Genomic DNA, 144,179 nt, shown 5'->3' with positions numbered 1-144,179 from the left:
TGAACTGGAAGTAGCAACATAGCAGATGCTCTCCTGACTTTACACAGTTATGTATGTTAAAGTCTCTCTCCACAATCTTGACATATATGCAAAATATTTACTATCATTGTTGTTATTATTCTGTGGCAGAAGAATACTGTCATTCAGATGACATAATAAGTTGAGACAAACCAGAATAAAACAGATGTTATACTTGACATTGTATTAATCTCTAAAAAATAGCTTTTAGTCACATTATAAAATAAATATCCAATGGTTTAGATATTTCCTTCTTTCTTTCATATCTATATTTTTAAATCATTATTTGCCCATGTCATCCAAGGTGTCTAAGAGCATACTAGTAGATTCCAATGAGTTAGTTTCTCCACCTCTAAAATGTCATGTGAGATGAAGTGTTTCTGGGTCACAACAACAACAAAAAGAAAATATCATTCCCCAAAGCTCCCCAACTTCTGGGGTGAGAAGTATGACGTGATTACTAATGAACAGGTATTGGTTGTGGGAAATGGCCTCCTAAATGTGTTTTTCCAGGGAATTAGAAGAGATTTTCCAGAGCAACGGTTCCCTACCTTGGCTACACATTGATATTACCTGGGAGTTTTGACAAATACTGATGCCTGGGTCTCACTCCCAGATATTCTGATTTAATTGGACTGTGGTGCAGCCTGGACACTAGAATTTTTAAAAGGACTTCACTTGATTCTAATGTACAGTCAAGACCAAGAATCACTGGAGTAGAGGCAGAGAATTACAAGCACAACGCAGCCCAAAGAGGACATTCTCCTATCAAGGCAATGCAATAAATCCTCAGGTACAGCTCAGGCTCTTTTCACCTTGACTTTGTTGCCCTACATTGTGTCATTTCTTTTTTAGAGAGCACTAAATTCTGTTACTCCTTAAAGGGAATAGTAACTGAAAAAGAATGATTAAAGGAATGATCAATGCATAGCATTTATAGGAAAAAAAAGGAAAGAAAAATCCAAAGTTGGCTTTTAATATAACCATTCCCTTTGCTGGGCAAGTAATAACAGCTCAAGGGAGAACGGACAAAACTCTACACTGATAGCTTTAACTTATTAATGTGAAAGTTATTTCCTTAAATTCCCCAGTGGTGATTTTTAAAGCGCCTTTTTCATTCACTTTACCAGAGGCTGCTCGTATTTAATCTGAGGTTACAGTGCTTTCAACATTTAATTCAAAAAGGAAGTACATTTTTAAAATTTTCTCTAATTATATTCCCTTCACTAAACATGGAAAGGTATGTCTGGCGCACTAATTTCCATGAGTAATGGAACATTTTTTTTCAACTCCAATGGGGTTAAGGTTTTACAGCTAAGTTTTCCACTGTGCTTGAATTTTTAATTAATATAATGGATCAAAAAAAATCAATGTGTTTTCAGTTTATATTTGTATGCATCATTAGAATATTTGGTTTAAAATGTGCGGAAAGAAGACATTGGAAAGTATATAAAAGGCTCAATATTTTGAACCATTTGAGGATGGGATAGCCTAAATTAATAAAGTGTCTAAAGTACAGACTGATTTAAAGGAAATACAGTCAGACATTCACAATCATTCAGTCTCTGGCTAAAATGAATAGATACAGTAGCCTTAGCTAATATTTATACTGCTAATTATATTCTCGCCACATATAATGACTATACAAGCACTAATACATAAAACCCTTGTATGAATCCTCTGAGATAGGTACTTGTGTATCCATTTCACAAATGAGAAAACAGAGGGACAGAGAGGTTAATAATATATCCAAATCCCACAGCTGTTAAGATTCAGAGCTAAGATTCTTACTCAGGCTGTGGGGCTAGAAAGTCTACATCTTAGCCACTCTTATTTTGTGTTAAAGAGTACCCAGTGCATAGAAGCAGTCACATACCAACTCACCAACTAAGGTTCACTCTGTTCAAAATGCAGTCTTCTGTACTATAAAAGATGGAGATTACCTGAGCCACAAACATTTTGATCTCATTGTATATTTGACAAAAGTTCACAATAATAAAATAGATGTGTCATATAGGGAGACTGGCTGCCAACTCTAAGCGGAGTCCTATATTATGGCAGTATTGTGAAGTTGTCACCACATAGGCTTGGGTTCTTAATTTTACACATTAGAGTAAATCTGTATTAGAGTTGATCAAGCTATTGGGGACTGATTTATTAAACAAAGTTCCAGCAGGACAATGTATTCATTGTGTATTAGGGGCTACATTTACCTTTTGAAAGATTGCAATATTCGTGTCTTCCGCTTAGGGAATCCTCAATACTCCTTGGAAACTAAATCCAGCTTATGAGGTTTCTTGTTGAACATGGACTCAGTGCAAAGGAAACTGAATGCTACTTTCCAAAATAAGAATCTTTTTAAATATAACACAAGCCTTTTTTACTATAGAGAAATGAAATACACTAAAATATACCTCACCAAAAAAACCTACTATCCAAAATATCTTTGGTAAACATTTGAAGGTAAACAGTTTTTTTTCTATACTAAAGAAAAACAGTTGATACCACATATTTTAAGGATGGGTATAAATTGATTTTTACCTGAAAATATAATTAAACATGCTCATTAGTAGTAATTAGAAGTAAATTAGATAATTTACATATATAATCATATAGCTATGTATAATTATAGATACATATTATAATTACATAACTTTGTCTATAAAAGTAATGCAAAAGTAACACATACTCATTATTAGAATATAGAAACTTCAGAGAAATATAAAGAACACAAAAATTCCTTATAACCCTAAAACTGATTCCACAAATATTGACTGTGCATCTACTATGCTTTTAGCACTGGGCCACCAGCAGTGCAGAAGGCACTCACAGAGACGTCAGAAAAAGTGAATGTTCAGTTAGCATATGGTATGATATGCCATCATGATGTAATCATGGAATACACGTGAACACCGAAGAAGGGAGCCTAACTCAGAATGCTTTCTGATTCAGCAACATCCAAGCTCAGACCCAAGGGCAAAACAGAAACTGAGAGAGGCAAACCTAACTTACTTAAACACACTTAGGCAGGTACCTTGAAAACAATCTGGCAGTTTCTCAAAAGGTTAAGGATGGAGTTATTATGTGAGTTATCAGTTCCACTCCTAGGTATATTCCCAAGGGGGAAAAAAAAAATATATATATATATATATACCTGTAAAAAGTTGCACAAGAATGTTCATCAGCAGTATTATTCATAGACGCCAAAGAGTGGAAACACAAAAATGTTGATCAACTGGAGAATGGAAATATAAAATGTGGTCTATCTACGCAATAGAATATTATTTGCCTGTAGAAATCAATGAAGTACTGATATGTGCTACAATACAGATGCACATTGAAAGCATTGTAATAAGTGAAAGAAGCTAATTACAAATGATCACATATCAGATGACACCATTTATATAATAAAATCTCCAGAATCTATAGAGACAGAGAGTAGATTGATTAGTCACTGCGTGGGCTGACAGAGGTGGGTGAGGGGAAATAAGAGGATTGGAAAGTGAGCTAAAATGTGTGGGGTTTCTTTCTAGGGTAATGAAAATATCCTAAGGTTGATTATAGTGACTGGTGTTCAACTCTGTTAATATATCGAAAACACTTGAATGGCAAACTTTAAATGGGTGAATTAAAGGTATGCAAATCATATCTCAAAAAGAAAGCTGAAAGAAAACATACTTAGGAGGAGCTATCATTGTTAAATGCACCTCCTCTAATATAGGATCTCCATTTTCTGGATTTTGACCTCCAAGAAATCCTATGAGAAATGTATAGGTAAAAAGAAAGAGTGTGGATAGGTAAACTACATTTCTGTGGCCCATAGTTTATAACTAATAGTGAGTAGTTGGGACTGATACTCAGAGCTTTTGATTTCACAGAGTTCTCTCTTGAATTCTTTGTAGCTGACCTAAAGTGCATCATTATTTAGTACAAGGAATATAGTGATGTGATGTTTTACGTACAATTTATGATGTTTATATTACTTTAATATTTGCTTTAGAAAGTGGAGCTGAGACAAGAAAGATCGTGATTGCACTAATACTGGGCACAGGGAGGATAGTAGAATACTATTTGCACTGTACTGGCATGTGGAGAGGAGGCCAACTGGCCAGGGAAGGGAGTTTGTTTCATCCAGAGTAACTGACCTAGGCCATGCTTGTCATCAAAGGGAAGAGGTAAGGGCGCAAAGGTAAATTGCTTTAGAGGGTATACCAAGAGTTCTACTTGTGGCTCATTTCCTTTTCAGTTGTGTATCCTTAGTCTTTCCTGAGAGGCTACTGTAGGAGAGAAAACAAAATTGTCCTATACTCTTCCAGATTCTTGGCTGAAATCTCCCTGTAGGGATCCCTGGGTGGCGCAGTGGTTTGGTGCCTGCCTTTGGCCCAGGGCACGATCCTGGAGACCCGGGATCGAATCCCATGTTGGGCTCCCAGTGCATGGAGCCTGCTTCTCCCTCTGCCTGTGTCTCTGCCTCTCTCTCTCTCTCTCTCTCTCTCTGTGAGACTATCATAAATAAATTAATTAATTAATTAAAAAAAAAAAAAGATTGAAATCTCCCTGTAACAAAAAGATCACAGGAGAAAAATACATGTAATCCTGTAGAAGAAACCTACAAGAACCCAGATTCAAAGAAGTGATCAGAGCAAGAATCTTTTACACCAGTTAGACAAAGAAACAATACATTTGTGAGGAATTGACAAGGCAGATGGATGTGGGCTAAGGGTGGTAAAATGATGGAGTAACAAGGTTTGGTAAATTCTTCATCCCCAGTGATAAGCTTGCCTTCTTCCCTCCAGCTAGCGAGAGGGTGCCTTTCACATGCAACATTTATCTCCTGCTTTCAGGGGAACCAAGAAGGTCAGACTATCTTTCTTGCACTTGAAAAAGGCTGTTTTTCAAGTACCTTTAATTCAAAATAATTAATATGTCAAAGTGGCATATTTTTGGGTGACACGGACTGAATCACCACCCTATAAACTCAAATCTTCCCCATTAAAAAAAAATAAAAGCCATACCTAAACTACTTTCCTTTCCTGTTGCCTTATCATTTCTTTTCATAACATCATCCTCAAAATAACTACTCACTCCCTCACCTCCCATGTGTGAAAATAAAGGAAACTTGATTTCAAATGGAGTTAGGAAGTCCTGGTGGAGGTTGGGGTCGGGGGAGGGGGGGAAGGTAGGGGGAAGCTCTCCTGCATAACCAGCAGGAAGAAGGAAGATCAGAATTATTTCCACAAGGAAGGACCCTTTTCACATAGGAACTTATCTTTTGCTTTTAAGAAAAGGAGGGAAGATCCCTCGCTGACCCAGCAACAATACACCAACCATTGTTTGCACCCAGTGAGAAACTGCCCCAACTTCGAACTCTTGTTCTTTTCCAATAAACTTTTGTTCAAAACAGCCTCCCTAATTTCCTCCTAAAACCTAATAAAAGCTGACCTTCCCTTTATCTCTTTGGATTTGACTATGGTTCACCATAGTCTGTTTGTCCTGAATTGTAATTCCCCTGCTATTCCTGAAGAAACTCATTTTTTTACCTAAGTAAAATTGCCTTTTGCTCTGTTTAAAGTTAACCCATGTATCAATACCGTGAAGCCTCTGGCAGTTAGCACCACTCCACTGAATCGCAGAGAGCACTGCCAACAGCTGCCTAATTGCCAAATCCATTGTTGTTGCCTCAGTCCACCTCTTAATTGAATTCTGGCAATAAACTGCTGACCACTCCATTCATCTCCCACCACTCTCTGCTTGACTCTCGAGAACCGTCTCCTTGTCTCATTCCACAGAGCCAGCAGGCCCTCTCAGTCTCTTTCTCTGTCTTTACTTCTTAAATGCTCACATTTCCTAGGCCACTATCTTCAGCCTTATCTTATAGCTTGAATAGGCTAGTATGTCTCAAACTTAGCTCACTGGAGCATCTGGAATATTAGGGTCGCTGCTGGGGTTGTGGGGTGAACAGTGGGCAAGTAGTATAGCTTCTGGAGCCTCACTCCAAACCTGCTCAGTGGCCATCACCTTGTAAATACCAACTTTTTTTAAAAGACTTAAATGGTGTCATAATTTGCCTTTTCTATGAAGGCTTTTCAGACCACTCTTGTCTCTCTAGGGCTGCATTACTATTGGAGATAGTAGCCACTAGCCACATAAATTTTAATTAATTAAAATTGAATTTAAAGTTCAGTTTCTCATTTCAAGTGCACCAACCATATTTCAAATGTTTAATAACCATGAATGGCTAGTAGCCACCATACTACATAGTGTAGACACTGAATACTTCCCCATCACTGCAGAAATTCCTATTGAACAGTGTGGTGCTCTAGTGTTTGAATTGACCATTTCTTTTGGGGCTTTTTTTCTGGTTTTTTTCACCAGTACATACTTCTATTATATTGCATACAACACTTTATGCTCTTTTTATTCGTGAACTCATCAAAATATGTGTATCCTGATTCTACTCTATGCCAAGTACCATGGTAATTGTTGGAGAAAGAAAGACAAATAAGGCCTATCCAAACATATCAAGGTATTTTTGTCAACTGGAATATGGTTTAAAACAAGAAAACTTCCTAATGAATATACTTTAATCAGCATAGAACAGATAAGCATGTATAAACATGACTGATGTTTTCCATTATTATTCTAAAACTCAGTCCTTAAATTCATAGCTCTAAATTCAAAATGGAAATGGCCATTAATGATTTGAAAGTTACCAATTTCGTCAATGAGAAATATGCTTTTAATGTATTGGTGACCAAAATACTTGCTTCTAACATTCAAAACTAGACCCATTAGCAATGTTATATCTTCCTATATAATAATGTGAGTCTAAGTGATGTAATAACTGAGGTGCTACTGCTGTTTATATTGGAATTCCAAATTTTAAATATCAATTAGAAATCAAAGTTTGACCAAATCCAGTAGGTTTCCCTACTCTAAAACCAAATTAATCATGTGTCTCCATTATTCTTATTGTAAAGAATCATTTTCCCCCAACAGTCCCTCAACTGTTTTAAATCATTATGATGTCACAATTTAAACCTATTACTATAATTAGATCCCCAAAACTTTGAACACACATAAAATATATAGAAATGCATATAAAATATGAAGAAAAACTATATTTTTCAAAAACTAAAGTTTCCAGATTATATAACTTTTTAAAAAGCAATTAGATTTAGAGATAATGGTTTGAATAATCCCATAAATCAGTGCTCCTTAAAGTTTGGCCCCCACCTCAGCAGCATCAGCAGCATCATCTAGGAATTTGTATGAAACACCAATTTTTGCCCTCTCCTCCAGACTGACCAAATGGGAAACTCTGCAGTGAGGCCCAGACAAATGTACTTTAGCAGACTCTCCAAGTGATTGAATGCATCCTAAAGTTTGAAAAGCATTCTCTAAAAGAAGTCACAACAACTAATCTGATTGAAATGTCACAAATAAAAAGGTAAAAACACGAGGAAAACCTAAGTGGGGATTTGGAGTAGTATAGCATATGCTATATGTACCAGATTGAAACTTGAAGTGTTAAGTCAATTTTGTCATATTATAGATCAAATTGAAAGCACAGTTATATCAAGCAGGTTGGGCATACACTCAAAACTCAGAAGCCACCGCAGAACAGCTATATACCGTAGACATTTCACTCTATAAAGGAAATTCCAGTTGAAAGAAATACAGCTAAAGAAAAACTGTGCCATGTTTTCTAATTTAGTCCTGATCTAAAACAAATCTTACCGATTTCAAGCCAGGATTTTAGTGCTCTCTTAGCATTTTTTAAAAAATATGTCACTGATATTTTATAGAATTTTTATGGTTAAGTGCATATATAAAGTATTTCAATCTTTATTAAGGGAATACATTATTTTATTACTTATAGGAATAGTAACTAATTATTTGGCTCTAAATTTTCTTTTTTCTTTCAAATCTATGCTCTAAGTTTCCTTGTCTTGCAGTCTGTCCTTGGAGGCTGACTTGTATGGTGATAAGGCTCTCCTACTTCTGAGATATGGCCAAAGGGACTCATCACCAAGAGACAGAGGAAAGAACGCCAGAATGTCATTCCCTGCCCTCTTCTTATGTGGCTGCCTAGGCCTGATTGTTTCCTTAGACCAAAGGCTAGAATTATTTCTTTTTTTTTTCTTTTTAAAGATTTTATTTATTTATTTATTCAAGAGAGACAAAGAGAGAGACAGAGACAGAGACAGAGACAGAGACACAGGTAGAGGAAGAAGCAGGCTCCATGCAGGGAAACCCAATGTGAGAATCGATCCCGGGACTCCAGGATCACACCCTGGCCCCAAGGCAGGTGCTAAACGCTGAGCCACCCAGGGATCCCCTAAAGGCTAGAATTATTTCAACACAGCCTCCCCACATGACTCTCTTAGACAAGGTTCCAATAACCTACTCCTCACCTACATATGTTAACAGTGTTACTTGCCTCAGAATATTACACTGTCTTATGTTCTGTTTTGTTTTGTTTTGTTTTGTTTTCTAAATCCTGCTTATACTTTTGTAAATATTATTTTATTAAACCTTAAATTAAGTTATGCTATTTAAGTGTGGCAACTAGTTCCTGTGTAGAGCCTAGTTGGTATAGTTACTCTTGATCACAGTAATAGTGATATACAGATAACTATTACAAAGGCAGGAAAATACTATCTTTCTTCACTAGAAATGGTAAAGGGAGAAGAGCTGGAAATAATTGCATGAGATATTTTCTGTTGGGTGTTGTAAGTTATGAAGGAAGATTCAAGACACTGTCATAAAATTTGATTGGAGAAGGGCTTAAAAAGTGAAAGTGGTTGATTAGAGGGAAAACAGAGTAGCATGAAGTCCTATTAGGAATCGATCAAAGGTTTCCTTTGATGACCTTTTCCACGCTCATTATGTGCCATGCATGGTGCAGCTGTGGCATTGTGGATGTACAACAATGAAGCTGGAAACGATCCCTGTCCTGAAGGATGGAGAAATATGGAGGCAATGTCTCTGATGGAAGAGCATGTACAAAATCTTAGGGTTGGTAGGGTGGAGGTGGAAAAAGAAAAAAAGGGCCCATTCCAGTAATTAAAATAAGTTTGATGTGCTTGATAAGTTTGATGGAATATAGAGTTAGAAAAGGTGAGACATAAAGCTGGCTTGCATCAATATTTACATCATTACTCACAGTAGAAAGAGTACAATATGAGAGTACATCCATGGAGAAAGACTTTGATAAGCATGAGAAGCAAGGGATATTAGAATCTGTTTTCAACCTTGCTACCTGCCTTTCATCTTCAAATTTTGAGAGTTAAATTTTAAGAAGTCCATAGCTCCAACAGATGAACAGAGATAATAATCTAACTTGGAACAGCTCTTATTTTCTCTAATTTATTAAAAATTGCTTTAGACTCTGGAATTTTCTGGATGCATTCAGATAGCAGATTTGATTCCTTGAGTAACGAATTTGAATGTTTAAGTAGTATGTCACTTACTTGTATGTTCCATTTAGAAAAAGATATGGAAATACAATTTTATATATTTGATACATACAAATCACAATTTTTAAAAAAATTAAGTTCATATTTTAGACCAAGAAAATATAGAAAATATTTATGATTGATATTTTCAAGACACTCGTAACTTTAACAATAATAAATTAAAAATTTACCTTTTAAAAACATTTGCAGTTTAACACTTTTTTTTTATTTTTTATTTTTAATTTTTATTTATTTATGATAGTCACAGAGAGAGAGAGAGAGAGAGGCAGAGACATAGGCAGAGGGAGAAGCAGGCTCCATGCACCGGGAGCCCGATGTGGGATTCGATCCGGGGTCTCCAGGATCGCGCCCTGGGCCAAAGGCAGGTGCCAAACCGTTGCGCCACCCAGGGATCCCAAACATTTGCAGTTTAACACAGAATTAAGATCATCCCTCAAGAATAGAGAAAATATATTAATATATTTGTGTAGAGTATCTCTATGACAGTTGTAAAACCCTAGTGAGTTTACACACTCCTGGTGAAATGTTGGTGCAAGGACTAACATAATCTGTTTTATTTGAAGCTGAGGAAACTTCCAAAGAATGATGCAACAATGACCACAGCAGGGGTTACAGGGGTGGTCTAAGCAGTCTCCAGGAAGACTCTCTCTAGTTTCTGACACTGGATAGGCAGTCAGGAAAGGATGACAAATAGGTCAGAATCAAATAGGTCAGAGCCTGGGCGGGAATTCCACACAGATGCGCTAAAACTCTTGTCTTCTTTTGTAGTTGTTGTTCTTCTTCTTCTTCTTCTTCTTCTTCTTCTTCTTCTTCTTCTTCTTTTTTCTTCTCCTTCTCCTCCTCCTCCTCCTCCTCTTTCTTTTCAAGATTTTATTTAGTACTTATTTATTTATTTATTTAAAAAGGTGGATAGAGGGGCAGAGGAGAGGGTGAAAGGTTTCCCTTTTGAGTGCACAGTCTGATGTGGGGCTGATCTCACCACCCCGAGATCATGACCTGAGCTGAAATCGAGAGTCTGAAGATTAATCTACGGAGCCACTAGTTTGCCCCCACAAAACCTGTGTCTTTTTTTTTTATTGCCTCTGTCATCAGTGACTGGGCATGTGCTGAGGATCCTTGTGCTGGGGACCTTATCATGGAAGTAAGCACACATCTATCCCAGTAGTTAGAGAAATGGAAGAAAAAATCCAGGGAAGACAAAGCAGCCATAGTCTCAGCAGCTAAACAGCAGAGAATCTCTCCAGCAGCCTGCTATAACAGGTAATATTATATTTTTAAGTGGCTAGACAATAGGTATACAAAGATTATAATGTCCTTTCTACATTTTTGTATATTTGACTATATTAAAATAATATGTTTCCATGGAGATCCCTGGGTGGCTCATCAGTTTAGCACCTGCCTTCGACCCTGGGTGTGATCTTGGAGTCCTGGGATCGAGTCCCACGTCGGGCTCCCTGCATGGAGCCTGCTTCTCCCTCTGCCTGTGTCTCTGCCTCTCTCTCTCTCTCTCTCTCTCTCTCTCTTTGTGTCTCTCATGAATAAATAAATAAATAAAATATTTAAAAAAATAATATGATTCTGGTTTCAAAATGTCACTCAAAACAGGTGCTCCAGAATGGTCCCTAGCAATGTTCTGCACTAAGGGAGAGCCCTGGAAGAGCCCCAGAAGAGACAGAGCAGGGCAGCACAGTAAAGCTGTCCGTCATTAATGACTCCTAGCAGCCCTGAGTGCTATAGCTCTATGACTGTGGGAAACAGGCTAACGTTTTGGAGTATTTATGAGACTTTCCTAGAAATTCCCCCAAAATACTTGTAATGTACATGTGGGGATTTGCAGAAAACTGGACATTTTCTGTGAGTAAGTAGGTTTACCACATAGGACAGTTCAGGTTACATATAATTTCTTTCAGATTTATTCTCAGATACTTAGTAGTAGCCATGAAGAACCATGAACCTAGAATTTTAAATTTTGTTCATTATTAAATGACAACAAAATGCTGATTGATAACAGGTTAATGGATGGGACAGTAAATATTTCCTTGGTATTCAACTTTCCAGGTTATTTTAATTCCATAAATATAATTAATGATACCTAAGATACCCACTTACTTTGAAATAGTTTGCCTTAGTGAAGATATGAAAAATAAGTGTAATGAGACATTGAATTTAAATGGAATGTACTTATCATCTAGTCTGCGTACAAAATAGTAGTCATTCAGTATAGAATATGGAATGTAGTGTTTATAAAAAGAATTTGTGGACAGTATTTTAAAAGTAGAAAGATAAAGGAATTTAAGGTCCTCTCATTAAATCAAAGGATTTACCCCTAAGGTTTACAGGACAGAATGCAGGCAATGTCTTCATCCTTTTTATCTTTAAATATCATAGTTGCTTTCAGAAGCCTTTTGAAGGACTGACAGTTTTACTCAGGTGCAATGCCCCCCCCCCCCCATCCAGAAGCAAAGGTTTGCACCAGGGATAAAATAACTTTTGAGCTCTCATAACAAAGCAAAACTTTTCCTACCCCAAGTTGCTCATTAAAGACAAAATGCATAGACATACTGTACTTAATAAGAGATACTAGGGGAGATTTGAGAAGATTTTTTTAATAGACAAATTTAGATGTGTGGCATTTTTTTTCTAAAACCAAATAAATAAGAGCATCTATTTAAGCTTATCTCTTATTTATTACATTTTATTTTGCTGACTTTGGAAATTTTATAATATTCTCCTTCATTTCCTCAAAAGCCCTCAGTCTATGGAAACCCCTCCTCCCCCACAGCACACACGCACGTAGATATACACATAGGCACAGAGGTATACGCACATGTTCTTGAGGAGAAAAGCTTTGCATAGATCAAGTATAGTTTCTCTTGGTACTTGAAATAGATTGCTGTCATTTATTAAGTACTATTATGGAAAAGGTGAAACTCTTCCGAGTTCTGCTTTATATATTTTTTATATGGCATATACATTTTCTCTAAATTTTGTTATTATGCACAAGTTTTCTACAAAGACTTGTGCTATCCTGAGTTGGCAGACAAAACAAACGTCATTTCTTAAGCCCTACCTGGGAAATTGGGAGATATTAAATGAGCTTGTAAAAGAGTATCTAAAAATCCAGTAAATCAACTGAAGGAACTTTGTGTGTGTGTGTGTGTGTGTGTGTGTGTGTGTGTGAGTGTGTGTGTGAGGGGATTAAAATTAACTTGACTGGATGAAAATGTATCTCTGTGGAAATTTTGTCAACTATTTGTACTGTGCAAACCTGGCACTTCATCCGTTATTTTTGTTTAAAAAATTATTTCAAAATGAGGAAATGTATTTAGGTACAAAAGAAATAGAAATCACTCTAGGCCTTTTGATGAGATCATGATTTATGTATCCTCTCTTTACTTCTCTCACCTGCCCACAGCATCCATGGAATTTTCCAGAAAGCTGTGAAACTGTAACAATTGTACTTTTCCAAAGAGGTACCAGAAACTCTCAAAATGTTGCTATCACAGTTTAGTAGTCTGCCTCTGAGATTAATGGACAACTAGTTTTCAGAGACTATCAGAGATGGGAAAACTATCCCTTCTCTAAAGAAGAAACTATACAGAGAGACTGTGAAATGCTTTGATAATCTTATGCCATGTTCCCAATCATGAGGAAGTAGGCTTGAGGGCAGAATTTTATCTTACATTCCTCTTTCATATCCAATTCCCTGCTTGTTACTCATCTAACAAACGTATGGAGCAAGAATTATGGATTTAACACTGGTCCTGTAGAGGTGAATGACTCATGGGAGAGAGTATGTTAAGGAAAGCACACACATTTAGAAGCCAATGAACCTGGGGCACCTGGGTGGCTCAGTCAGCTAAGCGACTGCCTTCAGTTCAGGTCATGATCCTGGAGTCCAGGGATCGAGCCCCGCATCAGGCTTCCTACGGAGCAAGGAGTCTGCTCCTCCTTCTGCCCCACCTCTGTTCATGCTCACTTTCTCTCAGATAAATAAAATCTAAAAGAAGGAAGAAGCAGATGAGCCTAAGTTTATAGAACAGCCTCTCATCTGCTGGGGCACAACCGTACTGAACCTTAGTTTTCTCATATGAATAATGGAAATTAGAAATAGACATCTCAAGAGAGGTATGGTTGTGGTATCATGTATAAGATGGCAATTAAAAAAAAGAATAGAGAATGGGAAGTGGAGTCACAATGGGAATGTGCTCAGCTAAAAAGTTTGGGTTTTGTTCTTTAGGCAATAGCAGGAGGCTGAAGGATTTGAAAAGACATTGGCATCCATGTTTACTTTGAAATGCAAGGCAGGTTGGTAGGTTAGGAAGTAAATCAACATGCTCCCAAAGCACCACATGATGCATTACAAAAACAAGCATATGCATATAAGTTAGGTTACCCAGTATTGTTTTGAAAAAATCTTTGCCACTCTTCCGCTTCATTATGGGAATGATGACTTTCAAACTTATTTTTTCCCACACAGAACCCTCTCTTTAGATGAAATCTTAGCCAGGAGCATAAACAAATAAAACAGATAAAAGCAGGGTGATGCTGTTGAAGATGAGTAAATCAAAGGGCTCTTCACCAGCAAAGTACTAAATATTCTCTTCATCCTATGAATTTACATAGTACTCATTGTCTACATCTCTCACCTCCTGCCAAATGATACACTCCCTTGAATTTTATTTTTATGTGATTCTATAGTATTCCTTTAACAAAATCAGGAGCTCTCTGTAACAAGGATCACAATCCCTAAGGCATTATACTTCTTCAACACATCCAACGATGTCTTCCACATAGTAGGTGTTTCCTACTATCTATGTGTTTCTGAGTTAATTGAATATGATGTGTAGGTTTACACATGAAAATTCATTTCCATTTTTCTCTACATTTTCATTTTTCTCATCTCTACATTTCTACAAGATGTCTTCACTTAGGTTTCTTAGATACAGACTGTTTAAAAAACAGTTGTATGTATGCGTCAAAAATGTATATCAGAAAAATGACATGTATAAATTTATCAAATTAATTTCTCAGAAAACTAATGCATAACATCATTCTTGATAATGTTTTAGATAAAATATGGGTAACTAAGAAATATGAGAATTGTTCCTTTTAGACTGTTGATCAGATGAAATTATTTTTACTTACTGAACTGGCTTAGCTTTCACTAGAGGTAAAGCTGACTTACTGTCAAATCCAACCAATTTGTAGTTCTCTCAAGAGAGAAGAGGCTGGTACAACTAGCTTAGTACAAACAATCAGGGCTTGAACTATAGGATGGCAATGAGCATTAAAAGAAAGAAGAGATGCAAGAGTTGTGTCTTCTCTGTTCTTAGCTCCATATTGCACTAAGCTTGTATTACATACACACACAAAAATAGACACATATTCAGATGGGAAATTTCCTGCAATTGTCACAAGGCTTTCTATGCGTTCAATTTGTTAAATATTATTTTAACACTTTCAGAAAAAAAAAAGTATCTTTGTGTTTATTCTTTTTTTTTAAGATTTTATTTATTTATTTATGAGAGACACAGAGAGAGAGAGAGGCAGAGACGCTAAACTGCTGAGCTACCCGTGCTGCCCTCTTGTGCTTATTTGAATTAAAATAGATCTCACTAGTAATGAATAGCAGGAATATTGTAAGTCCATTCTGAATTTTAAACAATACGCTACAGAGGAACACACACTCATACACTCCTAGCTTGCCTATACAAAAGTGGGGGAAACAATCAAATATATGTAATCTGTATTTCATTTATTTTACATGCTCTTCATCAGTAGTACTTTGCAGTGCTTCCCAAATAACTGGACGATTTAAGTTGGTAAACCTCCTCAAGTGTCTTTTGAAAAGGTTCATTGGAAAAGCGATAGCAATTAAAATTATTGTAGCCACATTTCATACTTTGTTTACATAAGTTAGCATCTTAAAGGTAGTTAGCATCTTAAAGGTATTCTATTTTCAGTATTTATATGAGTATTCAGTAATCTCTGTAGTGACCTTTTTAAGGCATGTGTTCTTCAAGAAGGAATTATAGTGACTCCTGCTGCCCTCTTCAATGACTTAGAAACCATAAAGGTCTGTCTATCTTGACTTTAAAATATGTCTATTTCTTAGGCACCTGGGTGGCTCAGTTGGTTAAGCATCTAACTCTTGATTTCACCTCAGGTCATGATCTCAGGGTGGAGGGAGTGAGCCCCACATCTGGCTCCACACTCAGTGAGGAATCTACTTGAGATTCTCTGTCTCCTTCTCCCTCAGCCCCCACTTCTAAAACAAACAAACAAATAAATAAATAAATCTTTAAAAAAATCAATCAATAAAATAAAATATGGTTACTTTTTGAGTGATCTTTGGTCTTTAAGTTGATGTATACTATTTAAATTTAAATTCTTCTTCTAGTTTTGCCTAAATATTTTGTGAAATACCATTAAGTCAAAGAGCACATTTATGGCAGTCTAGTAAGCATTCCTGAGGTCCCTTTGCTCAGAATTTTAGGCCAAACTTCCCAAAATATTTACTGATATAAATAGCTCATAATTTATTAGAAGTTTTTATAATCACTCTGAAATTTCAAGATCAAATGGACAAAACATTAGCATCACCTTCATTAAAATACACAGAATTTTGGAAACCTTCTTTTGGAATCAAATGGTGAAACAAAGATAGAATAGATTCTTAAACAGCCAAACTAAGCAAAATGGTTAGGGTATTGAGACAAATAGGATAAATTTGTTTTGGTTTTACAAAGGAGATTATGAGTTTGTGAATTTTTAATAATAATTACCAAGCTAATATAAAATGAAATAGTGATGATAAAAACAAGGGCATAAGTGACCAACAAATATATATGTGAGATACCCTCTAAGGACTCAAAAGATAAAAGTATAATCTCTTAAAAGCATAAAATGGCAAGATATGTCAAACTTCAAAATGACTTGACTGGGGATGCCTGGGTGGCTCAGCATCTAACTCTTGGTTTTAGCTCAGGTCATGATCTCAGGGTCATGAGATCGAGTCTCATGTTGGGCTCCATGGTCAGCAGGGAGTCTGATTGAGATTGCCTCCCTCTCTCTTTGCACCTCTCCTCACTCTCTGTCTCTCAAATAAATAATTAAATCTTTAAAATGAATTAAAATGGGGCACCTGGGTGGCTCAGTTGCTTAAGCACCTGCCTTTGGCTTAGGTTGTGATCCCAGGGTTCTGGAATTGAGCCCCGCATCGGGCTCCTTGCTCAGTGGGGGGTCTACTTCTTCTTCTCCCTCTGTTGCTTCTCACTCTGCTGTGTGCTCTCTCTGTCAAATAAATAGTCTTTAAAAAAAATAAAATTACCTTCCTATTACAATTTTGAAAATTTATTCTATAGATATATTTTCAAAGAATACACCAAAGTATGAAGATTCCATTGAGACATTGCTTGTACTGTCTCATGATTTATAAAAATGGAAGCAGCTGAATATAACAATAAGGAATTTGTTGAGTCAAATATAGTATATCCATGTGATGAGACACTATATGTTCATGAAAAGAAAAGAATAAGACAATGACAACAATAGTAATGTTACTAAGGACATTAGTCATCATTAATTGAGTCCATGCTATATGTGTTAAGAAAGTGGCATAGTGTAGTTGTAGGGAGAGCGTTCTGGAACCTTATTGCCTTGGATAAAATCATATACCTGTCACTTCTGAACTCTGTTGGCCTCAGCTTACTTATCAGTGGATTTAACTATAGTCTCTGTTTTATAGGTTGGAGAGACAAGTAAAGGAAAAGTTAGCTCAGTGCATAATAAGTATTAGCTGCCATTGTAATTAGTCATTTATTTTTACATGTCATTTTACATATACATGTGCTAGATAATATTATTATCCCCATTTTTATATATGAAGGACAAGGTTGGTTTTCAGAAAGTCGTACCATTGATAATCATCAATTATTTGTGAGTGATAAGTATTGATACATTCATCTTTTTAACAATATTATCAAGAACCTACTTTATATTAGGGCTTGGAGAATATGGTGGTAATAAAGCCTTCAAAGTTCTTATTCTACTGGAGCTCATCTTTCCATAAGAAAGGTAGATCAAAAAAAAAAAGATAAGTGCATAATGTCAAGGTGAGTAATGCTATCAAGAAAATGGAAGTCGGATCAGTTGTTACAGAGTGATGGACAAAAAAGTGGGGCAGAGAAGAACAGGAACTATATTAAAGGCGGTCTTGGTGATAGGCAAGTAGAAATATGTTTCTAAGAATGCTACAAACCATATAGATGGAGAAAGGGCTTTCCACACTAAAGAAGCCATAAGTTCAAAGCCCAAAGTGAGGGTGTTCTCACTATGTTGAGAACTCAGGCTTCAAACTAAAGCTCTGTTGAGTCTACAGTCTGAGGAGGCAGAGATACCGATTTTGAAAGGTATCTAAGATACATCTAAGAAGTGAAAGAGTTAGTTGTATACAAGAAGGATTATGGCATTTGTGTTGTAAAAAGTTATTTGATGTCAAAATCTATATCTATGTTTATATGGCAATGCATGCAAATATTTCTGGATAGGCAGGTCAAATTACATTATTGCCCTTGAAATTTTTGACATCACTAGATTGAACTACTGGCATTCTGTTATTGAATGCAGCCCAGATGCTTGCCCCCTCAACTGCTCCTGGACTGCTCCAGATGATGGCTCATAGCTCACTTGTACTTCTTCACATCTTGTTCCTGATATCTTTCAGTCTGCTGTTCTCACAAATGTCCCTCATCTCAGGCTTTTGACAAATGCCTCCAATACTTTGGACAACCCGTACATAATTTTCTAGTGTTGGAAGAAAACTTTCTTCTATCACTTTATGATTCATTCTTTTTATAGGGGTACTACATCAGAGTTACGTTGGGGGCCAAGAGTGGGCTGCCCCAAGATAGGCCTCTTTGGCATGAAGATTATTTTGATTTAAAAAGCAATCAAAACCCAGTAGATTCAGGAAAAGTTCTTTTTTTTTTTAAGATTTATTTATTTACTTATTTATGATAGACATAGAGAAAGAGAGAGGGAGACAGAGACACAGGAGGAAGAAGAAGCAGGCTCCATGCCGGGACCCCGATGTGGGACTCAATCCTGGGACTCCAGGATCACGTCCTGGGCCAAAGGCAAGCGCTAAAACACTGAGCCACACAGGGATCCCCAGAAAAAGTTCTTTACCTCTCCTTCAAACACCTAAAAAAAATGTTAGATAGAGGGCCTGCTCCAGAAGGAGCTATCATCATAGGTCACTATGTGATGGTGTAAACTAGGTATGGTAGTCAGGGAGGAACCTAACAAGACCTGTTTGATCAAAGCTTTCTATGTCCCATCATTTCTGAGTGGTCCAACTAACATTCATTTACCAAACATTTACTCTTTTTCATCTTCCTGTGAATTGCATTCTTTCCCTTTAAAGTCCCAGACCCCTACCCCTTTCTCCTCAGTTCAGAATGACATCTGTATTTATTATATTGCCTTATTTTGCCTCATTGTCTTTGGAATTTCCTTGTTTCTATGGATTCCCCATAGGTTCACTATTAACTGATTCCTTCCTTTTAATCTGTTTCATGTCAATTTGATCCTTTGTCTGGCTAAAAGGACCCTGAAGGGGACAGGACATTTTTGTTCCCTCATAGTTACTAGGGCCCCAAAGCTTAAGTAAAACTATTTTTTGTTTGTTTGTTTTATATAAGTTTTTGTCCACCCTGCTGCCAAAGGGTGAGTCAGGGAAGTATTCAAATGATATCCCCATAATGTCCTTCTTCCTAAATTCATCCCTGGAGCTGAGTCCTGATATCCATACTTGTCTCCTTTTCTAATGGTGGACCATGCCAGAAGGACTCTGCAGTCTTGTCCACCACTTAGTTTCTGCTACCCTCCCCAAATTCACCCTACTTGTTTATATATCTTTGAACCCTAAAAGCTCACACATTTTTTTAGCAGGCTCATAAACATGAAAATCAGAGAATGCATATATGTTACAATGGTGATTGAGATACGTGTTTGATCTCTTTACAATCAACACCTCTAATAAAGCTATGTCCCTTTTGCATCATCGACTGTATTTCCTTAGCACTGAGCAAAAATTCCATAGCATCCTATGACATAAGGTTGAGAAATAGGAATAGGTTTTATCGAGGAACTCAGCAACCAAGGTTCATCAAGAATAGAAGGCACAGGTCCTCTGATCCTCTTTATAGCATCACACAGACTGGCATCGTGTCAGGGCTCTCTACAGCTTGGGCAATGTATACCCGCGTTCCAGGAAAGGCACACCATCAGCCCTATGCTCTCCTTCCTTATGTGGTAATTGGAAAATAATCAACCTACTGGCATGATGGACAGATAGGGTAAAGGTACCAATGATTCTCAGCAGTTGTCTGCTAAGGGTCAATTCGGGTCCTCCTACTTGGGAAAGAAACCATCAGTCCTCTGAGAAATGTAATTATGATGCCCCCAGTTTTGCTGAAATGAGGTATAGGTAGAGGGAAGATCAAGGTTCTCCAAAATAGCTCACTGTCCAGACAACCCAGTGTGAGCCCCCAGGGTGATTTTCAGATATATCTGTTTGTCGTGCCAGCATATTTGAGTGTCTGTGATGTTCTAGCTGTCTTTCCTGCTATAAATAGTCCAAAAGATTGAATGAAATAATATTGAACAGACAAGTAGGTCAGAATAATTTTGTTCTGGAGTAGAAGCTTTTAACCTTTTAGAAATTGTGGAGTCCCATTAAGAATCTGATGAAAGCTTTAATTATCCCTGAAATTTGCATTTAGGCAAATAAACCAAGTCTACCACACTGAAAAATTTCAGGGGGAAATTTATATGATTAGCTAACATATAAACTCAACAATGTATAAACCACATCACAAATCATAAAATAAATTTGTTCATACACTTGTGGATTCTTATGCTTTATCATGTTAATAACCCTTAATTTATTTTACCCCTAACACAACTCGCAGTGTTCTCTCATATTACACTAAAAATCATTACAAAGGAAGATCAAACACCTACACAAGTGCTCATGTGAAATGGGATATAAGTGTTACAGGGTTGCAGGATTCTTGTCTCATGGAGTCAAAGAATGAATCTCGTGGACACAAAAGGGTGAAGGAATAGCTTATTAAGTGAAGGTGAGAACAGAAAGAAATCTCTCCAGAGTGAGAGGAAACTCAAATGGGTTGTCAAATGATGTAGTTTTGAAATGTTGGTGAGGTCCAAAGCTGATGGCCAAGAAAGAATTCTTGAGCTGTTTTTGGTGCAAAAAGATGATATTATTAAGGCACAGAGACAGGACCTGTGGGCAGTAAGAGCTGCATTGGGGTCATGAGTGGCCCATTATATACTTTCAAGTTGGAGAGGGTTAGGGATAGCATAAGTCTCTAAGAAATTTTGGAAGCAAGGTATCCAGGACCTTGAGGGGCTAGCTATTGCTAGGAATATATCATTTATTATCATCTAATAAAACTTTAGTTATGAGACCTTTCACATATATATAGATGGGTCATATGCTTAGAGGGTGATTGCCAACATGTAGCTTGGGAGGTAGAGATAAAAATTTCCAAAGGAATTTTTATATGTTAAAATAGACTTAGAGGATCCTGAGAGTCAGGCTAAGATTGACTCTTGCCCTTAGCAAAGTGTCAACATGCAGGCAGTTGAGGCCCTAGAGAAATTTCACTGCCTCATTCAAGGACTGGTCAATGGTAAGGAAATTAACAATTTTTCTTCTGTCTTTGTTTCCCATGTCATCAGGTTAAAGTTATCCTTGTTAAAAACTAATTGCAGTTACTTATTGTATTGTAGGAGCCAAGAACAGGACACGCCAAGATGGTCCCGTTTGGTATGAAGAGTCTTCTGAGTTGAAGGCAGTAAGACCCTGCAGGCTCAAGAGACACTTTTGCCCTTCCTTTAACTACACAGAAGAATCCAAATTAGGGATTTGTCTATTAGCAGAGATAAATTTTATCTGAGTGACCCATCTGTATAACAAGACAAACATCTAATTGCCAAACATCTGTTCTTCCTCTTATTGTCCTGCGAACTACATTCCTTTCCCCTGAAGTTCTGACTCCTACTCCATTCTCTTTAGTTCAGGATGACATATTTACCCCATTTTGATTGACTGTCTTAGGAATTCCCATGTCTGGGTGGATTCCCTGTATGTACACCATTATATTTGATTCTTTTCTATTAATCTGTCTCATGTCATTGACATCAATCTGTCTCATTGATTCTTAGTCCAGCTAGAAGGACCTGTGAAACAACAGGAATTCTTGCTCCCCTACATATAAATAAGTACAAAGTATTCAAATTTGATAAGTCAAGAAAAACTGTAAAGGACTTTAAAATGGAAAAAATTGATTGGTGGTATCTTGTCCAGAACACTCAGATTACTTCAGCCTTTAATGATATTCAATGTTAATATAATCTGTGAATTGTGGAAAACTAATAGTAACATAAATAATTATTTTCATTAGAAATTCAAATGAGTTTTGTTCAGTAGAGTTGTAATTGATCATTGCCCTGTGACTATTGCCAAAATTTGCACGTATTTCCAGCTTTACTTCGATATCTCTATTTGTTTACAAATGTGTTCTTCGAATTCTCCTTTGAACCAATTTTTATGTTACCTGTTCCCTGGTTAATTATTATGCTAAATAAGATTTGTAAAATGTATTCATTTTATATTTCTATGTCATAATTTAATGTTTAAAAAATTCTTCTGTACATTTTGTAAGTACTCATCAGAAATAAAGATAAAAAAATATATTTTTTTCATGGACACATGCGTTAGATTTTTGTGTACAAAAATTTTGTGTGTAATTCTATAGCTACTATTTAGTGCCATGGACAAGAGAGAGAGAAAAGATCAATAATTTCAATTATTTACTTTTTTTTAATTTAAAATGTGGAAAACTCCCTTTCTAAAGTGATATGATTTACCTAGACCACTGTCCTGAAGTTTTCTACATTTAACCAATTAAAATGTTCTTTGCTATTACATGTTTTGTTTGCATGTAAGAGAGTTTAATAACACAATTTGCATTCTTCCAAATTCAATAAGACAAGATTATTCTGGGCACACTTGGCTTTGAATATTGCCAGGTGGCATTGTAGACCGAAAAAAAAAGTAAAAGTAAAAATTATATTCACAATGTATGCTTTTATTGAATGAAATATACATTTATTACAAGATAGTTTTTATTTGTATTTTCACTGTTTTCATTACAATCACATTAATATTTGTTAGGTATTGTTCAATCTGATCATTTGGCTAAAAATCAAATGAGGTAACGGTTCTATTGTCTGATTTCTGTGGAGCAACTGCATCTTCTGGGAAATGAATTATGACAAAGTACAAATTCATTTCTGTTCTTTCAAAAAAAACAAGCTTCAATTAAATGTTAACACCCCAGGTGTTTTACATCTCTTCAATGGAAACATTATCACTTCAGCTTTTGAGACAGAGGTATGTCAAAAATCCAGATGCTTCATGCTTTTTTTTTTTTTTTTTTTTTTTTGGAATTCAATGAGGAAAGTTAAGAAAACTATCTGCATGTGAATTACTTTCTACAATGGAAGGCATCCTGACACTGATTAATTGCTAAGCAAAGCCCATATTCACTGGAATGGCAGTAATATGCAAATATCAGAGGCCAACTGGAGAAGGCCTGGAATGACATTCTCCTTCAAGAAATTTAATTTTTGAGAAATAAATGCAGCACACTGAGATAGTAAGGCTTAGAGAAAAATAAACCAATATAGCTTAAAGGTATAATTTTATTTTCTTCTTTTTGAATTATTTCTCACTTTATATGTCCATGAAAATGACTTAAACATTTTTTTCCCAGTAGGAAGCATATTTATTGATCCACAGAATTTCTCCAGAATAGACTTTAGGAAGAGCTAATATATATTATTTTCCCTTGGATTATGGAGACCAAGTATAAAAAAGGGTGCCAAAGAGATAAATGAGAGATTTTTGGAAGCTAAAATATAATATCTCTGTAATTATAATTTCTTTTGAAGGATGTGGGACTGACACCAATCTAGTGCAAATATAACATTAGCAAATGCTAGAATGTTCACAAAGGGGAATTTTAAATGAGAGGTAGAATAACCCACTCCAAAATGATGCTACTTTAATATAGTAATTATTTTGAGGTGAAGGCAATTGAGAAATAATACACAGAGGAAGAATCCTTTACCCTATCAATTTCTGCCTAAAAGTAGAGCCTACATTTCCCATTGTGACTGTGGCATAAATTTCCATTTGTAAATTCACTAAGGCTTTCCCTTTCATACACTAAGGCTTGAGATGACTCTGAGATGAGTCTTCATTACAAACGTTAGTAAGAAACACTTATTTACTTACCATGTATTTCCTAGTTACCTTACCACAATTTATATCCCTTTGTTAAAATGGTATACAAATCATCTAGTCTAGGCACTTCTTTGGGTTTTTAATTTCTTTTCTATGAATCCCTCTATACATAGAAAATATTAACATCAAATAATGATTGCATATTTTTTTCTTCTGTTAATCTGTCTTTTGTCAAATTAATTCATGTACCACTAACAAAAAAGAAAAGAAAAATGTGAGAGGGTAGAGGAAAAACCATTGCCTTCCTTACATTTCCATGCAACTCAACGTATATTAAATAATTATCTTCTATTACATTCTTTTATCAGCTCTAGGTATACATAAAGGAAAAAAAATGTGAATGTGTATGATTCATTTTGAGAAATATGTAACTGCCAAGGCTAATTTGGCCTGACTGAAATATAGTACATACGGATGTGGCAAATTCAGGCAGGTGTTAGATCATGGCAAGCCTTAGACTACAGTGTTTGATCTTAAGCAGATTTTCAGAAGTTCCCAGCTGGAGCTCAGTCACTCATTTGCTCAACAAATGTTTACCTACTTAATTGTGTATTTAATATATATTTATTGAACACATTGTATATGCCTCTTACTCTTTTTAGGTGCTAAGAATAAAACAAAATATTACAGACAAATTCTCTGTCCCTAAGGAGCTTACAATAAATCAAGAGAACTATAAACATTTATAGAAAGTTGATAGTATTGTTTATAACAGGAAGTGTTAAGGGAATATATAAATGTTTGACATTTATGTTAATTCTGGAAATAGAGATGTCAAGGAAAACTTTCAGTAATTTACAACTTATTTATGATTTGTCTTCTTATCTGTACCCAAGACTTATTATTAGTGTGTGGTATTAATACAAAATAATATACATATAATTTTATATATTTTTAATTTTTTTTTATTATCATTATTTTTACAGACCCTGGAGAAAATAGTCTGCCTTCACTGGCCCAATAGCTGGAATCATGGGAATGCCAGCTCTGTCACAATCCTAACTTACAACTCTACTCAAAGTGTTGAAGAAGGAAAATTATAGAATGTGATGTTTGCAGAAACATTGTCTCTTCCATGATCACGACTGACCAGGCCCACTCACCATTGGGATGATGTTCTGATGGAGTTCAGGGCACACTTTCCCAAAATATGGCACCTGGGCATATTAAATATCTTAAGCTGAATAAATTTTAGAAAATAGTGGAAATAGAAAACTGATTCTGACCTTTTCTCCTCTCCCTTCTTTTCTGAGACAGGTCATAAAACCCTTATGTGAGAGATAACCTCCAGAGGAAAGAAGCATCCTTATTTGTGAAGACAGAATGACATTGAGAAGAATCTGAACTAACAAGTCTTGCTAGGTTTCCTGGTTGACTCCACTTACCTCACACTGTCTTACCTATCATATATCTATAGGACAGCCCACTCTTCCTCACATCTAATATAAAAATTCTCAGATCTGTTTCTTCAGGGTTTAATTTCCTTATGAAGGCTTTTGTATCACACAGAACTGTATTAATTAAATGTATATGCTCCTCTCTTGTGAATATGTCTTTGTCAGCTTAATTTTCTGACTCCACCAGGAATCCTAAGAATGTTGAGGAAAACTTTTTGCTTCCCTACAGTCTAATTGCTCCTAAAATAGCAAAGCTGTGTATGTTGTCCTGAAAGCCCATGAAATGAAATGTTTTCCACCTGCAACAGCTCTTTCAATGTTCCAAGAAATTGAAAAACTTTCCTGTTAAGTATTTATAATTCTCCTATTTTGAAACTTATGTTGAGTACTTTGGGCGCCTTTATTTCATTAACCAGAGGTGATTTTTGACATATATTTCATTTTAAAAAATCCAAACTTTCATAAAACATGTGCTTTTTTTCCCCTAAAACACTTCTCACATGCTGAATTGAATCCTTAATGTAAGTGAATCAAATAATGAGCAAAAACATTAGCCTATCTGATGTCGATTCTTCGAGTCTGTGCAACTAATTGAGGACTTTATTATATTTCAGAATTCCTTTTTTATTACATGAAAATGTAAGAATAAAACAACCACAGATACTAATAAGAAAAAATATCATTCTCAGGATAAAACTGAAACAAAGTAGAATATAAAACAGGATATCTAGAAGTATTTCACTGAAATTGTAACTTTGGCAAGGTTTTATTAGAGATTTATGATATTTCTGGTTCTTATGGAATAGAAACCTCTTTATTCTATGTAAGTCTGTTTTTCATCCTACTGACATTCAGAATACATACATATTTTCAAGAAGACATTATACACAAGGTAGGAACTGTCTTTATTATGAATAACACTACAGTGAACATCTTTATATATAAATTGTGGACTGCATCTCTGATTATTTCTACATGTCTAATATCATACTATCTGCACTACGGATAACATTGCTGTGAATATTTTTATACATAACTGTTTGACAGCACCTATCTTTATGGTAAATTACTTCAAGTGAGATTACTGGATGAAATTGTATAAATAACATGAAAATTTGGGTTATTTATGCATATTATAGTCAGTTCTACTGGCAGCAACAGATAAAAATGGATGTTGGCAATCTTGAAGGGACTTTTATACCTTAAAATTATTTTACAATTGATTGGCAAATAAAATATATTCCCATATTTGCCTTTCTTTTTTTAATCAAGGTAGACTACTATTTTACATATTGATAGGCCATTTGTATATATTTTCATAATTTTTATGTTGTGGCATTTATCTAATTTTTATCAATCTGTATTTGTTACAAAAAATGAAACTTTTTCATATTTATTACAATATTTAATCCAAATATTTATTTTTTAACAATTACACAAAATTAAAACTACACTAATGTGATTATTGTCTTTTGAATTTCTACATACATGGCATTTTTGTTAAACAGCCCCAGATTTCTTCTGCCTTGAATCAGCTAGTGATTAAAATTATTAAAAAGTGGCTTCAAAAGGGAGAGTTGTTCAAATTTCATTATATACTTGGATTTTTAATTCTTCTATGAAACAGGTGATACTTTGCAGCAAGAAAGGCAAGATTGTAAAGAGAGAATTTTAGAGAATTCTTCATCTTATATTTGACCCCAGGTTATAAGCTTTACATAAGGAGAATGGTGTCTGAAAAAAAAAAAAAAAAAAAAAAGGTAAAGAAGAAGACTGCCCAGGGCCACCTATGTAATTGACAGAATGAAAATGCAGGGTCCCTTGATCAAAAATCACTAAAAATATCAAGACAATGACAAGAGGGTATTAAACCAAGTGTGGGACCCTGTACAACTGCATAGGCCACATGCCAACGAAGCCAGTCTTGTTTCTACCTTTTCTGATCTTGTTGGATTGTGGAGAGAAGGAATAAAAAAATATAGAGGTGGTAGTTGGTCAGAGATGTGCCACCATCATATTTCTATCTCAAAGTACAGTGCTTGTTTTATAGGTTCAGGGAAATTCCTAGGGTGAGGGGATCATCCTCCCCCACATATACACTGACATTTGGAATTTGGGATAGAAATCCCAGTCTACCCTTTACCTGGTTCAGTAACAATCTGAAGGGAGGTCACATCAAGGGGAACTCAGCTCACAGCTCAGTCAGGCAGAGTAAGCCTTCAGTCAAACTTCTAGCTTCTCTGTTGGTGTCAACAGGACTCTGTGCCCTGAAGGTGAGCAAAGAAATTAGCTGAGTTGAGAGTCAGCATGATGCCCAAAGCATCTGGGGAAAGTAGTCTTAAGCAAAGGAATGAAGGAAGGAGGAGAAAGCCCGGCAAAGCTGCCCTGTCTCAACGTTGTCCGGGTGGTGGAGAATCCAGCAGCTGTATTTTGCTGATGCCTATGGGGTGACTAACAGAAAAAAAAGGACAAAAAATGCTGGTTACAATAATTTCTCACACAAATACTTTACAAAACATCCTGTTTAACAAATAAGTGAAAATAGAAAAAATTTAAAAATCAACATCTTCGCAAAAACTTTAGGATGTACCTTCTGAATAATACAATAGTTGCAACTCTTTTGGTCAAAAGTTCTCATTGCTATTAGTAATGTCAGCTGACAACTCTTCAAACAAAACACCACAGTAAAATGTTGATCATAGAAAGTTCAATTGATCAACTTATGGCAAATAAGGGAGAGCATCACCTTCAGAGACATTTAGTTTCTTAAAAGGGGAAGATGGGAAATAGTTATTTCTAGGGTTTAAAGTTTCAGTGGCTGAAGCCAGGTGCTTAGTGCTGAATCTGCCTTGGATTGGGTGCAGTTTCTGGTATAATGGTTTAGGATCTGTGGACAATTCAAGATAAGCCTCTTAGAAAAGTGTTCCTGAGTTACCAGTTTTCTGATGAGTGACCTCTTTGCCCATTTGAGCAACTTACTGTCCTGAGAAGGCTGCCTTACCTAAACATAACTGTTGTCCTAGGAAAAACTTGATCACATTCCTTTTATTTTTTATTCATTTATTGAAAGATTTTAATTTACTTGGGAGAGAGAGAGCACATGGGAATGCACACAAGCAGGGGGGAAGGGCAGAGGGAGAAGCAGACTTCCTGCTGAGCATGGAGCCCACTCCTAGCTTGATCCCAGATCCCAGGACCCTGAGATGATGATCTGAGCCTAAGGCACACACTTAACCTACTGAGCCACCCAGGTATGTGCCCTGAGCACATTATTTTTAGATAATTCAATTTGGGAGAAGATCCTGAAGCAAACAATGAAGTTATTTACTGGTTTATATCCTTAGCTTCTTGGGAAAGAATATTCCAGAATAAATACTAATGTTGATGGAGGTAGTCTTCATTTTTAATCTAGAGAGTTAGGTTTTAAGCCTGCAGTTCATCTTGGTCCTCACTAAACTCACAAACATAATGTCAAAGGCAGCTCCTCAAAAGAGTGTGATTTACCTCTTATGATCCGGTAAGAGCATCATACACTTTTAAAGTAATTGTCAACTGTCATTAATATGGCCAGATCTGGGCAAAATTTAAAGAAATTATAAAGTTCTACTACTTTCAGTAACTTTGTAATCTTATTTCTCCTCAACCTCTTGAATTTCCACCTCTGTTTTAGTTTGACCCTTCTCCTCATCCACCAAATTCTTAAATACTCTTTCCCCAAGGTTTTCCTGTAAGAAACTGAATAGAAATCAATAAACTGCCTTTGAAATTAGAATTCCTTGCTCTCAGAATATTTATTTGGTAGTTGCTACACTGCTTTAATAAACACTTCTGAAAATATACACATACCTATCTATCGACTTGCTACAGTTTGTCCCATTAACCAGAATGTATAACGCAGAATTCATGTCTTTGGGGAAAATGAATTACTTAGTAATATGTATACTTTCCAGATATATTTATTAACTGCATAATGGATTGAATAGTTACTTTCTTCAATATTTTTAAGTTTGGATTTGCCCCCTTCAGTTTCAGTTGGCTTAAATAAAATATTGAATTGGCGTTTTCAAACTAAGAGAGATTGGATTAAATAGTCATAGCTCATCAATCACTTTTCTTTCGTTATTTAGTGTAATGTTGTAAGGAAGCATGGGATTGAGAGTGAGAAAATCTTGGTTTTAGTCTTTATTCTGCCATTGACTGCAGAACTACATATATCATTTAATTACTCTAAATTTCAGTTTATTTATTCATTAATTGAAGAATTATACTAACGGGTTTCTAAAATTAATGCCAGCTCAATCTTCTCTGATGAATGATCCCAAGTTGTACAGCATCTCCCATGTGAGCTGCTTAGAAAAGTCTGTTTTCTTACCTGCATTTGCCAGTCATTTGTGCTAAATCTGAAAGGTCATTCATCACACATTGCTGGTTTATCATAGCTTTTTCTGAGTATCTGTTTAAAGTGTCTACAATAAACATTTCACAACAATTTGTGTTTTTAGAATATTCTAGAAAACATAGGAAGACTCATATGTCAAGAGCACATTGAGGAACTTATTGAAGTAATGAAGAAAATTGGGGAGCCAACAGGGGGAAGGACTGTTGATTAACTCTCCAGATTTGCTACTTTGTTTCTTAGCTCCGATTCAGTAGAATATTATCTATTACAGAAAGATACCTGTTTTCTAAAGTAATAATTAGAGACTGGGGGAGGCGTTAATTAGTTCCAAATATTACTCTGACTTTCAGGCATGGCTTAGAGAAAATGACATTGTAAAATTTTAAGATAATCAATATTTAAATGGTAAAAGATACCTAACTTGTACATTGCAATAAATGGTCATAGGAAACATAATAAAATAAAAATCCTAAAATAGAAGCAAAATTAAGTTTGAGATCCTCTTTATTCTACTACAGCCTAGATTCAAACCAGGAGCAATAAAAAGGGGAGAGTTTTATTGCTACCCACTGTTCTACCCTTCTGGGCCATGTTTCATTTTTTCTGTTTTACACCTCATCTGTCTTTGCCCTATGTTGGGAGGAAGAGAGTTGAATAGAATTGAACTTCCTATGCTATCTAAGGAAGATAAACTCAGTAGGGCATATAGACCTAAAGTCTATGTATGTAATGTATAATAAACTAATTTTTAAAAAGGAGTTTCATGCGTGTGTATCTAACTCAAACGCTATACTTTCTGTGTCTAGACCCCATCATAGCTGCTGCCTGGACCACAGCGAGGTGGTGGTTAACGAGCCAGGCACACCCAACAAAGGAGTCTGGCTTTTGACCCTTTGGACTCCTGGCGACCACAAACACTTCCAGATATGGCTTGTTCCCTAGTGCTGATTCTATTGTTTTACAGCAATATGCTCCCTCAGGCATTCTCAGTAGTCATTTCCTTCTTTAATTCTCTTTTAACTATTTTGGACTTCCAAGGATTCTCACAATGTGTGAACCAATGAACTACATCTTTGTCTTTTTTTTTTTTTTTTTTTTTTTGCTATAATTTTGGGTTTATTGCCATTTGTTAAAACCATTTTTAGGGACCAGAAATATAAGGGAGACAGGCTGTAATATGCTCAACCCATTATCTGGCAAGTGTGGCAATCAGATAGGTAGATATAAAGTGCAAGTGGCAAGCTGAAGAGCAAATAAGTATCCAGAGAAATTTTTTGTAGTGTTAAAAACAGAAACCTTGAGGTAAGGCAACAGACTGAGCACAAGAATGACAGGAAAGGGTGCTGTGGAGCAGATGGGTATATGGGTATGTGCTGGGTATGGCACAGCCACCATCACCCTCACAACACTGTAAATTACAACTTCACCCAAATGAGAGGATAAAATCTTAATCAAACAGGCTTAAGATAAAATAAATTTATACACAATGAACAATTTTATAAATAACATCAAGTATAAACCCCAAAATGTCCTCTTGCTCCCTGAATGTCTCTGGTTGAAATGAACATCCTCAACACTCTGTAGCAGCTGCCTACCCAAGCATTTCACCCCTTGTGTTTTTTTCCCCCTTTAAAGATGTTCTGATTTTACACTGGCATCTAAGTAAGTATAAAAACCAAGAATTTGGGAGGGATTGTATTAAAGGGGAAAGGACTCTGTATTCTTTGCCTTATTTTATCTCAATTAGTTCAGATTATCTTGGTATTTATTGCCCTGGACAAAAATAACCCAAATAGGTTATTGGAGGTTTGTAAAACCAAGTATTCAGCTTGCTTAACTATGATAGATGATAGATAGATAGATAGATAGATAGATAGATAGATAGATAGATGATAGATAGACATTTGAATTTGTTACAAGGTTTATATTACACATTTTTTTTTTTGCCAGAGTAATTATGGAAGATCTATACAACTTTTGAAAAAAGGACTTTTCTTTTTTGTTTTCAGAATTAATTTTTTTTTTACATCCTCTTCCTCCAACGTACTACATAGATGTTCTAAAGGAAATCATATATTGGGATGTTAGTTTCAAACAGAGATGAACGCACCAATTTATTCAACAGGACTTTTATATAGAAAATATCATCAAGAATAAAATTGAACTTAGGCATTATGCTTGGATGAACAAAAAGCAAAACATTTTGCTTTGAATTTTATGCCAAACAAGAGTGATGAAAAGTCAGTGTTTTTTTAGAATTCTTCAGTGCTACAAATATGACCTATATCTACATGTTTCAAGGAGCTCTAGTGTTTAGCATGTATGTTGCCCTATGTTTTTTTCTGTTCTGTAACTTATTTCTGAGTGCAATTTAAGTGAACGCTAAACATGCAGCCTCCCAAAATATAAATACGTATCATTAAAAGTCTCTTTCAATACTTTTCCATCAACCTTCATTCCATATTGTGAGTGTCATTACAGTACACTTTTCAAAAGGTAACAAACACACAAGTGTCAAAGATTTTATTCATTTCATTAATAAGGGAACCAGTAAGATGTTAAACCTAGTTCAAACAGATTTCAAGAAATGAAGATTTATATAGTCTGTGACAGTAACACTGAAAATAATTTGCAACTAGATGCAAAGCTGGTTAATATCATGTATGGCAATAAACCCACATTCGCAGTTACTTTTTCTTCTAGGTGGATATAATTTCAACATTGCTGTTGAACAAGAACCAGCTGTAGTGCTCCCATTCCAGGAAGGATTTCATTAATACCAGCTTTCTACAAGTTAACCTCTATCCCTACAGAGCTATAAAGTATGCTAATCAATAGTAAAAAGACAGTTTAATGAAGACAACCACTCCTAGAAAATGAGCTAATCCTCAGTCACATTATGTGCACTGCTCAGTGCTCAGCATTACATGGATGGGACACCCAGCAATCTCTGAAGCCTATGCCCATGTCTTGGATAATCCTTAAAAGTATCCATGCTCATGTGGATATACAGGTTGGGGCAGATGAAGGCAAGGCAGTCGTAGGATTATTCCACCAAAAGGCAGAAAGAGTTAATATCCAAGTTTTGACACCTAATATAGTGATGGTAGCACGACAAACAGTTTAACAGTAAGACTGTTTCAAGAGAAATTCTATCTATCCATTTAACATATCAAGGAGAGGTCTGGAGAATGTGATTGCTGATTTTTACCTAAGGAACATTTCAAGAAAGAGAAATGGAGTAATATCCACTACCACCCACGAACCTGGTAGATTAATGGAATCACAGGAGACAGAGCAGAAGAGGCAGGCAGTTGGGTATATGGAGTGAGGGATAAATTTCTTTCATTTAGAGAAATGCCAAGACCCCAGAAACTTCTGCCAATTTTTCTTCAGGAGTCCTGGCAGGGTCAGCATGGTGGGATACTTCAACTGTCCCCAAGGACAGCCGTGTAGAAAAGCTTTGGTTGTACAGTTTACCCAGGCACGGAGAGGGCCTGCATTCTTCTCATTCAGTGCTGCCTTGCAATTTTCACAGACAGTGGGGGGATCCAGAAGTTCTCGCCTGCAGCTAAGGAATTTCTGTAACTGTACTTTGGCTTGGGGCAATGGGACACACACTCAGATCCCAGCAGGCTCCGCAATGAGGGCCAAGATGTGTTCAATTTTTCAGGGATGGCTGCCAGAACCTTGACTAAGGTGAGAAAGGACTTTTCCTAGCCAAGGATTTCAGCAGAAGCTAACGATGGGTGGCTTAGAGGGCAACAGCTATGAAGACTCAAGCAATAGCAGCCGAAACTTCAAAGGGAAAGCTAGGGATGGAGGGGCTGAGATGAAGGTAGGGAGGATACTATGGGACTCAGAGACTTTTGTCTCTTTCCCCAAAGACCAAGCCCTTAAAGCGATACCCCTCCTCCCTGTACCCAAGTACCATCCAGGAGAGAGTAGGTGAGCAGAGTAAATCCTGAAATTCTATCCAATATTTCCTTCTGGGTTACCTCAAAAGATTTCAAGACATTTCAAACTAATCTTATCGGATTAGAGTTTATTGCTTGTTTGTTTTGTTTGTTTTTTGTTGTTTCTGTCCTGGCTTATTGGGGTAGAAACATGTGATAAAAATCAGATAGCTATGAAATTATTCTGTATTTCCCTATGTAGCTGACCGTACTGACATAGATATGCAATCCTGCTGCTAATCTATTCTCCTTTCCGTGTCCTAAACTTTCCACTTTTCTTGAAAGCAAAGGAAGAAAGGGAGAATGGGAAAGGAAAGAAGGAAAGAAAGTTCTGAGCGCTTTTATTTAGCTGGGGCTGGGTGCGGAATGGTCATCCTATTTGCGAACCTTTGCACAACATACCCAGGTCCTTCATACGGAGTCATCCACGTGTCCTCTTCATTTGAGTGCTGTAAAAGCTTGGAACCATACCAGAGTTCCCTCTGAAGTGTGAGGAGAGATAAGAGAAGGGCATGCTCTACCTGGGTTCTTGTCTGGGAATCCAAACGGGGCACACATGCAGAAGGCCCCAGGAGAGTGTGAGTGAGCAGCAGAGGGACCTCAGACGTACTGGCAAGGGGAGATGGCCCTCTAAATGTCGAGCTCTTGCGGAATGCTGAGGTTTTCACTTATTCAGTTGTGGCTCAACTAGGCAAATACTTTGTTAAGAACTATAGGCTGGATCACTAGTAGGGGCTTAGGGAGATAAAGCTGCTTCCGTGAGGGAGCCTCCACCTAAGACGTGGATGGAACTGGAGGGTATTATGCTGAGTGAAGTAAGTCAGTCGGAGAAGGACAAACATTATATGGTCTCATTCATTTGGGGAATATAAAAAATAGTCACCCCCACCCCCCACCCACCTTCCTTTCTACCACCCCTTGTTCATTTCCCAGAGTTAGGGGTCTCTCATGTTCTGTCTCCCTCTCTCTTATTTCCCACTCATTTTCTCTCCTTTCTCCTTTATTCCCTTTCACTATTTTTTATATTCCCCAAATAAATGAGACCATAGAATGTTTGTTCTTCTCCGATTGACTTATTTCACTCAGCATAATACTCTCTAGTTCCATCCACATCGAAACAAATGGTGGGTATTTGTCGTCTTTAATGACTGAGGAATATTCCATTGTATACATAGACCACAGCTTCTTTATCCATCATCTTTCGATGGACACCGAGGCTCCTTCCACAGTTTGGCTACTGTGGACATTGCTGCTAGAAACATCGGGGTGCAGGTGTCCTGGCGTTTCATTGCATCTGAATCTTTGGGGTCAATCCCTAGCAGTGCAATTGCTGGGTCGTAGGGCAGATCTGTTTTTAACTCTTTGAGGAACCTCCACACAGTTTTCCAGAGTGGCTGAACCAGTTCACATTCGCACCAACAGTGCAAGAGGGGTCCCTTTTCTCCACATCCTCTCCAACATTTGTTCTTTCCTGCCTTGTTAATTTGCCCCATTCTCACTGGTGTGAGGTGGTATCTCATTGTGGTTTTGATTTGTATTTCCCTGATGGCAAGTGATGCGGAGCATTTTCTCCTGTGCTTGTTGGCCATGTGTATGTCTTCTTTTGTGAGATTTCTGTTCATGTCTTTTACCTGTTTCCTGATTGGATTGTTTGTTTCTTTGCTGTTGAGTTTAGTAAGTTCTTTATAGATCTTGGATACTAGGCCTTTACATCATTTGCAAATATCTTCTTCCATTCTGTAGGTTGTCTTTGAGTTAAATTGACCACAATAAGCAAGCAAGTAGCTCTGAATCAGAGTTTAAGAAATAAAGAATAGCACTTTTTTTTTTTCTTTCATACCCAAGTTTACCACCAGGGTTGTAACTATTTAAATATCTATACATGTCACTTATTAAAGTGGAAGAAATAAAACCCGAATTCTAGTTCGGATGCTTACATCATTAGAGCCAACCCTGTATGTAAGATAATTTTCACAAACATGAGAATGTGGTAAGGGATACAAAACCCATTATTGTGTCACTGTCTGTCAAATATTTTAATTTAGAGGTTTGTTTGTTTGTTTTCATTCTGATGCACAGGAGTGTACGACAAACATTGGCTACGAACGAAATGACAATCACAAAAACCCCACTATAACTGAGAGATAATTGTGTTGTACTAAACTGTAAGAAAGCCCAGCATATTCCTTAGAACAGAGATGATGTTAACAAAAGAGAAAAAGAAAGAAAGAAGGTAATCTAGCAATTAGAACAAAGCAGCATGGAGCTAAGAGGTAAAAATTTGATTGGCTGAAGATCATGCCTAACACTTTGAAAATTTGAAATACCCCAGAGTGTTATTTTTTATTATGCCTTGAAATGCTGCTTCTTTAAATCACAAAACTATATAAACAAAAAATTCCCTTTTCAACTGCTGCAAGTAGCTGATAAGAATGGAATGTCTCTTCCAACATGGGGTAGGCCGTCTTGCTTTAGTAGAAATGTAAATTTCTACTTTGTGTAAATTGAATCATAACTTGTTGTATTGTGTTAAAATACACGTAACATAAAAATTATCACTCTGAAGTGTACAATTCAGTGACATCAAATACATTTGTGATGTTGTACGTCCAACATCCTTATCAGGTTCTGCAACTTTTTCACCACTGCAAAGGGAAACCTCATGCTCCTTAAGTAATTATTCCTCATTCTCTTGCCTCCAACCCATGGCAACTATGCACCTACTTCCTGTCCTTATGGGCTTATCTGTTCAGGATATTTCAGATAAATTGAATCTTGCAATATATTTGCCTTTGTGTCTGGCTTCTTTTACTTAGCATAATGCTTTTAATGTTCATCTATGTGGTAGTATAGATCAATACTCCATTCCTTTTTTTTTTTTTTTTGGCTGAATAATATTGCATTGTGTGACTATATACATTTTGTTTATCAATCATCCATTGACCAATATTTGGATTATTTCCATCCTATGGTTATTGTGAATAGAGCCATTATGAATATTTGTGTACCAGTTTTTCTTTGAGTACCTGTTTAGAATTCTCTTGAATAAAACCTAGGAGGAGAATTGCTTACTAATATGATTATTCTATGTTCAGTGTATTCAGAAACTGCTAAACTGTGTTCTACATTTTACATTCCTACCAGCAATGCATAAGGATTCTAATTTCTCCATATTTTTACCAATACTTTTATTTATTTTTTATTGTGATCATCTAACTGGATGTAAAGTGTTATCTCAATGTGGTTTTGCATCATCCTACTAACTAATGAGGCTGAAAATCTTTTAATGTGCTTATTATCAAATTTCCTTGGGACAAGTGTTTATTTAAGTCCTTTGCCTGTATTTTCAGTTGCAACGTTTGTATTTTTGTTCTTACATCATTCAATTTTATACAATGACAGTAAATTTGAAATCATCTTGACAAACACTCCAGTGTTTTTAGTGGAAACCCCACATGCTAGCCAAGAACAGGTCACTCCAAACTCAGGTCTTTTAAGACAAGATAAACAGGGGGCCAAGAAATGGGAGCTATTGAGACACCACGACTCTGTATCTACACACTAAATGGAGAAAGAGTACTTCCCAGTTCAAGTCCCTTACCACAGAAGACTGACAAATCCTGGTTCTCTGCCCACAATCCCCTCAAGTCTAAATGTGATCTGTATGTCATGAAAAAAACCTCCTGCCTTCAGCAGCTGGTGGCAGGGAGGAGCATGGTTCCTTCTACACAGGAGCCATGGGAGCTCTAGTCTTGTAAATGAGGAAACCAAGGCAATGGCACGTTATAGGACATGATCTAAATTCCCCCAGTTATTACTGAATCTGGGACTCAGAGGCAGTGTCCTGTCCCCTATGCCTTCATGCCTTCCCTAGCTACATCATAAAACTAACGAAGATTTTTAAGATAAGTGACTGAGATTAGTAGGATAATTTTGAAAGAATGATGACTACTTGAGGCAATCTTAAAAACTTGAGAATTACACACATTATTTCAACTTAGAAACCAAATTTCAGGTTTAATTAAGGAATTAAAGGAATACATATAAAACATAACATCCAGATCCATCAAATATATAAAATACATAGTTTGAGTACCATTTTGGGATATAGATAAAAGCCAAAGAAAATGCAAATCATGAATTGATTTTAATGAATGCAACCTAAATACAGTTTAAAATATCTAACAACATAAAATAAACGGAGAGATCAATTTATGCTATAACATACGTAATATGAAATATTAAAAATTAGTTCATTCTTGTGACCTGTAATACACTCTCAAGCCTTTTTGCTTAGATTTTTTTTTTTAATTAGTGATGAGACATGAAAGAAAGACACAAAATAAATGAAAAGCTTAAATTTGCAGCTTAAAAATGGTTGATCATTCTCCAGGGACTAAACTTCTTTTGGCAAGATATTAAGTAGAGTGCGGGGAGGCCAGGCCTGTCCTGTTCAGGGCTCTAAAGCCAACTTCGCAGCTCTGTATCAATCAGAGTGTGTAGGGAACATCAGAAACCGAGGCCAAAGGTCTAAAGCCACCGAGATGGGAGATAAAAGATGGAGCTAATCAGATGCTTAGATGGTTCTGGGACCAAAGCATGAATTTAGGATAAAAGCACACAGCTATTTCAGACACAGCAAATAGAACAGAGCATGACCTTCAGGCTGGGGAGAGGATGCACCAAGCCCAAAATTTCTCAGAGGTCAGGGATTATAGAGGAAGGACCGTTGATAAAAATACGGACAGAAGTAAATTGCCTTAGTGCTTTGTGACCTGAGAAGTATATTTGCCCTGCTATTCTTTCCTGTGTAAGAGAGGACATCCTTTATCTCAGCCACCAAAAAGCATTCTAACATTTTCTCCTGGAATCTCCATTCAATTTTTTTCCCATTCATTTTTTCTTTTTTTGTAACTGTGACATAACGAACATTTGTTGTTCAATTTATATTAGAAAGTCTTTAATGATTATCAAGCCATTATTCTTCTGAGTCTTTTTAAAGATTTTATTTATTTATTTATTTATTTATTTATTTATTTATTTATTTATTTTAGAAAGAGTGTGTGCACGCTATTGCGTATGTGAGTAGGGGGAGGGGCAGAGGGAGTGAGAATTTCAAGCAGGCTTTATGCCCCACCTGTGGCTCAATCTCATGACCCTGAGATCATAACCAGACCCCAAATCAACAGTTGGAGATTCAAGTGACTGAGCTATTGAGGCGCTCCTATTTTGTACTTTTTAATAACATGAACGGTTAAGTGGAGTTTGTGGACCATCTGGGGACTATTCCAACATTCCTAATAGGCAGGCTTCTTCCCTTTCCTTTTGGTAGAGAGGGGCATAGTGGAGCAGCAAGAGAAGCTATTGAGATAGCTACAGATGAACTGGAATGCATTGGGAATCACATTTCTTCTTTTTTTTTTTTTTTAAGATTTTATTTATTCATGAGAGACACACACACATAGAGAGAGAGAGAAAGGCAGAGACACAGGCAGAGGGAGAAGCAGGCTCCATGCAGGGAGCCCGACGTGGGACTCGATCTCAGGTCCCCAGGACCAGGCCCTGGACTGAAGGCAGCGCTAAACCGCTGAGCCACCCGGGCTGCCCATATTTCCTAAGATTAGATAGGTAATTTGCCTTGAAGACAAGGGAGTAAACTATGTAGGAACTCAATTTTCCATCGGACTCTTATAAATTTCTCCCTATAGATAATGCAGACCATTAGTTTTAAACAATAGGCTATACTTCCTAAATAAAATATGTTTTCATTTGATATCTGGCAAACTGAAAGCAAAGCCATGCAGCTGGTTGCAGAAATTAAAATATGGACGCAATTATTTTGCTATGGAGAGTGATATAATTCATTCATATTTTTCTATGCCACCTTCTCAGGCATTTTGTTTTTAATTTTTAGTTTTAAGTAGTTGTCTTATGTCCAATTTATAGAGCCAACTCTAATTCACAGATATTATTATGTAAGCCTCCCTGCCACTTCTCCATTTGCCAGCTAAAATATAGTGCAAGGGAGAGGTATATGGAATATGCAATTCTGGGAGGAAGGTTTGTAGGATGTGGCAATCTTTGTTCCTCAAAAAATGATGTCACAGATATAGCATACAATATGTAAAATCTTTATATATTCCTTGGTAGAGAGAAACACAATCTATTCAGATATCCAGCTTTCAAACATGATCCTTGTGCTAGCTCAGAGGTAAATCCTGATTTATCTAAAGTTCCCACACTGTCCATTAGGAATTTCTGTTATGACAGAAATATTCCATTTCTACACTGCCCAGTATAGTAGCCATTAGCCTCATGGGGCTATTAAGTTTTTGAAATGTGGCCAGTAAGACAGCAAAATGGAGTTTTATATTTTATTTAATTTTAATACTATTAATTCATTAACTTAAAAAACTCTTCATTTAATTTTAATAGACACATGTGGCTACCAGCTATTGTATTGGGCAACCCAGCATAACTAATTATGATAATCCCATTGCCATTGCCAATAACTAGATTGACATAAACTATATGACAAAACGTTTGCCAACAGATGGGAAGAGAATGTTGTTGGCAAATGAAATTGTTACTTCCCCCATTAGACAATGCCTTCTAGCATTGTTGCATAAAACTCTGACACTAAACTTATCACACCATGAATTGTAACACTGGGCCGAGCAAGGATGCTTCCACATTGCTGTGAGACTTTCTGTAAATGAGATAATGAATTTTTCATATAGCCTAAGCCATTTTGATTTGTGTGTCTTGTTATTTGCAGAGGAAGCACCATCACTCACATGAAGTGTCTTCTAGATTATATAATGAAATCGTTAGAGGAAGTATTTTTTTAATCTTTTAAATTAGAATGGGCTATTGTTTGAACTTTAATAAAGATAATTTTTGTATATAGTATATATATTTGGTATGATAAGGGTAGAGTACTTATGTAGTCACCACAATAATAGTGAGGATCAGACTTGTGAATGTTTCATATTTGTTGTCTAAGTTGAAATTCATCTTCAAATCTTATGAAAAGATAACACAAGTGAAACATATATGCTATTTTGAGGGCAAATAAATTAAAATTAGAAGATGTTAATGAGGTAAGACAGCTCATAAGTTGTAGGGATATATCTTAATTTTGGGTCTTTTTTTATTTTTCCCCAAAAAACACTTCTTTTTAATTTAGATTCCTTGTCTCTGTCATTATCCTTTTTGTTAATGGATTCCAAGGAGAAAATAAAACTGACCTTTTAGATATTTGTATATGTAACAGTCTAGTTGTTTTTGTTTCTAATGTATCTCTAGCCATATCAAAAGCAGTGCATTTTTGATTCATGTAGGACAGAAAATGCCACATTCAAAAGAAGAATAATATCTGCTTTAATTATATTAAATATAATTCAGAAAAAAAGTAATTTAAGTTGGTTTTCAGAAAATCTATAAAGTATGTAAACATATGAAGCTACATGCACTGAGTGACTCACAAAATTTTGCAGCTAAGAAATTGAAAAGACCTATTCAAACCATAGGTCTTAAAATATCTGCTATTAGTTGCAAATGTTTAGGTAAAATTTAGAAAATGTTCTTAATGATGGGAACAACACGTTTTGCTTTCATATCTTCTTGCATTCAGAGCAAAAACTATTTCCCTTTGCTTTCCAGGAGGAAAGAAAACAACTTTTTAACAATAACAGAGACTCCCTAGTTTAGGCATTTTGTTCTTAGGCCCTAAAATAGCTTGATGAGGCTGACTTTGCATTTTCTTTTCTAAAGGCATTTAAGTAAAAATCTGATCACCTTTTGTCTGCAAAGTGTTTTCATGTGAACCCCTACATGAGGATAACACAACAGATAATAATAATAATAATAAATAATAATAATAATAATAATAATAATAATAAACTACTCAAAGTTCTTCCAAGCTTTATAACTTTTTAAAGTAATCACTGCCCAACGTGGGGCTCAAACTCACAACCTTGAGATCAATAGTTGCATGCTCCACTAGCTGGAGCCAGCCAGCCCGGTGCTCTTCAAGTTTTATGATTTTATCATTTAACTGTATCATTATGAATGTAATGATCAACATATTCATATGATGGTGGAATTAAATATTTTAACCCTTTTGGTTTGCCACTAAGAAGCTTTACTAATTTAGTTCATAAAACATAATTCCAAAATGCAAATGTGATAATGACCCATGTGAGGGTGGATGGAAGAAGAACTGTTATTATTAAGAAACATATTGCTAGATATCAAGAAGATACAGGAACGCTTAACAAACATCTGTAAAAATAAAAAGTAATTATAATAATTACCAATTTTTTATGCCAAAATATTATATATATGTATATTTATACTACAAGAGTGAAAATGGTATAATAGAAGACATCCATTAAGCCTTTATTTTGTGCTAGACACCAAACTTAAGTGTTTTTTTTTGTTTTTGTTTTTTTTAATGTGCTGGGTACCAAACTAAGGTCTTTAGTAATCTTATTAAATCCTTATAGCAATCTGATCAATCTGATGTGGTAGGTTCTAATCTTATCCCTATTTTACAAGTAAATAAACTGAAGGTTAGAGCCAAACAACTCATTTACTAACATAATAGTAGAAAAGTTGAAGTGATTATTGAGCTGGCTTTATTTGTTTTCCTTCTCTTGAACATTGTCATCCTGGTCTGCCATTGCTGAGTATTAGAAAACCGTGATTTTCATTTTTTCTTTCATTTTGCTAATCACACATATTGGAAAAGTAAGTCAGGACCCTGTGTAGAAAATAAAGGAATATTAGGGGGTGACATGGAGGGAGTAGTTGAAATATTAAAATAGATTTGAAGATTCCAAGATCAGTGGGAAATTTTGTTCCCCTTCCCATTCACAGTCAAGAGAAATGGCCTTGGTAGGCACACATGGCTGATAGGACCAAAGATAACTTCCCAAAGATTTCTGTGCTCTAGATTGGCATGCAAGCTGGGATATCATTTCTGTGTCCTAAAACATGGCACATAACTCATGAAAGAATGGGTGAAATTGAACAAGTGAAGGAGTATTTTAGCCAACACACTCTATCTACTCCAGTTGACTTCTCATCTAATCAATGTTTTGGTACCATGTAAGCCTCCATCATTCAGAATTTAGACAAGCTCGTAGGGAGAAAAAACCCAAGACTACCTACATTTCAGAATCTGCTTTCCTAAAGGTATGGGAGCTTAAATTATTAATTTTCATAAAAACAACAATTTTATTTTTGCACTCTTGAGTTGTGGGTTCCCTAATAGCTAATTACTCAACTAATGTAATGTCTCAAACTTGTAAGTTAATTCATAATTTCTACAACATAATGACCGTGTATGTCTCTGATACTTGGATACTGGCAGTCAATGTATGTATCATTTCTGGATTTGAGACTTAGCATGTGATGGTTAATGTTAGTATACAGCTTGAAATGACTGAGTCAGAATCGTGATATTTTGGTTATGACATACAATAATGTATGATTACATCATTTACCACCCAGTATAAGCTCCATAAAAGTAATGAAAATGACTGTATCCTGAGTACTTAAGAATGTCCCTGTCTCTCAATTAATATTGAGTGAATAAATGCAATATATATATATATATATATATATATATATATATACCAAAGATCTGGTCCAATAAGGAAAAAAATGTAAATGGTATAAACCAAGTTTTCCTTTCCTTCTTATTTTACTTTCTTCTTGAAGTGCCCTTAGGGCTCAAAGAACTCACTCTGAATCTTTGTTTAGGTAAAAGAGCGTGCTTGACTCATCTAGAATTTTGCTGGATGAAATGGACAAATAAATTAATTTCAGTGTGGTTAATAAGTAGGTTTACATATTATAATTCTCTAGCGATTTCTGAAGATGGTTCCTAACAAAGCAATGTCTTTAATATATGAAAAATATGAGTACTGACAAAAATAATTGGGGCCAAAATGACTTTCAAGAGACCTTACAATCACTGCATATGGCAGTGCCCCACAATCAGACACTTGGCTCAAACTAATAAAATAAAACATACATAAACTATTCTTATTGACATTTCAGCTAACGGTCATGGTCTGTTAAGCAAAGTCCACTGACAAATTCTTTCTCCAATAACTCCTGAGGTTCGTAGACAGGATTGTCAAAACATACCTCTTGCATTTCCCAAACTTTTTCAGTCTGCTTTTCACTGAGGAACAGATGAGATTATTTGTAGATAGAGAAGACTTCCTAACCGGCTTTCATTTCTATTAATGTAGGTCCACATTTTAGTAATTAAAATATTGGGCAAAGAATTGATAATATTTCAAATTTGGAAAAGATTTATGGAAAAGATGTCTTTCATGTTATCCAGAAGTTGCACAATTATATATCTTGCTTTATTTTAAGATGTAAGCATTTAACCCAACGAGCCTGCATCTACTGGTATGAATTAAACCTACACCAAAAGGTATATAAAAGTGGCAGAATAGAAATGAATATAGACAAAGAAAAACCCTTCAAGTTTCTCACTATAACAAAATATCTCCACTGTGATCCAGAACAAAAGGATAGCTGTTTCAAGTGCCAAATAGGGAAAAAGTTCAAAAGAGTAAGCGTAATTATTTAATAGAGTTCCGTCGGTGACATTGATTAAATCTGTCTCCCCAATAAAATCATTGTGACATCTCATAACTATAAAGGATAGGGCTCCTGTTTTAAGCAGTTATACTTACAACAGGTAAATTACTTTTCAAGCTGTCTTCACATTTGCTTCCAATCCAGTGCGGACAGAACAGAAGGAAATGGGGCTATAATACCATCTGAGTGATTTACGGTGGGCATAAGAAAAGGCACTACTCCCTGAAAGTTTATACACTCACAGATAAAGGGGTTGCATGACCAGGGTGATATACATCTGGCTCTGCCCAGAAGTTGAGTGACGCAGTACATCATGATTCTGGGTGTCACCAAATGAATGAATTGGCTGCTAGAATTAATACTGTGCCTTTGAGCAGAGATTTGAAGGGAAAAGGGAAGAGCAAACATACTGGTCCTATTCTTATCAAATTGATGCATCAATGCTGGATCTGGGTATCTTAACTCAGCACCCAAAAGCAACTATGGATGAGCTTCAGGAAATCTATGAACAACTTGAAATTAAATATGCGCCATTTTATAGGCATTTTACAGGGGAAGATCTGTATATTTCACTGGGTTCTCTGTATAGGCTACAGTCACAAACACAAGAAAAAGATTAAGCATCACTCTTTGTAAATAACTTGAAAATTAGAGAAAGGAAGATTTGCATGCTTTAAATTTGTTGTAAACTATTAATTAAAAAAATCTACCACAACTTCTGACGCTCATGTTCCAACATTTTTTCCTCCAAGCATACTCCCTATTCCACTTAAGAAATTGTTGAGTCTGAAAAACAATCAAATAAGTACAATTGCACTCTTCCCTGCCTTTAGCTCCAGACTCCATCTCAGCACAACTTGCCTTCCTCAGGCTCTCCATCCCAGGGCTATCGATCCCATGTAAGTTCCACTGTGTCTTGTGTCCTCCTGACCTCCTCACCTTTGCAGACACAGCTTTTTCCGCCTGAAATATTACCTCCACCTCCAGTCTCCAACTGATTAACCCTACTTGTCCTCCAGGATTTCTCTCTGGTGACCTTTGATCAGGACCCTGGGCAAATCTCCGTCAATGCACATATCAAGCTGCATTGAAATAATGTGCTTTCACAGTTTCTTTTTTCCATTACTAAATTGCAGTGTTCCTTGAAATCATTTAGAAATTCATTCACTTCAGTGAGCTCACAACATCACACAGCATCTGGTACATAGAGTAAATAGTCTTTACTGAATATACATGGTTTAGAAAAAAATGAGTTGTAGTGACCAAAAAGGTTTAAAGAGTTTTCCTTTTTAGAATGCATATATTTTTAAACAAAAGAAAATTATAAGCTAAAGCAATGAATGGAATCGATTTCATGCAGAAAGAAACAACGTAGAAAGATATCTGGCAATAAGGGAATCTTCCTGAAGCCACTGAGTGATTAAATTCCTGTCACATAGTTGACACCTTGAGGCCCACTGTCTCTTGAATCATTAATCACATGTTCCAGTTGAAAGTACCTTACAATTCACAATTTTTGTAAACAACACATATTGAAGTTCATAAGGAAGAGATGGAATTCATATTTTGTCAGATAGCTAACCTAGCAATATTTTATTTTCAAATTTGAACTTAGCCAAATTCCACCTACTTACTCTCCTAATTGTTTTCTTAAGAGCAGTGATTTTCCACTGGTTGTGCAGTAGACACAGTCATACACCAACCATAGGTCTCTTTGGAACTGGAGGATTTATGATACACTTACTGATTGTGCTGCTGCTTCATAGCTTCCAACTGTGACACGTAACTCTGCTTGCTGCAGGGAGCCTGCTCATCCAAGTCTCACTCTGTCTCTGAGAGCAGTTTACATTCAATGAGTGGTTCAAGGGGAACTAAAGGCTCTACTACTCCTTATGTCAAGACCACTCAGAGGACTATTGCAGTTTCAGAGATTCTTGTGGGATTGAGTGACCTCTTCTGAGACGCTCCGGTAGCCGATCTTTTCCCTTTGCCCAAAGATGCTCCTTTGCTTCCTCTCTCACCATTCCTTGACCCAACAGGTGCTAATTCTGAGTGTGTTTCCCAACAAACTCTGGCTCTTGTGTCAAGAATAGACTCTAATGGACAAAAATACAAATATAGGAATTAGCTTGGAGACTATTGTAGTCCTGGGAATCAATCTTTTTTTTTTTTTTTCCCCTGGGAATCAATCTTGATCATAGGGGGTGCAAAATATTTGGATTTGGAATATATTTTGAAGTTAGAGACAACAAATTTCCTGACATGTTAGGTGTACGTTGTAAGAGAAAAATGGGGACTCAAGGATGACTCAACTTATGATGGCATAGTACTGAAAAAAATAGTGGGGCATGGCCTATATTTGGGGCAGATACAGGGAGGGGTAATTGAGAATCCATTCTGAAGTATGTTCAGTTTGAAATGTCAACTAGACATCCAGTAGAGATGTCAAGTAAACAATGAGATTTAAGGGTCTGCAATCTGATGGAGCACTATGAGTGGGAGATGCAACTTTAGAAGTTTTCATATACTAATTTTTAAAGCCATGAGACTAGATGTGACCTCCAACAGGATAAACAAAAAAAAAAAAGAGAAAACCAAAGTCTGAGACTGGAAATGCTCTAATTTAGAGACTGAAGAGAAGAGAAGGAACCTGCAAAGGAGATGAAGATGGAATGATCATTGAGGTAGGATAAATCCCAGAAATAGTAAAGACTTGGAAGAAATGTGGGGAAGTATGAAAAAGAGAAGGGTATGGTGAACTACTTCAAAGGCTACCTATAGGTCAAGTAAATTGGCTTTAATTACTTTGGTAGTGATATTGATGATAACATTTTTAACAGGTGATGAGAAAGAAAACTGGATGAAGTAAGAACATGTGAGGAAGGGGGGGAAAAACACCTGTTTTAGGCATTTTACTCCAAAGAGGGGCAGAGTAAGAGTAGTTGGCAGAGAAAGTGGAAACGGAAAACCTTTTTCTCTTAAGAAGTAACAGTATATGTGTATGTTGATGGGAATGATCCAGTAGAGAGTGAAAAAGTGATGATATAAGATAAAGAAGGAATTATATCTTGAGCAATGAGCTTGGGCTAAGCAAGAGACAGTAGGGTCTCTATACAAATGAAAACAGTGGCATGAGATGTAAGCATGAAAATATTGTAAAGATAAGAAATATTGTAATATGTTGGAAAAAAGCCAATATATACATATAAAGTGTTACTTATGGTGATGGGCTTACAAATTATCGGTTGAAGTGGTTTCTATAATTTTGTTAGCCAGAAAAAAATACAGCCTATTCAGGTAAGCCTGCTGATATTTTAAAGCATAAAGTAAAGACTTTTAAAGATTGAATATTTGAAACCTTTTGTCAGTATTATAATTTTAACAGTTAAATGATAACCTATTTTCTTAATATGCAATAGGTCCAAAACCAAATATTATATGCGTCATTAGAAATATAACTGGGGGTCTCCTAGGTGGCTCAGTTGGTTAAGCATCTGCCTTCAGCTCAGGTCATGATCCCAGGGTCCTGGGATGGAGTCCCACATTGGGCTCCCTGCTCAGTGGGGAGTCTGCTTCTCTCTCTCCCTCTGCCTGCCACTCTCCCTGATCATGCTTTCTCTCTCTGTGTCAAATAAATAAATAAAATCTTAAAAAAAAAAAAAAGAAATACAGCTGTGACCAAAGTGTGTTTTTTCCTATATATTAATATAAGGCAAACACTTCAAAGCACATGTTAATGGAGAAAAAGCTGGAAAATATGCTTAGGAAAAATAAATATTGTTAAGGATTTTTTAAATTAATAATCAAAAACAAAACACCAAAATGTTTTGTTTAAAGCTAGGCTTTAATCATATATTACACAAAAGTAGTCAAATTACTGTTATTTCCAAGGGCATTTGGGAGGTAATATATTGCCAAGAATGGAAATTTAATATCAAAACAGATTAGAAAAGGTAGTTAGCATTGTCCATATATCCTGATTTGACTAATTAGTTTCATGTAATCCATTAAATCATCAGCCAGATTTACAGTAGCAAATCTGGTAGCATTGGATCATACTACTTAAAAACAGGAGCATCTGGCAACAATTAACCTAAGAGGAAATTTCCTTTTCCATTTTTATTATTATCACATAAGTTTAAACTCCATTTAGGCTATCATTTATGTTTATTCAGAGACAGACTACTTGTAAACATATCCTTTTCTTCTAGCTCCTGCTCGTCTTTTAAAAATTTTTATTTCAAAAAAAATAAAATAAAATAAAAAATAAAAAAAAATAAAAATTTTTATTTCAGTTTTGATCTTTGCCCCCATTTCCTCTTTGGGTTACATTTTCTCCATTATGGGTTTGCTGGAAAAAAAAAAATCTCAACTACTATCATTTGCACCAGAGGTGAATTACTACGATTAAGTGAAGGGATATTTGTTGCAGTATAAATGCCCTATTTGTTAGACAAAGCAATCTAGTCGTCCTAAGATCTTCTGTTACCACAGAAAAGCTGGAGCTCTGAGAATAGAAATCTGGAGCTAATGCTTTACAGGTGACTTAAAATTTGCAGTTGGTCTTGACCCTTGCAATGTCAATCCATTTCCTTGTATAGATCAACTCCAATCAATTTGTTTGTGTGAGTTTCTGTAAGAATAACTTCCCTTTAAACTGCCTCCCGGTCATTTACTCTTTGTCAAGCAGGTGGTACAATTGTTTCCGTAATTGCTAGTAAGCAAGGAAGAGTGGTCAACATTACGGTAAACTGAGATGTCTAAAGTCTGAGAACTTTTGCTTCCTATGAGGTCTTGGTGAGTAGCAGTTACACTTATCACTGCAGAAACAGAGATGAAGCGATTGATCTATCATCTGTCTATCTATCTATCTATCATCTATCTATCTATCTATCTATCTATCTATCTATCTATCTAATCTATCATCTATCATCTCCCATTTCTCCCCATATATATGATCCCCCTGCTGAGGTACTTCCTCCAATCCCATATTTTTAAGAATCCCTGGTTACAAAGGTCCACCATTACTAAGCACAAAGAGAAATGGATCCTTGCACTCTGGCCGGGCATTTTTAAAAAGTATATAAATAAATAATCAAATCTATTTTTTGAGTGTTTGTGTGATAAGTATTCAAAACACATCTTTCATGATGAATGAATTTTGTACAAAGTCTTTAAGACATTGATTTTTTTTGTTTTTGTTTTTGTTTTTAATTCCCTTGGTCATGTTTCTGCTAATTGAGAAGTCTCATTACAGTTGAGAAGTCCTTTGAAAACGCCATACTTTTCTCGCTGTTGCTGCGTGGTCAAGCACTGTCAGGTTTCTGGTCTCAGGACATGGAATCAAGAAAAGAAATAAAGAAAATGGTATTCTATAGGGCCTCTTCTTCGTTTTACCTTTTTTTTTTTTTTTTTTTTTTGGTAGACTCCCCACTCAAACTAGAGCTTCTTACTCATTGAATAATCTACATAAGCTATTAATCTTATTTGCTTCTTCAGCATATAGAAAGCAAGAAGATGATGAAGTTAGGTATTTGTAGCTGTTTCTTAAGCAACAAGGCAAAAGTTTAAATTACTTGTTGCCATTAATATTGAAGACAAATATGGGAAATTGAGTTGAAATTGTATCCTTTAGGAGCCGCCTGGGTGGCTCAGTGATTGAGCCTCTGCCTTTGGCTCAGGAAGTGATCCCTGGGGTCCTGGGTTTGAGTCCTACATTGGTCTCCCCATTGGGGGACCTGCTTCTCCCTCTGCCCATGTCTCTGTCTCTCTCTGTGTCTCTCATGAATAAATAGGTAAAATCTAAAGAAAAGAAAGAAATTGTATCCTTTAAATAAAATAGCCTAGGAAAAATAATTCTATATTTTGCTAAAACATCTCTCCAATACCTATTTAGGCTGATAGCCAGGGCTGTTTTCTTGGTCTCAAGACTCATGCTAAGCTTTAAAGCCTGTGTGTTAGTCGGCATGTGTGTGTGTGTGTGTGATTGTGTGTGTGTGTGTGTGTGTATACATGAATACATCCAGTAACATTTGAAATAAAAACTTCTATCACTCAACCATGCAACTCAAATACAATGTATAATAGAAAATCACCATATGGAAGATTCACACACTGTGGGGTGTAAACATCAAACCCAATGTCTTGAAATATTTAAAGCCATATGTGGTAACAAATGTTTGCATCAGTAATCTGGGTGTAAACTGAATTTTTGGTGCAGTATTTGTATCCCCTGGCTTAATTAACCTGTTTCATTTTTCTCTATATTTGACAATATGAAAATTTACAAGTACATTTTAATAACTTCTCGTCTATTTTCCTATGTTTCCTGTATCTCAGTAACAATTGGAACTCAAATTCTTTGGCAGATCACATTTGTTCCAATTGAAAATAAAAATGTGTTCTGGGATGGGAAAGGCAAGCTGGGCTAGGGACAGAGATGTAGTCAGATGCTTTTGGACCACGGTTCATGAAAACTTCATTCCTTCTGGTGAAAACCCAGCCTGATAAATTGAATCCTGTGACATGGAAAGTCATGTCATATTATGAATTCTGTTGACAGAATGCCGATGACAAAAAGTTTACAGATTATTTAAGTAGCAGAATGAGAGCTTTTCAGATTATAAATTTATGTTAATATTTTAGATTAAACCTGATTTTATGAAATATATTGTTTCTTCAAAAATTGGAATAGGAAGAATTGCAGAAGAGCAATGCAGCTCTTAAAAAGCCACAGGCAGCCCAGCAGAGAGCTGTAGGGCAAACACTGCCTATAGAGGAGTATTGTATAGAGCAATTAGCAGGAGGCCCTAATATGCCTATCATGCTCAGTCATTGGCTGGGAGCTGCCTAGGGAGACTGCTTTTGACTCAGATATAGTAACCGAACCCAGAGGTATGGTAACTCCAGGCTGTTATCTGACTGAACCCTCTGCAACAGGTTGATTCTTGAAGATATATCTGAGTGGTACACATTTATTGCCTCCGCATTAGCAAATACCAGATTTTTAAAATACCATTTATAATAACAACAAACATTAAATGGTACTAGGTATTAATTTAACAACAACAACAAAGTACTGTAAGAATTTAAGGGAAAAAAAAAGTAAACCTAGGGAAATCATAATAGAATAATTAAATTTAGAAGTATGCGATGATCAGGGATAGCGATAATCCATATAAATAATTACTCTACAAAAAGTAATAATTTACAAATTCAATAAGTTTCCAGTTGATAGCTTAGAAAAATTTATAAAAATATTTATGAAATATTATATCTTAAAATATCCAAGACATTCGTGAGAAGACTAAAAAAATGAGGAGGTTTGTCCTACCAAATATCAGGGCTAATTATAAAGCCATAATAAATAAAAAAGTTAGAGAAAGTAATAGATCTGTCAGATGGTGGGGTCAGTGCTGCGAGAGAACACCCCTGCAGGGAGAAGCCCCAGAAAAGGCTGGCTGGGGCTGCTGAGCCTGCTGCTGGGCCAACAATAAGGGGCCAGGAGGAAAACATATCAAGACTAAGAAACCAGCAGCCCCATCAGCTAAAGTGAGTAACTCCAGCCCTAGGAAGACAGGCCTCTAAAAAATGTGGGAAGAATCTAAAGAGTTACTGGTTGAAAAAAGTCAGAGCTAGAAAGCGACTAGAGAAAGGTGTACATGGGAAGTTTGCACTGAGTATCCTAAAGCCAGCCCAATCAGACAGCATGCTGGGATGGTGTTCCCAACTGGCAGGACAGGCTGGCAACTTCCTTCCAACCATGAAGCTAAAGGAAGAAGCCTTCTTCTACCATCACAACTGCAAAGAGCCAGGCATCACAGGACTTGTGAAGCTTGTCAAGGAGGCTTACTCAGACATCCCATAGTTTGAGAAAAACAATCCCCATTATGACCCATCCGGCAAAGAAGACAACCTCAAATGGTCTGTGTTGGATGTACAATTTGTTCCCATGATGAAGTGTTTCATTACTCTAGCTGAGCTTAAAACCCATCACTGAGCCCTTAAAAAATATGGCTCTCTTAGAGAAGCAGACCATAAAAAGGGCTCTTAACTTAAGAGAACAAACTAAAGTTTGCTGGAGGGGAAATGGATGGGGGACGGGCTAAACAGATGATGGGGATTAAGGAGGGCACTTGTGATGAGTACTGGGTATTGTATTTAAACTAACGAATAATGAATCACTAAATTCTACTTCTGAAACTAATATTACGCTGTATGTTAACTAACAGGAATTTAAATAAAAAACTGAAACATTAAAGAATATATATTTGTCTCTATTCACTTGCCAGAGACTCTCAATTCAGTCTCTGACCCTAGAAGAGTTTGATTTTATTGAACCTGGAAAAAAAAAAAAAAAAAAAAAAAAGGAACCAAGTTAACTGGAGACACTGTTGCTGGAATGTGTAAGAAGTTAGCTACTCCAAAGAAGTCAAGCTTTTATAAGACAAAAGAAGGTGAGGAAGCTTGCTTGTTATGTTCACCAGAGGTTGTGTACATTGGTGGTTTTCAGGTACTTTTTTCAATAAAACACTAATATGAACAAAAAAGAAGGTAATAGAATTAACTAAGGACTTAAAAAGAAGCCTATCAATCTATCATATTTTAATAAACAATGAAATGGAAATATAAATAAATATGTAAAGGACAGGATCATCATTCAGTGTTACAGGACAAGTGATTTCATCAAATGGAGTTTTGGAAAAGAAATGGAGCCATATTTCATGTCATACTTAAAAGTTAAATACAAGTGACATCACCAAGATGATCACATCTTGGCTGTTTCTGACTTTGATCTTTCTCACAAGAGCGATTAACGTCTACTAAAGAACAAGACACCACCGAAATGATCCTAGAACACAGGGGGAGGCTGACTCACCCTTACACCTTGAGACCAAGACAGATTGCATTAGAGGGATAAGAGAAGAGGCTACATTTTAACCACATTGCCCTTCCCCCAGACAATGCAGACCATGAAGAGAGAACTCCTCTGAGACTTTAGTTCTTCCAGTAGGAAATGACAACCCAGGGGGAACAACCAGCCTCCGCCAGTATAGGGGTCATTCTATGAGACCCCTACTCTGATCTTGCCCCACAGGGATTACAGAAAATCTGTAGCCCCAAGCAGAGGTTCTATTTACATGAGATAAAATAGACTTTAAACTAAAAATGGAAAAAAGAGACAAAGCCAAAATATAATGATAGAGAGGTCAGTACATCAAGAAGTTATAAGATTTTTAAATATTTGTGTGTCCAGTACTAAAGCACCTAAATATACAAAGCAAAATTAACAGAGCTGAGGGGGGGAATAAAAATACAATAATAGTTGAGAACTTTAGTACCCTGCTCATAACAATGGATAGACCGTCCAGTCAGTGAAAATATAAGGAAACTGTGGATTTGAAGAACACTATAGACCAAGGGGACATAACAAACATACACAGCACATTCTAACCAGCAACAAGCAGAATATACATTCTTCTCAAGTGCCCCGGGAACATTTTCTAGGATAGTTATATTAAGCCATAAAAAGGGTCTTAGCAAATTCAAAATTGAAATTATACCAAGTATCATCTCCGACAACGAGGGCGTATAAATCTAGAAATCAATAAAAGAGAAAACTAAAAAATTCGTGAACACATATAAATTAAACACCACTCCCCTGAACAACTAATGGATCAAAGAAATTATAGAGAAAATTTAAAAAAAAGTTTTTTGAGACAAAAATGGAAACACAGCATACCAGATCTTATGCAATATACATAGCAATAGCGTTTTTGTTTTTTTTTTTTTAAGATTTTATTTATTTATTCATGAGAGACACAAAGAGAGAGAGAGAGAGGTACAGGCAGAGGAAGAAGCAGGCTCCATGCAGGGAGCCCGACATGGGACGCCATCTCAGGTCTCGAGGATCACACCCTAAACTGAAGGTGGCACTAAACCGCTGAGCCACCAGGGCTGCCCAGCAAAAGCAGTTTTTAAGAGAGAAATTCATAGCAATGAACACCTACATTAAGGAGCAAGAAAGATCCCAAATAAACAACCTAACTTTATGTCTGAAGGAACTAGAAAAAGAAGAACAAATTGAGGCCAAAGTTAGCAGAAGATGAGGGTGTTGGAAGGGGAATTGGAGAAAGGTGGTCAAAAGTTATACAGTTATACAACAGTAAGTACTAGCAATGAACGTACAACATGATGACTATAGCTAATGCTGCTGTATGACACATAGTGCAGTTGTAAGAGAGTAAATATTAAGATCACAAGGATATTTTTCCCTTTTTCATTTCTTTATTGTAACTAGATGAGAAGATGGATGTTAGCTGAATCATTTTAATAATTTCACAACAATGTAAATCAAACTATTATGCTGTGTGCCTTAAATTTATATAGTGATGTCAGCTATTTCTGAATAAAATTGAAAAAAAAATCAGATACAGGAGGATGAGACTCTAAATAGGAAAGCTACTACTTTAAAATTTAGGAAAAAATGCAAAAGAATATCTTATGATGGGAAGGAGGAACTAATATTCTTACAGGAGAGACAAAAACATAGCCATAAGAAGTAGACAAATTTGACAATATTAAAATTAAAAACTGTTAAACAATCAATAAAACTAAAAGCAGATAACAGAATTAGAGAAACCATTTATAACCTACCAAATTAAAAATTAGTATTTATATTTTTAAGTCCCCACGATTTAGTAAGTTTAATAAAAAGTAAGTAACTGACAAATGAAGAGACCAAACGATTCTTAGAAGCAGAACTATGAATTATCAATACATAAGAAGAGTGGCTGAAACCTGTTAGTAATTAAAGAAATAACTATTTTTAAAGCCAGAAGTCAGTCACTTGCAATTCTTCAGATTTGGTAAAAAAAAAAAAAAAAACAAAAAAAAAAAACTCTACAAATATCAAGTATATTTGCTTATATATTGATGAGATTTTAAATGCACGCAACTATTTTGGAGACACATTTGTTGATACCTAATGAAATTGGATGGCACATTTGTTGATATCTAATGAAATTGAAGATGAGTATACTTTATAGCTCAGCAATTTCACAACAATATACATAGAGAAGTTTTCACAGTAGCATAAGAAGACCTGCTCCAAAATGTTTGCTATAGCATTGTCTGTAATAGCAAATATCATAATCAACTTAAATTCCCACTAACAGCAGAACAAATATTTAAATTGTGCTTAAATCGGGCAGTTTTGGCATAGTGATTTGCAATGATTTTTTTGGAGCTACACTGCCAGTGTACGAAATCCAGCTCTATCAACTTTGGGCAATTATAGCTCTATGCTTCAATTTCTTCATTTGTAAAATGGAGGTAAAAATTGTGTCCGCTTCTTGTTTTTTTGTGTATAAAAATTAAATGATTCATATAAATAGAATTCAGATGTAATCAGATACATAGTGAGCTTATAATAATTATGAGCTACTATTAATATCAGTCATATGACAATAGACAATACAACAGATAAAATGAATAAACCCAAACTATATCTATTAATGTGAATGGACTTCAAAAAGTTGCATTTAAGACATTTTTAAAGAAAAATATATAAAACATGATACAATTTACATACATTTAAAACTTGAAAATGGTACTATATATAATCAGTGAATATGTTCATTTATTTTAAAAGTTTAAATCATACATGGGAATTCATCTGTCACTGGAATATTTCATTTGAAAAAATAGACCTAAAGGACATGATGTCCAAGTGTATCTGAGCATTGCTTGGCTCTTCTCTATCTTTTTATTAATGCTTGAAATATTTGGTAATTAAATATATCATAGTGTTAATTTATTTTTTCACCAAGAGATCTGTATTTCCCAGGCTCTTAAGTTCAGTTCCCTGCATTATTCAATTTTTAGAAAGCTTCAATAGCTCTTAAAACTACAGTTTCATTTATTTATGTAAGTATTCTTTGGTAATAATTAGACCTAATCCATATGTGATATGAATTGATTTTATAATGTAAATATGTAATAATCCCATTACTGAAATGTATGCAAGTTAACTAATATAATATTTTGATAAGTACAGAACATTGGCTACAGAATTATTCCATCAAAAACAGAAACAAAAAAGTAAGTAGTACAGGACATTCAAAACAAGAATTGAAAACTGGGGCATCCTGCACATATGGTGAAAGAATTATTTCCTTCAGAGCTTCCAATGATGCCTGACCTGTGCCTATGCTCCATTTCTTCTATATGTTCTCATTTTGGTAGCCTTTCTGATAGACAAAATAGTCCCCATAAATCCTTCTCAGAGCCTGTGATGAGGGCCTTGCATCATTCAGACAAGGGGTTGGCAAACATTTTGTATGATGAGCAAGATAGTAAATATTTTAGACTATATGATTCATATGACCTCAACTCTGTAGTTGTAGTGCAGAAGACATAAGCATAAATGATTTGCACATGAAAGGACATTGCACAAGTAGGTGATTGACTACAATTTCCAGCTCTAAGTCTCTACAATGACATAGTCAGTCTCTCACACCTTATCAGAGCCCAGTGAGAGGCTATTACTTTCCTCTTAAAAGATACAAGATTGTGGTAGTTGCTTTACTCCAGAAACCCAACAACACTGTGTTGTTTTTCCACTTTGGGAAATGCCCAAGTAAATCCATATTCGCTATTGACAACAATTGTTAACTAATGAATAAGGACCAAGAAGAAAGGCCAACTGTTCCTAACTGTGCCAGGAGGATAGTAGCCTTTCTGGTCCCTGAATAATCTCTAGAGCAAATTTCTGACAGATTTATTACTTGGTGCTACAGTTGAGAATATACCAAACTATGATCCTTATCAAGTAGTTGAAGTAGTCATTTTTTATTATTCCTTGTGGTTTAGTGGAATAACCTAAGATTATCTTTGACCTTGGGAATGACTCCAAACAGCCCCATTCCTTCAATGATCTCTAAGGACTTCATTGTTGGTTGTCCCACCAATGGTTTTGGTTAAGTTAGTGGTCCATGAGTTCATCTACATCCTTTTATATGATCACAAAGGCTAGAAGCCTGTACTTTCACTTGTTTCCTTCTCAACCATGTTCATCCTATCACTGGTGTAATGTAATGTATTCAGTGCAATGAACGTTGCCATGACAAAAATGTCGGGAAATGCACACACTTGTATAGAATAAAAGACAAACTGCTAACACTTCCAGATAAAAACAAATTGCTTCAATGGGTCTAAGTATATAAGGACCCAGATTATTGCTTAACTGAGTTCATTACTGCAAATTGTAAACACGATGTCTTTTAATACAGTTACTAGATAATGATTACAGCAATGGTTGAGATATTGGTAGTCTATATCAGTCTTTAGATTATATCTGTTCTTTGATTTGGTGTTGAGGGAAGTAAAGGGATTTTAACAAACCACTCTTCTAGATTTCTTTGTTTAGCACAGTGTCCTCCTTACTTTCACCAACATGGCTAGATTTAGAGTTTACAAGTTGATTGAGGATATGTAGGCTTAATTTGACTACTGATTGATAGGTTTCCCATACTCCAAGTCAAAAAAATGTTGAGTATTGGCTATCCTTGTCTTCCCATATATGAATATTACTCAATAAAAATACTATTGCCCATAAAATAACAGCTATTATTTGTTCTGCATTTACCACGAGTCAGATATGCACCTAAACAATTTATATTAAACAATTCTTATAATTCTTTTGGGATATGGTCCTTTCTAGTTCTATTTTATAGCTACTAAGTCTGGAAATTAAAGATATTTAGAGAAATATTTAGAACTAATTCTTCTTACAATCCTATGGTCCTTACCACATTTTTTCATATCATCACAATTAGTCTTTTAGATGAAATAAAATCGATTTTCTCTACTATTCAGACATGTGTGGAATATTGAATATAACATAGATGTGTTAAAGAGAAACAAAACATTCCTCTAAAAGAACTAAGCATTTGTCAGTCACCAGTCCAGCTCTTGGGACAGTGAGTTCTCAGACATTTAGTCTGCATAATACCGGTTGAAATGTCAGTTGTGAGTTTATGAATAGAAAAACAGATAGGACAGAAAGAAGGGTCAATTAAAACTAGTAAAACCTGATGTAGCAGCCAGATGGCTGACCTTTCTCTCAATATCATCTCAGGGTACCCAGGATTCTAATGTCCTGGTTTATTGTCCCAATGGCAACGCATTAGCATTGTTGGATCAGCCCACATCAAGCTGATGCACTTTCAAACTTTAAGCCAGCTGGAAAGAGACACTCATGGTTCTGGACCTCAACTCTGTGCTCTGAGTCAAGCTGTCAGGATAAGCTAAGAAGCTCTTCTTGAATTCTAACCTCTTGGCCAAAAAGGGAATACATTGCCTCTTTCAGCATTGCTAAGCTGTTTTCTTGCTCACAGGTATATGTAATGTTGGGCATGGACAGGAGGTCTATTAATTGAATATGTCATTGGATAGAAAGAAATGGTTGAATCAGGCTTATGATTCAACTTGTAGGTTTCCCATTTCTTCTATTTCTGCTCTTTTTTGAATGCTATTTTTGACAGGTAATTCAATGTTTCTCTATCACTATTATAATGAGAAATTATAGCTTACATGGGTCCAGAATCCATTAGGGAGGAAGGAAGGAAGGAAGGAAGGAAAGAAGGAAGGAAAAAGAAAGAAGAAAGAAAAAAAGAAAGAGAAGAAAAGAAGAAAAAAGAAAAGAAAAAAAGAAAAGAAAAAATTTTTAGGCAAATGTGTAGTGAAGAATTAACTTCACCCAGAAAGGTTCACTTGGCCTTAGTCCTGGCTCCTGGGAGTTAACTTCTAAACGCTTGAAATAATCTGAGTGTTGGAATGTCTTTATTCATCACGGCGGCTTCTGGGACCACAGCTGATAGGTTATGCTAACAAGATGATTGGTGGTAGGTTAGGGTCCTCAGATCCCAAATGATCATTTTGCTAAATAGATGACTCATTGTGGGGACTGGTCAGGTCCAGAAATACCAACCATGTGATCAGAGAGTTAGAACTGTTGGCTATATGAAATCAGTCTGATCCCCAAGGGTTGGGACTAGAGATTGCATTCAACCATGTGGGCAGTAAATCATCCATGTCAACCTTATGAAGCCTCAATAAAATCTCTGGACAGTAGAGCTAGTGTGAGCATCCAGATTTGGCAATATTTCATGCACACATTGTTACACTTCAGTGCCAGGAAGGTAAACATATCCCTTGGGACAAAGAAGCTTTGCATTTGAAATACTCTTCCCAGTCTTAAATTCTGCCTCCTGTGTTCATAATAAAGTCATTTTGCCACAATAAAACTAATAGTAAATATAGTGCTTTCCTGAGTATTGTGAGGGAAATTATTAAATGTGAGGATGGTCATGGGAACCCCCACATTTTTAGCCAGCTGGTCTGAATTAAGGATGGTCCTCAAAACCCCCAAACTTGTGAATAGTGTCTAAATTCTTGGGCAGACTTGCAGTGTGGAGGCTGTGCCCTTAATCATGCAGGTATATCTCAGAGATATTGCAGGTTTGGTTCCAGACCATTGCAATTAAGTGAGTATCACGATAAAGCCAGTCAAACTAACTTTTTAGTTTTCCAGTGCATGTAAAAATGTTTACCATAACCTATAGTCTATTAAGTGCTCAATAGTATATGTCTAAAAAATATACATCTTACTTAAAAAGCACTTTATTGCTAATAAAATGCTGTCATCTGAGCTTTAAGTGAACTGTAATCACTGATCACAGATCATTACAAATAAAATAATGAAGAAATTCGAAATATTGCAAAAATCACCAAAGTGATGGCATAGAGACATGAAGTGAGCAAATGTTGTTGGAAAAATGGTGCTGATAGACTTGCTCAAGGTAGGATTGTCACAAAACTTGTTTGTAAAAAAAAAAAAAAAAAAAAAAGAATATCTGAAAAGTACAATAAAGCAAAGCACAATAAAATGAGGTATGCTATATTTATGGATAAGATAAGGAAATAAAACAAATATATGTGCCTTGGTAGAAAGCATACATAATAAGTACGGTAAGTATTTAACATACAAAACAGATATAATTGTGAGAAGAAACTAGGATTATGGATGCTATATATTCAACTGTTTTATATGTTAAAAATTTAGTGATTGACTAAAGCACAGCAGCACAAGGTGTGGCCTTACTGCCAACTTACAAAATAGAATTGTCAAGTAAAATTTTGTTGTCTTCAAAGTTCAAGCTGCCACATGAGGTTGTATGGATCGTGCACTGCACAAGGGCACTCAAGAGTCAAGTGCTAGCTCTGTTTGCTCTGCCACTTGTCTTGGCTCAGGTTTGTACCTGGAGAGGTTCCATTTCTAATTCCCATAAAATTATCACATGCACTAGCTACAGCATTTGCCCACCGTGGAAGAAGACTTCAGTTTCCGAAAAGAGATTTGAAGATATTCACTTTCCATATTCTCTTCTCTCTCGACTAGCATATTCAAAGTTAACTGTAAAACTCATGAACTCACAAAAAAAAGGATGTACTTGAAGTTACACAAAGACAGAACAGTAGCAAAGTTCATGGAATAATGAATACCAATATTCTTATTGGGAAATGAGAAATCTTCTCGAGAAAAAATATGTCAGGCAACTCCAGTCCCTTGAGTGACCTCTTGGGATTCCTATAGATGCTCTTTGCAGAGAGCACTTTTTCTGTTCGTTATTAAATTATTTCCCAAACTTCCTTCAATTCTTTATAGTGCTGTTTGACCTACAAAAAAGGTATTGAAATAGAAGTTTCTTTTCCCTTCTGACCAAATGAGAAGGGCAAGATTTGTGGAAGTTTTTCAAGAAAGGAATGAGCTGCTTATTACGGTGAATTATGTGAAGGAAAGGGCCAACATATAATTTGGTTTCTGCTCTTCCTATTTAATCCTATTAGTTTCAGTCTTTGTGATACATCTTCTGTGCTTTCCTGAGCAGTCAAATCCCCTTTTGGTTTGAGCGGGTGGCATGACCGGCTGAGTACAGTCATAACACAGGCAAGATTCTTCCTTTAGGGTTCATATAGCAAAATAAGAACAAAAGGCTTTTGTCAAGGAGGATGAAAACCATCTTAGAAGATATGGACATGACCGACCCTGAAGCAGATACCTTTTCTCCCAAGGTGGTCCTCACCTCACAAACCCGTCTTCACTATTCCTAGAGGGAAGTTTTAACCAAGATGCCCTAATAAGATTGACTTCTTAGCTGATCGGAATTAGAAATGTTCAGAGACTGGTGTTTTTCTGAAAGTAGTTTAAATTCGTCTCAAAAGTCAGCAATCTGTCTAATGGCCTCAGCCAATTCTGTCCCCATATGGAGGAACTAAAAACAATAATTGCTACATTGGCTAAACGCTTACTATGTGCTATGACATATTTGAGCACTTTACACGTATTTACTCCCCGACGACTCACAAAACACCATATGAAGTAACTAATATTGTCATCTACAATTTACATATGAGAAAACCGAGGTGTTTAGAGACTAAAATAACTTATCCACAGTTGACGAAATCTGAGGTGATGAAGTTAGATGCAAGCCTGGGAGTCGGGCCCAGAGTCCTGACCTGCAACTTCTCTGATTGATCAGGATTATATTCAGGACAAAGAATCATAGAAATGCATAGATCATCAATGTCAATACACTAACTAGTGCTTAAATTATGTCTGCATGAATCCTATTAAGCAAACACAGCATCTCTGGAGATAACACCTCCACTCTCTTATAATTCTGGACATTTTATAGAGTTGGGGGGAAACAATTAACCATTCCTTATGTTCAGACTGTCTGCTTGACTTAGGCAAACTGGAGAGAAGTGGCCTGGGTGCTGGTGTCTGTTCTTACAAATGAGTTGAAAAATTCCAGCAATGTGCTATCCAATTAAATGGCTGCGTTCATGCGACACTTCTCATCCAGATGGAGGGTTTTGTTTCATTATTTGCTGAAACACTTTCTTCTCGAAGGCTACAGTGTTCCCACATGCTTCAAGTAGCATTTGTGCAGTTTGAAACAATACCTTCATTAAAAGATCTGGTGAAAACTCTTTTTTTTTCTTTTTTTTCTTTTTTACAGGGAAAGTATAAATGATAAGGTTTCAAACTTATCTGAAATATAAGAAAACTTACAAAATTAACAGGAATATGGTATTATCTGTAGCGAAGCAGGTGACGTTGATGGTTTCTTTTCTTCTTCTTCTTCTTTTTAATCATGAAAAGGGCCTTGATGCTAAGCAGATGGCAGCTATGTTATTCAAACCGGATGGAGAATGAGTCTTTCCTTAAATCTCTTCTCAGAAAGTGAATACAGTTACCGATCAGCAGTATGTATGCTGTTTTAAAACAGCTGTTAGAGTGAGTGGGCAAAATAACACTCCACATAAGTAAACACTCTTTCAGATACTCACATGGCCTTAGAAATTAATTTAGCAATTTTGATTGTCAACTTCTATTGTCAGTCATTATCTTCCTTCCTTTTATGTGGGCTACGTAACAGCCTTCCCATTGAAAGTTCTACCTGCAATCTCTGTCATCAAATCCAGCCTCCACACATCTGTCTGAGCTGTTTCTGAGTCATATATCTTATCAGATCATTTCAGTGCTAAACATTTTCAGTGGATGCTTGATTGCCTGCTACCAGCCCATATTGTTCAATATGGAAAACAAGAACCTTTACATTTAGCTTCAACCCTCTCCAGTCTGCAGTGGCGACACATCCTGAAGATAATTGTCTTCACTTCACAATTCATCCAACAACATGAGGATAGTAGGTAAAGGTAAGGGTACCAGTCTCCTCTAGAACACCACACAGGGCTGTATGATCACTCAGAGGTAAAAGTGGTGACGTGAGGGTTTTTATAGGTAGCAAGTCAGAGCAGGATTGATAACAGTGAAGAATTATTGAAAAAAAAAAAAGAGTAGAAGGGCAAAGAAATTCAAATGCAGAAACATGTCCCAGAGCATTCATAGTCAAACATACTTTGAAAATTAGAAGTCATGCATTATCTGAAAACTGCAAGAAATAGGGATAATCTGCTACTATCTTTAGGTGATGTCATAGAGTTCTGCAAAGCTGTCATTTGAAATGCAGGTTGGAAGACATTCAAATAATGAGTTTGACAATACTTTAAAAACTTTTATCTGCCTAGAACTGTGATGACTTTCGAGGAAATAAATTGAGGATAGGTTTATTGCCTACAGATGCTTTATGTACTAATTAAAGATTTTTATTGCTTTTTAGATTTTTATCAAATAAATGTTAAACTTAAATCAAAACAAACTTTAAAATATCAGTGAAAAAGTATATATACATATCAACTACTCATTATTTTGAAACTTATCATGTAAAGTTAAGTGAAACATTTATTGCTCTCTGTAGAAAATAAATTGACATCCACCAACAGCAGCAGTGTTCAAGTGGTCCTGTTTCAACACACCCTCCTGAATACATTTGGTCAAATTTTTTGATCTTTGACAATCTTAGGCTTGAAACATGATAATTCATTTTATTTTCTCAAATTCAAACTTTTCTAACATGAACAATGCTGGGCATATGAGTTCTGTGTTTAAGACTCATTTATATTTATTGTCTATGGGCTCTCTCCTCATCTCTTGCCCTTTTTCTTTTTAGGGAAGACTTTTTTATATAGTAGGATATCAGTCTATCTATTATATGAGTTGCAAATAAGTTTTTCTCTAGTTTGTTATTTGTCCTCTTTTGGGGGGTTGTGTCATGTTTATTGTTTTTCTTTAATTTTATGTGGTCAAATTTCTTAGTCTTCTTAATTTCTGGGCTTTGGATAACACTTAAAGATATGTTTTGACATCAAGATTAGAAGATTTTCCTATACAGTGTTCTTTTAATAATTTTATGGTTTTATTATTTTACATTTAAATCTTTGATATTTCTTGAAAATTTTATGGTCTAAGGAAAGGATTAGAATAGTCTAACCCATGAGCCAAATGGGGTACACAATGAGCAAAATCCAGTTGTATCAATTATTCATGCTCTGTCTATAGCTGCTCTTTATTGTGCCGTAACAGCAAAATTGAAGAGTGATAGAAACCTGCAGAGCCAAAAATATTTACTATTTGGCTCTTCACAGAAAAAAAGTTTGCTGACTCCTAAGACGTGTAAATGTAAAATACTAGATATATTTTCTAAGTAGTTAAATGTTTTTTTATGTGACTTCTGTCCACTAATTTCAGAGCTGTCTTTATAATACACCAAAATCATTAAAGATCTTTAGAAATGGAAGGAAACACAATGTCCATAAGCACCAAAATTTCACAAAATCAGGTTAAATGATCTCTTGCAGCATCTTATGTAAACAGAGTTTGGATCTTTCCTTCCAGGAGAGGACTCTGGTGTAAATAGTAAGAAAACAGAATTTATGTTTTATTGAATCTTCTTCCTATATCAGACAGATCCCATATGTTTATCATGGAGTCACATTTTCCTTCTTCCTAAGATTTCTCAGTAGGGGAATGTTCGATGTATGTACAGCACAGATACAACCAGAAGATTACCTCTCATGTATGATCTATCCATCTGGTTGAACACATATTATCAATGCCATTAGTTTTTTGAGAGGATTATATTTATTCTTGAGTGTAAAAATGAAGGAAACATATTTGTTCTTTAATATTTGTTCATTTGTTCTGAATTTTTTCAGTAGCCTGATTGAATTGACAAAGACTTGTAATGATTTTGTCAGTAGTCTGATTGGATTGACAAAGATCTATTAATTGGCCTTCCTCTTGCTCCTCTTGAGATCCATGGTATCTATTGGTGACTGGGATTTGACTTACCTGGATTTGGAGATAGGGTCAGTCTGTGATGGAGGATCATTTTTCTCAGTGCAAAGATGTTTCTCAAGGGATCTTCAGAAAGATGAGAAAAAGGCTTACTTACATATGGTGAATTTCATCCACACAAACCCACACGGCAACCAAAGGAAGACGTTACTTGCCAATATTTGACCCACTTTTTGTTTTTTATTCCCACTTTTCATTTTTATTTCACACAAAGTACACTTCAGTGCCCCTGTGACTTTCATCTTTGACACACTCACAAGTTACTCATCAATATGCACAACCAGCCTCCCCCCCTAGGGGAAATCAATGACTAAAGATGCCCAACATGAGAGAAAGTGGAGGACTGGCAAGTGAACTGATACTGTAAGGAATAGAAAGAGGACTCTATCTGCCAAGTGGAATTCAGCTCTTTAAAGGAACAGTTAAATCTGTGGTTTTCAGGTAGCCTAGGAAGTTTTAAATGGCCGCTCATTGTGAGAAACTCATTTCGAGTACATTTGAAAGGCAGAACATCTAAACGTGCGGTGGCCTTTGCACCTCTCAGGAACTTTGATTGGGCCCTGGCTGCGAAGGAGAATGCAGAGAACTGAGTCACCAGCACAGCTTCTGTAGCACCCTGGGGTCCTTTGGAAGCAACTCCTCGTCCAACCTCCGTCTAGGATGGGTTAGAACAGTGACTCCTCCAGGCAGGGGTCTGAGATAAACGACCTCCAGAGTCCTCGTTCAGCCTCGCAAGGCTTTGATTTTGAACTGACGAAGTGCAAGCCGACTTTAAGTAGGTCATCCAAAGAGCTCACATCCTGGCATGTAGTTGGCATTCACTAAATACTATGGCAGAGAGCGAGAGCGAGGGAGCCGGCAATGGACGTTTTTGAAAGCAAATCTTTCTACCTATTTGTATTTTTTTCCTAAGGATTCTATGGGCCTCTTCCTTCCCTGGGAAGGTGCTCCTGTGAGTAGTAGCACCAATTAGCATGAGCACAAATATGAGATTATATGAGATCATTCATGGCACCCAGGTTCACAAAGCTACTATGGAAAAAATTAGAGTAACAATGCCTCTGCTTGATTATATAATTTGTTGGTGAGGGCAGGTGGCTTTGGCTATTTTTTACTTTTTGGGCCAAATATTTCTCATTGCAACCTGTAATTATATGATTGATTTTTTTTTTTTTTTTTAATTCATGGGTCTAATTAACTCTGGGACCTTAGCGACTGATACATTCTCAATCACGTAACTCCTTGACCTAACAGCTTTATAGTTATTCTTTCACCTGCCCCACAAACCTTCTTATCTACTATCATCTACATTATATACCATAATATAATGTAGAAGAAAAGTCAGATGCTGCTGTAGGTTATTGGTATCTGTGTAACTTCCGTGACCTACATAATGATGCTTCTTTAATAACTTACATAACTCATGGAATCTCACAGTTACAGGAGACCTGTGTGATCACCTAATTCAATGCTTTCATTGGTAAAAATGGAGACTTTGAGATCTTTGTCAGTTTTTCCATCCCATGTACCAAAGCCAATGTCTTTCACTTATTAATAAAATGTACATTTTGTCTTTATTTCTGGTAAATTGTTTTACCAACACAATTTCTTTTCAAAGCAGAAGATTAAGACAATTTCTTGCATAAATTCTCTTCTTCATGAGACAATAAAAGATAAAGATGATCATAACAAATCAGCACAGTTATTTGAGATGATTACATTTATGATAGAAAATAATTTCAAAATGATGCACATATTTTGTGTTTTTCTTTCCTCTTTGCTACCTTAAGCATTGACTTGAGTTGAGCTATCCTCTGAGGTTCTTTCTAAAAGAGAGTAAAGCTCATTGCTGTCTGAGTCAGTACCAAACTCATTTCTCTGGCTTCATTAGCTCACTCATTCTTTAATCATAGAATCTGGATTTTTTTTTTTTTTTAATTCTCTCACTGACTATCTACATTTCATTTTGATGACTCTCCTAGGCACTTCACTAGTATGAATAACATGGCTGACTCTTGGTTTCTTTCTTTTTTTTTTTTTAAGATTTTATTTATTTATTCATGAGAGACACACAGAGAGAGAGAGAGGCAGAGACATAAGCAGAGGGAGAAAGAAGCAGGCTCCAGGCAGGGAGCCTGATACGGGACTCAATCCTGGGACTCCAGAATCACTCCCTGAGCCAAAGGCAGATGCTCAACTGCTGAGCCACCCAGGAGTCCCTCCTGGTTTCTTTCTTAAAAGAATTCCTATAGTGTTTGCTGTAATGTATATGTGTACTGTGTGGGATGGGAGAGGCTCCCTCTGCATGGCTGATGTAAACAATAAGGTACCTTAAACCAAATTCACACACACCAATAAACCTACAAAAGGATTTATTTACAGAGTAAAGGATATCTCTTTATTTTTATTGTAAACTGTTTTTAGGGAGAAGGACATAAAGTAGGTTTCTCTTTTGTTTTTGTTTTCCAGAGGTATACGAACTATTTCTATTTTTAAAAAAATATTTTTTTATTTATTTGAGAGAGAGAGAGCACACTTACAGGGAGAGGCAGAGAGGGAGAGAAAGAATCCTCAAGCAGATTCTCATTGAACCTAGAGCCTGACACAGGACTGGATCCTAGGATCCTGAGATCATGATCTGAGCTGAAATCAAGAGCTGGACACTTAACCAACTGAACCACTTGGGAGTCCGTTACACAAACAATTTCAGAAAGTTAGGAATTTTGTAATTTGATAACCTGAATAGCAATATGTAAGCAAAAATAATATTTAGATTGTTTAATAAAACAGTGTGGCTTAATATGTTTTTTTTTTTTTAAATCACAAATAAATTCCATCTATTTACTATGGTGAGACTTTATGTTTTTCATTTTCTCATTATAATATATACTTAGAAGTAACAAAATTGGGGATCCCTGGGTGGCTCAGTGGTTTAGAGCCCGCCTTTGGCCCAGGGCATGATCCTGGAAACCAGGGATCAAGTCCCACATCAGGCTCCCTGCATGGAACCTGTTTCTCCTTCTGCCTGTGTCTCTGCCTCTCTCTCTCTCTCTCTCTCTCTCTATGTTTGTCTCTCAGGAATAAATAAATAAAATCTTAAAAAATAAAAAAATAAAAAAAATAAAATCTTAAAAAAAAAGGAAGTAACAAAATTGTTTTTGAATTTACATTTGAAATATGTTATCAACTCAGCCTTGTTAATAAGTCAAGTGCTATGATTTAGAGGGGCTTTTTGGTAGATTGTCTATTTGCTGCTCATATACTGAGCATCATTTCTTAGAATTCCAAATCCCGTTAGTTAATAATGATAAGAAATAACAAAGTTGAAGAAAATTGCCCTGCAAAGATAGGCAGCTACTCAGAACATTAGAAAAAGTAGCTTAAGTCTATTTCCCTTGAGATTAGTAGTTTCCACTGAAATAATTTGAATATTTTTAAGTGTCTTTGTTTTGTTTTGTTTTAAATAAATTTATTTCTGTTGGTAAATTTGAACTGGAGGGTATACAACCCCTATGAAGACTACCTTGAGCAATATAAAGAGCCATATTTTCTCCTGAATGAAATAACAGAAAATATGTACCCATCCAACACACATTTTTTTTTCAGATTTTTTTTTTTTTTTTAGTTCATAGGTGCCAAAAACATGCTGTTTCATGTTTTGTATCTCTGTAATAACACACTCACAGAGAAGACCATTCCCTCCCTCTTACCCATCAGAAGTATAAAGATCCCTTAAGAAACATCATGGGGATAGTGAAACTGCCAACAGATACCAAAATCATTTTGTTATTATTTTAATTATAAAGCGCAATAGAAAGCACAAGTATTTGAATATTCAAAGTGAATCATTACCATGTGTATAGGCAGCACATTTGGCAAATGATGAAAAATGAAACACTGAGGATTTGTGATAAAACCATAGTTACAACAAAGCTGTTGGGATGAACGTTTTAATTCATGCTTGCGGGTATAAAGTCATAGCTTATCACGATGGCCAGGCGGACTTATTGAGTATTCCTGTTTCTGAACTCTTTTCATTGACATTTTTAAAGCTATTCCAACATGATGATAGAGTTTCTTCTTCTGCTATCTATGACATGCTTAAGCAGTGAGAAGAACTCTTGAGGATGGATGACTGATATACATCAGTTCACATCAAACAATTTGAGAAGGAAAGAAACCAGATGAAATATCTTAAACAATGGAATAAAGAAACTTGCACAAACACATAGAAATGAGATTTTTTTTTTTAACAGCTCTGATTGTTGCCCAAGAATGTATTAAAATTCTGAAAGAGAAGGCAAACTTCTAAATTCTTTGAATACTTCATCCTCCTCAGGAATGATAACACCTGGAGAAAGAATTTTCTTTCATTCCAAAAAAGACATCTATCCGTTCAATGCTTGAGCATTAAAACTTGATGAGGTGTCAGGCTTTCACTGGGCACCAGGGCGAGAACAGTGAATAAACGCAGTCCTCAAGGAGCTTACACTTTAACTACAATGAAAAGCAATGTGGTTGATCTCAATGAAAAATGGTGTAGTACAACCATCCATCAAACTATCAATCAGTGGCTTTCCCTGATGAGTAAAATGTAAGGGGGCTCTCAAAATGAGTGGCATTACAGCTGACATAAGCTCTAGAAAGAAATGGGACTGGGCTTTGTCTCTGAATCCTGCCTCCTAGCAGAAGTACTGAGAGGATGTTTACTGAACTGAAGTACACTGAAACCATAATAATGAAAGATAGATCAAATGTGGGGCTTTTTTTGTTTGTTTTTTGTCATAACAGATGTGAACTTTTAAAGAAGAAAATTTATACTTATTTGACGAGTCAGCCTTCATGGGATTTCCTAGAACCCAATAGTATTTTTATAAAGTCAGAGGTAAAAATATTGAACCAGATTCAAGTATATTCTGTGATACGGGCGCAGAGAAAATCACAGTTCAATCGTGGGTCATTAAAAAATGGATTTCTCTAGCGCTTTGGTCTCACTTATCCCATAAATTTGGGAAAACTCATTTGCATGTAGTTTCTTGTTTTTGTTTTTGTTCCCCACCCCCCTCAAGTATCCAGCAAGGTGGCAGGTCTCACTTTTTAGAACAGCAATGTAAAACAATGATTTCAAATAGCTTGAAAGTGTTGCTAGAATTCACTATTCTTGGATAAACTCTGAATACATTTGACTCATGCTCATTAATTAAATCATGTAAGAGTAACTGCACTGGAGACACATATTCTCAGTAGGAGAAACAATAGAAATCAATTTACATCAGAATGGAGCCCTCTGGGCTCAAGAATCAAAACACCTTAGTTCATTTTGCTATTACTCTAGGAAAACAACACTTGAAGATGTATGTTTCCTTGAGATTACTCACAAGAAATAACCTTTGGTCAATTCCCCTCCTTTTCATTCTTAGAGAGAAGAGCGGAATAAGATGATCAATAGTTATAATTACAATTTTCTATCAACCCTTCAAATGCCTTCTTCTAGGGTATCCTTACCTTTAAAGATTACAACCTTTGGAAATCTATGAGGCATTTTCCTTTTTCCCTGACAAAGTATTTACTATTAATTCTGGAACTCAAATGCAACACAAATTAGCAAAAATGGTTTTAATAGTCATGGAAAGAAAATCATTTTATACAGGGTGAGGAGACTTTTCTCAATGCAGTAATTAAAGGTGAAGTAATTAGGTATAAAAATGAATTTTCTCTATTGTTGCTTTATTAAAAATGAAATGTTGAATTCTGATTGTTAACAATTAATTAAGCAATTCATTTTACACTTCCAAAGTCCTAATGCTTGAACACTTGCTGAGAATAGGTGAGATATACAATGTAAAGCATATACCTGGCACCATGTAAGTGGGCACTAAAAAATTATTACTTTTCTACTTATTTCTTTTCAATTTGTTCTACTTAATGTGAACATGCATTTATTTACCCATTTAGCTAATATTTATTGATATTGCCTGTGTCAAGTACTCTGCTATGTATTTGAGATTCAAAAGGTAGCAGAAATGAATTTTTCATAGCATTTACTAGCCAAACTGACTTCCACATTGGGAAAAGAAGCAACACAACACGTTAAAACTTAATGGGCTCTAATACTCTTTTGTAATTGTAATATTTATCAATGCTGACACAAAATACCAACATCATTGTTGGGATTACGTTAATGAAAACCATTGGTTTGATGACATTTAAATAAAATATTTAATTACCTGACTCAGCTTTTTACTTTATTCCTGACCGTTTGGGAACAATATATTGTGAGTTGTATAGTCATTATGAGATTCATTATTCTAGGTGCAGATGTTCTCTTCAGGGAGGCACCAGATAACACTTGTCCAAGATGTAGATAAAGGTCTCAAATATTTGAGGTATGTATGCCTTGTGATCAAGCCAGTTGCTAGCACATGCAAACAAAACTACTGGCTGTACTACTTATTCTTTTGTGTATTAATTAGTTGTTAATTCTGATAGAAAGATTATTATTGACTATATTTGCATCTGTCTTTTGCAGATTCTCCATAGATAAATTCATTTTGTACTCCTGCCAAATTCAACTTGGACCAAAATATCTATGTGAGTGTGTTACCTATCAATCAGTATTTTGTGGACATCCTAATCAGAGCTGTGTCTTTTTTTGTGTTGAGAAATGTTTTTAAAAGCACGGCTTTTAAATGACTTTTAAAATGTTTGGTATTTGAAAATGTCAGGTTTTTAAGCAAATTTTTCTCAGGAATGAAGTGCTAGGAATCCCTGTTGAAGTGGAATATTTCTACTGGGCTATTCACAGAACTACCACTGTTCCCATAGTAACTTGTTCTTAGATGAACAATGAAGCAGAGGGACTGGTGTGTGTATTGAAAATCTGACCCAGTGATATTTGATAAATACTCACTCATATCTGGGAGGAGACAGTGGAAGAGCAGGGTTTTATCAGGGACTATAAACATATTGATCAGTTGTACAGACAGGAAAAATAAGTGATTTTGAGGCATGCTTTTTATCTTGTATCCAAATTTTCTCTAGATGCCTTCTCTGTGGTCTGGAAGAGTTATGGTTTTGATGTAATAAGAAAAAAAAATCCTGTGGAGTACCTTTTGTAGAAATCTTCAGGATTTTGGTAGGATCTAGGATAACTTTTTCTTACTGGTACAATTTTACAAGCACTGACCCCATGCCTGGAATGATAATAAGTGATTTGATGGATCTATACCAACATTTGGCTCTTTCTGTAAGACTGGAATCCTTAAAGGAAATGAGCCTGTTAGAGGTCAGATACTTGAAATTAATCTGTGAAAACATGAGATGAGTAATTGTCATCAATGATTTAAAAAGATGTATAAAACCAAATATAAAAAAATAAACTACCTAACTTTTGAAGTTGCTTTTGAAGTTTGCCTTGCAAACACCTTAAGAATACTCTGATGTCTGTCAATGCCTAGAAATCCATGCCTTCATCTCTTACAATCTTTTTTTGGTTCACAACACTTCTTTTTTCTTAGAACCAGCAACACAAAATGCAGCGCTTAAAAAATTTTCCTCGTCTTACTCCAAACTCTAATGGCCCTACAGATTTTATCGTGTGCCCCTCTTTGGACATAGCATATGGGTTCTATTATCAAATAGGATACTTTCAATCGCATCAGCTTAATTATATAATTGTAAATTATGTCAGCCTTAATCCTTTGTTCATACATTCAGCATGACTTGTTCTGTACTTATTTGTATCAAGTCTTGCCTCTCCAGGGGAAGTGGAACCCCAAGTGGCCATAAACTCTGTTTTCAAGCTCCCTGTCATGATGGCTAGAACTTAGGAGATGCTCAATATGATTCTTGTTGGGGGTTGGGCTGGAAATGTGTTCTTGCTGCTGTAGAGCTAGAGTATAGTAGGGGTCTCAATGAAGGCTAATGAATGCAAGTTGGTTGTATGACTAACCACTGAATTTAACATTTTGTATAAGAAAATGTATAGCCAGCAAAACAATAAATTTTAAATTCATTTTGATAGTTGTATTTTCTTTCCCAGAACATTGTGTAGAATTTGTCACTGTTTTTTAAATACAGTGGAAAATTTATATCACTGTACTTAAAGATAGGGAGATAGACTAATCAGTGAATTCAGGTGTTTGCTTTCATCAAGTAAATTGAAAAAGACTTTAGGGAAGTCAAATCTAACAAAGTTGTGTGATTGTGTTTGTGTGTCTATACACATTTATATTTGTATTTATATGCGTACTAAAGAAAAAGATTAACAAAATAATTTGGAAGGATCTAGGAAATCTTAGTGCTTTAATTTTGATACTTTGAACTTCAGGCAAATCTCATCACATTTTCCTTATTTTTCTTATGCTTTTTGGGATTGATGAAAATTTTCAAGAAAAATGCAAATTGAAATGTAAGTACAAATTCTAGCCTCCTATTAAGATTTCCATATATTTTATTTTTTATTTTATATTTTTTAAAGATTTTATTTATTTATTCATGAGATACACAGAGAGGGAGAGAGAGATAGAGACACAGGCAGAGGGAGAAGCAGGCTCCACGCAGGGACCCCAACGTGGGACTCAATCCCGGGTCCCCAGGATCACGCCCTGGGCCAAAGGCAGGCGCCAAACCGCTAAGCCACCCAGGGATCCCCAAGATTTCTATATATTTTAAAACTGTATTTAAAAAATTATATTGTGCATAACAGTCTTGAAAAAAATTATTGGTCCAAATTGGTGTCAAACTGTGTATCTTTCTTTTTCTTTTCTTTTTGTAACTCTGTATCTTTCAAGATAGAAATCAATTTCACGTAAATTATCCCTTTCTTTAGCTATCATTCTTTTCACAAAATCTGTAAAAGTTAATAATACATTAAGAATAGTAATTAACTGTGAGGTTTGGTACAATTATTCTTTATCTATCAAAACCTCTTTAATTGGCACTGCCATGGAAACAGCCTTAAATTCATGATCAGGTAAATTGTATGGCACATAGAGTTTTGAGGGCGTCTTTCTCTGAAAGGTTCATGGGTAAATAATACATGAGTAGCCTTGTCCAAGAGTTAAATATATGGCTGGAGAATCTGCTTATTGGTTTTAGAAACCAACTCTGATTTTTTTGCACTATTATCTATAAAATGAGAATAATATTACTACTGACGGTGCTGACAGATAGAATTAGATGAGTTAATGTATGAAGAATTTTTAGATTGGTTATTGATATATACAATAAGTGATAACTGATAATATTAGTACTACTAGTAATGGTTATTTTGTCTTACACAAAGTACTTTTAGTTCTGTGTACTCGTTTTTTTTTCTGTAAAATAGAGATATTGCATTACTTATTTACAGTTTTATTATGAGCATTAAGCAAAACAATGCATATGGAGTGTTGAGCACATTGCCTGACAGACATAATCAATAAATATTAGCTTTACTGCTATGACCATCAGTCCATAAATTCTTCTCTACCATATTGCCGTCCCTCCTCAAGTTGTGAACTGTTGTTTAAGGCTCTGTTTGTGCATATGTGTGTGTGTGTGTGTGTGTGTGTGTGTGTGTGTTTTCCTTTGAGAGAAGAGTTAGTCTATTCAATCCAAGTTCAGCTGTACAAAAATGATGGGGGAGGGAATCCACTGTGTGATTGATTTGTCCGGCTCTCCAGATCTCTTGGGGAAAGCCCTGTGCATGGGCAATAGCATTTTCTCACAAAGAGCGTATGTCCCCAATTCCCCAGTCTTCTTTTTCATGCACAATTCTCTCCCAACTGTTGCTACTGTTTGGCTCATGTTCAAGATAAACAAACATTGTTATCGATTCAGAAGCCTCCTTCTGATATTTGCAAAGACCAAAAAAAGTGTCTAGATCTTGGTACGTCAGTTTATTGTTTTTAAAACAAAATTACTTTGCACCACGTACCTTCTCATCTATTTACTTTGGAGTTTTCAATTTCTTTCTTTCTTAGACAATAATTACTCACCACTCACATATGTAGTCAGTGACAGGATACTGATTTACTCCCCATTACACCGAGGGGCTCTGCTGTTTTATTTTTCTTTCTTCATTTTATGTACAAGAAGAAGTCTATGCTTTAATCGTCCTTGAACTAACTGTGCCCTACACTTAGTTCCTCCCATGGGAGGTAATTTGCTCTCTATGTGCCTCTATTCTCTGAGGTTTTTGCACTCTAAGTTTTTGTTGTTGTTTTGTTTTCCTTTTGTTGTTGGTTTTTATTGACCTTTTCTCATTGTTGTAATGGGGCTGTTTTAACCCTTTCATGGTGTAGATAACCTTGCTTTGATTCCTTGATTGCATCAAGCAAATCTTATGTCCACGATATTATTTCAAATTCTTGAGCTTCATTTCCTATTAGCCCCTCTTTTTTGGTTCCTAAACCTCAGTTCATCCCAGACCCACCCTACCACCCTGATGATGCCGACCTGAAACTGAGCTCTGCTCTTTTTTGCTTCCAAAAGAATCCAATGCAGCTTTACCATGGTTTACTAAAAATATGACATGAATTGAGGCATCATATGCAATGCATGTGTCTCTCAGCCATCTCACATACCCTCACTTCCTGTTAGTGCTCCAAACCACTCTTTGTCCCACTTGCCAAAAGCCATCATTCCCCAAATGAATCTCATCAATGATACGCAGTCTCCTCAAAAGTCTAATAAATCCTATTCCATTCCTCAATCTGCTCTACTATAATCTAGGAAGGTCAAATAATCCTCTTCCCAGACACAGAGAGGGTTGTACCCTCCCCAGTTAAAGCTGGAATTAACCAGCAAACAACGTAACCCACAAACCTTGAGTTGCACATATATTCACATGAGTATTGGTCTTATGTTATTTGAATTTGAGCACAGACCCGTGTCCCTCTATAATTACACATTCGCAGAAGCACAACCAGCAACTGCAACTTATTCATCATTCATATTATCACAGGCATTTCTTAAAGAATGTCACAGAGATCCAACATAAGCCCAGACAGTCCTTCTCTACCACCTGTCCTGTATCACTAACTCTCACATTCCACAGTTTCAGGTAACTTCTTTCCTTACTTCACTCCACCTGTTCACCAGGCATTCTATACAAACACCCAGATTGGATTGTTCTTTTGCTTCCCTTAATTTTTTCTGATGACAGAATCAGTAAAAGTCTTCCCTCTCTGATTTTGTTCTCTACACTTATCCTCACCTTCTGAGGATGTCTCGTGTGGCAGAGCCAGCTCACTCCAATCACAGCAAATTCTCCCAGAATCTATATGCCTAAGAAGAAGGCTCAGCTTTTCCCATATGTTAAATAGAACAAAATCTTTTCCTATCCCAGACTGAATGCTACCTAACTTCCTGCTTGTGAACGACAGAAAGAATACTCTTTCCAAATGAAATCTCATCATCACCACAAGAGTGTGTCATGGCCCCCTGATGGGGACAAGTGTGCCTTTAGGATGTCTAGGTTATTTATTTTAAACGGCACTGGGGCAGAGATACTTGTCCTATAGCCCAGGTAGCAACAGAAGCCAGAGATTTTACTTACATTTTACATATTTTTCTTTAGCAGGAAACAGAAAGACCAGGCTGGCATTTTTCTAAAACTATCACTACACATCCGGAGTGTCTTGCAACAAATGCCTGCATAAGAAAATAAAGATATTTGTCTTGTGAAAAAATAACGTTTGGGTAGAAAAAAGAATAAATTTGGATCTAGAAAAAAATTATTTAACTTACATGAGCAAGATTAATCCACTTTATATTTCTGTGTAGAATACCATATCAGAAAACAACTTATTTTAGATTTCTTCATGGCACTTAGGCAAAAAAACAAAAAAAACAAAACAAAACAAAAAAAACAAACAAAAAAACAAGCAAACAAACAAAGCAGTAAATACTTGCCTTCATTTTCACATCTACAGGTCCTGTTAAAGTGATAACCCAAAACAACAGCAAAACTGTCAAGATTTCTAATTGGTCAGAATTCCCTGTGCCTTGAATGTTCAGAGGACGCTGTGAATTTCATTAGACATCAGTGCTTTTTATTGACCCCCTTATCCAAACAATCTCATGACAGTCAAGTTATGATTTCCTTTTTGTTTTAATTAATTAATTTATTTATTTAGAGAGAGAAAGAGACAGAGTAGGGGCAGAGGAAGATGAAGAGAGAATCCCAAGCAGGCTCTGTGCTCCACACAGAGCCCAACGTGGGGCTGGATTTCACGACCCTGAGGTTGCAACCTGAGCTGAAGCCAAGAGTTGGGTGTTTAATCTGACTCTGCCACCCAGGTACCCCTTCTATCTAGTTGGTTTTATAGTTATAAGCATTAATCATATGTTATTTATATATTTATATATGTAGTTCCATTATATATACTTATACATTTAAACAGTTATATGATTATTATGAGTATGTGTGCATGTATACACACATATAAATAGGTACTAGGTGTGTATGTATACATGTTTATATGTATACATACATTTATGTACATACATACATATATAATATGCATATTTGTATATTTACGATTGCATAGTTACATTAAACTATCTTTTTTTTAGGATTTTATTTATATATTTGAGAGGGAGAAAGAGAGAGCGAGTGAGGATGGGGAGGGGTTGAGGGAGAAACAAACTTCCTGCTGAGCATGGAGCCTGATGCAGGATTCAGTCCCAGGACCCTGGGATCATGACCTGAGCCAAAGGCAGACATTTAACCAACTGAGCCAGGTGCCCCAAATCTCATCTTTTTTAGGACTTTTTTAAGATATTATAAACTCCTTAGTTATGCTTCAATTATCTCTTACATCTTATCACTAATAAAGAAATATCTTTTAGGTTGAAGTTCCTTTTTTATTAAAATGATTTCTACAGAAGTAAATTAGATCAGTCTTATGTACACTATTAATAGTTTCCATTACGGTGGGTACTCCCTAATGCTGCCTCCAGATTCTAAGGTGGACTCTTCTTTGGCATCTGCAGTGACATCATGACAAGATGGCATTTCTGCCTCCTATTCTCCTCACCCAGCAATCAGCCAGAAAGCCAAATGTCTTTCCACCCTCTTAATCGTAGACCCATGGAGGAGGCAGACATCCAGACGGCTTGATTCCTTTGTCTAAAATTCTGGGTGCTGGTCCAATCCTTCCCTCTGGCCCAAGGCTATCTTTTGTTTTTCTCCATCTGCAGGATTCCTGGCTTATGGCTATGCAGATGCCCGCAGTGGCACTACAAATCCAGGCTGAGCTCTTACTATCTTTGAAATGCTGTAATTATAATTGAGTGCTCAGTGTGTTTCTTCCCTTTAAAGAAGGAGCCATGGCTCAGGATACAAGAAGAAGGCATGCCACCAGATTCTGATCTATTTTAACCATCATGTTCCTAGAGAGCCAAACAGGACACTCTGAGTGTTCCAAGAAACCCAATCATATTTCCCTTGACTTTTTCTAATTTTGGCAAGGATTCAATTTTATGAAGTCATATAAAGAGCAATAAAAAGAGAATATGGCTGTGAGTGGGTTATCTTAATTGAGCCAGGTCAGGTACTTATAACAGCTTCTGCTTAACATGGTAGTGACCGTTTGCAGGTACTGGTGTGTTTGAAACCTGTCATTTCTTTTGTAGGCAAATCTCTAGGCTAGTTAACAATTCACTGACATATGGCACATTTTAAGAAATGGTTGTTGGAAAATAAGGAATTATGTGTGGGTGGAATTAATCCCTATTTTACCAATAGCATCCTCTTCACTGTCTGCAAAGATCATCCATTAACCAGCAAGCTTTCCTGTTCCTTTTGAATAAAACAGAAACCCATACTAGCAAAATGTCACAGTTCTCACAATCTACTATCCCTTTTTTCTAGAGTCTCATTTTCCCACAGTTGAGTTAAAATTCTACACCAAGACAAACTTCTTCTATGAGGGGGTCTGGTAGGAGAGAGAGTGTCCCCTAACGGCTATGTCTACTGAAAACTAAAAATGACTTTATTTGGGGTGGAGGAGGTCTTTGCAATTAAGGTCAGAGTCTTAAAATGAGGTCTTCCTGGATTATCCCCCAAATCCAATGGCAAGTACCTGTTTTAGAGGTGAATACCCAGAGGATAAGCCATGTGAAAACAAGGCAGAGGCTGGAGTGATGCATTCACAAACCATAGAATATCTGGAACCACCAGAAGCTGAAAAAGGCAGAGGATGGAATCTTGGAGTCTCTAGAAGTTCCATAGTTCTGACAAAAGCTTGATTTTGGACTTGCAGACTCTAAAACAGGGAGAGAATAGATTTCTGTTGTTTCATGCCACCAAGTTTGTGATAATTTGTTACAGCAATGCTGGGAACCTAAGTGAAGGCTTAAATTGTACATATTTTAGGTTTTATGAGCCTTACAGTCTCTGTAGCAACTATTCAACTTTGTCTCTTAGTGTGAAAATAGTCATAGACAGTATGGAGACAAATGAGCATGGCTGTGATCTAATAAAATGTTATCTATGGAAATTGCATTTTCCTGTGTCACAGAAATATTCTTTTTGAGCTTTCCTTAAATACTGAAAATGTAAAGACTGTTCTTGGCCTATGGGCCATGGAAAAAGAGGCAGTGGGCCATATGAGGCCAACAGGCAGTAGTTTGCGAACTCCTGTTCTGGAGGGCAGTAGCACAATGATGGTGTAGGTGGGGCAGCATTGGGAATGCAGATTACACTCACTGTAGAGTCTGGTTTCAATGTCTGATCTTTTTTCTCTTTGGAGATGCCTTGAATCCAAACCTAGTTTCTCAATGGATCATCCCAAGCAACAATATATGGAGCATGTTAAGAATCCTGATAGTCCCTAATAGAACTCAATCGTGGGTTAATAAATCTTGGGCTCAGCTCCCAGTCTTCTTCAACTCACATCAAACTGATATCCTTTCCTTGTTAATGTCTTGGAGAAATCATTCTAAATCTTACTTACATATTAAAACCAAATATGATTTTATATATTAAGATCAAATATCCTTTAAATACATCTCTGTGTCTGTGCACATGCATATGCATGTGTGCTTAGGTCTCATCACAGAAATTCTTATTTTACTATTCTAGGGTGGACCCTCAAGTACAGGAATTTTTAAACTCTTTCCATTTAAGAATGGTTAGAACAGTCTGACACTGAGAAGCATTTGTTTTCAGAGATCCTAAACCTGGGATCCTAAACCTTAATCATCAGCCCCATACATGTAGCTGCCGAGAAATTTGCTCTCATGCCTCTCAGAATTCTTATATGGCCCACTAATTTATCAAAATAATATTCTAACACGGTGCCTTTCCGGTGTTCCAGAGAAGCAAAGTTACAGCTGTCAGAAGTTTGACAGACTGTTGAAAACATGAAATCAGCTATGGAAATTGGGCGTTACAAAATGCCATGGGGAATTTTTCTGTGACAGTGTAGAAATTACAAACTTTTATCAGGGCTGAAAATTCAAATAAAGAAAAACTTGAAGTGGTAAATGGTGTAGAGATTTACAATACCTCACTCAGGAATCTGTTCCCCCCCCCCCCAAAAAAAAAACTTTTAGTCACAGTTTACTCGTGCTCCCTTAGGCATCCCTCCTACCACCTGGCTCATATTTCATACAAAGAAAATCTAACAAGAATCAGATGGGAGATTTGACTCCATGAGGAAGGAGGCACAGCTTCCGAGGCTGCTCTGTTTGTTCATTTTCAATTCCCATTTCTTCCTGCTCTCTTCCTTACGATTCTCTCCACCTTCCTCCTGACATATATTGCCAATTTTTATTAACCTTCTCTTGGGAGTTCTTTTGACAAGCATGGTGTTGGAGAATGGCTTTGAATGAAATATTTATTCTGTGTCTGATATTGTCTTAGACTATGGGCCTACAGCCTTCAAGTCCCCTCTTTCTCACACATTTCTAAGAAGGAAATTAATACAACTGAAAATAAAGAAATTAGGTAAGCCACTACTAATTTATGCAAAGATTTACACATATGAAAATTAATCATAATTATTTATTATTATTAGAATTCTTTCTTGAACCCATACTTTTTGTGCTAAACATGTATTCTGTGGCCTTTAATCTGTCTCTCTTTGAAATTTATCTAAGAGGTTTTGCTAAAAAGTCAGCTAACCCATATCTACTGAAAGAAGGAGTCATTTAAAAGGACGGCAGGCAACTGGGTGGCTCAGTCAGTTAAGTGTCTGGCTTTGGCTTGGGTCATGATCTCAGGGTTGTGGGATCAAGTCCCCCATGAACCCCCACCTGGGCCCCCATATGGCCTCCCCACTTAGTGGGGTTTCTGCTTCTCCCTTTCCCTCTGCCCCTTCTCATCCTACTCCCCCTGCTTGTGGTGTTCTGTCTCTTTCTCAAATAAATAAATTTTTTTAATCTTTAAAAAATAAAGTAAAAGGATGCATCAAGTAATCACTAATATTGTAGTTGTCATAAACCAAAATAATAATTAATAATAATAATAATAACAATAATAATAATAAATGCATCAGTAAAAAGAATGATCTTAAGATACCTGGTCCTCCTCTTTGTGACTAATTTATAACCACCAGTTTTACTAACAACATGAAATAGCACATATTTAGAAAGAATTCTAGATATATGAATAATACATTTTATCCAACATTTTATCAAATATATCAAAAATATTTGTTTATTGATTTTTTTAATGACATATACCAATTTTGGTAATAATGATTTATACTTTCAAATAAGCTTTTCAATGTATTCACAATTTACCAATTTTGTCTTCACCAAAACTTTTGCTGTAGGGGTAGTCACAAGTATTAAAATAACTTAATAGGTAGATAAGTAATAATATTTTCCATAATATAAAATTTCATTTGTTTTATATTATCCTAAAACACAAGGATCATTTTATCTCTTGTTTTTTCCCTTAGGATTCAGAGCTCAGGACAATAGAGATTGAATCATCTTAAGCAAAGAAGAGTAGGGGTGCCTGGGTAGCTCAGTTGGTTAAGCATTTGCCTTTGGTTTGGGTCATGATCCCAAGGTCCTGGGATAAAGCCCCATATCAGGCTCTCTGTTTAGCAGGGAGTCTGCTTCTCCCTCTCTCGGCCCCTCCCTCCTGCCCCTTCCCCCCGTTTGTATGCCTTCTCTCTCTCATAAGTAAGTAAGTAAGTAAGCAAGTAAATAAATAAATAAATAAATAAATAAATAAATAAAATCTTTGAAAAAAGATAAAAAAGAATCAAAGAAGGATTGAAAGAGGATAGGCATTGGACTCTGAAAGATATCTTCCCTCACTACTTTTTTTTTTTTTTTTTGTAATTTAGGAAATGTTATTTAATTTATTGCACTTTGAGTTTTATTTGTAAAATAAGCTTAATCTCAATATTGGGTAGTTGTTGGAATTTATAAGAAGGGACATAATAAGACATCGTTTTGGATATGGAGTAGAGGCCATCAAAAGCCTGGTAGCTAATATGATTCTCCTCATTTCTATACAGTGCACACCTGGGTTTGGTAACAGTAATCAGCACATTTATTGTTCACATTTATTCACTAATCAAGGCAAAATCAATAATTTTCCATAACATGTATTTTCATTCCTTTCTCTCAAAAAAATGGAGAAAAAAATATAACTGGGCTTAAAAAGAAAAAAAAAAAAAAAAGCCAGAAGATAAAATGAGCATCTAGCCAAGAAAGAAAGAGGAGACAAATTACTCAGAGCAAAAATGAAAGAGGACCCACTACTACTTATCCCATGGACATTAGAAGTGTAATAAAGAAATATTATGAAAAACACTATGACCCTAAAGTTGGAAACTGACACAAAGTGAACCAATTTCATGAAAGATACAATCTTCCAAAGATCACTCAAAGAGAAATGGACAATTTGAACAGGGCCACAGCTACTAGAAAAATTGAATCAATAATTAATGAGCTTCTAAGACAGAAAGTACTAGACCCAAATGGATCACCGGTGAATTATCTAAAACATTTAGGAAAAAAACATGCTATCAATTCTCCATAATCTCATACAGAGGCAGGTGCAGAAGGACTATTTCATAAACCATTCTATAAGACCAGCATTACCTTCAATCGACAGACAAGAAATCTAAGGTCTCTCATGAACATAGGTGCAAAAACCCTCAACAAATTCATAGCATATCAAATGGAACAATGTATAAAAAGAATTAATATACCATAGCCAAGTAGGATTTATCTCAGGTATACAAGTCTGGTTCAACATTTGAAGATCAACTAATACAATCCATTATGTTAATAGGCTAAAGAAAATTATCATGGGATTATATTGTTAGATGCAGAAAAAGCATTTGACAAAATCAAACACCATTCACAATAAGAACTCTCAGCAAACTGGACATAGAGAGGGACTTCCTTAACTTTATAAAGCACACCTACAAAAATCTGCAATTAATATCATATTCAGTAGTGAGAAACTACATGCTTTCCCCCTAACTTTGGAAATAAGGCAATGGTGTACTCACACATTCTTATTCAACATGTATGGAATATCCTAGCTAATGCAATGAGACAAAAGAAGAAGAAAAAGAAGAAGAAGATGAAAAAGTAGTAGTAGTAGAAGAAGAAGAAGAAGAAGAAAAAAAGAGGAAGAAGGAGGAGGAGAAGAAGAAGAAAAGGAAGGAAAGGAGGGAAGGAAAGAAAGGAGAAAAGAAGGACATACAGTTTGAAAAGGAATAATAAAATTATCTGTTTTCATAGATGACATAGTTTTCTATGTAGAAAATCTGAAAAAAATTTTGACAAAAACTCCAAGAACTACTTTGCAATTATAGTAATACTACGGGATACAAAGTTAGCATCCAAAAAGCAATCAATTTCATATATTCTAGCAATAAACAAATGTAATCTGAAATTAAAAACATATTACCATTTACGTTAGCATCCTCCCTGAAATGAAATACTTAAGTATAAATTTAATGAAATATGTACAAGATCTATATAAGGAAAAGTACAAAACTCTGATGAAAGAAATCAAAGAATTAAATAAATGGAGAGGTATTCCATATTCATAGATAGGAAAACACAATTTTCAAGCTAAAACACAATTTTTAAGCTGTCAGCTCTTTCCAACTTGATTTATAGATACAATGCAATTCAAGTCAAAATCCCGCCAAACTGTTTTGTGTCTATTGACAAACTAATTCTAAACTAATTCATGTGGAAAAGGCAAAAGACTCCAAATTGCTAACAGAATATGGAAGAAGAATAAAAAGAATGGACTCGACCTGATTTTAAGGTTTAATACAAAGCTACAGTAATCAATGCAATGTACTATCAGCAAATTAAAAAAGAAAAAAACAGCCATGAAACAGAAATATTAGAGCCCAGAAATAAACACAAAATATAGTCAACCTATCCTTGTCAAAGAAGTAAAGACAATTCAATGGAGAAAGAATGGTCTATTTAACAAATTAAGCTGGAACAATTTTTCCTCCACATGCAAGAAAAATGAACCCACACACAGACCTTACATACTTCACAAAAATTAGCTCAAAATAGATCATAGACCTAAATGTAAAACACAAAACCACAAAACTTTTGGAAGACAAAATTTTCACTTTTTAGGAAAAAATCTTGGGTTTGACAGTGGCCTTTTAGATATAACACCTAAAAAAATGATCCAAAAATAAAATAATTGGTAAATTATGCTTCAATAAAATTAGAACTTCTACTTTGCAAAAACACGTGGTTCAGAGAATGAAAAAACAAGCCAAAAGACTGGGAGAATATAGTTGTAAAATATATATGTGATAACACATTTGTATTCAAAATATACAAGGAAATCTTAAAATTGAGCAATAAGAAACAAACAACTCAATTAAAAAATGAGGATAAGAGGGTATGACCTGAACAGACATGTCACCAAAGAATAAATACAGATGGGAAATAAGAATAGTAAAGGATGCTCAATATCATATGTCACTAGGGAATTGCAAATTTGAAAAAAACATACAAGGAGATATCATTATATACCTTATTAAATAGCAAAATCTAAAAATAATCTGATAATGCAAAATGCTAGTAAATTTGTGGAGTAACAGAAACTCATTCCCTGATGTTAGGGATACAAAATGGAAAAGCCATTTGGGTGACAGTTTGGCAGTTTCTTATAGAGCTAAACATAGACTTACAATACAATCCAGCAATTATGCTCCTAGGTTTACCTAAATGAGTTAAAAAATGTAACAACACAAAAACCTGCATATGAGTGTTTATAGAAGTTTTAGTCACAGTTTCCAAAAAAACTATAAGCAACCAAGAAGTCCTTCAAAAGAGGAGATGAATGAACAAACTGTGGTACATTCATACAACAGGATATTATTCAGCAATTAAAGAAATATATTAAAGCCATGAAAAGACAGGGAGGAAATTTAAATGCATATTGCTCAAAAAAACAAAACAAAACAAAAAAACCAGTAACAACAGGACATATTTTGTGATTCCAACCATGACTCCAACAGTCAGAAATAGACAAAACTATAGAGATGGTAAAGAGATCAGTGGTTGTCAAAGGTTTAGAGGATAACAGAAATGAATAGTTGGAATGCAGAGGATTTTTAGAGCAGTGAAACTATTCTGTATAATACTAATGGTAGATATGTGACCTTAAGCATTTATCAAAACCTATAGAACTGGACAACACAAAAATTGAACCCTATGGTCATTCTGGATTACAGCTAATGGTAGTATATTAGTATTGGTTCACCAGTTATAACAAAAGTATTATCCAATGGAAGGCCCAAGTTGTTAACATATTCCAATTTCATTTCTTCTAAAGAATATGGCTTTCTCATCATGACACTCAATTATCACAGTTAATCAGTACTCTGATGCTACACTCATCAGAAGAGCATCACAGACCAGGAGACCAATAACTTGAAGTCAATAGAGCATGTAAGAACTCAGACCAAAAAAAAAAAAAAAAAAAAAAAAAGGGAAGAAGAAGAAGAAATTATAAAATTTTATTTTTTGTGACTCCTGCCATGCGATAATTTTCATTTTTAAGAGATTTAAAGTATAATAAGGCAAGGAAATAAGTTCAAGTCCACTGTAGCTTGATATCAGTGTAAAATTACTAGTGGTAAGATTGATTCAACGATAAACTTCTTTTTTAGACCCAAAGTGAATCACAACATTGTGCTCGAATTTTAGGAGACCACAGGTGAGAGAGATGCAGTGTACATCATTAGTTTTTTTTTTTTATATATATCTTCATGAGGACATTTCTATTACCCTGATAGGAAATTTAATTAGATGAGCAGTGTTACAAGATTCAAAACAGTTAGGTGTGCATATAAAAATGCATATACCTATTGAGACTACTTGCTTTTCAAAGTGACTCAACATAGGAAGCATATCTCTGGAAAATAGTAACAATTTGATATGCACCTCATGCGCTGCCTTTTATTGTTCCCTACAGCGTAAAGACAGTTGTCAGGTTGGAGACCTTGGCGCAATGCCCTGAGTGACATTACATAAGTCTGACTTATGTCCATCAGTGATAACAAATGAGATTCCTTTTTATTTCATTCAAGGAGAGGCAGACTATGTCATTTAGTAGGAAAGTTGCATATCCCGAGAAGAGCCTTCTTGGGTATGGCTCTATATGTGCCATCAAGTCTTGCAAATATTGCTATTATCTGTACAAAAAGGGTGAAAGCTAAAATGAAACTGATTATTTGTATTTTTCCCGACCCCTAATTTATAAGCTATGATTTGCCTGATGCTATCCTAGTTTTTAGAGAGGTAGCATGAGTTAAAAACACCATATAAACCTAACTTAGTTTTATAGAAATAGTCTGCAATAGAGTTGACATCTGACCTCTTTAGTTTTTAAACTTCTGTAGTCAGTAAGCCAACTACATTTCCCCCCAAAGGAATATAAAATGTATTTTGTGAACTGATAAAGCACACAGGAATAGGTGGCAAATTTTGGGGATACTGTGTTATGTACAACTAAAAAGGGAACATAATAACAGCAGTTATCTTCCATTTTTTTAATTTTTTCTTCTTCTGTTTTTTTTTTTAAAGAGAAATAAGAAAACATATAATATTTAATGTGCTCCTACAAGGTATTAGGTCCCTTCACATAATTTGCTTCATGTAGATCCTCACAACATTCCTGTGGAAGAATGTTGTCACTGTTTTACTGCTGAGGATGCTCGAGCCCAGAGAGCTCAAATAGCATGAGAAAAGCAAATAAAAAGAAGGAAAAGGAGGAAGAGGAGATGGAGAAGGAAAGAAGAAAAAGAAGATGAAGACAAAGAGGAATAAAGAGAAGAAAAAGAGGGATGGGGAGGGGAAGAAGGAAGAGGAGGAGAGGAAGAAGAAATAAAAGAACAATGAGAACAAGAACAACAAGAACAAGAATCATCACCATTACCACCTAAGTATGGTGTCCAGATGTTATCGCTTGTGAATAACCACACTGCTCTGAATGCCAATGAATTCCCAGTCTTCTATCCTTCATATTTCTTCAAGATCTATTCCTCATTTCCTATTAGCTATTTCCTTTGGATTTATTTTTCACTCCCTATTCTATTGTTTACTCACCAGGCAAGTGGGGTTAAGCCAGTTAACCTTAATCCATTCATCCATTCATTCTCTTTAGAGAGGTGCCAGGTGAGGGGAACAAAACAAAACAAAACAAAACAAAACAAAACAAAACAAAAAGGCAGTGACCAAGTCTAATCTCCTTGTTATCTGGACCTTCAGGTAAATTGACCAATAATATTTGCTAGAAAGAAGAGACCTTAGTGGGAAATGCCCCTAGTAGGATCTCTCTGGGGGCACCTGGGTGGCTCCTTTGGTTAAGCATCTGACTCTTGATTTTGGGTCAGCTCATGATCTCAGGGTCCATGAGATCAAGCCTCGCATTGGGTGTGAAGCCTGCTTAAGATTCTCTCATCCTCTCCCTTTGTTCCTCCTTCCCCTCACCTCCCTTTCTAAAAATAATCTCAAAAGAATAAAACAAAACAAAACAAAAAACAGGATCTCTCTGGCTACCTACTATCTTTAGTAAATAGGATGCAGGAACTAGGAGCACAGCTTTGAAGAGAATGTTGTATAAGCTCTCCAACTCTCTTTAGATTCCTTCTGCTGTCTGAGGGACTTCATGAACTTGACTTAGAAAGCTCATCTTTTCTGAGTCTGAAGCACATTTTTTATATAGGAAGAGATGATGTGAGAATCTGTCTTTGAAATTCAAGATTTCTTTCTGCTTCATGTGAGCTTTTTTGTAGCCGATATTCTGGCATTTTTTAAAGTAAAACAATAAATATTTATAATTTGCATTGAGTTGATAATCTGAACCCATGTGTTAGCTTACTCACCAAATTGACTATTGTTTACATATACCAATAGTTGATAAAGAGTAATTGGGAAAAATTAATAGATTGGGAACTCTAGAGCAGTTATACAGATTCTATAATTATGGATGACTGGTGTGTCTGCGTCTCTGTTTCCATGTCATCCCTTGACACCAAGAGTAGGTCTCTGGAAATTCAATTCATAAAATTCTGTAAGGCAGCCACCATTGGATTGCAGGCTAGGAAGTAGCCTAAGAAATTGGTGGCATATCCCTATCAACAGATGGCAGAAGAAAATGAACATTGTGGAGTTAAACTCCAAGAAAATTTCCATCAGGCACCTTAGATCTGTTCAATTTTATAGTAGTGGGACAGTGCTCATGGTCTTATTTTGATTGCAAGATGCCCTTCAGCATCAACCATCAGGAAATTTTGAAAAAAAATAAAAATATATTACAGAACCTGAAAATTACATAGCACACCTGAAGCCACACAGTGAAGTTGCTAGTTGCTTGGAAGGAGAGAGAGAGACAGAGAGAGAGAGAGAGAGAGAGCACAGGCCTGTGGTTGTGCTTTTATTGGGGTGGCGGGTATGGACCTGGAGCTTTGAGGGTTCACTCTTCATTGGTAAATTTAAATTATAAGCATGGCAATTTAACCTCCAGAAGAGAGAGGGGAAAAAAAAAGAAAAACAACCCTCCAACAAAACAGATATAAAACCATTGGTCCAAATGGTCAGGAATCAAAATTAACTGAGATCTCTAAAACAAAGGATCCTCAGTGGACTTGGCTTTCTAGTTAGTTATGTGGTTGGCAATGTGTTCATTTGAGATAACAGTTTTTGAAATGGATACCTCTTTGAAATAGACGCCTCAGAAAAGAAAAAGAACATCTGTCAGGGATTACATTACACTCACCTTCAACAAGTCATTTCTGAAGGTTTTGTCTTTACATCTATTGCTGTAAGCTTTCAGATTTCTAAGCCATGGAAGGCAGTAATAGTTTTGAAAATCAAAAATAGCAAATGCATTATATATAAAGACTGAGACCAGCTTAGCCAATAGTCTATTTTGATGTTTATCACACTATCTTTACCATTCGGATCCTCTGAGAAAGAGATGCCAGGACGGAATTAGATGTGCACAATATTTATTGGGGGAGACACTTGTGGAAGAAGCAGGAGTAAACAGGGAGTGCTATAAGACTACAATAGGACGACTCTAACTCCTGTGAAGAGAGAAAGGGAGGGAAGGGTCACTGCTGTGAGTTGAATAATGTCCCCCTAAGACTCACATGTTGAAGCCTTACTCCTCAAAGTGGTTGTATTTGGAGGTGGGTCCTTTGGGAGGTACTTAGGTTTAGAGGAGGAGGTCATGACATGAATGTGTGGCCCCATGATAGGATGAACGCCTTTATAAACAGGAAGAGACCACAGCCTTCTCTCTCTATAATGTGAGGATAGTTAGAGAAGGCATCGCTCTGTAAGACAGGAAGAGGGCTTCACCAGGGCACCAAGGTGCTGACCTTGATCTTCAACTTCTCAGCCCTGAAACTGTAAGAAAAAATTCCTGTTGTTAAAGCCACCCAGTCTATGGCATCCTGGAATGGCAGCATAGTATGATCAGGGAGGAAGAGATCCAGGCTGCAGCAAAGTTCTGAGAAAGCTTCACTCACTATGAGAGTAAATCAGGAAGCAAAATTCATCCATTAGCATCTCTCAGAGGCCTGTAATGGGCCAGCGTCGAAACTCTGTTTGGCCCAGTTCGGCTGGAAAGAGTCTTGGAGAAAGCTGGTAATTATTTCTATTGTTTATTTATAATTTCCTGTTACCACATTTCATCTAATTTTTCATTATATGTCAGATATGTGGGTTAGAGAGAAGTTTCCCTAGTCCTTAACCACGGCCCTTCTGGGTTTTTGATTGTTGAGTGCAATGGTCTTTATCTCCTTAGCTGTGAATACTTCCAGATTTGGTTCTGCCTTTTGGGGATTTAGAGTTTAGCTCCTTAGCCTCCACCCACAAGGCTTTTGAATCTGGCACATGTCCCAAGGAGACTGTGTACTTGAAGCAGGTACCCTTGTCTACTGGGGCGTTGATTCCTAAGCACCAAGGCTATGGAGGATTTTACTTTCTCCTTTTAGATGTCTTAGGCCTAGTCTTCCATCTTTCTGCTATACCACAGATCTCAAGAAATCTCTTATGGAACAAGCCAGGTATGTATTTGGGGCTCCTTTAGTAAACGGTCTGTTATGCCAGCTCTTACAACCATCATAGATCCCATTGTTCCTCTGTTCCCTAGCAGACTCCCACTACTTAATGTCATGTCTGATCCTTAGTCCCTGCCCAGATCTGACAAATGCCTCCAGTGTAGAGAGTGGTTGGCTATTGTCATTACCTAGAACAAGTTGAATTTTAATTTATCTAGTCCTTTCCCTAGATGTGTTTTTAAGTGCTTATGAAATTTGATTTTAGTAACATATCCATTTTTTTCTAGTTGTTACAGAGAATCATGGTCTCAGTAAACTTATCAATTTATTATGTTATCCTTTCTGGACACTGAGACATAATTAGAAATAACATCTCTCTGTCCCTCTCTCTGAGATCATAGAGGAATTTCCCCATGTTTTTTCCCATATTTAAAAAGACTTGTTATTTTTACATATAAATGTTTAGTCTAAGTGGAATTTGTCCTGTGCAAAGTGGGACATAGATCAAAATCAGTTTTCTTTTTTTTTAAGATTTTATTTATTTATACATGAGAGAAATGGGGAGAGAGAGAGAGAGAGAGGGAGAGAAGCAGACACAGGTGGAGGGAGAAGCAGGCTCCATGCAGGGAGCCGGATGTGGAACTGGATCCTGCGTCTCCAGGATCACACCCTGGGCGGAAGGCGGCGCTAACCTGCTGAGCCACCTGGACTGCCCCAAAATTAATTTTCAAATGGCTATTCCAGTTTGTCAATACTATTTATTAGATAACTATAACATTTTCCTACCTGAGTTGAGTTGCTGATTTATATTATAGTAAATATCTATATATATTTTGGTCTATTTTTAAATTTCTATGCATTTACATGGACTTTTCTGTTTGCTAATGAAAGTACACACTGTGCCTTAATATGCATCAGTATCTTGAAGGTGTATTCTCTCTAGTTTCTCTTCTACTTCAAAATTTCCCAAACTTTTCATATTAGTCTATTTTTCCATGTGAAAAGTAGTGATTTATTGTGGTCTCATTAAACATAAAATAACTTAAGGGAAATTGAGACCCTTATGATGGTGAATCTTCTTATCTAAAAATATTATATTTATTTCTATTTGTTACAGAATTTTTTGATGTCCTTCAGTAGTGCTTTAAAATATTCCATGCGTGTATCTTTCACTTTTCTTATTTACTATGTTTCTAGGAGTCTGATTTTGTCATTGCTGTTATGATAAATGGTGACTTTCATTTTTCCTTCTAAATGGTATATGGAAAGGCTATTGATGTTTGTGCCAATTCAATAGTTGAGTAACTAGCATGTTAAGTTTTTAGGTTCTTCTCTTGGGTGTCACACCTATAGAGTTATAGAATCCATACAAAATATAAACATTTTAATTTTTTCTGCATTTATTTTTAATTTTTAACTTTTAAGTGCTTTTTATAAACCATCATTGATAAGAGGTTAAAAAATAATAGTGTTAGGGTCCTAAGTTTCTTGTTTTTGACTTAGGAAATGTTCTACTGTCTTCTCATTAAGCATGCTGGTTTGGCAAGTGAGATAAATATATTATATGGATTTAGAAGGATTTATCTATTTCTATTTCTTGAAAATTTTATATTTTTTATTACTGAGTATTACAAATATATAGGAAGTACAAAAGCATAAATATATGTGCTGGTAAAGGGATTGCCACAAAACAAAACCTATATAACTATCAGCAAGGTCAAAGGAAAAGTATCTGCCAACTTTTAAAAGCACTACTCGTATAGTCTCTCAATCACTACAACTCTTTTATTACTGAAGTTGAATACTATTCTTCTTTGTGGTTTAGTATTGCTTGTAAGTAATTTTTAGGGTTTACTCTTTTACTTGATGTTAAATTTATAGGATTCATCCATGTGGTTGAGTTCATTTTTATTGCTCTATAATATCGACTGTATACATTTACTGGAGTTCATATACCTCATTTACTGTTGATGGACATTGGCGTAGTTTTCAATTTGAAGATATTATAAAAATGCCACCATGATTATTCTTATATACATTGTCTACGTAGATGTGTGTGTTGAGTATATGTCAAAGAGTAGAACTGCCAGACCATAGGGAATACATACACACAGTCTTTAGTTGGTCATTCACATATATATATATATATAGTTTCCCTAGGTGGTTATAAAATTTTCAGTCTCACCAGCAGTTTATAAGAATTCCAACTGCTCATCACCATGGCAAAACTTGTACTTGTTAAGTACATTTTAAAAAAGCTGAGGAGAAAAAAGATCATTCAATAATGAAGAAAATAACAAATGGTCAGGAATATACATTTGTCCTGTAAATGCAGTATATAACCATTTAGTCTTAATCATGTGAAGTAAACACTAATGGAATTAATATAATTGATACATTGCAATGATAGGGTGATATTTTTAACATGCTCTTCATAAAATGATAGGTCATAGAGCCTAAAAAGTGAGTAGTAGTAGAGAAAATGTTAATAACATGATTAATGAGGTTGGTCCAATAGACATGTGAAGCCCTGGTACTAAAATATTGACATCCACCTTGTTCTCAAGCCCATTTGGAATACGAACAAGTGAATTTGAGGCATCATATATACATACTTCCAATGTAAATACTAATTAATAGTAAAATGAAGAAAAGCAATTTTAAGTGTAAATATTTCTTATTTGACCAAAATGTAAAATTACATACAGAAGAGTGAAATGTCAGCAGTAAATATTTCCTGATTCTCAAATTCTGACTCTTTATTGCCATGCCTCAGAGATTACTAATAGTGGTAGTTCATACTGTGTTTTTTCTGGAGTTAGTGCAAAATTTTTTATGCTAAGAAACAATATAACACATTGTAAGGGTGTTTTTTAAAGATTTATTTATCTTTTTTATTTTAGAGAAGGAGAGAGAAAGTGAGTGGGTGTGGGGCAGAGGGAGAGAATCTCAAGCAGACTCTCCACTGAGTGTGGAGCCCAATGCAGGGTTTGATCCTATGACCCATTAGATCATGGCCTGAGCCAAAACCAAGAGTTGGACGCCCAACCTACTCAGCCACCCGGGCACCCCAACACATTATAAGTTTCTATTGATTCCCTTTGTTTTTATAAAGATGGGTCACATTATACAAATGCTTATTTAGTTTTATATTTTTTTTTACCTAAGATATATCTATTGTAATTATGTATGTATGCATTGTATATACATATATAATCTCCTCATGTACATTTATTGACATTTCAATGTGAGATCTCAGATTAAAGAAAAGCAATTTGCACAATATGTTTGTGTGTGACACACATTATTGTTTTTATTGCTGAATAGATTTTCATTACATTTTATGCCATAATCATCTACTGTAGGGTAAAGGATGGGGAACACCTAAATCAAGCTATTTAGAGAGCAGTATATCCATTTTGTCACTTAAAATATTTCTCTCAGAATTCAGGAAATAAATTTTTTAAGGCAGAAAATCAAGGGGAATATCTTTACAAATGAATTCACCTTAGAGCTTAGATAAGCTACTTATCATGAATATATGTGAAGTAGTATTTATGTGGCACATAAGACAGGACAAAACTACAATTTGCTTATTAATTCTCCGCTTAAAATTTCCATTGACTTTTTGACACAACTTGAAAAAATGCAAACGTCTTATAGATTTTTCAGAATTGAATCTGGCATAAGTTTCCATCTAAGTTTGTGTAATTCTAGAACCATAGCCCTACTGCACCAGTGATATTCCCCTGGGTGCATCATGGCTCCGTGACTCTGCATAGTTTTCTCCCCCCACTGATTGGAATGCCTGTTGGAAAAGTTTCCTCTTGACACATTCCTATAAACCTTTCAAGTGACCCCTGTAAAATCACCTGCATTGACTCTGATGTGTCCTCAAAAGACTTTTATGGTGTTTTTTTTCCCCAAGATTTTATTTATTTAAGAGGCAAGGAGAGCCAAAGAGATCACAGAGGGAGAGGGAGAAGCAGACTTACCACTGTGCAGAGATCCAGACGTGGGGCTCTATCCTAGGACCCTGATATTTCCTGAGCTGAAGGAAGATGCTTAACTGACCGCTTGGTCAGGTGCCCCCAATTTTTTTTATTTGTTCCATCCGAGACCTCCATTGTTATTTCTTTATTATTTACATGGCTATATCTCAGTATTATCACTATTATAATGTAAACTTTAAACCTGTCCTTCTCCCTTGATGCTGAATCCTTCCTTACAGCATGGGAATTGCCTCTTGTTAATCTTTGTATCTGTATTGCCTAGCACAGTGCCTCGCTAAAACATTGACAAGACATATGGAATTGGAATGAATAATTGAACACATTTACACTTCTGGTGTAATATTTCATGCTCCCTGATGTTCTGCTCTTTCCTCAACCAGTATCGATTGGGTGGTCTCATTAACAATCCCGTAAAAAAAAAAAATCTCATTTCTTAAAAATGCGTCTTAAACTTCATACTTCAATCATATTAGAAACTCTAAACACTTCTGCAATATCCTCTTTTATTCTACGAACAATCTTCAGTAATTTCCTTCCTTAAAATGCTAATTGGTTTTCACATCCTATAAATCAGAGTTGCTTTTCTCACCTTACCATCAAAGTTCCTCACAGTTTCTTCGATAAGGAATACATTTCCAGCCTAAAAGCATTTGCCACTCTCCAATGTGCATATTCCCTCTCTGCAGTGCCTTCTGATACAAGAAGTATCTTGCGTTTCTCCATTCAGTGAGATTCTTTTTCCTCCACAAAGCTTTTTTTAAATATATATAAGTCCAAACATTCATTTCACAACGCCGATAAACAAAATGCTATGAGCAATGTATATCGTTCAATGATATAAAAGAATGAAAACATAATTTTGATTATTTTATAGAATGTTACTGCCACTTGGCAATACTTAGTAAGAGTCAAAAATACTACCTTAGGGCAATAGTCTAATTCAGGAAACAAACAGGATATATGGATAAAGATGTGTATTTAGATGTTCGGTGCAGTGCTCATTATCATAGTGAAGAATTTAGATACAGCTCAAACATCCAAAATAGGAACAGTTCAATACCATTGTGGTTGTATATGTGTTTGTGTATGTCGCATAGACATTAAAAAGCAGGCTTTGAAAACCATGCATCATATATCAGACACACACAGTATGATGCAAATTTTGACATATTAATATATTCTTAGGAATAAAATCAGAAGTGAACAAACCAAAACATTGTTCATTCTTGAAATATTTACTTGTAGCTTCCCCCCCACTTTTATTTATTTTTAAAATATTCTCTAGTAAAGATGTAATTTTTTATAACTAAAAGAAAATCCAATTGTAATTTTAAAATAACATGAGAAAAAAATATGTCATTAGTAAAAACACACAAAAACAATTTTGCTCATAATTTTTTGGGCTTTGACAGATGCATGATGCTTGTTTATTCGTGGTGTATGAAGTATATTTTTATAGACACATGCGTATCATCTGGGCTATTTTCTACAGTTATTCAGAAATTGCTTCATCTTTCACTTTCATCATGACCTCTTGGGTGTGTAGTGCCAATGACAAAACATCTTTGTAGTGAATTCACTTTACATTAAAAATCCAAACAGGTCACTGTCACCAAAATGACCAACAAGCGTTTCCCAGTTTTCTTTCTTTTTATTTTATCCTTCAAATATTGCTCAGTTAATTTGTGACAGCCTTTGTCAAATCTGTTTTATTTTAGAAGATTCCAAACGTTTAGAGATAATCAATTTGTGGGTTGTCTTTATTCGAAAGATACAAAAGCAGCCAAGGAAAGCCCAGTTTGGTGTCTAGACATGGGTGTTCAAAGTTGAAGCCCCACAGTTTTTGAGATTTCAGAAATCTATTCCTGTGACTTTAAGAAATCTACTTTAAAAAACATTAAGTGCCTATGCAGAGCTTGCAAGCAAGGTATTTCTCTAGCAAATACAATTCTTATCTTTAGAAATACTATTACTTAGTGATAGCTGAGAGTTAATGGAGGTTAATGAATTATTAAGAGTTATTATTTACTAAAATAAAACCAATCCCATGATGCTCAATTATAAAAGCCATTGATATTTTTTTGCATACTTATTAGGAAGGAGGATAATATGTTTCTTCTCATTAAACATAAGCTCATTTATATTTGTGTACTCTTCTCATTCTAAAATAGGTTAACTTCTGCCTATATTATGTTCCAGCTATGAATTTCTTTGTTAGGATTTTATTGTTTGCTGTAAAATTATGTAAGATACAAAATTGCCAGGCTGGGATTTGGCCTCCTTGAAGCGGTACAATCCAGATGGCATAGAGGAATTGATACTCAATTATCGAGGAAAAGTAGAAATTTGGTACTCACTGAATATCCTTACAACTAGATTGGAGCTATGTTATTACTCCTGGCCATTGAACTGTGAGCAGAATTAATGTGTCACTTCTTGGCAGGTGTAGTTAAGAACTTCCAACATCTCTCTTTCTTCCCTGCTGCCATAACCTTGGAGGCGGCATGCTTCAGATGGCAAAGTTAAAAAATGGGGAAAGACTGGTTCATCTATATGAGATTTGAGAGTTTTATTTGAATCCATAGTAGACCAAATCTGACCTGATATACCCTTCACTTTAGAATGAATATGCTCTCAGCTATTCCTTACCGTAAGGGGTACATATTCAGGTAGTGACAGTCATTAAATTTAACCAAGGCTCTGCCCAGATATCTGACTAGAAAAACACATGTTAAGGTAAGATGGAACCATTTCTCAAAATTGGATGCAAATATACATATCCCACCAAAAAACTATTCAACTATTTTTCTTCATTTTCAACACCTTAAGTCAGTAAGAGTCTCAAATGAAGGAAATATAAGAAAGCAATCCAGTGCATGGATAAGGGTACCAATGGAAATAGAGGAAAACAATAATGTGTCTCTAATTTGAAGTGAAACTAAAGGAAAATACCGAGAAAGGACACTGTCACAACCCAGAGGGAAGGAAAAGCTTTTGCAAAGCAAATTGACATAAACCCCTGCAAAACAGAGACGACTGTTTCCTTTTCACAGATGAAGACCTTCAGGATCAGAGGAGTCTAGAAATTGGCAAAGACCATACAATTATAAATATATCAGTTTGTCCTATGTATTTAAGCTAATTATACCCAGTGCAGATAAGGATCTAGTTGAATCAGAGCAACCAAGCTCCCTCCAAATAGCAGGTAAAACCTCTGGCAAAGTGATAATATGAAACTCAGAGGGAGAACAGATGTGCTGCGGGAGAACATGCTGTTTTTATAGGCACTAAAGTTTTTCTTAAAATAAATACAGTCATTTAAAGTCTTTGAGTCATGGCTGGAGAAGCACCACATGGAGGTGCTAGAACAATTAAGAGTCCTGTGGGAAAAGAAAAGAACCAGGAGAGATTCTCTGTGGAGCAAATCTTGAATACACAAATTAAATTGTCTGTGAATAGTAGATGGAAACTTCTCTGAAAATGGCTCCTTAATAATGCAGGTTTTATAATATATAAATCCCCATCTGTGAGTAAGCTTGATCAAAGGAATGAGGAAAGTAAAAGTCATGTTTTAACTCCCACTCAATAACCATCAGTCTTTCTCAATTTAGTATTAATGGATGGCTTATTTCTAACTCTGCATGGCTAATTTCATCACTCTGTGGGCAGCCAAATGGGAAAAGTTTTAGTAGCCTAGTTTCAAAAATTATAAGGGCCCTTGGATTTGAATCTTATCTCTTTTTGTTATTTGCGTATCTTTGGGTAGGCCTCTTAATTAGGGAAAGGCTGTTTCCTTACCTTCAAACAGAAATAATAATTTCTTACTCACTGAGTATGTATGAAAATTAAAAGCATTTGGCTTCATAAACTATCAGCCACACAGTAGGAGCTCAACATTCGTTGTCTTTTTTCTCATATGCAAGAAAAACAGATTGTATGGTCAAGGTAAACGGCCCCTGGAGCTAAGTTCTGATGTCATTTTACAAATTGAATATTTAGGTTCTATAAATATATATATTGGACAGGTTGTAGAGTTCCTAGTAAGAGATGCTTTGGGGATTGCAATTCTCTTTAGATACTTTAATATTTTATTGAAAATTTAAAACTCTATTTAATGTCAACCATGCTGTTTTGAGAGGTTATTAAAATATTTACTTCTTAAATGGATATGTAACCTTTTCAGGATAAAGTCAATGCACTCTTGTATCTTCACTTACATGTCTAATATCATAAATCTGAAATGTTCCCATACTCAAAAACCTACCCCCTTTCGGTCTTTGTAAATGTGAACTTCACTGTACCAGTTACAACGAAGAAAATTTACTGTTCTTTTTAATCTCATATTCCAAAACCAAACTAAAAGTTTATTCTTTTAGTTACCTTCAAAATATGTTAGAATCTTACTACTTTTCATCAGATCTGCTGCTCCCATTAAAGTACAAGCCATCAGTGATTTTCATAATTGTTACCTGAGTGGTCTTGCTTCTACGTAGACTCCTTTTACAGTCTATGTGCAAAAGGAAAATCAGGGAGATAGTTTAAAACAGGCCACTGCCCTGTGGAGAACACTTCTTAGCCTCCCACCTTGTTCTGAATAAAAACTGTTGTCATTGCAATGGGCCTAGGGGACCTCTACTGATCTGATTCCTCATTAATTCTAGATCTCATCTACCAAATTCCTTTCCTTACTGGGTCCAGCCATTCTGGCCTTCCTGATGAACCTCAAAACAAAACAAAACAAACAAACAACAACAACAACAACAACAACAACAAAAAAACAGTCTCTTCATCTGTAAATTCCAGAATGTTCTTTCTCGGGTTTTCCTACAGTTTACCTTCTAACTCACCTACTCAAATACTGTCTTCTCTGTGAATACTTACCAACTACACTTTACAAAACAGCAGCAAAAGCAACCTCATCTCAGGAATCCCTATCCTCCTGACTCTATTTTTCTCCACAGTATTTATTACCATTTGAAATTCTAATTACTTATTTCTTGATTCCACTATATCATTCCCCATATATTTTGTGTCTTACTATATCCTCAGTGTCTAGAACAGTGTTGAGTACATATGTTTTCAAAAAATATTTGTTGAAAGAAGGAAGGAAGGAAGGAAGGAATAGAAGAAAGGAAAAAAAAAGATTTTTTTCCTTTTCTGTGTCTTTGGATTTCAGAAGAACATGCTTCAAAGATCATGAACACTTTCTAGCATAGTCTTTCCAAGATTTCTTTTATCTTGCAGAAAGAATATATTCACTGTTCTAAAAGCCTCAAGCTTTTTCTCCCCAAAACATTTAGAGCAACATGAGCCTTGAAGGAATAATATAATCTTAGCAGTTTGCCAAGCTATTTTGCTGATTCTGCAAAACAGAACTCCTCCCATGAAGGGAACACTGAAGGTTATAAGTCCGGATTACCTCATTGGGCAATAAATAACATGTCAAGTACACTAGGAGTCTTGTGTCTCTAGAAACATGAGGACCAGTAGTTATTTTCTGTCCTGTGGAAATTTTACAGAGTCCTAGGGGACTTATTTATCTTGTCAACAGTAATCGATATTTGTAGCAAATTAGTGGACACACAGATATAAATGTGATATTCAGCAAAACAATATTGGGAAGAAGGAGCAAGTTTATCTGTCTTCCATGGCCTAAGAGGAGAACTAGCATTGTTGAGTGCCTACTGGTATTATAAATAATTTGCAGGTATTAATTTTACAATGAACCTGTGAGGTAAGTATTAGCTTTCCTACTTAACAGGTAAGGAAACAAGCTGGATAAAGCAAATGTTTGATTCCTTTTTTTTAAAGAAGATTTTATTTATTTGTGATTTTATTTATTCATGAGAGACTCAGAGAGAGAGAGAGGCAGAGACATGGGCAGAGGGAGAAGCACGCTCCTCGAGGGGAGCCCCATGTGGGACTCAATCCTGGGACTCCGGAACCAGGCCTCGAGCTGAAGACAAATGCTCAACCACTGAGCCACCCAGGTGTCCCAAAAAAGATTTTATTTATTTATTCATGAGAGACACAGAGAGGCAGAGACATAGGCAGAGAGAGAGGTAGAGACATAGGCAGAGATCCCAGGACCCCGGGATCATGCCCTGACCCACAGGCAGACACTCAACAACTGAACCATCCAGGTGTCCCAAAGGGTTTGATTCCTGATTGTACATAAAGTATACATTAGGGCTGGGAATGAGTCCAGATTCAGTCTGAGTTCACAGCCTGCAAATGTTCTGGAACATGCTCTCTTGTTTTGGAAGTCTTGGCTATAGCATCCCCTTTAAACCCAGTGAAACAGGGGCGCCTGGGTGGCTCAGTGGTTGAGCATCAGTCTTTGGCTCAGGGTGTGATCCTGGTCTGGGGATGGAGTCCCGCATTGGGCTCCCCACAGGGAGCCTGCTTCTCCCTCTGTCTATGTCTCTGCCTCTCTGTGTATGTCTCTCATGAAAAAATAAAATCTTAAAAAAAAAACCACAGTGAAATAATCAGCCTCACTTTGCAGGAGACACTCTGAAAGTATAACAGAAAATCCACTGTTGTATTGGTAAAATGAGGGATCCTTACAGTGGTATAAAACAAAATAATCCAGAATAAGATTTCCTTATGTGGTAAATTAGGTTTGGAAGAATTCAATCTGCTGTCAGAGTGATATTTAAACCATCACTTCCATCACTCCTGAATGTAAGATTATGTAAATAAGCTAGGAATTACCTCTCATCATTTTATAGCAGGAGGTTCTGCAGAGTTCATGCTGAATCAAAGAATGAACTCTACATAGCACTCATTAATTTTAAGGGTTATTGCAATCATTAGTTTCTGTCAATTCACAATTGCTTTAAGTGAGTCTAAGGTATTTGAGTTTTTCAGGTGGTGTTAGATTTACATTTGTCTTAAAAATGTAATGCTTTATCATTCTACGTGGCACTTACTTGGCTTTGTCCATATGCAGCCTTTGGCAGTACTCATGACTTAGTAAGTCTCTCTTTTCAAAACAGTAGATTAGCTCTTGATCTTTTCAGTAAGATACTTGTTTCCCTGTGGAAACTTAACAAACCTTTTTAACTAATATGGTTAAAAAGAATAATAAAATATAATAAAAATTATAGCAGACAACAGATTGTGATTTGCTCAGAGTCACATTGCAAACTGACCGAACTCGTATTCAAATCCATTCGCTCTCCTTCATGCAGTCCTTTCATGACTCAGTTTTATTTTTTACTCATCAAAATAAAAATAATGTCTGCTTTGTTTAATACCCAAGACTGTAGTGAGGCTCTAGGAAAAGGAAATGGATCTCCAAGCGTTCTTGTTCATTAGTGTTTGACAAAATAAAAGATGCTTTTGTTTTTTTTTTTTTTTAATATTTTTTTTTTTTTTTATTTATTTATGACAGTCACAGAGAGAGAGAGAGAGAGAGAGAGGCAGAGACATAGGCAGAGGGAGAAGCAGGCTCCATGCACCAGGAGCCCGACGTGGGATTCGATCCCGGGTCTCCAGGATCGCGCCCTGGGCCAAAGGCAGGCGCTAAACCGCTGCGCCACCCAGGGATCCCTAAAAGATGCTTTTGGTCATAAGGAAACTACCAGCAGATTAAAAGAGGAAGCACCAAATTGATTAGGCTGCTTCTAGAACTGCATGAAATGGAGAGAAAAGTCTGTCTGGCTCTGTGCAACACCTTTCATCATTCCCAAAACTGTATGATTGCACTGCAGAGTCTTAACAGAGGATTCCAGGGGGAATCCATATTTGGCAAACGAAACTCCTAGTTAAAATTCTTACTTTTAGAGAACAAACTCTCATTACCTAATAATGCCCCCAGAGCAAGCCTCTTCCCCAAACTTACTAAATTTTGCTTTTTTTTTTTTTCAAATTACCATTTTTATGGTTTTCATATAACAGCAGAAGGAAGGCTTCAGGTGATGGAATCCAGTCTGATCCATGTGGCTCTGAATGGTAATTGGACCTGGTCAATGAATATCCATTTCTAGCATATTGCTACTTCATTTCCCCAGGAAAGTGGGAAAGCTAAATCCAGGCAGTGTCACATATCGGAAGCTGCATAAATAAACTTCTTAGCATCGCAGAAGTTTGAAGAGAAAAAAATTGACTAGCGCACATTCAAGCTTCTAACCTGGACTAGTCCATAATTCAGGGCCAAATATAAGGAAGTTCTATGCATAATTTATTGTGTCTTTCTAGTGTTGAGGCTGGGGAAAAGCATGGAAAGAAAAGCAAAGGTTCAAGAGGTAGAAACCCTCTACAGGAGAAAACTCCCAGGGAAAACTAAATTCTGAATGAACTTCAATGAGGTAGGATTTCTGTGAAATGTACTTCATTCATTTAGAGGGCACAGTTTAATGAGTTCTAAAGATGTGTTTTCTCAGGGAACAATCAACATATATAATAGTTTATATGCTCCCAAAAGTTTCAGGACGCCAGGGTGGCTCAGTGCTTGAGCGTCTGCCTTTGGCGCATGGCATGATCTTGGAGTCCCAGGATCGAGTCCCACATCAGGCTTCCTGCATGGAGCCCACTTCTCCCTCTATGTCTCTGCCTCCCTCTCTCTGCGTCTCTTGTGAATAAATAAATAAAATCTTTAAAAACAAAACAAAACAAAAAACTCCAAAAGTTTCTTCACACTCTTTTCAATCCATCTGTCCTTCTGCTCCCAGATACACACACACACACGCACACACACAATCTGTCAATCTGCTTCTTGTCACTCTAGATTATAGTTTTTATCATCTTAAGTAAGTGGAGTAATACAATATTCATTCTCTTGTGTCTGGCTTTTTTCCCTCAGCATAGTAAGTTTGAGATGATGTATTCATATTGCTGTATCAGTTGTTTCTTTTTATTGTTGAGTAAAATTCCACCATGTAGATTCTACACATTTTTCCACTGATCCCTTAATAGATACCGTTTGATGAGTTATTTCCAGTTCTTAGCTGTCATGAGCAAAGTTTTGAGGAGCATTTATATACAAGTCTTCATATGAATATATGTTTTAATTTACTGGGAGAAATGCCTACATATTGACTAGCTTTCAACTTTAAGAAACTGCCAGTTAATTTTCAAAAGCTTTTGACAATCTTCAATTGCTTCCAGCATTGAATAAGAATTCCAATTGTTCTATATCTGTATCACTACTTGGTACACTCAGTGTTTATCATTTCAGCCATTCTAAAGGCTATATGGTGGTGTCTCACTGTGTTTTTTCTTTATCTTTAAAACAATTTATTGCTGCATAACATACATATAGAAAATGTAAAAATGATAAGTGCATAGCTGGATGAATTCTCATAAAGTGCACACATAGTGTAACCACCAGCCAGGTAAAAAAATATAGAAGGGAGAATGTCAACTTACATACAAGATAATTTGTTGAAGTGATAGTGTATAAAGTAAAAAAAAAAAAAAAAGAAAAAAAAAAGAGTAAAGATTTGAAGATTATAGGGAGTGTTATTTTGATTCAGATAGGAGAAGTCTCCTTAGGGCAATAATGAAGGAATAAAGGGTATTTGCATGGAGGGATGGAGCAAGTCATTCTTAAGTCTGAGGTAAGAGAGTTCTGAGCAGGGGGTATGGCACGTGTAAAGGCACAGAGGCTGGAGTGTGCTGGGCATATTCCAAAAGCATAAAAGTTACTGATTCTCTGTGAAGAATCTTTTCATTGTTTTCATCCAATTTCAGAACTGTAGTGGATCATGCAGTTACCATTTCTTGCACTCATCCTTCCTGTGGTATGTCCATAGTTCCATGTAGTAACATTTTTCTTCTGCCTGAAGGGGTTCTTGTAATAGCTTTTGTTGTGTGTGTCTGCTGCTGACGAATTCTTCCAGTTTTTATGTCAGGAAATGTCCTTATTCTTCTTTTACTTTTCAGAGATATTTTTGTTGGGTTAGGAATTACAGGTTGTTAATTTTCATTTGCTGGTGCCTTTAAGATCTTGCTCATCACTTTCTACTTGCAGTGTTTTCCACAAGGAATCTGATGTCACACTTGGTTTTCTGTAACTAATGAGGCTTTTTTATTTAGCCATTTTAAAAATATAGTTTTTCTTTATCACTGATTTTGAACAATTTGATTATGGTATGCCTTACTGTCATTTTCTTTGGGGACATTCATTACAAGCCTATTAAGTCACTTATATCACTATTCACTGATGCTCTGTTTATTATTATTATTATTATTTATTTTACTTTCGTACTTCATTTTATTTTAGATCATTTCTATTGCTATGTCTTCAAGTTCAATAATCTTTTCTTCTTTAATATTGAATCAGTTATTAATCCCATCCAGTGTATTTTTCATCTCACATTTTTTAGTTTTCATTTGTAGAAGTTGGATTTGTTTTTGATATTTTCTATGTGTTATTTAATTTTTTGAGTGCACAGAATCAATTATAATAACTGTCTCAATGTTCTTGCCTATTAATTCTACCATCTGTGGCAGTTATGGGCTGGTTTCAATTGTTTGATTTTTCTCCTCATTATGACTCATATTTTCCTGCTTCCATGTATGTCTGGTAACCTTTGAATGAATGACAGATATTGTGAATTTCACCTTGTGAGGCACTGGGTATGGGTGCATCCCTATAAATAGTTTTAATTTTGTTCTGATACATAGTTAATTTACTTGGAAACAGTTTAATTCTGTTAGATTTTACTTTTAAGGTTTGTTAGGTAGGACTGAAATATTGCTCCAGCCAGAATCAATTATTCTTTACTCCAGAGGGAAGTCTCTTCCATTTCCCTGCTTAGTGCCCCCTAAGTCAGGAGGATTGCCAGTCTGGATGATGAAAATGAACAGTATTCTCAGCTTTTTTATTAAGCACTGAGCACTGTTAACTTCCCTCGCTGGTTCTTTGCCCAAACTTGATTAAGTTTCCTCAAACACACGTGCTACTCTGTACCCAGCTGAATGCTCAAGGTTAGCTGAATGCTAACCTAGAATGAGATATTTTGGGAAATAAAGTTGCTTACCCCTCATTTTTAAAATATCCTTCTCAACTCACACCATGTAATACACAAACATCCCTATATTATATTAAACAAAATTTATAAATAGTTATATGGAGTGGATTTATTTTCTAATGTACTTTAAAATAACTCATTAAATATTTATTAATTTTTTTAACGTACAGGTTTTCTTTTATTAATTTGGGGCCATTTTTTTTTTCAAATTCTAAATAGTTTTAAGCTTTTAGAAGCATTTAGGTCCTATCTATATGAGTGGATAAAATAGACTTACTGTGTGATACAAAAGTTTAAGTCACTATCCTCATTATTAAGCAAAAAGACATCCAAGAAAATGCAAGGCATAATGTAATATCGTAACTAAATAACTGATAGAGACTACAAATCAAGTTTAAGTTGAGGATTTCAGATTTACGAGGTCATTTTAGACAAGTGGTTTCAAAAGAAAAGAAAAACATTGAGTGGAGTTTCTACAGAAAATTATCAATGGAAAACTGAGAAAGATAGAAGGAGGAGGTTTTGGTATGGGTTGTGGTAAATAAGATTGGGGATATGGTGATGAGCTAGAGTGGTCATAATAATGAGAAAACTCTGGTCTCATCTGAATGAATAAAATGGATGGCCTGCTTATCCTATTTTAATATGTTACATAATATAAAAATATGGCTATAAATAATAATGCTCTTGGTAGTACTGTCTGATATGATTTAACAGCCTAAGAGGACAGGATAGTACAGGACAGGTAGAGACAATGATGAGTAGGAATTTGCAATCTCTGGGAGTCATTTGGTCCAACTTCACATTCTATGCAAAATATCCCCACCACAACACCCCAGAAAATGAGTTGGCCTTAATCTCTGTCCAATAATAGGGAGTTTACTACCTCACCAATTAGACTATTCACCTCTCCGAATGTCCCATGACTTACAGAACACTTTTACATTCTGACCCATCCTTATAGCCTCTCTCTCTTGGTTCTGTATCTGACACTATGGGGTGTTTCTTCTCTCTCATAGTCCCTCTATGTTTGTTTGTTTTTTTTAACAACTATCATAACTCAAATGTCTTCTACTTGTCAGATAACTAGTCATATAGCTGGTTTCCAAATCTTGATTGTCCTTTTAACTGTCTGCATTTTTATGTCTCTCTTAACATGTAACACGGGCTTTCCACATAACTCTAGGTATAGCCAGATCATCGCACGGTAGAATAATTGCCCCCATTAATGTAGTCACTAAACGCCTATTAATGTGGCAGAAGCCAGCAATAATTTTTATGATGATCACATTCTGCAGTTGATCTTTATTTTGAGATAGCATAATATGGTGGTAAGGCCATAAACTTTGGAATTATGCAAACCGATTTCGTTGTTCTCCTATGCTCAAGATATGGGGCAAGTATTTTAACTGAACTTTATTTCCTTCCTGGTAAAATGGGGATAATACCCCATACCTTATAGAGCTGTTGTAAAAATAAAGTTAGATAAGGTATTTATCATCACAATCATACGCTGAATAAATGTTGGTGAATTTCTCTTCTGCATTAATGTGCTACAAACAGCTGCAGTGAGAGCTCAAGCAGATATTGATGAATAGGTTGAACAAAACAAGGCCAAGTACAGAGCATTGGAACATGGCACTCGATGGTTTCCACCTGCCTGACACTGATCTATAAATCACCACCCTGGGTATAGACACATAAGCAGGCTCACGTCCATCCAATGCACTATCAGCTGGCCCACATTGCTCTGGCTTGTCCTCAAAGACAGCTGAGGAAGTTCTCAAATGGTTTTCTAAAATCCAGATGCATTATGCCTAGGGCATTTTTCTCATCTAGCAGTCTGGTGGCTGTATCAAAAAAGAAAATAAATTTAGTTTGTCATGTTTCATTTACTGAGATCATGCTGAGCCCAAATGTTATGTGCTTCCTTTTGCAAGTGTTCACAGACCATCTGTTTTGTAATCTGGACTAGACATTTTGGGGAGTTTACATTAGGTGCCATAATTTTGGCCATCCTCAGTGTTTACCTTTTTAGAAACCAAGGAATTCATCCATCTGTGGTTTCTTGGTTTCCTCTCTTGTTTTCTTTTCAGAGACTTCAGACATTCTTCTTTATAACCTCTGCAGTTAGTAAGAACTTTCAGATTAAAGGTTATTCTCCTTGCAAAGGAAAATGAGAACAAAACAGAAACTTGGTCCCTCTGCTTGATATTTGTTGGCTATTAACCTTACACTTCAAGCTCTGGTTACTCCTTTCTTGTTCATTTTATTCTAAACAGACTCCTAAACCTTTCTATTGTTCTTAGTGTTTTGTCTTTGTCCATTCTGGGATTTGGAACCCTCTTTGCCCAGTTTTACAGTTCTACCACATGATTTTGTGTTTTTTCCCTAGCTGTTTGATATCCCTTCCTTTTGAAGTCAAAGCTCAATGGAAAGCTTTTTTTTTTTGTGGCCAAAATGATCCCCTGTAGCTCTACCTTTTCATACTGTGATCACTAGTGATTACAGCACCTGCTTTTTATTTTTTCTCCCCTAGAGTGCAACATATTTCCCCTGAGTCTTGTTCCTTTATAAAACCTCTATGCAGGAGATTACACCTTCCTTTTCTCCAAGAATCTTGACATTTGTTTTTCTATACTCATAGATACTGCTCTTGAATAGGAGTAGTATTCCCTGCCTTGGATATTAAGAATTCTCAAATGGCATTGTTTTTTTTTTTTTTTTTAAACCTAGGTTACCTTGACTTCAACTATATAGGTGAATGCCTTTGTTCAAAATATCCATGTATCCATTTACACCTGAAACTAATATAACACTATATGTTAATTATACTTCATCAAGAAAAATAGTCAAGTATCCATGTATAAATGCATTGCTTCATTAATATGCTGTCAGATAAGGGTAATAATTAATAATAATTATTTTTTATTATTCATGGAATGTTCCCTTTAAGTCATAGATATTTTAAGCATTTAACATGTATTTCTACATACCTCCCCACCAAAGAAAATCCCACCCTCTCTGAAGTATACTTTCGTTAGTTATGTTTTAGTCAACTTAGCAAGTTTAAATAATATACCTCAAGTCATGGGGCATCTGGGTGACTCAATGGTTGTCTATCTTTGGCTCAGGTCGTGATCTTGGGGTCCTGGAATCAAATCTCACATCAGGCTCCTGGTTGGGAGCCTGCTTTTCCCTCTGCCTGTGTCTGCCTCTCTCTGTGTCTTTCATGAATAAATAAATAAAATATTTAAAAATATATATATACCTCAAGCCATAATCAAATAAATGGTGCTACTGGGACTCAAGGTGACATAGCCAGACTTCAAGTCCACTGCTTACATCCCTGTTCAAGAGTTGATCATTTTTTTAGCCCTCTTTTAATTCTACTGAATGAAATACAGATATTTGAAGTTCTCACATAACTCCTTATTTTGTCTCTTCTCCAGTTTGTAAGTTTGGGAAATTTTGCCCATATTTTTTTTCACCTAACTCTGTGTGTGCGTGTGTGTGTCTGTGTACGACAACACTATCAAAATTTTAACACATACAAATAAAGTACATTAGATATATATCATGTATCACTTTGGTTCTAGTTGTCTGATATAAGTTGTCTTATGTAGGCAATTGTATATAACTGGTTTCCAAACTTGGTTCTAGATATCTCCTTCCTAATATGCATCCCACGGAGTTTTATGATGCCTAATGTAGCAGGAGAAAATATGTTTACCTATTGCTTTAGAAAATTAAAAAAAAATTTCTCATATTTTCCCGTATCTCTTCCTAGATAGTTATACATGGATGATATCTTTATTAAATTTTAAAATCATCCTTTGGAGGAAAAAAAGAGGCTAAACTAAGGGCCAATTTTGGGATTAACCCATGAAACTGGAAAAAAAATGTGTATCATATCAACTTATTGTAATGATAATTCAGTTAGGTAAAATGATCTGAGTTATAATTAATTTTATACTATTATATAGTGACCACATTATTTCTAATATTGCTTCTGTTTAATGTGACTTTTGTCTGATATTAATATAACTAAATTAATTTTATTTTGGTATGTATTTTCCTATTTATATTCTCAATATTTTATGTATAACTCTTAAACATATTAACAGGAGAATTTTGCAAAGTTTACCCTCATTTCTCCACAATTTTGCAAAATTCTGTGTTAAAAGACATACATAAAAGACTGAAAATATAAATAAGAAAATGTATGTCGAACGAAGTTGGCATATTTATTATATTAATATCAGACATTTAAATAATTTAAGGAAATTTTAGATTTACAGAAGAATTGAAAAATATTATAGAGATGTCCTTTATGCCCTAAAGAATCTCCTAATTGAAATCTTATATAAACATAGTATAATTATCAAAACTATGAAATTAACATTAAAACAGTAAAATAATTAAAACAATATGACAACTTCTCAATCTCTCCTTATGTTTCATGACTTTATACTTTTGAGGAGTACTGGTCAGGCATTTTGTAAAATGTAACTCAATATAAGTTTGTCTGATGTTGTCTCATGATTAAATCCAAGTTTAGTATTTCTGGGACAAGTACCACCAAGGTGAATACCATACTTTCTCAGAGTGTCGTACCTGTAAGTACATGATTTTGTTATGTCTTATTACTGATGATGTTCCCCTTGATCGCTTAGAGTGATATTTGCCTTTTTTTTTTTTTTTTCTGCTGTAAATTTATTTATATTATGGTTCCATTGACGTTCAAATTCCTTCATGCTGCCTTTCTGTGGTCAAATCCTACTCCCATCTCTTCTCAAATTCTTCTCAATCACAGGCCTTTTTTCTTTCTCTAGAGTTGTACCTTTTCCAGAATGTTGCATAAATATAATAGTACAATTTTGGAAAATTTTTGGCCATTATTTTTTTTATTCCTTCAATTTTTTCTTTTATTTTACTTCAAAGCTTTTCTTTTACTCTTCTCCTTCTCTGATTCCAATTATGCGTATATTAGACTACTGACTATTACTTAACAGGGCTTGGTTACTCTGTTCTCCATCCTCACCTCTTGTCTTTTCTCTTGGCACTTAGTTTGGGTAATTTCTATTGATCTATCTTTTCAAGTACACTGTTTCTTTTCTCAGTCGTATTGGGTTTACTGATGAACCCATTAAAAGTTTTCTTTCTTCTTTCTTCTTTCTTTCTTTCTTTCTTTCTTTCTTTCTTTCTTTCTTTCTTTCTTTCTTTTCTTTCTTTTCTTTCTTTCTTTTTTCTTTCTTTTTCTTTCTTTCTTTCTTTCTTTCTTTCTTTCTTTCTTTCTTTCTTTCTTTCTTTCATTCTTCTCTTTCTTTCTTCTTTCATTCATTTAAATTCAACTAACCAACATAGTAAGTACACTGTTAGTTTCAGATGTAGAGTTCGGTTAATCATTTACATATAACACCGAGGGCTCATCACATCATGTGCCATGCCCTACTTAATGTCCATTTCCCGGTTACCCCATCCTTCCACCTACCTCCCCTCCAGCAACCCTCGATTTGTTTCCTATAGTTAAAAGTCTTTCATGGTTTGTCTCCCTCTATTATTAATTTCCATTCAATTTTCCCTCCCTTCTTCCCTATGATCCTCTATGCTGTTTCTTATATTCCACATATATGTAAAACCATATGATAATTGTCTGTCCCTAACGGACTTATTTTGCTTATCATAATGCCCTCCAGTTCCATCCTTGTTGATGTAAATGGTAAGATTTTATCATTTTTCATGCCTAAATAATATTCCATTATCCAATATATCACATACATAGGACATATTTTTCTCTATCCATTCATTTGTGATGGACATCTGGGTTCTTTCCACAGTTTGGTTATTGTGGACATTGCTGCTATAAACATTAGTGTGTAGGTGCCTCTTAGGATCACTGCATTGCATCTTTGAGGTAAATACCTAGTAGTACAATTGCTGAGTGGTAGCATAGCTCTATTTTTAACTTCTTGAGGATCCTCCATCCTGTTTTCCAGCATAGCTATACCAGCTTGCTTTTGTCATTTCTAACACCATTTTTAATTTCTAGCATTTTCATTTGATTCTATCCTATAGTTTCCATCTCTCTGTTGAAATTACCTGTTTGGTCTTACAGATTTTCCACTACAGCTTTTTTTTTTTTAACTTTTATTTATTTATGATAGTCACACAGAAAGAGAGAGTCAGAGACACAGGCAGAGGGAGAAGCAGGCTCCATGCACCAGGAGCCCGACGTGGGATTCGATCCCGGGTCTCCAGGATCGCGCCCTGGGCCAAAGGCAGGCGCTAAACCACAGCGCCACCCAGGGATCCCTCCACTACAGCTTTTAATATATCATTTATAGTAACTTTAGCTTCCATATTATAAATGTCCAATATCTATGTCTTTTCTAAATCTTGTGAAATTTTGTTCTGATGTTTACCAATAAGGAGTAGATTTTGTGTTTGGTTTGTGTGTGAATGCATATATAAACTAGATATTATATATATATATATATATATATTCTGGAAGCCAAACATCTTATACAGAACAGTAGAGACTGAGATAAACAATTTTTATTCCTAAACATGGGCATGATCTTTGTTCTAAGCTTCAGGTATAGCCTGTTGAATTAATTGGGAATTGTGCTCTGTTTGAGGTTTACTGTTGCTTATTTACTCAGTTTACCACAAACTTCAAGTGTTTCCAATGATACCTAGTGTTTAGGCTGATGGCTAGTTAGAGTACTTCCTTAGCATCGGCTTCACCTTCAGCTTTATGGACTATAATTCAGAGGGAGTCCCTTTCCATGCTCCTTTCTCCACTTTATTCCATGGTTATTTGTTATTTAGCGCTTGTAAGCCTGAAGGTGTGTGTGCGGCTGATTATGTAGGCCCATAGGTCATGGGGTGTGGCCTGCCTAGTTTTCTTGCCTCTCTCCTAGGGATTTCTCCATGCTTACACTTATTTCATTTCCACTAACAGGGAGTAAACTTGTCCCCTTACCCCAGGCTGCTTTTCCCCCTTCCTACTGTCCTTAGGATGATTGTTTTCACTGCCTGTCCCCCCAGAGATGAAAGATTTTGCTCTATAAAAGAGATAGCAGAGAAGGCTCTGGGTGTAGTCTGTTCCCTCCTTCAGTGGCTGCCATTTCCCTCCCCCAAGACAATATGGCCATATAATACCATACGGCACATTTTCTTACAACTTTCTGCAGTCCTCTCTGTGAGTTTCCAGGGGAGTTTGTGAAGAAAAACCCTGAAAAATACTTAAGTTATGTGGCCCTCAGGGGTTCATATCCTCTTACTAATACATGGAGAACCTCTATCAAATTCCCCAATCTTTCCAATTGAACTCTGATTATCAGCATTGATAATTGTGCCTACCCCAAATAAGTCAGTGTGCAGGTTCTATGTCCCTAGATTGAATGCCTGCCTCTCCTTGGATTTTAGATCAACTACCTGCCAATAGAATCAGGTTCAAGAAAATTAATGGCTTTGCATTGGTCCAGCTTTTCTTTCTCCTTTTATGGGGGAAGTGATATTCTTTCCTGCTCTCCAGATCCCTGAGAAGAAACCGGAAATCCTCCCAAATCCCTCGTGTTTGTTTTTTTGTTTTTGTTTTTGTTTTTTCCTATCTCAACAAACTGCTTTGAAGTGTCTTTAAGTTATTCTCTCTGAAGGACTTATGTGCTGTTTTTATCACTTGTGCTCTTAAGAGATGCACTTGGGGAATTATAATTAGTATTTGTCTATCTTAGAACATTTTTTTCTAGGCTATATATGGTTAAGAATTAGGGACAGATAGATAGGTGATAGATATTTAAAGAATACACATTTAGTTGAATCAATGCATGGACTTGAAAAAGGAGACAGGGATAGTACTTACCTTTGTTAATTAACCATTAACTTAGTATTTGTGCCAAATGATGCAATGAATGAACATTTCAGTGAAAGGTAAAATATTTTCCAGCTTTTCCTGATTTTGCTGGTGTTCACACTTGTTACTGTGTCCATGTTTCTTTAGTTTTTGAGCTTCTGCTTATTCAGCTGTCAAAAGATTGTTCATTGTTTTTAGAAAAAAATGTTTTGTTGTTTGGAAATCTGGCTTTAGCAATGATATGACTATAAACCATGCATTGGAGAGCATTTGGCAATATCATTATAATAAAAAGTTTGTTCATTTATTCAGTTATTTAATGAATGTATAATGAATATTAAACTCCTTTGTAGCAGATAACATTCTTGGTAAAGAGTTCAAAAGTGACAAAGACAGGGAAGGCCACTGGGCTGATAGAGCTGCCATTTCAATTATGCAGAATGATTAAAGAAAAAAGCAAATAGAGGGGTACCTGGGTGGCTCAGTGGGTCAAGCGTCTGCCTTCAACTCAGATCATGATTTCAGGGTCCTGGGATTGAGCCCACTTTGGGCTCCCTGATCAGCAGAGAGTCTGTTTCTCCCTCTCCTTCTGTCCCTCCCCACCCCTGCTTGTGCTCTCTTTCTCTTTCTCTCTCAAATAAATAAATAAGAATCTTCTGTAAAAAAAGAAAAGAAGCAAATACATAAAGTTTTCTTTAAAAAGGGGTTAGTACAATTAATAAAATAAAATGTGTAATAATCTTTGGGATTACTATTTCAGTTAGTCACAGAAGGACTCTTGGATAGGATATTTAGATATGTACATTATATATATACATATATATCTACAGTGATGAGTTATAAATCATGACTGATGAGTAAATGGCTTGAAATAAGGGAATTGTTTCTCCATTTCTACTCGAAGTCATTTAAAACTATTTAAATTAATCATTCATCCTAATTCTGGAACATATTATAAATTTGTGTGATCTATAAGAGGCAGTGTTATCTTCACATAATTTTAATGTGACTTCCATAGAGTAAGGTAAATTAGACTCAACTTCTTTGTGCAATTAAAAACACAGAAAATGTTCCAATCAATCAAGGCACTTGATCACTCTTATTGCAAGAGGAGAAAGAGATGTAACTTCATGGTCCATTGCTAATGGGTTGTTCCACTGTTGTAGTTAATAGCATAGGTTTCTTCTACATCTAATTTAAGGTTTCTGAATTAAATAGATTAAAAGATTAGTGGGATCTCAATGATGTATTAGTGTGTGTGCAACCAATTATGTCTCCTTTTAACTTCATTTTATTACAATCTGAGTTTATATTAAAAAAAGTTTTTGACTTGGCTTAGGAAGGTCAATATTCAATCACATTGCTCAGAACACAACAAAACTATTTTGTTAGATAAGTGTCCTCTGGCACCTTTAATTTTCTGAGTAGGCTGTCAAGAGCAGTAAAGATTAGTTAAAACAAGTAAACATACAAATGCATAAGCATTATTTGTGGAGATTAGAGTTTTAAATTCTAGTCTTATATATTCCCAATGAACTATCTCCAGTCACGTTATTTGATATTTCCTGTTTAATTTCCACATTACTTATTAAAATTACCAGAACTCATTCCCCCAGGAGCCTGCTATAATTTAAAAGATTCTAGGGTTCTAAGGCCTTTTGCTAGTCAAACATTGGGAGTATTTGTCTGCCACATGGAAGACCATAGGTCTTGGGAGATAGTATATTCTTGTCCATACCTGACTTTACACAGATTTTTATAAATTTCCAACTTATAATGAGATCTCCTTGTTTTTTCCATCTCATCACAATAATTAGAACAACATAAAGGTGGGTGAGTGGTAAAAGATATTAGCAGATAACTCGCTTATAGAAACTTTTTGTGGGAAATATGGTATTCCACAGAAGCATGGTCAGATTCCTTGGCACCCTGGGCCATAAACATCCATTTTTAATCTTTCCCAATTCATAGTCAATTAGCTCTAAGTGAAACACAGAAACATAGAAAGGTCATTATGCAGATACATCCATTAAGAATCATCTTTCTTGGGATCCCTGGGTGGCGCAGCGGTTTGGCGCCTTCCTTTGGCCCAGGGCGCGATCCTGGAGACCTGGGATCGAATCCCACATCGGGCTCCCAGTGCATGGAGCCTGCTTCTCCCTCTGCCTGTGTCTCTGCCTCTCTCTCTCTCTCTCTGTGACTATCATAAATAAATTTAAAAAAAAAAAAAAAAAAGAATCATCTTTCTTTAAAGACCAGTGTGCATGTGTATTGGGGGTAGAGTGTTCAAAATGTCTGTTCAAATTGCCTCATCTTAAGTTATGTTTATAATTAATGTCAGAAATCTCATTTTTATTCATATTATAACTCAACATCTCAAGATTTGAGATTCTGTGCTAGTACAGTTCTGCCTTTATCATGATCTTTTCAGAGCAGCTATTATATGCAAGCCCCTATATTTATAAAACTTGTACTTGCAATACTCAAATCATAAACAGTAATTCTAGGGTATAAATATCTTAATTTATCCAAATACTTATGAAAGAAATCCAGGTGTGTAATGGTCCTGACGCAGTTACTTATTTTGTAAACCTCAGTCAGGTATTTGGATCTCAGAAATTTTAGGCAGTTTTAGCTTACAATATCTCAAGAAGTCTTTTAACTCAGGAAACTAGGAAATTCTTGTTTGAGAAAAGATTATTTGAGAAGATAAAACAATTTTAAGAAGAATGACATATAAACTTGCTTAACTGATAACTTGTTTCATACTCCTATAAACTGATGGCATAAACCTGACAAACAGGTTTGGTTTGTGAAGTTAACAGTTCTGCCTTTCAAAATATTAGCTATTATTCAGCCATAGAGTTCATAGAGTTAGGTATTTAGTTAACCTAGATCACGAACTACTTTTTTCCTATGACTTAGTTTTCTCTTTTGAGCTTATTGTTATTCTCAGAGATTCTGAACTTATTTTGAAGGCTTTTCCTTTTTCTACCACCCTGCGATACTAAATATTTTACCAGTTTTCTTTTTTCTCAGTCAGTATTCCTCTTCAGACATTAATCCACTCACATGATTTGACTATCACATATGTTTTAATGACAGCCCTTATGTGTTATTTCTCTCAAAACTGCATCTGCAGACTAGACCTCTTTTTCGAGATCCAAGTCTTTAATACTCTCTGTATATCCTTACAGGAATATCCCACAGACATCTCAAAAAGACTATGCACAAAACTATGCTCATGATCTTTCCCCTCCCCAAACCTCCTTTTCTCCTCTATTTCTTACCTTAGTGATTACCTTCCAACAGCCATCCTCAACTATTATGCTTCACATCCACTCATTGCCTAAGACTTAAAAATAGATTTCCTTAGGCACTTCGATATTTCAACTGTTATTCTGTTTTGAGACCCTAATTTACTCTTGTTTGGACCATTGCAATAATCACCAAATTGGTCTTTTTACTCTTAATAGCTGAAGATACCACAATGCTGCTAAATTGACCTTTAAGAAAGAAAACCTATCTTGTTATTCATCCACTTTAAATCCTTCAGTGGTTTCTCATTTTCTCTTGGATAAATTCCAAACTTTTTCTACAATACCTTGGCTTATTAATTCATTTCTAATAAAAGCAGGCATTTACTATGTTTAGGCACTGTGCTAAATTGTAAGACATAGAAGTGAACAAAGCACAAATCTGCCCCTTGTTCATACCTCTCGACTTCCTGTTCCCATAGTCTTCACTTCAGCCATGCTGAAATCTCTGCTATCCCTGGAAAGCAACATGGCCTGCAAAATGCTTCTTACTCATGTGATATTTTTCTCATTCCCAGCTCCATCTATTTACTCAAAGGTCTGATTATATTCTAAGATTTTGCTTCACTAATGCCTTCTCCAGAGAGTTGTAAAGGATGATAAGTTGTGAAAAAGAAAAAGAAAAAGAAAAAGAAGAAGAAGAAGAAGAAGAAGAAGAAGAAGAAGGAGAAGAAGGAGAAGAAGAAGAAGAAAATAGAAAAGAAAAATGGTGGGAGAATGAATCATGGGTCTCCCAGGCTAGTCGAATGGATAACTCTGTCTTCTGTTTCTCTAGTGTTATGTATCTTCTTCCATTGTGGTATCTTGTCTAAGGACAAAATACCATTTTAAAGATATTTACAGAATTAAAATTATTACAAAAAATCATGCAGTAATAGTAGGAAAAATCAGAATCATGACATGTCTTGATTTCCAAGAGAATCATTCCTTTAAATGCCAGATGCTTTCCTTACTGTGTACCAAAACCAAAAGTGTGCACATAGTACACTAACGGAACATATCTGTGGCCCTTTCGGATTTTTATCAACAGCTGAGCAAATTCACATTAACAAAAGTGGTGTAATAAAGGCTAATATAAAAATGACTTAGCTTTGAGTATGCATTCTTGATGTTAATTATATAATTTTTTTTTTATTGTGCATTTGCATGTCTGTACTGCAATGTCATTTTGCTGTTCAGATGACTGATCCTAACTAGGCTTCTGTACTTGTGGCTGACCCTAAGAGGCTTTATTGCTTCATCTCTCCTCCATACACCTACAACACTTACTTGATCTTATTTGTTCGCATAAGAACCTATCTTCTACTCTTTTTTTTTAAAGATTGATTTATTTTTTTAAAGAGAGAGACAGCACAAGGGGCAGAGGCAGAGGGAAAGAGAATCTGCAGCAGACTCCATGCTGAGCATGAAGTCCAACGGGGGGCTCGATCCCACAACCCTAAGATCATGACCTGAGCCTAAATCAAGAGTTGGCTGCTTAACCAACTATGCCACTCAGGTACCCCCAACTTCTACTTTTAAGGTGTTCACTCCTTTTAGGCAGAGACAATATCTTGTTTGCTTATGTGATTATGACACTTCGTAAAAGTCTAAAAAAAATACATGAAGCTTGATATTATTATATATTGAATAAATGACTGAAGTAATCTGTGAATATTTATTGAGAGCTTATTATGTGCCAGTCTCTGTATTAGGTACTAGGGATACAACAGTAAAGAAAAATGAAGCTCTTTCCCTCCTGAGTCTTAACATTCTAGTGTTTAAAGAATATAAAAGCAAGGTTGGAAGTTTGTACAAGAGAAGCTTTGCTGCTATTACTATTTCAGAATCTTGTGTGAATTGTCCTATGATCATCCTTAGAAAAATTTGTTTTTATTACTTTAATCTGGGATTGTTTTTGCTTATTTACATTCTACTCCATTTGTGATCTTCCTATGGTTATTTTCTCATTAAGAAGCCTCTTGAGGTGGTGGGGGCACCTGGATGGCTCAGTTGGTTAAGGTTGCCTTGGGCTCAGGTCATGATCCCAAAGTCCTGGGATTGAGTCCTATGAAGGATTCTCTGCTCTCTGCCTCCCCCCTCCCTTGTGCTCTGCCTCTCCCTCTCAAATAAATAAAATCTTTTTAAAAAAGAAGAATCCTTTTGGTTCTTCATAAATATGGCCACTGCTTAGTACTTAACATTCACAAAAACTGTTCTGTGATAGGTATACTTGAAGCTATTCAGATCAACAGTTAAGCTCACTAACTTGACAGACTATCAGAATCACCAGGAGAACTTCAAATTACAGATCTTTTGATCTTATCTCTTAAGAATCTGATTTGAGTCTGGAATATAGCTCGATATGTGATATGTTTTAAAGCCACCCCCCCCAAAATAAATAAATAAATAAATAAATAAATAAATAAATAAATAAGCCATCACCCCTCCTCTCTATCCCTTCAATCCCTCCATCCCTCATCTCATGATTTGGGTGATCCACTATGTCTGGAAACTGCTACTTTAAGCGGTTGATGGTTGGCTTTATGGGGACTCCCATGAAGATGATTGTAACAATTATGGCTATATTGTGTGATGCTCACTCTATTTCAAGCCTAAAATGCCTCTAGTGTGAATTTAAATTAGTTTTACTCTCCATACATCTACCCAAGATAATCTACTCAAAATCAACTTTAACACATTTTTATGCCCCAGTCTCCATATTTAGTCATGAAGCCATTGATTTGGCCACCATCATGAATTTCAAATTTCTCTTTTTATCTCATTTCTCATAGCTCCTGCCCTAGTTAATTCTGAATTGTGTCTTTTCAGAGCATGTCCAATTATCTCTTAACAGTCCTCTCTGCTCTATTCCCAGGGCCTCTCTAATCCAATTCCTGTATTTCCTCATGAGTGATTTATCTAAAAAAGCAAACCTCATCACCACTCCCAAGCTTTAAAATATTAATTGGCTCCCCATTGTCCATAGCATTAAGCCTAAAGTCTCTGACATGAGTTTAAGGTCAGTCTCAATCTAGTTGAACCTATTTTTCTATTATGTCTCTAAATATCATACTTACCCTGTATTTTGTCTACTGTAAGCTACTAGCTGTTTCCTAAACACATTATGTATTCCCCTCATTCTTTGTTTATATTATTTCCTCTGCCTGAATGCCACTTTCTGTTTTACATTTTTCCCCCATCTACCAAGGAACAATTAAAATGTTACTTCCACTTCTCTGATCCAATGTGCCTTTTCTTGTTTTTTTTTTGCGGGGGGGGAGGGTAGTAGATTCATGTAGAACTTGATGGCATGGGAAAATGCTCATAATTTAAGTATTAAAGATAAAGATATATAAAAAGCTAAAATTACCTTACTAATCTAATTTTATAATAATTTTATACACACAGACACAAATATAGATACCTAGTGTGGTGAACTATGCTGTGACAATTTGGCTAATCTGGGAACTATGTGGTTCTAGTTCAGTATTTAACAAAGGAAGAACTTAAGCGAATTAGGAAAGCAAAAATGAAGTAGCAGTCATTCTTCTCTGAAATTCTTTTTGAGGAGTACCTGGGTGGCTCAGTGGTTGAGTACCTTTGGCTCAGATTGTGATTCTGGGGTCCTGGGATCGACCTGCTTCTCCCTCTGCCTATATCTCTGCTTCTCTCTCTGTGTCTCTCATGAATTAATAAATAAGTAAAATCTTAAAAAAAAAAAAAGAAATTCTTGAGATCATATTCAGTGATTGATAGGCACAGATTACTTGGCAGTTTCAAGTTTGACTTCATTCTCCTCTGCTTTTCATCTAGCTCTTCTGACAGCAGATGTTTGTGAACCTACTACCAACAGGTAATGAATTTATTGCCTCCCATTCTAGACCGTTAATTCTGTACCTCCCTCCCTGTCCTATTCCACTCATACTGACTCCTTTCCAAAACTGATCCAAACTAACTATACATACATGAGGAGAGAAGGAAAAGAGAAGTGCTAAACAGTATATATACAAAAATACTAAATTACATCTCTCAGAAAAAGGCAACAGACACATTAGTTCAAAAGGTGATTATGTGACCCAGGTTGATCTAATCTCTGTAAATTCGAAAAACCTGTTTCCCAGTAGGCAGTCTATGTGCCACTCTTTGTTTCTGACTACTGAAAGGACAATACTTCCATCAGAGGACCACCAATGATTCCACTCAGTGGCGGTTCAGTCAGTTGGCTGGCTGGTTTGGAATCTTCCAGAGACATCATATATAGGCATAAAGGAGATTACTGTGGGTTGAGGTGACTGACTTTGATCATCAAAACATTGTACAGTGAGAGCAGACAGGAGAAATAAGACGTGAGCCAAGGTGACCTTCTTGTGCCACACACACCTCATGCAGTCAAGACTATTCAGTGTCTGCAACCCTCGTCAATTAAAATTTGAGTCACTCACTGGGTAGAGCCCCCAACCCACTGAGACGCTGAAGAGAAGGGAACAGATACATGGAAAACTATGTGGTGGAGTCGAGAAAAGACAGACTCTTAAGACCAGTTGCAGGAGTAACAACTTTTGCTACCACCCATTTTCATTTTATGTCCAATGCATTTTCCCCCTTGCTTCCCAGTCTTATATCAGGTGCGTGACTGATTACTTTTACAATGTGGCCAGCCAATCAGTTGCAAAATTTGAGGTAGTATCATAAGCTCCAAAAAGAAATGGACACCTAGCTGGGAGCTTCTGAGCACTCAGTTGTACAAATGATCTGATCAGATTTCAGTTTTTGTTTCTTCGGAGATATGAAATATTAAAACATCTAGAGGCTCCCATCAAAGTAGAACTGTTTCCCCAAATTAAATGTTAATAATTACAATAGGAAAAAAAGGCATTTCATAGAATAAAAAAAAGAAATGTTTCAACTTAAAAAAATTAACATCTCGTTATGCAATTACAGTTCCATTTAGGTTTCTTTTAATGTAATCTTTGAAGAATATTTTTATACTCTTCTAGTATTTGTGACTGTTAACAAAACTGCCATTTTCAGCTCTCTCCCTTACCACATAAGTATTGTCTTGGGATTTTAAATTATTTTTCTAGTCTACTGATACTTAAAACTCTATCCTTTCACTGACAGCAGAGACTGGATTAAAATTCTTTGGGTTGTAAAGCTGCTTTTATTTGTCTCATTTCCCAGGGCTGAAGACTCTTAAGATTTTTCCTAGTCTTGTTGGAGAGATGGTTGGGAATGTTTTAGCAGCTTCAGTCCTGGGGTAGATGACACACCCTTCAGCAGAGAGGCCAAGCCCTGGCCCTATAAAGGAAGGGACCAGCAGTCATGTAAACTAAACTAAGTCTTTTGAAAGCTGTATTGCTGAGCAAATAATTGTTTTAAAAGAGGTAGCAGTTGAAGACCCTTGAGAGTAGGACCCTATCTGACCTAAAGAGAGGAGGAAGATGTGGCCCACTAAGAAATGGAAGACCACAATCTCAAAAATAAATCTGACCACGTTTTATTTCTTTGAATTGAAACATCATTAATATGTAATGAATCCTAAAAGTACGTGTGCTCCAAAATGATGAGATCCTACCTAAGCTTTTGTGTAACACGTGTGTTTCACAGTCCCGACAGAAGGCACTGCCCTGGCTTGGAAGTCTGGGGCTGGGAAAATATGCAGTCATTTGATACCATCACCTTTTCTGAGTTTGCCAAGACATTTCTTGTTAAAGGTAAGTGCATCATATATATGGAAACAGAGTTTTGTTTTTTTTTTTTTTTTTTTTTTTTAGTGAACTTAGGACAAGAGTCAATTGGAGGCTTCTGCTTTTTATTTTTATTTGATCTTATTCCTATTTCTGACCCTTATTCTTTACTTATTTACTCAGCTCCAGGGAAAACAAGTTTGGGAGCTAAAGTTGAAATTGCACTAGTCAAGTCACTGGGACCTTAGGGCTTAGACAGGGATACTGACGGTGAGTGGCATTGGCTTTGGATTTACCTGTGTTCCCTTTTGTGTATTTTTGGAAGTGCTCGATCTTTTTTGAGGCTTTCCCTTGAAAAATGCTTTCCTGCTTCTCCTATTCTCTTATGCCATCCTCAAGTATAATTACACAACTCCACCATATTAGAAAAATATGGCCATGAAAATTGGCCATGAAAATTACTTTTGAATCATTTTGCCAATCCTAAGTATTATAGAGGTTTACTTGAGCACTGGGAAGTGGCATTTGCTGTGGCTGCTCTCAAGCATAGGTCTGATTATTTTCAGTTATTTAAAAGAAAAAATTCCTTCCAGACAAGGGCAGATTCTCTTTCAAATCCTACCTGCTGTGCAAGCATGACAAAAGATTGAATGGATGGGAATGCACTGAAGCAGTCCAAATTCATCCTTTGACCTCTGAGCTCAACTGGCTGTCATGCACAAATTTGATTTTTGCGAGAAAGATCCATTTTTCCATCCCTCAAAGGAGAAAACTAATGAGACTGAATGAGTTGAGGAATTATTTCTTGAAATTTTTTTCACAAGTGATGTATAGCAAATCTAGAAGTTTTCTTCTCAATACATATTTTTGGTGGACAATTTGGGGATGGAGGACAAGCCAGAGAACTTTCCTGATTTAAAAAATAAAATATATGTTATAGAACCCAACCATGTGAGCAACAACATGGTATAAACTCTGAGTTTGAAGATGTTGGCTAAAATCCTAGCATGCTGCCTGTACCAGTTCATAGGTGCCATCTTTTCCTCAGTTTGTTTCCTTTTTTTTACCTAAGCGAATGTAAGCATTCATCTTGCACAATCTCTCTCTTTCCTGTAAAGTGATTTATTCAGCCACAAAGGAGTAAGCACAAACAAGCAAGGCTCTTGCTTTATTCTAATAAACTTTAAATTGAGTTAAGCATTGACAACATGCACATATGAAATGTGTTGAGGTTGTCATACAGTGTTTACTTAAATTCCATAATGAAGAAATTTATTTGCAAGGTACAACTGTAGGAAAGGGACAAGCTTGGTCTCAATATATGGGGGAAGATTTTACAAAGGAACAGGACTTGGTCTGCTTTTTGAGTTCTTGGTAGAATTTTCTGAGGTGAGAGAAGAGGCCACTGTGATATGCTGAAAATTACACTGACATTGAGGTAAAAATTGGTTTGAAGCCAACTTCACCATTTGCTAGCTACAAAGAAAAATCATTTAAAACTATGTGATATTCAGTTTCCTCATTTATTAACAGACATAAAGATAGCTACCTCACAAAATAATTAAGAGTGTTCAACAAGATGATGTATATGGAAGAGACTAGTGCTGAGCCTGGCACTTATCAGGTACTCACTTGATGCTTGGTTCAGGTAAGGGGAGGCAAAACATAGAACCAAAGACGTGACAGTGACAACAAGCACATCATGCTCAGAAAAGAGTACAGAAACCAGGCTGGCTAAAGAAGAATCATCACTTTAGACAGTGAGCAGTAAATAGCGAGAAGAAATCATTTTCCCTTGTATCTTAAAAAACCCAATGTGATCTGCTTAAGCTGATGCTCACATCTTAGTGGAGTTGCCAATGGAATCCGGGTTTCTAGATCTTTCTATTTAATTGATTTTGATTCCTTAGTTTCTCACCTGTTGAGTTCACATGAGTTGGTTGTGGTGATGCTGGCACAATGCCAGACCAACAGATCAGTCTAGACAAAATATTAATAAAGACAAAGAAGAAAAAATACAAATAGCAATTGATTATGGCTGGTTGAATGAATAGATGGGTGAGTTCAGTAAGATTACTTGATACATTAAAGGCATATGTTGGTTAAGTATACATTTGTTTTCATTTTGAGATCACATATTAATTAGCTTTTGCTAAATCATGCTGTGGTGACATATGACCTCCAAATCTCTGGATCTGCAACAGTATTTATTTCCCACTCACATCTACCTACTGCAGATTGATTTTAGTTCACTTTACTTGTGTTCTAATTCTAGGACGCAAGTTGAAGGAGCAGTCTGGTGACAGAGGGCAAGGAGGTAAGGCCATTCAGTACAACTGTTCTTAATGTTCTGCTAGCAGGGGTGATTTTTTGGCACTTCTACTTATATTGCACAGGCCAAAGAAAGTCATATGGAGCAGGGACATGTACTCCTGCCACAAGGAGATACTTCAAGTCAATGGAGTGTGAAGTATGATCCTCCTACAGAGGAGAAAATGAACAATCAGGAGCAAAAATACAATCTAGAAAGACCACAGATTTCTGAATTAAAGTTCTCTAATATGATTATTTTGCCCCAGTTCTCTAATCGAAAACAGCCGAAAGCCAACATGTCATTTTCAGTTTGCTCAGGCCATCTTTCTTTCACAGATGTTCAAAATTACAATTACCTTTCTTACCTGCTTGCTCTTCCATGAGGCACACCAGAGGCTAATGCCCATTCCTAGTCCATCTCTCAGTCAGACAAGGGGGCAGGTATGTCCTCATTCCCTGATATCACACTCATGGACATGCATATTGCTGTTCAGAAAATTGAATGGGCTTCACAGAATCCAGATTTATTAGTAAAATTCTAGATGGTTCACCTAATATATGTTAAAAAGGCATTGTGGCTTGCATTGTAGTGGCCTTGCATTTAAAGAATTGACTCAAGTAAGATGCAAAATGTGTAATGGATAAATCAGTAAGTGTCTAGGGTCTTTGGAAAGTGTGACTCTCATTACTGCCTGAGCAATGAGCGAGCTGGGTTTGTTTGTATTTTCACATATCCTTTCAAGCAGTCTCCATCTGTAGCTAATGTTATAAAGCCAGTGTCTGAGACATCTTTGTTTTTATTGTGGCAATATATCTAAGCCCTCTCTTTATCGTAAGTAATCCAGTACCCCTGAAAGATGATGCTGGGACTCAGAAAGAAAAAAAATCTGATAAGATAACAGCTTACAGTGACATTTATATAATTGCCCCAGTCAGAACTCATTTCCAGCTGCCTATGTGGGAGCTTACTTCAGTGTTGTAGCTAGGAAACCGGGAAAGCAAACATTGCTTCCTTTTGGCTCCCGCCTTCTGAACCCTTCATGCTTAAAGGGAAGCTTTTCATCCAGGAATCCTGTACTTAAGGTCATACATAGATTTGCCTCCTAAGATCCCAATTTTCTTTGAAACATAATTAGAGGGACTTGTGACTGGAGACTAAATTGTCTCTTTTTAGACCCCAGAAAGTTTCATTATCCAATACAATCTCCCATATGTTTTTCCCCCAATTTGTGTAGCACAGAAGTCCTCAAACACTCTATTTTGACTGCATTTTTAAATTTTATGTCAGTTGAGTTCATCTAGAATGGTAGCTGGCATGTTCCCTCACTAGAGCCAGCAGGTATTTTCTACAATTAGCAGGACTCATCTAGAAACGTTTGCCATGAATACCCATCCACAGATTTGAGGCAGCCTGTCCTTGTCCCATTCTCCAATCCATGCACTCTCGGTTCATATTCCAAGGACCTCAAGACTCTATAGAAATTGAGAGTCTGCCTCAGTGCTGTACCTTTGAGCTGGAAAGATCCATCTATGCATTGTATGGGAGATAACCAGTAAGGAGAAAAAGGATCTGCTCAAAACTGTTCCTGATATTTTATCTAGTTAATTCTGATTTTATTCAGTATAAAGTTCAACTTCATCCCAAAGTTTTGTTTACCTTCTTATCCCCTTATTGTTTGTTTCCATGGCTCTTGCTGGAATCAAGGTCTACTTACCTCTGGCTTTCTGTCCTTAGAAGCCTTGGAGAAAGCTGTCATATTTATCCTAGACTCTGAGATACAAATCCCAGCACCAATCCACATAGCATTGGGCCAGTAACTTAGGCCAACTGAGAGCAAGGCTGGACAATATCTCCTCTTTAAAAAGTTGGAGTCTTGAAGAAAAAAGAAACTCACTTGCTTTCATTCATTTGATCATCACTTCGTCACATCAAGGTCAGCCAAGTAGTGAATTACTCAGGGCAATCTTGCAACCTCTGTAAGTGACTTAGACTAACTTAGCTTTAAGAACTTTCACTGCACTTTGGAAGAATATATTTTGGAGGTCATCTAACATGGCCAAAGAATGCATATTGGTAATGTAGTACCCCCCCATGAAGCATTTTCCACTGTGATGAGATCTCAGAGAACAAAGACCCTATCTTACTCATCTTTATATTCACAATCTATAGAACACTTTCTGAACCAAGCAAGTACTCATTAAATATCTGTGGTATGAATAATGGATAAATGAATAAATTAAAAAAGAATACATTAAACATTACTATAATACTATTAATATTTATCATTTATTATTTACTAAGTTAACAAACTGAAAATAGTGCGCAAAGCCTAAAATCCATTATTCTTCATTTCATTGAATATTTTCAACCACCTTACAGGATGAGAACTATTTTACCTTTATTTTGTCATTGATAAAAATTTAGGCTATGAGATTTTTGACTTGCTTGAGTAAAACAGTACAGATGTACAAAATTACATATATTTGAAGAGATTTTTCTTACTATATTCTAATGGGATTTTTTGTTACATATAAGTACTTTTTTCTTCTCCTCCAATGCCTGTTGGCATTCAGTGAAGTAAATATTTCTACATGGAAAAAAAAGGGGGAAGCAAGGAAGCAGGGAAAAAAGGAAGGAAGGAAGTAGTAAGTAGCAAGGCCAGTGTACCACCCCAATCTATGTTTCCAAAAGCTTCTCTTCTCCTCCCCCAAGGATGTATATTGACTCAATAAGGAGCTTTCGATGCATATTATTTGTATAGAATCTAGGAATTGGGATTGTAATGGTGTAGAAAACAGAATCTCTACCTTCGAGGAACTTCTAATCTACTAGGAATTACCATCAATGAGCAAGACAAAATATATTCAAAATATATTCTTGTATTTTGGAATACATAAGAGTATATAATAACATTGTGGTGATGATATAGACATAAATAATGTTAGCACCATTTTTATGGTTACAAATATTTGATAATATGAGCGTATGTTAATTTATTTAACTGGTCCTCAACTGATGTTCTGTTAAGTGATTTTCTCAATTTTGCTCATAAATAACATTGAAATGAACATCCTTACTTGTGAATCTGCACACATGTGACTTATCATTTCTTTGACATAAATCCCTAGAAGCAATTCTCTGCAACACTTTGGTTAAAACTAAAAATTATTTCAAAATAAAAATTAAAGAATTTATGTCAACTTACATGTATGTACATATGTATGTATGTACACATAAAATTACTTAGATGTTATCTTACACTTTTCTGATGATTTAAGTGTCAATAGGTATGTATCCCTATTTTTGGTGGCATAATATAAAATAACTGAATTTCATGACAAGGTCTATTACACCAGGGACCCTTCAGCTTTGAAACTAAATCTGTATATTCAACACTAACCAGTCTGTTGGATGTTGGTTTTAAAAAATGTTTGCTAAACTACTCAGGTAGGATTCATTGTATTAAATGGCCTTTGGATCTGAAAAGCTTTATTAACCTCTTGCTTAAAATGGGTTTCCTTTTGATAAGATGCTTCCAACGGACTCCAAAAGTGTAGATCTGATCATTTAAATAAACCTGTATGTATACTAAAAAATTGTACTTCAATAAATGCACTTAAAAAATAAATGTACCTAATGTCCCACAAGAACAATCTTAAAATAAATAAATAATGTTGCATTTGGCTCACAGGATATATTCAGAAATATGTGAAGAGCACTGAATGGATATATAAATGAAAGAGTTTTGTTCACAGTAACATGGCCAGAAATTCATACTATCTCGAGTTTCTTCTTTCTGTCTCTTTCTACATCCACCTGTACTGATGTAAACCTCCTTTGTTTCCCCACCTGAATAGCATTTAAGGTTAATAACCTGAGGAATGTTTCCTTTCTTTTGGCAACCCAGCTCCCTGTATAGTTCTACTAATCAAAAACTAGTGACACAAAATTCCTCCTACTGAAGCAATACATCAAAGCTATTTGGCTCCTCTGTTCGGACAAAATCCTGTGTCACATGTTAGATTTTCTCTGTTCTGCTTCAAGTTCCTATCTGAGAATTTCTTATATTCATTTTATATTAAAGATGATTTAAAATAGAACCTCTGGCCTATTCTATAAGAAAAAAAAATCATGTATTATAACAACCTCTGTAATACTTTCCAAACTTCTCTGGGACTCCAACATGTGAGTAGCCTGCAAAACACTTAAAAATCTTTCCGACAGTGTCAGATGAAAAAAAGCAAAACAAAACAAAAACCACCTAAGCAGTAGCTCTAGAAGCCAAAGGACAAGCCTCATGATTTCAAAGTCTGTCTCACTGGCTCTTGAATGGAAGCCCTTGAACTCTGAGAAATATATCATTTTTCCTCCTTGTTCCTCTCTGAATCGACGCTGTTGAATTTGCAGTCATTACACAACTATCTTTCCTTCTTTCTTTTTCCTTTCGTTGCTAAAGAACCAGTTACTTTTCATGGGAAGGAGGTTCAATGAAATGTGACTCTTTACCATAGAAAAGAATAGGCCATATACACATTCCCTGTCCTTTTCTTGCCTTTTTAGAAGACAGTCAGAATTTCAGATGCTCTCAAACCAGATACAAGTCATTGACTTATTTAATTTTTCCTGTGAAGAAACTGTTCTTGTAGGATCAGAGCAGCTTCTTTCATTTCTGATGACTATCAGGCAGCAGCAGCACAAATCCAAACAATAAGGGTGCCTGAGTGGCTCAGTTGGTTAAATCTCTGACTTTTGATTTCTTCTCAGGTCTTGATCTCAGGGTCCTGGGATCAAGCCCCACATCTGCTCAGTGTGGAGTCTGCTTGTCCTTCTCCCTCTGTTCCTTTTCTGAACTGCCCCCCACCACCCCCTGCTACTCTCTCTCTCTCTCTCTCTCTCTCATATCACAGAGATGTGCTGTGATATATTTGAAGAGATTTTTCTTCCTAGATTCTAGTGGGGTTTTTTTGTTACACATATGTACTTATTTTTTTCCTCCTCCAAGATCCAAAGAGCAAAAAGTTACCCCTCTCTCAGTGAGGTTAATAGTCCCAGAGTGATACTACATAAGAAACCTGACTGAAAAACTTACCTATTTTTTCTTTCTGACATATCACTGCCTTCTCATATTTAAAGGCAGTGCTTGACTAGAAGTCCTGAATTCTAGTCCCAGTTGATCTGTAATTCACTGAATATATGATCTTGGAAAAATCACTTAATTCCTTCAACCTTGATTTTCAAGGTTGAAGATACCATTAATCATCTTTAGTGTTTATTTCTATTTTATGGTGGTTTAATTTAATGTAATGGTACCTTTAGTAGTTTTTTGTTTTTGTTTTTTTGTTTTTTTTTTTCCCTGCCCAGAATTCAGCCACTCTTCTGATCACCATATCTAGCTTTCCTCTGGAGAACCACTCCTTTTCTTTCCCTTAGTTTATACTTACCATGGTCTTCCAGGGAAGTTTCCTCTACCCCTACCCTTTGCTTCAGAGGTAGCCAGTTGACTATCTGAGCAGCATATTTTCCTATTTGCACTGATTGTACAGTGATAGGTACAAGATGCAATCAGAGTAGATGAGAAACAATGAGGTATTGCCTAGGAATTCTGGGCAATGTCCCATGACATTGTCTTTTCCATGGGACTTGAGACTAAGAACTTATAAAATCAATAGCAATTTGCTGAGTTTCCAGGGTCTACTCATGAAACCAGAAAATGAACCCAACTAAATAAAAGACTCAACAGAGACAAAATAAATCCTAATGTGATCATTTGAGTTCCTGTAACCAGTCATGCCTAAAGATACAATACTTGGAAAAATCTCAGTTGTGCAAGCCAAAAATTGTTTTTTTTTTTTTTTTTTTTTTTTATGCTGAAACCTGGGTATCAGTTGCAATATTTTGGATGGGAGTAAAAAAATATTGCTACGAATTGCTTAAATAATAAATATGACCTATTGACTTGTGTATCTTAAGAGTATAAAGGTAGGAAGAGCATTTGATTTATTTCACTTTGGTAGTCAATGCTGTCATCAAGACCCACTTGCTTTTGATTTCTCTTATCTAATTTCCATAATAACAGCTTTATATGAAGACTGTCTTTCTTATAGTAATAAGATGGCAGTGAAATCTAATTTACATGTTTTCTTGTCCAAGGCAAAAGTGACCCATCTTTCTAGTAAATCTATAAGAGAAACATTTTTTAATAAAATTCTGCTTCTATGCCCTATTGATCAAGTTTCATGCAATACTCATTCTTACATGACCCCTGTGGCCAGAGGAATACCAAGTCTGGCATGCTTAGAAATAGATTTTCTAAAGCATTAACTGGTTTTGTGGTTTAAACAAATCTGAGTTCATCCACCAAGATGCTGGAGTGGATCAATGTACCTTCCCTGCGTGAGTATACACGATGAGATGGGAGGGAGGTGAAAGAAGTGTCAGAAAGACAACCACAATGCCCACAACAGCCAGGTTCTGAGTTCTGTCACTTGCAGTTCCAGAACACCTTTTCAAAAGCCGTAGACAAAGTCTAGGGGATACACTGGACACCCACACTTGCTCTATATTCGTATTCTCCTTCTTCTGACAAGAAGCCTCAGGGAACTGAGATAATTTAGATGAGACAAAGGGGGATGATTGTATACAGAAGGAGGCTTTCTGGATAGTGGACTGGAAGACAAGCAGGCAGGAAAAGTTCCTGGAATCTGAAACCTGAGGTCAGCCTTGAGGTCTACTCTTTACCCTATCTCTTGGCCAGAATCTGATCGATCTTGATGCTTCATCAGGGTTTCAGACAGTTTCAATCCTAGTAAGAGTTGAAAGTGAATTATTTCATAGAGATATTAGCTTTTTCCTTTGGAACTAAATCATCTTCTATGGCACTGCCATTGAGATGTAGATTGCCCATCTGGGGCCGTATTGTACCAGTTTACCTTGACTTCCCTGAACAAAGAAGGCCAGCACACGAATACTTTCTCCAGCTAATAAGAATTGGAACTAAGGGATGAAGGCACTCTTATTCTATGCCATTAGAAACCAGATTTGTAAGTTATACCAATTAGAGGTGTAGAAGAGCTAAAGTCATGGTAGAACAGAAATTACAAGCTGCGTGGAAGAAATTTACCTATCAAGAAAACAATAAGGAAGAGACTCATAGAAAAACAAGAAGAAGGGATCTTGTTATCATGGAAGGAAAAGATGAGGAAAGGGCCAGGAATATAATCTCTAAATTCTGAAACATAACTCCACTCTTACTTTATACATATTTGCTACGACTCTTAAGCTAAATTGGATGATTTTTCTTTTATTAATGAATAATCTGAATCTAGACAAACCTCCTGATGATAAATTCTGAAAGTAAATATATAGGGGATTGATGCCTCCTGGTGACAGTTCTTGGACAATCCTAAAGAAAAAAAAAAAATAACACTGACAGAATCCTAAGAGCCTTGGTGGGGAAGAAAGTCACAAAGCCATATAATTGATGGTCTGAAATGAACACAAAAACTAGTATTTTCTTTGTTTATAACATCTCATATGACCTTATCTTATCCTTGTAACAAGCATATGACACACATATTATTATCTTTCTTTTACAGATGAAAGACTAGGCTTGAGAGGCCTAATAGCATGCACAGAGGAAAGACGTGAAGTAACAATTCTCCATTACGTAGGAGGGAGCTGACTCTGTACCTTTTCTTTTTCTTTTTCTGTTTTTCAGATAAAGAGTAGGAATCTAAAAAAAAAAAAAAAAAAAGAGTAGGAATCTTCTTAATTCTAAGTCTCTTTGTTAAAGTAGACACATTTTGTGATTTTATTATTCATACAGAAAGTATGAAGTTTTCCAGGCAGAGGGAATAGCAAGTGGAAAAGCATATTGGTGTGTGATGGCCAAGCATTTGAGAGAACTATGTAAAATTCAATTTCCAAAATACACAGTTCAAAAAAAGAGTGGTTGCTGATGAAGCTGGAGAGGTGAGGAGGAGGTTCAGTTCCCTTTTATGGGATTCTAATGTTCTTAGATCTGTCTGTAGATGATAAAAAAAAACAAAACAAAACAAAGTTTTTTTGAACCCAAAGTTCAAAGTTTTTAGAAAGGTGTAGTTCTGGATATCACCATTAAGAGCACGTGTGTTGTTTTTGAGCTATAATCTCACATAAAATAACCGTACATACATATGGAGAGACAGATAAGCAAACCTATGTGTTGGAAATTTGAGGTAAGACAGAAGAAAGCTAAAATGGTACAACACTGTTTCGGTGCACTGAACTTTATTTCGATACACAGCTTTTGGGATGGAAGCCCATACACGTGTGGTAACTGTAATCTTTACAAGTGAATCCAGGCCTTTCTTGGGACAAATGCTTTGTATAATTCCAATAAATTTCCCAGTAATTTTACAAAATGAAATTGCTTACAGAACAAGCATCCACTTGATGAGCACATGTGAAAATATCTTGCTCCAAAGACCCAGGTAACCTGGGCATTCAATTCCCATTTAGTCGGCAAGTTGGTTCCTTGGGCTCTGTCTCTCTAGACACTTGCCAGTATGTAGATGGATGGCATTAATTTCAGATGGGGAAATCCAGTAATGCTGTCCTGAACTCTGCAAACAAGGTCAGACATTTATAAGAGCTATAGCCCTCCAGGAAAACATGTGCCTCTTTATTCTGTCTAGGGTATTCTCCTTTTGTATTCTGTCCAGAGATTTCTTTAAAGAAATGTTATATGTCTCAGGGAATGTAGTAAATATTCCCATGTCTAAATTTTCTATGATTCTCAGCAACTGGAAAAGCAGAAAGCTTCCTTGGTTTGATGAGAGAACAGATTGTCATCGGGCTGGAAAGTGTCAGCCGTCTGCAGTAGAGATGAAATCGGTCTTTCAGGACAGTTGGGCAGTGTGGCAAGTAGGATCTTTAAGAAGATCTCATTTCGATAAAAAATTGCAAAATGGTTGGCACACCTTTGAAGACCTCCTAATTGCTTTTCACTCATCCATCCCCCATGATGCTGCTGTCCCCTTCGTGTTTTTATTCTCTTACATAACCGAAGGATGCCTGCCCTCACATTATCATCATCTAGTCAAAATCAACCCGTGTTTCTTAAGGAGTAGTTATGCACAAAACTGTCCTAGTTACTGTGGGAAAATAACATAGCTTCCCTTAAAGAACTGTCAGTTTAGATGAGGAGACAAGATATATACAAAGGAAAGCAGGAAGTATAACACTACTCTCAGGTAGCGGGGTGGCAGCTTGGTTCTTGCCCAGAGTTTGGATGATGTCCAGGGAGAAATGACAATTTAAAACAATCAAAATTTCTAACTAGCATCGCATGCCCTAATCCCACTCTCACCGACATGGAAACAGAGAGAGACAAGATTTAGAAAGGACCCCAGGGTATTGGGCTCGGATGAGAGTCAATTATTGCATTCTTCACAAAGGCAGGAAGTAAACAAGGGAGCTATTTTTGAAGGGAAAATGAATCACTAAAAAAAATCCTGCTCGAACTGTGTTTCTCACTCGTCTACTCAAAAAATGCCCATGATGTTTGCTGCCTGCTTATTGACTCTGGTAGGGCAAAACTATTACCAGTATCCGCCATTATGCTAAGGAATGGAGACACAAGATTTAATAAATCATTTTTGGCCCTTGAACCCAGCGGAGAAGAAAGTCATGAGGGCAGATGAATTCCTTGAGGAAAGAAATGTTGTGGATCAGGCAAACGTGAATTATCAAGAAGCCAACACAGCAACCTTCTGGAACAGCATCAGTGGAGAGAAAACTCACTGAAATGAGCGTAGAAGCTAGTGTGCAGGCCTCTGTGGCATTTTGCATTCTGCAGCAGCACACACAGGTCTGAAGAGGCTGGGCACTAGAGTCCTGGAGAGGGAGTTGGCTGGTGGTCTAGAGGGCTTTAAACTCCTTGCCGGGGAAGGTGCCAGCATTGCTGTGGTGTGATCTGGACTGAGGTTCAACAACCGTCTGATATAGCAGAACCCTGGCTCCAAGCCTCATCTAACATCTGTGTCCTGGTTGGCTGAGAAAGTCCTCGAGCTCCCTTCTTCTGGGGTGATCAGGAAAGAGAGGATCTGAACCTTGAGGATATAGCTGTACGACTAGTAGAACTCTGTTCTATCACTCCAGTGTTTGTGTTCGCAGGGATTTTAGCCCTTCCCCAGTATGATCAGGGACTGAATTCAAGCCAGTGAGCATGTATATGGTCATAGGTCTTCACCTTGGCAGAACCGTTGCCGTGAACTTACCTGGAAGCTCTCTTTCAAGATTGATTGCCAGTGTAGACAGTTTCTGTGAAGTTTGCAGCAGCCAGGCTAGGGAGAATCCACCCAGTAAAGGTGAACCCTAACCTTCAAATTTCAAGGGGATAGAAATCTGATTGGGGGAAACGCTAAATTTAGAGGTCAGGAGAGGCAAAACTACCCAAAGACACAGAAAGATGTTCCAGAGTAGGAGAATGGCAGTGTTGGGAGCCACAGAGGCAAAAAGATTAATTTCAAGCAAAGAGATATTTAAAATGCTAAGTGCTGCTGAGCTGGTAGGGAGAATGAAATATAAATGGAAAAAAGACTTAGAAAGGGAGATATTAGTGACTGTATTTCAGTAGAATTGTATAATCTGAAACCAGATTAAAAGTTACCGAGAAATGAAGACATGATTAGAAGAGTGGACAAAAGCAGAGGAATGAGGGGGGTCTTTGGCTCAGTTCTTGATCTCAGGGTCCTGAGATTGAGCCCTGGGTGGGGCTCCGTGCTCCTGATCTCCACTCCTTCTGTTTCTCCCTCGGCACCCCCATCACCTGTGCTCTCACGCTTTCTCTCAAATACATAAATAAATAAAATGTTTTTAAAAAACAGGGGATTGAGAAGACAATAGCTTGAGATATGAAAAGGTCGCAGCAAAGACTTTTCCCTTCTAACACAGCGGGATCCTGAGTATTACGAAAGGAGCTTCTGAAGATGGAAAAAGTTAAGATGGTTGGAAGGAATTTGGGTTCTCTGCCAAATGATTTCTAGTTCTTCTTATGAATTACTATATGCTGGTTGAAGTTCAAGGATATCAATAAGGACCTGTTTTCATTTGATGAAAGCTAATTTTATGATTCTGTTCTCTAACTCCTGGGAGAATCTCTAGTGGTGGCTTTTCCATCAGTAGGCCAGGCTATGAGGCTGCATTCTGGCGAAGGCACTTTTCCATGTCCCCTGACATTTCAGCTTCCTCTCCTTACACATCAAACAGTTCTGTGTTTCAAAAACAGCACTTGCATGCATCTTCCTTCTCCTCAAAGTCTCAGTCAGAACACTTGTGGCCAAAATTAGTGCTAAATAAACTAGGTGGTAATTTCCCTCTCTTTCCAGAAAATTACAGATCTAACTTCTATTAGTTACAAAGGGAAGACCCAGGAGAACAAAAATTCACTTTTTTTTTTTTTTTCTTGCTAGAGGAAGGAAATACAGATGTATTTTGCCTTAGTAGTACTTTTTGAGGTGTAACATTCAGGTACCAAATGAGGAAACCAAAGTACAGAAAATGTGAGAACATTTTCAAGATCACAGGAAAGGTGACTGACTATACCCACACTAAAGAGCCAGGTGTGATTGATCTTTTTTCTTTTTTACTTTTTTTTTTTTTTTTTTTAATTCTAAACCTCTATGTTGATATAATGTAGCTCAGAGTGGCTCATTTGCAGGATGCAAAACCATCTTATCCCAATGTTTGGACATGCTATATTTGGTGAATTTTATTTTCCATTCTCTATATTTCTATTTTGACTCTCAAAGGCCATCTTTAGTATATGTCTAGACAATGTGATAAACAACTAGTCAGCCCAGGTAACTGAGTGCCAGTGTCACTCCAAATAATAGCCTAGTCTTATGTACAGACTTTAATCAGTTGAATGACTGCTTTTTCTTTCTTTTCCTTTGCAAGTCATCATTCAGTAACACAAGTACACCCCAACAGATCATCTTAAAAGTAAGATACTTATTCAATTGCATCATATTGAACAGAGAGAGAGAGTTAAGGCTCTTTCCTGCTTCCGGATTCAGATCCTTGGTTACATCATTGGAAAGGTTCTCAGCACATACTGAGGCTGTAGATCTTCATTATTTTGTATCTAAGACCAGGCGAAATTAGCTAGAGCCAGTAATAACTGTACTGAGAGAACAGGCATATGGTCTAATTCACACCATAATTTTTTTCCCTCAAGACTGAAAGATGCTGGGTTTTTAAAATACATGACCATTCATCTTATTGTGGTTTGTCTTGCCAGTTTGAAGGTGACAGGCTCTTAGCATGCTAAAGTTGGAACTCATGAATACATTGTGGGACATCCTTTTGGTGGTTAAGATGAGGGTGCCGGGGCCAGATGGGCTTTTATCATCATGAAAGACTGGACCAGGAAAACCATCCACACTCTCTCTCCCATCCTATGACTCTAAGGAGCTCTTCCCTGTTAACATGAAGTGCTAAAAATAAAGAAATTCTGTCCTAAAGAGCCCATTTGATGAGTTGTTTTTTTTCTTTTTAAAGAAAAATGTTTATATTGCAAGGAAAATTATGATTTGAAAAATTCAAACATCTGTTCTCTTCAAATGATTGCTGTATCACACTGATTCTACCTCAAAAATATCTTTCCAGTTGGACTGCTAGTATAGACCGTCAACACTTCCTGCATGGATTATTATGATCCTGCGCTCCCTGTGCCCTCCCAGTCTTGCCTCTGCACAAGTGTGTCAAGGTGTCACTCAAGTGGGCTCCCTGCCTGGGGCAGGCAAACATCTTTCTTGGGTTCAGATTTTGTGTATGACTAAAATGTTCATTTTCCCTCTTTCAACAGAGAAGTTTTCTATTAACTCTTTAGAGATCAGTTTGAATATTGGGAAGACAGTTGTAAGATTTTATTTATAAAAGTATATATAGTACCAACTCCATTTTAGCGTTTGGTCCCAGAAGAATTTGTTTTTTCCTATTTTATTTTGTGATTTGGGGAACTACTCAGATAATGTAATATAAACTAATTCTTGGATCTAGAGAAAATAGTTCTGATACCTATGTCCTTATCAAGTGATTGGACACCTGCATCTCTGCTTTAGGCCATAGAAAACCACATTCTTGGAAAACACCATGTTCTGCAATGCCATTCCTTCCCCTTGTGCACCCAATAAAACTACTCCTGGATATATTGTCTGAGAGCTGAGGCAGAGACAGTTACCTGTATTCTAGGCACATAGGGTATATTTTTCATGCCATAATTATAATAAAGTAAATAATCTTTCTGAATTTTATTTTTTATTTTTTTAAGATTTAAAAAAATGTTTTATTTATTATTTATTTATTTATTTATTTATTTATTTATTTATTTATTTAACAGAGAGAGAGAGAGAGAGAGAGAGATAACAGAGAGCGCACGAGCAGGAGGAGCAGCAGAAGGAGAGGGAGAAACAGGCCTCCCACTGGGCAGGGAGCCCAATGTGGGATTCAATCCCAGGACCCTGAGATTATGACCTGAGCTGAAGACAGATGCTTAACTAAGCCACCCAGACATCCCTTTCTGAATTTTTAAAATCAAAATTTGTCACTCACTTCCCTCACCATAGCCTACAACTGTTATCTTATGATTCTCATATTGTGTCAGGTACACATTTGTTTTGTAATAAAATGTCAGTCATTGTATTAAATAAATCTACAAACTGATATTATGGTACAAATTTGTAGCAGTTCAAACTTTAGAGAGGTCATTAGCACTGAATAAAAGTTTAAAACACTGCATATATGACAATATAATTAAAGATTTAGACCCATCTTTATTAGGAAGGCCAATGAGAACCTGGAAACTGAAAACAAATTGTGAAGTTAAATCTATTGAGGTTGATGAGGCAATGCTTATTTTCTTGATAATACCAAAGGCTTTTGTCCTGAATTTGCAAATGTGTGTATACATGCATACATACACCCACACAGACACACCCATACCCACACACTCGCTGCAGATAAAGACCGTCTCCTTCACTGTTTTTAAGTCTTTTGTGTTCATACACAACCCCTATATCAAAATGTTCAGATGCAGGGAGACAGATCTGCATAATGGTTAAAAGTATGGATTTTGGAGTCACAATATCAATGTCCAAATTTGGTATATAATTTCTTTGCTTTAGATACCTTAGGTGTAAAATGGAACAGCAGTAGCAATTACACCAGGGCATGTTCTTAGGATTAAATTAAATAACATATAAAACTAGCCATTCTTGAAAATGAAGGACAGGATTGGAGGACTTACACTACTTGATTCCAAAATTTACTATAAGCTACATTATGATATTCACATAATGACAGATACCAAAACCAATGGAACAAAATGGAGTGACCAGAAATAGATTCATACTTAACATAATCAAATGTATTTTGACGAAGGTGACAAGGCACCTTCGTGGACACAATGGGGCATAATGGGGAATGTATATTCTTTGCAATAATAACCAAATATCTGTAAGGAGAAAGAATAATGAACCTTGACCCATACCTCAAACCATGAAATTGATCATAGACCTAAAGAAAAGAAGTAAAGCCATTATACACTTAGAAGAAAGCATAGAAGAAAATCCTAAGGGGTTGGGAAAAAAAATTAAACAATACACACAATGCAAAACATAAAGAAAAAAAATGATTAAATGGGATTTATGGTAGCTATCCAGATTAAAACTCTTTGAAAGACACAGTTAAAAAATAAATAAAAAGGCAAGGCACAGACTTGGAGAAGATGCTTGCACAACATATAAGTAAGTGATGGGCCTGTATCCAAAATATAAAAAGAACTTGTACAATGTAATGTTAAAAAAATAGCCCAATGAAATAATAATAAAAGAACAGGCAAAAGATGAACAGATAATTCACAAAGAAGACATATGAATAACAGGTTGTCAAATATATAAACAAATTGTTTTATATCCATACTATGAAATACTATTTGATGATAAGAAGAGCAAAATATTAATACACATAATCTGGATAAATTTTAAATTCGTTATGCCAAGTGAATAAAGTCAAATATAATAAACACTATACCATATGATTACATTTGTATGAAGTTCTAGAAAAGGCAAGATTATAGTAACAAAAACAGAGTAGTGGTCATCTAGTACTTGCATTGGGAGTGAGGAATAAACACAAATAGACCCAAGGGAACTTTTAATAGTGGTGCAACTATTCCATATCTTGACTTTGGCAGTAATGACAACCAAATTGTATGCTTAAATTTTAAAATGTGCACTAGAACTTTATGTGATATAAGTTAAACCTCAATAATGCTGGGGATGGATGGGAAATGAAGTATACGTGACAGTGCTTGGCACATAATAGGCATGCAGAGTGAGTTCTATTTACCAGCTCAATATGCTAGTTCAGAATTAAAAGTCACAATGTCTTGTAAATTTCTAATGCCAGCAAAGTAGATGTAGCAACAGCTTTGAGAAGAGAGCTGAGCAGTCTATTATGGTCACACAACCACAAACATACATGCAGTAAGAAACGTATACATACCACTCCCTTTTAAAACTAAAGTCCACATATTGGTAGAATGGCTCCTTTCTTCAATAGTAATTTAAAAGTATTACGTATTAGTGGATTTTTTTCATCAAATCAACAAATGGATCTTGATTTTTTGCAGTTGGCAAATTTTGAGTTAAAAAATTAAATCTTGGCATATACCTTGTGTGGGGAGTACACATATAGGAGAACAGCCATTCTTAATTAAGGAAATATCATGTCAAAACCAGAGCAGATCCCTTTGAAATATTCCTTTACGTGCCAGCATAATATAAAACCATCACCAAGTTTTCTGCATTCTGCATAATGTGCTGATAATTAACCTTATAAACTTATTTTCTGAGCAACTCTCATAGTTGATAAATGCAGTTAAGGGCAAAATCCAACAAGGTTATTGAATAACAATCAGTGCATCCAGAATGAAAAATAACTCACCTTCTTCTGAAATAAGATATGAATAGACTTTACTCTTATAATTAATGTTGCTGCATTTTGCATGGAGATGGGGTATTTTTCATTTAAAGCCCATGTGTTAATTTCCCTTCACATATAAGCCAAAAACCTTGACTCTGTCATCAGACCTTTGGCATCTCCTTCTGTTTCAGTCTTGGGCCTTTGCCAATGCACAGCTATTCTGTATCTGGACTTCCATGCTGGGGTTGAGTGATAGATATTCAGAGACACTAAATTTGTTTTCAATCAGATCCAGATTTTAGAAAACCATATAAAAACCAAATGCTACTCCTATTAATAAAACATATGCCAAATATTCATCTGAAAGACTAGAACCTTAAAAGCCTGCGTTAATGAAACCTAAATAAGAGCTATTGTAGAATCATGATGGTTGGGAGCAATCAGTACCAAAGTTTGCTGTTTTGCAAAAATCTTCCCAAATCACAGTGATTTTTGAATCTCCAGGTAACTCTGGGCAATTAATTGAGGAACCTGTGTTCTAGTTCAGATCTGTATCTGGCCAGTAGTAAGAACTTAAAAATTTCATTTAGCTTGAAAGAAGCTTAATTTCTTTAAATACACAAAGTGGAAGTTGGCCTTGAAAATCCCTATGGATTTCCAAAACTAAAATTTATATGTGTTTGGGAAGATTTAGTTGTTTTCTTCTACTTTTTTGAAAATCTAAATTAAATCATGTGTTTTTTTTTTAAGTGTGTGTGAGGTGTAACTTATGTGACTGGTTTTACCTCGATTTCTAGCTTTAACTATTTCTCAGTGGCTTGCCATCAGCCACATGATGATAGTATTAACATGGGCCACATGATCCAGTAGAATCAGATCATGTCTACATTCCAGACTCATCTTCCCCTTTCTGCTGTAAATCTGTATTTTGCATTCCGGGTTGTTGAACGACATATGGTTTCCTGAATGGCTATTCTACTTGTCTACTTGTCTCTGTTGTCAATACCTATTTTTCAACACTCGCATTTACCTGAAAATTTTCTACTTATAATCAAAAGCCCAGTTGAAATAAATTTTGTTCACAAAGACTGTCTTGTCTCAAGAATAATTAATCACGGGATCCCTGGGTGGCGCAGCGGTTTGGCGCCTGCCTTTGGCCCAGGGCGCGATCCTGGAGACCCGGGATCGAATCCCACGTCGGGCTCCTGGTGCATGGAGCCTGCTTCTCCCTCTGCCTATGTCTCTGCCTCTCTCTCTCTCTCTCTCTGTGTGACTATCATAAATAAATAAAAATTTAAAAAAAAAAAAAAAAAAAAGAATAATTAATCACTCCCTCATCTGTCTTATTTCTTTGTTTCATTACTCTTTTCTGTCATTTGTATTTATCATACTTATCATATTTTATTCTCTATGAAGAAGGCTTATATTATGTTCTCCTTTACATTACCTAATACCATGCCTTATACATTGAAAATATTCAGTAAAGGTGACTGAATTTAAATCCTTAATTTTTTTTAATGGCCACACTTTAAACATACTAATTGTTGTTCTATCTAACTTAATAAACTGGCTTGAGAATGTGCATAGGATTTGCATTGGTCAACTTAGTAAAAAAATGTATTAAACAATCAATTACTGTTTGTTATTTATCAGCGGTTAGAGTAAAAATTGCAACACTGGTAAGTACACTTCTGTACTGTAATAGGATGACATAATATATTTTCTCAGTAACCTTAAAGTGTAAATAAACAACCCAAATTCTCAATTAATGGTCAAAAATTTACAAATTTTGTAAGCTACTCATAAATATCAGGTCAGTTGTTTTAGGTCCCATAATTTGTGGAAATCCAAAGTGTTGGCTCATGACCAATGTGCCCAATTAAATTTCTAGGTTCCTTTTGTTTTATCCTATAATCACTGAGTACAAATTTCATATCTCAAAAAAAAAAAAAAAAACAAATTTCATTCCATCATGTTTCTAAAAATAATGGATAGGTAAGTAGATACAGAGATAAGTAGATCTATAAGACATACATATACATACACACGCACATACATATTCTAAAGATTAATACTCCATTGTTAAATATCAATGTGCCTTTTTGGTGAAAGTACTATGAAATACCTTTAAAGCTTTTCTTGATTTATATGAGAAACTATAGTTGTTTCTAAATTGACATCATAGAATCTGAACCTATAATTTTTTTCATTTAGAATGAGTATGTCTTCCAATAATTTTTTTTTTATAATGTTCCATAAGAGCACTGAATACCAAGTGTAATGTCACTTTTCTTTATTATTTGTGATATTGGATTGGCTAAATCTTGTTCTTTTTTTTTTTTATTTATTTATGATAGTCATACAGAGAGAGAGAGAGAGGCAGAGACACAGGCAGAGGGAGAAGCAGGCTCCATGCACCAAGAGCCCGACGTGGGATTCGATCCCGGGTCTCCAGGATCGCGCCCTGGGCCAAAGGCAGGTGCCAAACCGCTGCGCCACCCAGGGATCCCTGTTAATTTAAATTTTAAATTTAAAATTTAACATGAAAACTTCAAAGGTTTATTCAAAGTCAATAGTCTACATCATATTCTTTAAAAAGAGTCAAAATTTCACAAAATTCAGTGACTAAAAGTGTGCCTTGTACATCATTGGTGTTCAGCATATACTTATGAAATGAACTGTATTGTGGAATGAAGTACTGTATTGTGGTGCAACTTTTAAAATTTTAGTTATTTTTTCATTTGATCTTTACTTGTGTACATATTTTCCCATTTTAAAAATATGTCCAGAATCAATTCATACCCTCTTATAACCATAGGTATAATTTCAGAGAAAGCAAAAGAAAGTAATGATTTTGAAAGAGTTACAAATTTTTGTTTCCTTTTTTTTTTGGACTACAAGGTAAACTAAGTGGAACTGATCATCTTCCCTTCAGTGATTTTACTGAATACCAAATTTTTTTATATTTGTTCTTAAAACACATGATTGTGCTTACATATTTTAAGAATCTACCTTCTCCATAAAGAAGGATAGTAGGAGAAAATTATTTGTCTTTTATTACTACCAACTAGCACAGAGCTAGATATAGGGGAGATACTCAATAAATGCTGGTTTTCAGTGAATAGATATATGGATGGATGGATGGATGGATGGATGGATGAATTATTAAATTTATAATGGAAGAAATAAATGACCGCTTAGATAATTAAGGCACAGGAGTCATTTAGGGGTGGCTGACTAGGAGGTAATATGTATAGCATCCCAAAGTCTATGTGTTTACAATATCTCAGATTTCATTTTTAAGTTTCTCAGTCTTTTCCAGATGCTCTCATTTAGTGAAGATCATAAAAACTGATGCAAAACTGAATGCTAATTTAATAACTTACAAAAAGAAATATAACTGCCAAACAGAAAAA

At 35.9% G+C, this 144,179-nt stretch overlaps 1 protein-coding gene, 1 long non-coding RNA gene and 1 pseudogene across 13 annotated transcripts; 2 read left to right on the top strand and 1 right to left on the bottom strand.

The window, feature by feature from the left end:
• Positions 1-26,693: 26,693 nt before the first annotated feature.
• Positions 26,694-79,312, bottom strand: LOC144291785 (uncharacterized). Of its 5 annotated transcripts, none has more exons than XR_013359283.1 (5): positions 79,185-79,312; positions 76,655-76,749; positions 65,107-65,178; positions 27,445-27,568; positions 26,694-27,035 (listed from the first exon to the last, which is right to left on the bottom strand). It is a non-coding gene; the product is annotated as an uncharacterized LOC144291785 (long non-coding RNA). The 5 variants fall into 5 exon arrangements; XR_013359286.1 differs by having other exon boundaries at positions 27,497-27,568; XR_013359285.1 differs by lacking the exons at positions 26,694-27,035; positions 27,445-27,568 and adding an exon at positions 42,234-42,423.
• Positions 49,803-52,666, top strand: LOC144291350 (thymocyte nuclear protein 1 pseudogene; annotated as a pseudogene).
• Positions 69,450-143,165, top strand: LOC144291784 (uncharacterized). Of its 8 annotated transcripts, none has more exons than XM_077861555.1 (6): positions 69,450-69,706; positions 71,642-71,703; positions 120,607-120,646; positions 122,401-122,507; positions 124,756-124,797; positions 138,181-138,466. In XM_077861555.1, the coding sequence occupies exons 1-6, from the start codon at positions 69,615-69,617 to the stop codon at positions 138,309-138,311; spliced, it is 474 nt and encodes a 157-aa protein (XP_077717681.1). In that variant the 5' UTR covers positions 69,450-69,614; the 3' UTR covers positions 138,312-138,466. The 8 variants fall into 8 exon arrangements, 3 of the variants coding, with proteins under 3 accessions (XP_077717681.1, XP_077717683.1, XP_077717682.1); XM_077861557.1 differs by lacking the exon at positions 138,181-138,466 and adding an exon at positions 126,529-128,870; XM_077861556.1 differs by lacking the exon at positions 138,181-138,466 and adding an exon at positions 132,390-132,535 and having other exon boundaries at positions 69,459-69,706.
• The last annotated feature ends 1,014 nt before the right edge of the window (positions 143,166-144,179 follow it).

The sequence above is a fragment of the Canis aureus genome, chromosome 20 (genome assembly GCF_053574225.1).
Source record: "Canis aureus isolate CA01 chromosome 20, VMU_Caureus_v.1.0, whole genome shotgun sequence".
Classification (NCBI taxonomy): Eukaryota; Metazoa; Chordata; class Mammalia; order Carnivora; family Canidae; genus Canis; species Canis aureus.
The sequence above is the reverse complement of the archived record's forward strand: the minus strand, read 5'-3'. Positions and strand labels throughout refer to the sequence as shown.

Bases quoted from the DNA above. Each gene is read 5' to 3' on its own strand.
- LOC144291784 (XM_077861555.1), top strand. From the start codon at position 69,615: ATGAAAAGCAATGTGGTTGATCTCAATGAAAAATGGTGTAGTACAACC. The intron at 122,508-124,755 runs GTAAGTGCATCA...TTCTAATTCTAG, and splicing joins CAAGACATTTCTTGTTAAAG to GACGCAAGTTGAAGGAGCAG. The intron at 124,798-138,180 runs GTAAGGCCATTC...TATTTAACAGAG, and splicing joins TGGTGACAGAGGGCAAGGAG to AGAGAGAGAGAGAGAGAGAG.